Genomic DNA, 144,179 nt, shown 5'->3' on the forward strand with positions numbered 1-144,179 from the left:
TTTTTTAGCTTTCAACAACAGAAGACAATCCTGTGATGAAATATTTGTTGAAACGATGATAATACCCCGAATTCCATAGAAATGATGAGATCTTTTGATGAAAATAGGCAGCAATTATTAAAAAACAAAAAAAGATGCCAAAATCAGAGGAAATGTTTCACATTCAAATCATTCATTTACACACGTAATATGACGTATGCTCTTAAATTTGTGTTATTCAGAGATCAATTGTTAGAAATGATGTAAAAGAATGATGTAAATGATTTTAAAATGATGTAAAAGTCAATTTTATACTGTAATAAATGCAAAATGTTATGATCTAAAAACACCCATTGGCGGCTTAAGTTTTAAATAATAAGATTTTAATTAAAATTTAGAAGACTTGCTCCAGGTTGCAAATTTTGGATATTGAAAATATATTTGTGCTAAATTTTGTTGCTGCATTTGTAGAGTGCCAACGCAAACAATCTTCTGTATTATTAGAAGAAATTCACGATGAAACTTAATAGAATCAGGCCATTTGCAAACGACTGTTTTTTCTAAGTACTTAATAAATATAATTACTTTTCATACAGTTTACTCTAACTTGAATCTCACATTTCTATTGTAACTTTGAGTAACTTGATTTAAAAAAATGGTTGAAAATGAGAATTATTTTAATCACGAGAGTTATTTTAAAAGTCATGTTTTTTTTTAAGTATGAATACAGTTAAGAAATAGCTCAATGCCAATCTGCTACGCTAAGGTTCAGTTCAGTAAACAACAAATTATGAACAATTATAAATATAGCCTTAAATGTTTTACATTTAAAGCCGAAAATTGTAATTCAACATTGTGTTCAAATTCTCAACAGTACAAGTAAAAAAAGGCATGTAGTCACAAATAAAAAATATCAATTTATTTATTCTTTTTCCCATCGGCACTCGTGCTGCTAAATACTTGTGAATTGATTTACTATTTATGCATCCTATTGGCAACAATAGGCATTAGAGCTTTCAATTGTATTCGCATACTATTTTAGAAATCAAAATTGTGCATCACTTAAAAACAATATTCGGCATTTTAAGGCTTAAACTCGATTTCATTTTCTATTAAGTTATCTTACATATATATATATATATATATATATATATATATATATATATATATATATATATATATATATATATATATATATATATATATATATATATATATATATATATATATATATATATATATTTGTTTGCATTTTTAGTTTGAGTGTTATTTTTGCTTATTAGTGGATGTATTCTTCTAATTTATTGTTTTGTATTTTCTTTTCTGTTAAAATGGTATATCGCTTAGGGCTATTTTCGGGTTACGAGGAATCATTCTTAGACTGTTTAGTCTGCATTCCTTCACAGAAAAAATCTCTTTTTTTTTAATCCCTGCCTGAGAGTGACCCTTGAAAAAGTCTTCAGGCCGGATTCTTTTTTTATTTGGTTTAATTTTTATTTTTTCTTTATTAACTTGGTTTTTTTACTTTTGTCTCAATTCATCTGTGTTTTAGAAGTAGCTGCATTTGCGCTCTTTAAATACTATGATGCTTTTCCAATTCCTTTTTTGGTTTTTGAATAAGAAATAATTTTTAGTTGCGATTCCGAAACTATTCAGTTTCGTTTTCAAAATATTTCTAACTTTACATTGGTTATATATATATATATATATATATATATATATATATATATATATATATATATATATATATATATATATATATATATATATATATATATATATATATATATATATATATATATATATATATATATATATATATATAACAGTATGTAGTCATAAATAAAAAATATCAATTTATTTCTTCTTTTTTTTTTTCATTTTCACTCGCATTACTATATACTTATAAATTGGTTTATTTTTTATGTATCCTATTAGGAACAAGAGGCATTAAATCTTTCAATTTTATTTTCACACTATTTCAGAAGTCAAAATTATGCCTGTTGCTTAAAGGCAATACCCAGCATTTAAGGCTTAAACTCGATCTCATTTCCTACCAACTATCTTCCATGAAGATATCTTTTCCTTCGAAATACAAACGAAAAAAAAAATAAAAAAAGTCTGTTGCTAATTATCTAAGAAGAGTGATTGCATTGTGGAATTCCGTGAATTGTGATCATTTTCCCCGTGGGAGTCACGAACGCTTCCGTGAAACATCTCAAAGGAGGAGTAGGCACCGCAGAAAATGAGTGACAAAATCCTGTTAATGAAAGGGCTCGTATTGTTTCAACGCCTATTGTGCGTGTTTTCCGCGCTCTCAAATGGTGTTACGGAGCACAATTTTTTTCGAGAGCAATTGACACTAATGGTGCCTCTAACTTTTAGGGATAAAGAGGTGTTTATTTGGTATCTTTTTTTCCTGAATTCGTAGTATTCTCTTCCTACAGGAGCAATAGGGGAGGCGAGGCGGTAACTGCGTTTTGAAAACAACAATGTTGCGAAAAGAATTTTGAGCTACCTGTTTTTTTACTGTATATAGTAGAAATGGGCTAATTTGGAATTTTTTATTTTTAATTCATCGAATATTTAAATTTTTCTCCTTTCGCTTTCAATTTAACATAAAGTTGAAATACATATTTATATAAATATTTGCACTTTCTATCCATTACTGATAAAAAAAGTGGCGCTAGACTCTTTACGATAAACTAAAGATCATTGTTAGCCTTTCAATGTGCAAAATCTAAATAAAATAACAATTTAAGCAAGGTTCCGGGATATTCAACATCTCACAAAAATAATTTTCACGCTATTTTCAACCACAAAGAATTACCTTTTTAATTATATTAATACGTTTTCGAACAACAAGGTTTCGGAATTTTCAGCATCTTATTATCTAACAAAAAAATTTTGACATTATTTTAAACCACAAAAAACTAAAACATTTATATTCATTTCTCCTTTGGACACCTTTTTCCTACGTTTAATAATTTTTAAAGAAATTAATTTGAAAACAAAGTTTCAAATAATGTTTTTAGTAATAAAATTCAATTTATTTTCCATGCTCCATCAAAACATCGAATCACTAATTTTTGATAGGATTAAAATTAATATAAAGAAGAATTGCGTTTGGGTGACTCTGAAATAGAATTTTCATTTCTGCTTTTATTTCATAATATGTTATATTTTTTAATTTGGACTTTCAATCATTTGTAGTAGACTAATTCTATTAAATTTATGCTTTTCGGTCTAATAAAATAAAAAAAGTGAAATTTTAAATAAATGCATTGTATAATAATAATTTCGAAGAAAGGTTAATTCAATCGATAGAACATAACCAAAAGAACGAGTTGACTGCAGAAGGTGGTCAGGCGTCTACATTTATAATTTATTTTGGTCACTTCAAAGTCTAAACTAAGCATTAAATGAAAAAGTTTTTAACAACTAAATTATTTTGATTAGTTAAATATGTCCTTATCTTACGTTCTTAGTGATCTTGAGTAAGTTTTTAAAGTCTTTAAACCATTCAAGGCCTTTTCTACTTTTTGAATTCTTAATTCAAAAAGCAATTAAAAATGTCCTTTTACGAAAAAAAATAAATAAAAATAAAAACGCTGTGTTCAATAATATGAATCATACTATTTTTCATTAGATTTGTTTCATTTAAATTTTCTTCATTGTTTGTGCTCTATTGCTTATTAAAATTACTTATTTATTGAAAATCATAATTTCGAAACTATTAAAATTCTTATAACAAGATATGCTGGAAAGATTATGAAATCTTATTAAAAAATTAAATTGTTCGTCTATTGTATGAAAGTTTTTTAAATGACTAGTTTTTTGACAGCTACTTAAATTCTTATTTTAAAATTTTTTAATTATGATCTCTTTATCACAATCACAATAATATACGTCTAAGTACCGATATCACAATAATATACGTCTAAAGTACCGTCTCTTGAAACAGATTTTATTATGCATTGTTTCGGAGCGATCCCTAAGACGACTTAATAAAACAAGTTTTGTCATAATTTGATAGTTGCAAAAGTGCTGAAAAAAGATTATTAGAGGACTCAGAATGTATCTAAATATGCAATCTAAAATGTATTATTCAAATATTAAATTAGCATTAAAATGCAACTGAAACCATTAACAATAATGCGGACGTGATATTTTTTTGATAATCATTAGTACAGTCACAAGGTCATAATATGATTCAGTGCCGCCATTGTCACATGCTTGTCTAACAAGTTTTTTATATTATCTTATCATTAAAAAAAAGCCAGGGAATGACCACTTACAAATACATTTGCAACCAACAGCCATTCCCAACAACCAAGTCGTTTGGGGAAACGCAAAAGAAAAATGGACTTTAGCCGAACGAAGTTCAGTCCAATTCATCAATGATTGCTTCAAGTCATTGCCAAGTTCCAAAGAATAAATTATGGCTATAAAGCAATAAAAAATGGAAACAAAAAGAGCCATGATGCATGAGAATTTCATTCACTTAACCAAGAAATGAAAACTGAGGTTTAATTGTTTTCGTGACGCCTTAAAGTGACAATGTTTTCCTTTATTATGTGATCTCGAGGAAAATGGCAGACGATTAATTAAAATAAAACCTTTAATATGAAGGATATGTACGAATTTTTCAAAGCAAGAGGAAGGTTGTCAATTTTTCGAAAGTTGATTAAGATTTTAGTGAATTGAAAATTTATCTTTTTAAGCTATATCTGTCAAAAGTATTATCTTAATAGAAAGAATCTTACATTATTCTAAAACTAAAAAAAAATATCTTTTTAAATTTTATTTCTCTACGGTTCTTTTCTGTAATTTTAGAGAATATCAAAAATTTAATTTGATATTCTATTTGTGACAATGCTTTGATAGTTATGATGAAATTCAAATTAATTCCAGAGTTCCATATATCATTAAGTGATATGATTTTGTCAATCTTGAAAAAAAAAACCAAAATTACTCACTTTCGGTTATTTCTTCCGAAGTAGGATTTCCTTTCGCATTTATTTCAAAATGTGTATACTTTTTTTGCTTTGCACGAACAGCAATTTATTGTAGATTCATTTCATAAAATTTATATTTTTCAATCTTATCAAACAATAAGTTCAGATTTTAAGCAAGTGTATTCCATATAAATAGTTTAGTAACCAGGAAACTCAATAATACGGAGCAAAAAAAATAGGATCTTCATAGGCTATTATGAATTTAAAAAAATTATTTTATAACAGCTTTGTGTTGTTTATAAGCTGAACTGTATCTATAACAAAACTGTGTTTCTAAGTAGAGAATACAATTTGCATTTCATAAGAATATTTCTTCCAAAAAATAATATTTCTTTTGAAAAGTTTGCTTATAACTTCCGAATATATCAGTTAAAAAGATTTTCAAATTTCTAAGTCCAATATTTTTGAGTCCGCTGACATTTCTTTGAGCAATAAGTTTTTCCAAGTGAGATATTTTAATTGAAATAATGCCCATGAAAATAACAAAAAGTTTTAATTTCGACTTGTAGACCGGTCTTTCAAAGGAGTTGCTTTCAGAAAATTAAATTTTTGTTTATATTTTACAAGCATCCAGACAGATTTATGATTCATTTTGAAACAGTCAGAAAGAAAAATTGATAATGGTTTTGCAAAAGAGCCAATTTGTCAAAATTTTGTATAAATTTCCTGAAAATTTAGAGAAGAAAAATCAATCATATTAAATTCTCTTTAAAACATTTGTTTTGAAATGAAAATTTTAAAGTTTCCCAATTACTTCCAATGACAAGTAAATCTGAAAGTTCTGCATGATCGAATTTTGAAGTCATCAATCATGTGACGATTATTTTATCTTTAAAATGTGGCACATTATCTTGTTCAGGAACTTTAAGAATAAACAGATTGCGAAAATCCATGCCAATATTAATATATGTATATTTTAACTATCGTTATACAATTATTACAACCCTCCTCCGTTCAAAACAAAATCGGTTATTCAGAGGGTTTGACTAATTTGAAGAGTTTTCAGTTTTTGAGGAAATCAGCGCGAGGGGTCTTCCCAACATTTTCTTGCTTACATTGCAATAAAGGAGTTACCCTCCTCCCCCTGCTCGCATGAAATTGTGAATTTTGAATGAAACCGCGTCTACTCCGCCAATACGTGCAGAGGGCGTGAGGATCACGATCGCGCCGGCTTTATCCTTATAAAAACCTTCAAACAGAAAAAAAAAATATATATGTGTATATACTTCTCTTTAAAAAACTCAATTTAACTTTTTATTACATCTGTTGCGATGGTGAAATTCTAATATTCTTTAAAATATGCAACCCATCTCACTGCCAGTCTGAAAAGGAAAAAAAAATCTTGTTTTCTTAGAACGTTTCTAAACACGAAAGCACGTGAAACCGATGCGAATATGAGGATAGACGCGGTCGGCAAATTGTTTATTCGTTATTTTCAGTATATTGTTGGCTATTACAATCGTAATAATTCGTGGAGTATTTTTTTTTGTAATAAAAAAAAATCAAAACTTTTTTTTTTTTTTTTGCATATTCAAAAATTTTGCAAATTTATTTCCAAGCAATTAATGGAAATAAATTTTGCAAATTTATTTCCATTAATTGCTTGTCTTTCTTAAAAAGACCTGCTTCCTGTATTGTTTCAAGGTTTTTATTATATTTCTGCATAATATACCTCTCCTTAGCTTTATATTTTCAATTATTAACATATTTTATAAATAAAATAATTAGTTTCAAATTGAAAGATGGCAGTGTTGAGCAATATATTTGATATTAAATAGAATTAGAATATTATTTCGCTTTCTTTTGCAATATATTATTTTTTCATAGTATAAGTTCATGTATAATTCTTTATTAAATGTGTCTAAGTGTAGATTTTAGTAAAAATTTATAAATATTTATTCCTAAATCTTGTTTTAGATAAAGTGTATTTTTAAAAACTTTTCGTATTATATTTATGTCAATAAAACTTTAATTCAGGTATTAATATAAGCCATTTTTTTTTCTAATATCGCAACTGCATAAAAGTGCTCTTAGATAATTGCAAGATAGCGAAAATTAGGCTTGGTGCCGCTCTGATCTTAATTGCCAGTAGTGCTCAGATTTTTATTTTTAGAGTCCAATAGATGAGAACTGCTTCAAAGTGAAGAAAAGAAAACCAATGCTTATGTATAATTAACTGAACACCATTCAAGGAATAATAGTAATGAAAGATTCCTTATGCGAGTATCGGTTCAACTTTGTTAGTGATTAATTGCCCGGATGCGTTTAATACACAGGTACATGAAAACCGAATATGCACTATTGGTTTCCTTTTTTCCAAATGTTTGAAAGCAAAATTAAATTGAAATAAAAAAGATCTTATTCCAGACTTCATTTAAGTAATTCATTGAGTTATTGCATTTATATGTATGTGAAAGAGGAATCGGAACTTTTGCGCTCGGTAAATCATTCCCTACCCCTGTTGCTGTCATAGGTTTACTGGGATTTGGACCTTTGGCAAGAAAACTTGGCGCGGGTGACGGTTTTTAGTTTTCCATAGCTGCATTTCCGGTCGGACTTATTGGTAATAATGGAATGGCGATAATTTTTGTAAAAATTTTATTTGATCTTTCATTTATGAGATCTTGTACATACATTTATCTTATTATTATTAATAAGAGCCTTGTTCATTGCTCCGAAAAATTAATGTATATGAATTTTCCCAGAAAATTAATCTACATATTTTTATCACTCAAAATTTAATAAAATAATTAAATAAAACGCCAAAATGATGCACTGCCTTGAATGGTTCCTGAGAGGAGAGATCTAAGTGCTAAGTGTAAATATATTCATGTCTCAAAACAATTTGTTAAATAAGATTCAAAGGTTAATGTAAAAGGATAAACATGTAAACGGATTACAAAGGGTAATTGAAAGGACCTATGAAAAAATTTAAAATTCTTAATTCATCGGAGCTTTTATTGACTCCAGTAACATAAATTGTAATTGTTTAGTTCATTTAGACCATTTTGTTAGTAGATGCGTGCCCCTGATTAAAATTGACTGATGGGCGCTGATTACAATGACTATCCAATAGATATATAAACCCTGTTTACCTTAAATTTAATTGTTTGATTTAATTAATAATATAGATATTGTAAAAGTTCATAGAAATCTTTTCCTCCATTTACTTTTTAGAAAATATATTTCAAATTTGTTCGCTTCATACAGACACTAGCTGAAATTTACACTTTTATATATTTAATTTACAATAATATTTGATTTATGTTTTTAATTTGAACTTCTTTCAATGTGATGGCAACAGGTGGATAACAGCTAATTTTTTCACATTGACGTGCTCATGCAGATTAAATTTTATTTTTATTTTGTGCGAAGTACATTGTTGAAAAATATGGTTAAAATGTTTCTTTAAAAACACGTTAAAAATCGAAACTTAATTTGTAGATTAAAGCATTGGTATCATTAAAAAGATAATTTTTTTAGCTTTATCTTGATGCAAAAATCAATTTTGTGTTTTAATATTTTCGGAAGTTATAGCGTTGTAATTTTTAGAAAGTGTATCCATTTTTAAATCTTGTTACTCCTTAATGTAACAAATTATTGTATGTATAAGGGTCAATGTCAGTGAAATGAATTAATATTAGATAAGTATATTATCTGTAATGCTCATAAGCAATGCTGATTGAGAAAGTTTTCGTATTAGTTGAAATTTAAACACTTTCGTTTTTCAAGTTCCCATTTTTTGTTGAGATTACTGAAAATTAAAAAAGATGCATTGCGCAAAAAGCGGAATAGTATACGGTTTTAAGAACAATAGTAAATGTTACATGTCCAATAGAATTTGAAGTTAAATATGCTCTTGTGAGTAAGCGATCAATGCCAAGTTAAGTAAACTTTAGCAACCATAAATCTGAATTATAAAACTAAGTTGGCCATTGCTTTCATAAAAACTTTTAAAAAAATGCTTTTAATGTGTATTAGCATTTGTGTAACAATATATTTTGCAACTATTTTTCATAAATTCATGGTTATATAGGAGTAATCATAATTTCTATTTTGAAAAAAGCAACATTACTACCAAGTTATTCAATGAATCTCTCAAAACTTTTTTTTGTAATTTTAATTACATACAAATGAACAAAAAATGCTGTTAAGCTTTCAGAAATGCGGAACAATCTTGACTATGCTGAATGTCAGAGAGATAAATGTTTGCAGTTAGTTTATTTTTTTATTTCTTTCTTTATTTTTGTTAAATGTAAGTGACCATATTATGCATATTGTGAATGCATATTAAGAAAAGAATTATTTAGAAATTATATTCATTTTTTTTAAATTCACCTTTTTATTATTTTCATATTATTTTTTTATGTATAAGTAAAAATTATAACAATTCCTAGATGAATATTCAGTCTGAAATATTCCAGAACTTTAATACGAAATAACGAAATATACAAAAATTCAATTTAATTTTGTTCGTTTCTTTCTCAATTAAACCTATTTAATATTTTTTGAATAAATAATTTATTTATAAAATTCGAAAAAAAATTAGGGACATTTTATTAAAATTCGCTGTTAGTACTAAAACTATTGAGAGAAAGGATTGAGCCATTCTTTTGGGATGAATCCGAGGTCTCACAATTTCATAGGCACATAGATGTTGGCCGATTGGATTGGAATTTTTCTCCTGGATTGAAAAATTAATAAAAGCAATTATTGATAAAAATAAAATCGTGTCAAACGAAATACTATAAACATTGAATTACTCCTTCTAAATTACAGAATTCGGTAATGTTAATTAACAGAATTATAGAGAGCAAGTAAATGTCCCAAAATCGATTAAATCATCACTGATTAAAATAATTAATCAGTGATGAGTTCTATGTTCTAAGAGCCCTTCTAACATTCACGCGGGCGTCAGTATGATTTTCTGTGCAAGCAGAGAAAATCTAAAATATCCAACTCAAAGAGTATTTTTTCCAAACAAGTTTGGGTGACTCATTAACCCCACCAAACCCCTCTCGTGATGTACAAAGACAGTGACCTCTTCAGAGAGTAAGGGAAAGTTTTATAGGTTAATCGTTTTATTGGGGGTGGTTGATGGGTCAGTTGACCGCACAGTTTGGCTTACATTGTAAAATCGCCAAATCTTACATGCAAAGATAAAGTTTATAATGTGGTAGTCTTTCTTGACACTTGAGCGGAAAGGGGGAAATTTATCGAGCGCAAGTGACATAGAAGCTGTGAAAGAATAGATCGACAGATGATCAACTGCTTGATGGATTTAGTTCTAAATTTGATACTGATTTGTCTTTTGAATGATAAAACTGCTTGGTAAAATCTGTGGTGATAAATCTGCGTGCTGTGTTCTTGGGAATGGACTTCGTTCAGCATTAAATAGAAACCTACAAATTTGATGTAAAGATCACATACCAAATTTCATCTGTCAAGCTCAAATATTTTAGAGGAATCATGTTCACAGACAAACATATTTAATTCCAAAAATATGTTTTTCTTTCTTATAGAGGCTTGAAAGTGAGATTCGTGAAAACCTCAAGTTCGAATTTATTGACGATTATAATACATTTTCGTCCATAAAGAGAATATCATATCGAAAAAGGTATATCGATAAAGTTCTGTAAATATTTTAATTTTAATCTACAGATTCTAAAATCGAATCCATAAAAAGGCGACCGTCTATCGGAGTATATTCACAACCATATAAACTTATCAAAGTCGCAATCTATTATGGCATATAGCATTGGTGTTCAATAGTTACGAAATGCTGGAATTACTTTGGCGTCACTGTAGCATTTTTTCTGAATATATAGTGTGATTCTTGGCGGATTTTTTGGCCATTTATCCTTCACATACGGGTAATAGTATCCAAAAATCGAAATTGTGCTTTAGGCACGTTTTTCACAACCTTGTAATCACAAAATCTCGAAACAAATTTGATATATTTAAAGCAGTGCGTTTTTGAATGATCATATTTATATAATTCTGAAATACAGACAGACAGATAGTCAAGCATATGTTGGTTTTGACTCAAAATTTGATACGTATACATTTGAGATATGAAATCTATGTACCGAATTTTATTAATCTAATTCTTTTAGTTTTATGCCTATCGTGTTAACTTATATTTGAATAGAAAGATAGATAGACTTCCTCTTAATAGATTTTACACAAAACTTGATAAAAAAACCACAAATTTGTTGTAAAAATTGTATACCAAATTTCATCCGTATACCTCAAAGCATTTTCGAGTTACAGAGTTGAGTTTTTGTCACAGACAGACAGACGTTCGAACTCAAAGAGTTGTAAAATGCGGAGTTTCGTCAAAATTTCGAGGTTGAATTCGTTAATACTGTTGGTTAACGAGGTTGAATTCGTTAAGGTAATACTTTCCCTATAATTCGTATACGAGAAAATGAAAATGAAACTTTGGGAACAATGAGTGTTAGTGACGGACTTGCCCAATGTCCACACAATTTTTCGCGGGAGTGGGAGCACCTTTAGTAGAGAGTTAGCGGAAAGGCTACTAGCAGACTATTTCAGCTGGCTTTTCTTTGTATTCTTCTGTTGTTAAAAGATCCGGTTCACTTTTCCCCTTACCAATAACCCGTCATCAGCCGTCATCCATCACACAGCTTTTATAAAAATCGCTAAGGTTAAGAAATACGTTAGGACATCATTCAGAGATTAAGGTTGGCAACTATGTTGTAAAGTCGTTTTTTTGTGATATTATGAATTTTTTTTATTTAATATTCTTACTGTTTTAACATGCTTTTTTAATAAAACCATTAGAATTTTGTTTCTAAATCTATTTTTTTTTGGAAAATTATACTGATTTTTATATTTACATTTACATATATTTAAATGGTATTTTCTCAAATTCTCATTTTTGGCAGAATTTATAAGAAAATCTTATAAATTAAAATCTAAAGAATATTTTTTGTTCAAATTTTGTATAACAATTTCTCAATATATTTATGTAGTTCCTGGCCTATAGAATAAGTAATATATTCATTTAGAAATATTTTATAATTACTTTAGAGCTTCACAATGTTAAAAAAAATGGAATATTTCATGTTATTTATCAATCGAATTCCAATATTTAAAGAATGGGTAGAAATGCAGCTTATTTTTTAATGCGGGAGCTAGATAATATATTTCTTAAGCTATCTGCAAAATTTTAGGCAAATCATTTGACAAAAGTCTATATTAGAAGATTTTTGTTTTATACCTCTTTTTAACAGTCTCCCCTAAAAAAAAAAGCACCTTTTTCTAATTTTTTAAAAACTTCTGCCACTTAATTGATGTATTTTGGTTCCAAAGATATATTTAAAAAAATATATATAACTATTTTCGAAATTTTTTCAAAAAATTCATTCCGAAAGTAGTCACACACCTTAAAATACTCCAATGTGGTGAAAGTTGCTTCTTACACTGTGGTTTATACCACTGCCAGCTATCCCCCCCTCCCTTCCAACAGCGGATGAAGTTCCTTTTTTCCCCTCTACACTATAAAAAGGACGATTAATTTTAGTACTATATTGTTCGGAGGAGTTGGAGTGTTTGTTCCTTGATATTATTTTAATATTATGCTGACTCAAAAATTTGGTGAGAAATAAATGTTAGACAAATGATCACTCTATCATCAAAAAGGGATCATGCTTCATTGCAATAATCAGTTTATTATGCCTCCCCCCCAAATTAGCACAAGATGCCCAATTATATTGTTACAATATCTTTACGTTATAGAATTTAGAATATAGAACAATATCGTGAAGATATCGTAAACTATCTTATGCTAATACAATAAGAAAAAAGTGATAATCAGAAAGATTAGAATATTTTTGTTTTTAGAACTTCATTTTGTCTAGTTTAGATATAATCTTTAAATATGTCATCGTGAACTGTTCGATAATGTCATACAATCAGATAATTTCTGCATTTTTTTTCAGCATTACTTCTTGCATATCATGAATGACGTTCAAACATTATCTGATTAAAATTTTTCTTATTCTGCTATAAAATGAAGTTTCAGAGGTTAATTTTGAATAGGAGCGTTTTTTTTTCTTCTAAATTAAAACAGCAACGGTGTATTATTTTTAAAACTGAGACTTATTCTTCAATTTTCTGAAACAAATGAACAATTTATACTAAAATTTACAGATAAATACATAATTTTAAAACTATGTTTACATTTTGTTAATTATTTCTGATACTTTGGAAATTCATTCATACATTTTTCAGAAAGATGATGTATGGCCTTAGTACATTTGAAACTCAATAAATTGCCGCTTATTAAAAAATATCATATATTAAATTAACCTTTAGGGCTTTACTTTATAAAACTCCAAAACGTTTGATTTAACTCAATAAACATAATCTTTCCCAGTTTAATGAAAGTAATAAAGTTTATAATTGTGGAATGCATATTTAATAAAAGTGGCTATAATTTTTCTGCACAACTTTTTTTAACAGTACGCGACGCAGAATGATAGGGATAATCTCCTTACCTTGCATAAAATAAACCAAATAAAAGTAAAGTTTAGAAATAATTAATTTAAAAAAAAGAAAAAAAAATCTAGGAATTTATTATGAAACTTAAAATAAATATTTTGCCATTACTTTTAATATTTTTTCTTTTCTTTGATTTACTAACATTGGTCATATAACGAGGATTATGTTATTTAAAAAAAGAATCCTTTAGATGCGAACTTCATCAAAAATTAAATCTTGTATATAATTTTTTCCCTTATAAACTTTTACTAAAACATATGAAACACAGAATTCAAGATATTTGATTCAAATTAGGCACATTCGTTTCTTATAACCGATTCATCAATATCCTATAAACGATTATGGGGTATCGCAGTTATCATATTCGCTCCAGTTTGGATAAAGAAATTTCCCATAAAAACATGATCCATGTGAAATGAAACAAAGCAAACATCACTCCAGCGGCGAGATAATAAGTAGATACGATGATGAAACAAGTCCAGTGATGTCATGTCATCCCGTTATACGTAGAACACTAACAACCACTTCCGCTGAAGAATTCCCTATTGGAGGAGAATTTTCCCTCCTTCGATTCCCTACCATGAGGTTGCTTCCAATGTTGCTCTCTCTGGTCAAAATGAAGGCGACTACCGGGTCGGAAAGAGGGATGCGCGTAACCAGCATTCGACGATGACCCTCCAGAACAACAATGACGCTAAGGGGAGCAGAACCAAGCAGACCACCCTTAGTCCCACCCTGGTGCGTTGCCTGTGTGTGACTATCTCATTCGTGACCACTGGTTTTGCCCTTCTTGCATTTGGACTGACATGTTACTTTTTGAGGGTATACGACGAATCTTCGGCCCCTTTTCCACACTTGTTGACTGTGATTGCTTTTGGGGTGTCTGGTGGCCTCCTGGGTCTGGGGTTGGTGCTGCTGCTATGTGTGTGTAAGAGGCGCAAGAGGTTGACCAAAGAGGCCCTGCTGGATGAACTTCCAGAAGTCTGTAGCGAGGATGCTGCCCAGTACAGAAAGAAGATGTCCACTCCAGGAGAAGGGGCCTTGGAATCCCATGGAGTGCCCTGTGGGGAGGATATGGCAGAAAAAGAATTGCCTCCACCCCCATCGGAGCCTCTGGCTGACAGTAGCGAAGATGCATTTGAGATGACTCAAGTAAGTGTTGTTCTTCTGCTTTTTATGTGTTGTTATGTATAAGAGAAAAAAAAAAGTTTTTTTCCTTGTTGACTTTTCGGTAATCATGTCGCTATTCTTTGTTGGGGGGGGGGAGGCGAAGGAAATGCTTATTGTAAATGTAATTTCTTTTGAGTATCAGAAGCGCATTAAATTAAAATAATATTCGATTAATAATAACGCTCAATAAAATGTTTTTTATATAAAATCCTTTATTTCCAATAAATAACTTTTTAACAGATATAATAGGATTTAAAAAACAGAAATATGTTTGTTACACGACATGTGTTACTTTATTGATTATTGACGGTATACACAAGGCCGGCACGATGAGGGGTAGACGCGAAAGCTGCAGGCGAGAGCACCAAGTCCCCCGTGTCGGAGAGCCTCGCACTGCCTACTGAATTTCGAAAAAGAAATAGTTCCGAATTCTTTTCTTTAAATATGAATATGCATATCTTACTTTTTATATTGTTTTTCAGTTTTAATTAGAATACACATACACATGTTTCCGCGATTTTTGGACATTTTATTTGTACAAATCCAAAGCAAGTTGACTGTTTTGACTGTCTTCACAAAATTGAAAAAAATAAATCGTTTTTGTTTTTGTTTTTCAAATCCAATTCAGAAAGATTAACTTCTTTAAACATCTTATATATCTGATCCAAATTAGAAAAAAAATTAATTTTTATTATATAATTAATGAATTTGCTATAAAATATACGAATATGAGACAGAATAACATATTTTAGCAACACATACATACATTTACACATTTGAAATTGCATTTTTTATGCCATTTTTTTTTCTTGCGATTCATTAAAGTTTTTTTTGTGTGTGTTTGAAATGTTAACTTTTTATAAAAAAAGCTATTTTCATTTCTTCCTTTAGTCTTTTTTTCACCATTTTGTACAATTCACTGTATAGTGAAATATAATTTGATGATAAAATATAGATAATTACATGTTTCCATATTATCACCGATATAGAATATCTGATGCATGCATATTGATACATGCAATATTATCTGTTTCAGAGACAATATTTCAAAAGCAACTTAAATAAACTATCCCGATTTTCTTCTATTTTATGCCGGTAATTTAAAAAAAAAAACGTTCGGTTAAGTGTGCGTACATGCATAAATAAAAAAAAGTAATTTAAAATAAATTCTAAAAATAAATAAATAAAATGCTGAAAAAAAATTAGTTTCCTTAATTTTTGCTTCCTTGAAATTTCCCTTATCCTCATCATTCATCATTTTCCTACATTCTCTAAAATAACCTCTTTTGAAGCTGAGTAGCATTTAATTTCAAAATCAGCTGTTTTAAATGCAAAAAATAATCAGTAGGGATTTTAAGTACATTTTTTATTTTGTCGCTTTTATAAAAGTTTAAAGTAATAATATCATATAAAAAAGCTTTAAATATTCATTTCCGACTTTAAAATGAATTAGAAATAGTTTTTTTTCGCTCTTCATGAATTTGACATGAAAAACTATCTAGATAATATATAGAGCTGGATAAAATGGTTTTTTTTTTCAGTGGGAGGGGGAGGGGGGAGGTGGATAAAAAGAAAACCCTCGATCTACCCGAAATTTTTTCATGTGCTTCTAATGGAGGTAGAAGGTATAAATATTTTGAATCAGGTAAGAGCCCTGAATATTCGAAGAACTCAGATTTTTATTTTCGGAATATTTCACATGAAGGTTTTATGTTTAGTTATATAGCAAGAAAAAAAAAAGGAACGGTGTATGTTTTTTTTTTGGGGGGGGGGGGCGGGGATGTTTGATAGCACAGAACTACAATTGTAGTCATAAGATCACATATCAAATTTCCACAAACAGTTAACTTACTGAGGGAATTGATTTAAAATTTAATTCACATCTTCACTAAAACTGCGTGTACCAAATTTTATCTATGAATATCTTTCCATTTTTGTTATCATTTTCTCATGCACTCGAGCAAATAGTTAAATTTGAGTTCCTGTGATTTCTTTTAAAATATGATCAAATATTCTAATTTGAGGTAAAGGTTAGATACTAAATTTTATCTGTTCCGCTTAAAGCGTTTATTAGTAATCATGTTCACCTACAGATAAGCAAACAGAACAACAGGCAAACAGACAGACATTACACCAAAAATGTATTTTTCGAATTCAGGGATATCTGACAAGTGGAAATTCTTCAACAATTCAAGTTCACCTTTTTTGACGATGATAACACGTTCGTATCCGAGAAAGTGAAAATGAATGTAAAGTAAAATGATTATTCTGTCTCCAAATAATTTAGTCCGAAAATCATTTGTATTAATTTTTAAATGATAAATAACAATAATGAAATTGAAGAAATATGTAAAATTTAAATAACGCGATCATTGTTTCATTTAATTTTTAATTCGCTTTCTTAATCATATTTTATTGAAACCTAACTTCAAGCATTATTGATAGCTATTGTTTTACTTTTTGACGAAAACAGCTCGTCCTTTAGTAGCGAAGAATACGAGCATTTTCATCATCCCGACGAAACTGTGGAATTTCAATTGGATGCTCGTGTGTTTTTATTTTATTTTTCACTTAGATTTACAGTTTATTCTGAATATCGTTTGGCATATCGTTCGCTGCAGACGAGTCGTTGTTTCTGTTTTTTTATTCATTTCTAGAGAACTCATTTTTAATTTTCGGTGGAGTTTATTTTAAACGGATATTTTATAATTTGATGATATTTTTACTGAGATTTTTGTTTATAAGTGTCAGATAAAATCTTTCATTAAATTAGTTTTAATTTAGTTTTCTTTAAAACATTTTAATCTAATGTCTAATTAGAAAAAAAAACTCTTACTACGTAAAAATCGTCAGCAGGAAGATGAACTTAAAAATAGAAATATATTGCAGAAAAACAAATTTCTAACTTGGCAACATCTTACTTGCGCTTTAACTTCCCTTTTGTTACTTTTTCATATACGAAGTATAATCATCAAGGAATTCAACCTCAATATTTTGACGATTCTCCATGTTACAGATTTACCTGAGTCCGAAAAGCACATTTTTTGCATTGTGTTTGAACTATGTTTTTTGCATTGTGTTTGCACTATGTTTTTTGCATTGTGTTTGCACTATGTTTTTTGCATTGTGTCTGCCCATCTGTCTGCGATCGCGATAATTAAAAAATGTGATGAGCTGGACGAATGAAATTTGGTTTAGAGTCTTTATACCACATTTGTAGATCTATATCAAATTTCGAACTAAATCTATTCAGAAGAATCTATCTGTTCCATTGTTTCAATATAAAGCAAAGAGAGCTGGATGGATAAAATTTGGTACACAGATAAGCACATAGAAACAATAACTAAAAATGCAAGACTTAAATACATGAAATTTGGTTTGGGATTTTGGGATTAAAATTGCAGTTCCGTGTCACAATTTTTTTCAATCGGTCGGAAGCAAGAAGTCCAAAAGGCTCATTCATTATTTCATTATTTCAATAAAAAAATTCACCTACGATCGCAAATTGACTCTTTCGAAACTATTGTACCGAATGGTATGCAATTAATAATACAAAAGTAAATTTACTATTGAATATGCCAAAAAGTTTCAGGGGTTACAGAACTGGTCTCTATATTGTGCCTGGGGTTCCAAAATACACAATAAAGTTTATGAGTATCATGTTGGCATGAATTAAGTCTATACAGTTTACATCAAATTTCATGGAATGCTTAAAACTAAAATGTTGTTTCCATTTCATTATCATTTTAAGAATTATAGAAATCAGTAATACAAGATCTGAAGAAACTGAAATCAAATCATAGATTTTTCTTTTTACATCATATACTAACAGCTGTATCCGTGAATTTATTTGTTCTGTATATAAATATGCAAAAGCAAAATAGTACACCGTAATAAAACTATACGTTGTATAGTTTTTGAATTCTTATGTTGAATCCTTTAATATGTTTCAGAATCTTCAACCCGAATTATATATGACTGCACAAAAATTTTGAAAAATTGTGTAAAATGTGAAGAAACAGTTGTACGGAAAGGAAGATCTTGTTGCTGAAAAATTTATTTTTTAAATTTTAAGATGATATAAAAATAATATTTTTGCAATATGTTTTCAAGTCATGGCAGAAAAACCTGGAATAACTCTAAGCGTGTAGACGCGTTTTTCTTAACCATTAAGCTAAAAATTTGATACAAAACGACACTTATAGTTACAAAATCCCATACGGAAATTTTTATATTTAATTCATTACGTTTTTGAGTAAACACGTTTACATGCTTCTGAAAGTACAGACCAACAGATGGTCAACCCCTTGCTAGATTTGGCCCAAAATTTGATGACTACAAATGTTAAATCTGTATATTTAGCTTTCTTCGTTTAGTAGTTATCATGTTAATTTATATTCGCACAGCCGGACAGACGAACAGATTTTATTCAACATTTTATAGAAATCTACAAAGTTGATGTAAAGATTGTATACCAAATTTCATTTGCCTAACTCAAAGCATTTATGAGTTAGTTTTGTCACAGACAGATAGACAGACTTTTTCCAAAAATGAGTTTCTCGAACTTTTTGAAATCTGAAACTGAAAATTCGTTAAAATATCGATATCGAATATTTTGCCTGTTTCAATACTTTCTTTACGAGAAAATGGAAAAGTGTTTTCCACATATGCATATTAACTAGCGCATGTTGATTAAAGATATTCATAATAACTCATGAATGCTTCACCTTCTGCTGCATTGTCTCCATCAAACGATAACTGATTCCCTGCAGCTGCCTTGTTTCCTTTCAGCGCATATCAGTTGAACAGCAAGATGCAAATCACCGCAGAATTTAAATCGTTTGGCGAACTGAAGCGTAAACTGGCAACTTCCTTTACTTGTCTTTATTATTTTTTTTTAAAGTTTACAACAATTGTTTAGTCTGGTTTTTCAAGTAGTGCAAAACTGATCTGCTCCGGGCTTCTTACTCTAGACAAGAATGGATATTAAAATAAATAAATAACCACCGCTATTCTTTTGTCAGAACAGAATCCGAGCAGAAGCATTCGTCTCGTTTAAAATGAGTGGAGTGAGTGACCGGCCGAAAAATAGCAACTTTAGCGACCTTTCAATTTCAATGCCTTTTATCTTCAAAATCGAAATTCGTGGAGAAAACTTTTTTTTTCAAATTTAGATTTTTATATTATTTATATTTATATTCAGATTTAGATTTTTATTTTATTTATTTTCAAATTTAAATTTTTATATACAAAAGGAAGTTATTGTAATTATAAAAATATTCTTGAACTCAAAATGATGAAGAATACTTGAATCCGAAAGACACGTTTTGGGAAAAAATTTTTTCTCGTGAAGAACGAAATAACTTAAAACCGCTTTGACCTAGAAGGATGAAACTTGGTACAGCTTCTTTTTACCTCATTTGTAAAATTCTCTCAAATTATGAACGAAATCCAATCATAAAAGGTCTGTCTGTCCGGCTGCGCGAATTCAATTGAACATAGTAATTACAAAATGAATAGATCTAGATTGATAAAATTTATCTGAAATTTATTTTAATTAAAAATAATTTATTAAATAATAAATTTATTTTATCTTAAATTTATTAAAAAACGTATCTGAAATTTGAATCGTTTTAAAATTCGGAGCCTAATCCATGCAAGTATTGATCATCCGTCCATCTGTATTTTGCACATATATAAAAGCGATAATTCAAAACTTTGCGACGAGGAAAACTTTTACCTAAATTAACAACATTATTAAAGGAAATTTTGTAAATAATAGAACACTCGTGGCTGTCACGAATTTCCCTAAGGTCCCCAGTTTCATCAGGGGTCTGAGAGACCTTGAGACATTTTTGTTATATTTACGGTGTGTTTGTGTATGGTGTATGGAGATTATATAGAGACATTTTTGAAGCCATTAGAAAATTCGATCACGTGGAAATTTTTCTACATTTTGGATCTCGATGAATTTCATACAAAAAAAAAATTATGCCTCTCTTTGTGTATATATAAACAGTATTATTCGAAAACGTAAAGAAGAGTGGAGGATTTAGACATGGATTCTGTGACCCTGGAAATTGCATATTATTATCCATTTTTTAACTAAACAAAATTTAAATGTGTAATTTGTTTATTTCCTTTTTATTAGTTTATATATATTTTTTAATATTATAACACTGAAAAAATTCAGTTAAATAATAAATTTTTGAAAAAAGAATCATAATTATTTATTAACCACTTAAGTACTTAGAAATAACTCTTATAATAGATTACAAAAATTGCGCATTTCAAACTAAAATATTTAAAAATATATATTATTTTATGTGATAATATTATTATAATAATATTTTTAATATATTTAAAAGATAATATTTTAATTATAATTGTTATTAAAGTATTATTAACTTAATGTTTTATTAATACACAAATTTAATATAAATTAACAAATAATATTTTTGTAATATTATTATAAAATTATTATTTTAAGTGATATATAGCATAAGCAATAAAATGAAAGTTATTATTCCTATATAGTATAAAGTTGTTTAATAAGTAATAATAATAAATTATCATTACTTATTAAAATATTTAATGCGTAATTTTAATTATAATTTATTCAATAAAATAAAATTCTTATTTCAGTGTAAATACACTTTGTAACCTTAATATTTTATAATTCAAAAAAGGTATTTTTTGGCAATTTATTTATCGGACAACAAAGCTAAAAATGCTTTTATAATCGACCTTTTTATGTTCTGACAGGCAGCTGTTTAGTCTGTCTTTTACTCCACTGGCAAAGTCATGTAGATAAAATTTGATATCCTCTCACCGAAATGGTTGACCATTATTAAAATTCGACACTATCCGGAACCGAAATCTGATACTTTGCTCAAGATCACGTAAGATTTTTTTCTTCTTTGTAATGTATAGGTGCTAAAAAAAGAAGACATTCGGAGACGTTTGGTGTCAAATCAGAGGGAATTGTCTCCATGAAACTTCTCTATACCTTCTCTTGTCCCCCTTCTGCCGCTTAAATTTGGATCTTGGATAAGGCTGCCAACATAATGCAGCGCATTGGTGAACAATAGTCACGAAATATAGATTTTTGTCGCGGATCTAGCTTTTTTATTGAATCTATCGAGAATAAAATATGTTTTGAAAGTATTTCCCTGTGACATGACAAAAAAAAAAAAAAGATGTAAAATTACAAGTGTAGACACAAGACAACGTAACGAATTTTATTGATTTAAGTCACTTTGTTGATGAATTATTGCCTTTAAATGCATGCTAAAATACAAATTGGAAGACGGTTAACCGGTTGGCGACTTTGGTTCAAATTTTGATAATTACCTTTATTTTATATGCTAAACCTGTGTATCAAATTTTGTCTGTCTTATTCATAGTGCTTTCTAGTTATTGTGTTCACTTGTAGACAGCCAACTAGACAGACTTTCTTGAATGGATTTCATTCAAAATATGATAGAATCTACAAATTTGGTCGTAATTCCTTATCTTGTTGGGGGCACCTTATTTTTAATATTGAGAACCTTCCTATATGGTGCTCGGTACTTGCCACCCAGATGAGTATAAAACGCTGTGTGATCGGCCACCCCTATTGATGATGCGACGTACTTCTCACGGGAGGGGTTGTACCGTGGCCGGTGTTGACTCTTAGGATTCAACCTCACTTCCGTGCGTGTGTGTGTTGGCGCTCTAGAAGACAGACGATTTGATTTTTAACTCTCAAATTTGCCTCAGATATACATTCGAGGATATGACAAGTTGACTTTTCGGACCCGACCGGAACACCGATAAATCCTGTATTGAAGCAACTCAAATGCTATTTAGGGACGGATATTGTAATTTCGGACTGCCGCCAGAAGTTGGAGAAGGCATTTGAACAGCCGCTTCCCTTTGTGAACTTGCGCGCTTCACCATCGAGAACTATATTTAACCCCTTTGGATTTAACGTGCACGAAGAGCGCTTACAAGACGGTTTTTTGGTGAAATTGGGTTTTGAAAGTAAAATCCTGGGGACTGTAGAGGCACAAATTCGGTTTGGCTTAGTTAGGTTAAAATCCCCTTCGAAAACAAAAGTAAGAGTATTTTTGGACGGAGTTTGTCATTTTGATCCCTGGTCGGTTGATAAGGTTGGCGCCGGTAGGCATGCCCGTCTTCAGGCATCGGTGCGAAGGCGAATTGGCCCATGCCATCAGATTTGGTTTTTATGAGATTCACATACAAGACGTATCATTAAGGGTTCCGAATCTGGAGTGGCCGAACTCGAGGACAAGATTTTGCCTTTAGACCTCCGAAGTATCCTGCCAGACCACTTAGGTAGCTGCAAAAATATGCAATTTAATGCAAAGGAAGGAATTTTTACTTAATGTAAACATCTAGAATATCAGTATACATTTCAATATTGTGTATAAACATCTTTTATTTTGCTTTACTTTCTTGTATGTGAAGTATAGAGAAAATATTGTAACTGTTAAAAAAAAAATTCGAATTCGAGATGAATCGATGACTCTCTATGTTTCAGACCTTCCTGGAAAATGCCTGTCCTTCTGTCTGTCTAGGACAAAAAAAAAATCATAAACGCTTTGAGCTAGACAGAGGAAATTTGGTAAAATAAAAAAATACATTTTTTAAATAACGTTTTTAACACAAAGATACATTGAGCTCTATAGATGAAATTTGTATATGAAATTACAAGTTTGTAGGTTTCTATCAGATACTGAACGAAATCCATTCACAGAAAAAATGTCTGTCTGGCTTTTCGAATACAAGTAAAATCGATTTCTACAACCAGGTAAATGAAATATGGTTAGGTAAATAAAATAGGGTACGTATTTTACTATATAAAATATAGATATTTAACAAATTTTGAATCAAATCCATCTAACAGTTGACCATCTGTCGGTTTGTACTTTCCTCTGCATGTAAACGCAATGGCTTATTAACGCGATCATTTAAATCAATAAAATTCGGTATGTTATCTTGTGACTATCTTATGACTGGACTTTTATCAACCGCAGATATCTTGTCAAATTTTGGTTTTTTTCGACCTGTAGAAAGACGTTCACAATACATATTCGCACAACAGACACATTAAAAATGTTAAGACTCATGCCATAGATTATTTTATAACTATTGTTCACTAATGCCATTCAAGGATTCGGACCTTAAAAACCACAATTTCAGGAGAAGAAAGGGTGATAAAGATCTTCATAAAAGAGTATGCGAGAAAGTTTCGATGAGACCATTCACTGATTTTCCCTCAAAAATTCCCCACCTGAATGGCCTTTCCTAGATATTTTATCATTTGCATGAAGTGAGGTAAAAACTGTAGAATAAAGACATTATCAGGAATATCGTCAATTACTGCAATCGGAAGAAATAAACGTTTTGTTTAAAATGTTCTTTGACAATTGTTTAATGCATTAACGTTGTCTGTCCCGTCATTGTTCACAAATAAGTTGCCACTGATACAATTGGAGGAAAGAAACAAGAAGGTTTTGAAGCATTTGTTTTCAGTAGAGATAATGGCAAATTCCGAACAGATAAGGTGTACTTGCAAGATACAAGACTGATACTTAAAAAGACTTCGGTGATTCAAGAAGGAAAATGGTTCCTTTGTTACTTTCTATTGGGCCATGGTAGCCTTGTGGAAAGATCTCGGCTTGTGAGCCGTAGGGTTTTAGGTTCGAGACCCCATTCCACCGAAGAACCGCTGTGTTAGGGGGTCTGTTGCTCGATAAAACCGTTAGGGTCAAACGTCCTCTCGTTTGTGTGGTGTGGAGAGGGGGGTGCCAGCTCAGCTGTCAACCTAGTCATCTGACCGCGGTTCAAAATTACGGGGTTCGTCCCAAAAATTAGTTCTTGTGTTACTTTAAACGGGACGTTAATGTAACTAAACTTTCTCTTATACGTAGTATAGAGAAAGTACATTAATCGACGAAATTTTGACGGATCACCACGTTTTAGACCCCTTCCCCCCTGTGTTTAAAAAATACATTTTTGTGAAATGTCTGTCTGTCTGCTAAAAAGATAACTCAAAAACGCTTGGAGCTAGACGCTTGAAATTCGGTATACTACCTTTACATTAAATTAGCAGATTTCGGTCACATTTTGAGTAAAATCTGTTCCGAGGAAGTTCATCTGTCCGGCTGTTCGAATATAAAGATAACACGATAATTACAAAATGAAAAGAGCTAGATAGATGAAATTCGGTACACAGATTTATTATTTATAGTGTAGATACTTATCTAAGTTTGAGCCAAATCCAACTTGAATTGTCTGTCTGTTGGTCTTTATTTTCAGAAATACATAAACTCGATCATTTAACAACGGAAATATATCAGATTAGGAATGTGATTTTCTGATAACAAGTGTAGTACAGTGTCAAAGTTTTGTTTCAAATGATTGTGTAAAATATGTCTAAAAACACAAATTAGAGTTTTTTGGAACTGTTAAGGGATCAATCGCCATATAACTCGCCAAGGATGACATTGCAGATCCAGTAAAATGCTAAATTCATGCCAATAGTTAATATTTCGATACTGTTGTATCTCAACGCTTTGCAAAGGCATTCTCTATCATTGCAAGTTTATTAGAGAAAATGCGGGAAAGTTTAGGAGAGACCACTCCGGCTGGTTTTATTTACATTTCTATAAACTTAAAGGCTAAAGTTTAAAAATGAAGTATAGAAAGTAAGAAGAGCTGGTACTATCTTAAAGAATTTTTTAATGGTGATTATGAAAATATTGTTTTTATTAAATTATAATTTAAATTGTATGGTTATGATCAGAATTATTTAATCTAAGTTGATTGATACAACCAAGTTAATATTATAAATAAGGTGGGAGAACAGTGGGTCGCCGAAGGAAACTAGTAAAATTTCAACAATGAATTTTTTTAAAGTACGGAAAAAATGGTACTACCATATTACGTAAACAAATGATTACTGGATTATGTAAAATTGTATAGTCAGCTAATTAATAGCAACATCTTAAAGATAGCGGCGTTTCGTTGTAGATATTACGTCAACGCTCCAGCTGGTGGGCGAAGTTTTGGTGGAAGATAAATGACACGTTTAATTTTTAATGAAATAATCCCGCAAATACAAGGCAAGTTCCCTGCTTGTTAATTCTTGATTTTCACTTCCGTAGAGTTCTAGGAATATCAATATTCGACTTTTTAGAAGTGACTCCCATTTTGTTAGGAAACGGAAATTCCTTTGGTATGACTGATTTCTTCGAACCAATTCAGTTCATTTGAAAGCTCATGAAGGTGTCAATATAAAGGCAGGATGGATTTGTAAAGATGTTGGCAATACAGAAGATGAAAACGTGGACTAGCAACATTAAAATAAATAAATAAATCAGTCGTATTATTGATAGATTAAAGTGGAAAACAATTTCAAATGAAGCTGTTATTTCACTTGTCGATAATATCGTGATCAAATTGTAGTAAGAATTGAATTTCTTATAATCAATTGCTGGAAATTAGCAAAAAATATTTTTCAGACATTCGCCAAATTCCTTAAATTTCAGAATAGGTGTCATTAAAAATGCCAATTTTAAAATGCAAACATAATTTTTGTGCAATAATATTTTTAGAAGTTATTGCCTAAAAGGACGTCACATAAATTTTTAATGAATCAAAATTCTAATTAAAATATGAAAACCCTCTCCGAAGTGCACATCACCCTCTCCAAACTAGCGCCAAATTTGGTAGTGGTAGGTGAAATGGTTATGGCCTGCAAAGTACTAGCACTCATACATACATTCATTATTAAAAGTGCTGTGAGTCATAGTGAAATTGGTCGACTGCGTTGTTGCGCCACAGATGTATTCAGAATTAGTAATACTCAAATAGATCACTTGAAAAAAAGGGCGTTAGTCTTCTCACATCAGATTCTCTTTATGTTTGTGTTCAACCTTCCATTTTAGTATTGTATTTGTATCGTAAAATAAACTGTAACTAGCGGCGACCCGTTTGGTCGTCCAGTTTATAGACGTTTTAGATTGTTAAACGATTAATTTGTTTTTGATACGACTGAAAATATGAACTCAATCCGTATACTTCGAATTAAAAAAGCATATACATTACAAAATAAAATGAATAGTAGGAAATGATAAAATCCTACAATTGAATGAATGACTGGAAAAAACATGCGATTGAATGTTTCGATGTATATATTTTGAATTTATTCATAGCATTAAAAAAATTTTTTTTCAGATAATGTATCAAATGGAATTAAAGATATTGTTAAAAATATTATTCATTAAATTGTGCAGAAATGAAATTGATATCATTAAATTTTAATTAATATCATGAGTTTTAAGATAATAAAAAGATTAATTTTTGTAAGATGATTGTTTCAGAAAATATGAATATCAATTTCCAAAGGGAAATCATAATGATACAGCTAAACTTAAAGTAAAATTCGCCAAAATTGAAATATTTTGAGACAATTTGTCACCAATATTTTTGCAATCTCTAAAAGCCATATGTTACCATTTCCAGTATCCAATCAGAATAGGAGTTTTTAGGCGAGTTTCTGGACGATTGGAATGATTTTTATATCCTTGACGAGAAACCTTTAATTAATTTGAAACCTTACCAGATTACTTATCTGGAGATACTTAACGCACATTAGAATGCGTTTTAAGTAGATTTTATGCCTAAAGAATTGGCAAATACATCTGCTTTTGAACATTGTTTATATTTACAAAGCATTTTTAGTACAAGACAAAAGAAAAGCTCTCTGGAAAAAACTCAACATCGAACAGCCGATCCTTTCTTTTGTCTCAAGTTCTCGCAAGCAAATATCATCTAAGCATCTTTATTCAAGCCCTCAAGTATTTTGATATCCATTAACTGTAACTTTTTCGCTCCTATGGGATAACAGCCTTTGTCGCTATGTCCCTCATTGTTTATATTCAAGTTCAAGACAAATTTAAACTTTAAATAAATTTTTTGATAAACTTGGATTTTATAAAAAAATTTCATACGCAAATTACCATAAGTGTTCCAAAAACAATGAACTAGAGATAAAACTTAGAAGTGAGTAGTTTTTCTTTCACAGCTTCCTCATGTCATTTTCAACAACGGATTTTGTGAAATTTTCAATAAAGACATACTCGAATAGCAATAACTTTTTTTAAAATGCACATATTTCTTAGATTCTAGTTCATTCGTTCATTCTCTTTACTATAGCTGTAAGTATGTTGTGTATAAAAATAATTGGAATATGTGAAATAGAATTTTTTTGTGGGGTGTTTTTGCTTTTTGTTGCAATTTTCACTATTTTTTACCAAAATCGACCCATTTTAGATAATCCTAATTTGCACAGAATTTCCTGATCAATATTTTTCATTATTTGCAATCGCATTGATTCAGAAAATGAACTGTAATGGCTCATTAGAGGGATTTTTAAAAAAAGTTTGCCTCCTTAAACATATATATTAAAGATCTTTTTCTTCATATGGATTTTTAAAAAAAAACCCTAAGAAATAAAATATCAATAAAAATCTCTGTTGAGATAAGTCGTCTGGATGTCTGTTGTTTACGGTTATTTTATGAAACAAAAATGGGACGGCTAAAAATACTGGCTGTCTTGTTGCGACCTTTCAGTAAATCATGCTTTGCTTCACTTCCCGAGGTAATTACTTTGGTTTATTGTGGCGATACCATCTCGCAGACGGAGCGAGTGCACTCACACCGGACCACTCTGGAAATTCCACCTCTGGAGAAATAAAGGAACCTTAGTTTTTCGATGACTTGCACAATCTTCAAGAGTTTGACCAGCTTTTTCTATACTTGTGGTTTCTTTTATCGACACAAAACAAATACTTTTTCCATTGAAGTTTCCGATTAGTTTTCTTGATTTTGTGGAGACAACGTTTACCATAGAATCATTTCAACTATGAAAGATGATAAAAGAATTAAATGCCACTTTTTTTTAAAGTTTTGTGGTTATCCGCAGACATCGCGTATTATTTTATATAAGAAAAATATTGCTCCGAATTTCTTTTAAAATACGATACCATTAAAAATGAATAAAATATATCGCCAGTAAAAATTGATTTTTTATTTCAATTTGATTATAAAGGAATCAAACACCCCATTTTATAAATGGTTTTTGCGGTTATCCGCAACCATCTGATGTTGTTCCATGTAATCAGAAATCTTTTGTTCTAAGTTTATCTAAAAATATGAGATTATTGGAAATGACAAAATATATACGGTGGTAAGAATTGAAATGATTTGTTTTCCTTTTGAATGACAGCCCTTCTTGAAATCCGATCGACGACATTGAGTAGATATGTTGAACTTCCCGTTACAGGCGGGTGAAATCTTCAAATAATGATTTTAATTTCTCTCTTAGGGAGAAAGTGAAAATGTTTTTTAATACTATTAACTTAAAGAATATTAATAATGCTGTTATCATTCTTAAGAAATAATACTAGCATTATATGGCTAAGTTCTCAAGAAAAATGTTTACTTCTAAATAAGATTCAATCGACTAACTATCCCTAATTAATAGGATTATTAATAAGATTATTAATTAATAAGTATTAGTAAGATTATTACTAATCTTATGAACTGTCTAAAGAATAAAGCATATTTATTCAATAAGGTATCACTTTCAATTTTATGAAATAAATCAAAAGAAAATATTATAATCGTTAAAAAAATACTTAATTTTCGAAATTCTGATAAATCGATATTTTTTAGAGTATCTATAAGTCCGAAAAATATTAATATTATATGGCTAAGTTTTAAGTAAGGCTAAGTATGGTTAAGTTTTAAGTATTAACATTATATGGCTAATTTTAGTAATAAAAGTGTTTCTTAAAACTTTTAATACTAACGATTCTACTGATTAATTATTCCTAATTAATAAGAACATTAATTAATAAAATTATTAAATTATTACTAATCTTATGAACTCTACAGAATAAGGTATATTACTTTAAATTTTAAGAAATTTATCAAAAGAAAATATTATCATCATTAAAAAAAGTGCTTGATTTCGAGATTCTGATAAATCGACACGTTTTAGAGCATCCGTAAGTTAAAAAATATCTAATTTTGAGATGATATATCATTCAAACTTAGAACACGACAGTCGAAAACTGAAAGAGAGAGAGAGAGAGAGAGAGAGAGAGATTACAGAAATTATTAAGAAAATTTTGTATTATTTTCTTACCTAAACGGTATTTTTTGATATTTTAACCAGTTTTAGGAAAGAAATCCAAAATGCATGCTCGACTCATTTTAGTATAAGATGAAACAAAACAAAAAAATGTTCCAATGTATACAGCTTGTATACAAAATATTCCAACTACTTAAATAGAAATCTGGGCGATATACAGTAAAGTGCATTTACGACAATCTTTTTAAGATGAAGCGATAAACTTACACTTTCTTTCGGACTGTACATTTTTTAAAAAAGCCTGGATCAGATGGTGAGGTTGATGTCTGAACGGATAACCTCTCCTCTAAACTTCCGCACCATGTAAGGGGAAGAAATTTTGGTTCCGACAGCTTTAACCCTTTGCACTCGGATGGTGACTTTAACTCACCATTCAAGACGGAGCATTATTTTGACGTTTTATTCAATTTTGATTCTTAAAAATACCTGTAAAGTAGTAAGAAGATGCAAATAAATTAAACAGAAGAATTAGACAGAACTTAACAACTTAACAGAACTAACAAAACTTAACTTAAACAGACATACTAACTAAACAGAACTAACAAAACTTAACTTAAACAGACATACTAACTAAACAGAACTAACAAAACTTAACTTAAACAGACATACTAACTAAACAGACTTATAGACTAAACAGACATACTAACAAACTTAACTTAAACAGAACTTAAAACAATTGTATATATACATGTATTTATTTTTCGGAGCAATAAACAAGCATTTGTATTCGGTGAACAATTATGCGGGCCTAGGGGTAGCATGTCTTCCCCGTGATCAAGGCGTTCCAGGTTCGAGTCCTGGTTCGGGCCTGGTTGTTCTCTTCCTTGTGTTCTATCTGTGAGATACGTGAAATAGCCTCCCCCCTGTAAAAAGGGGTTGTGCAAGTGAGTGTGTGTGCTACCTTTTTTTGAGCTAGAAGTCAGACTTTTGCCTTCGGGTGCTCAGGGGTCTTTACCCTCAGAAGCTACTGCGCAAAATTTAGCTTAATCACACGACAAAAAAAAAAAAAATGTTTCGAATTTTTTGTTTGAGGGCCAAGGGTTCACATGCATAACGCCAGTGCGCGCAGCAGTTCTTCAATGAAACGGGTTTCGAACCGGGAGCCATGCAACATTGAAGACATGGCCTTATCATGAAGACTGGTTGCCTGTGGTAAACGATACTTCAGTTATATTATTGTTCCGTTTTAAAACAAACTGTAGAGCTATTTTGGGATGAAGCTTGTAATTTTTAACCACGATGAGACGACGAGAAATTTACTTCAGCTGGTATGCCCCATCTTCAAAATTTCCGCACCACACCAGCGAGAAGGCATTTGGCCCCGATGGATTCAACGTGTGTCAAACTTAATTACTTGACCGTTTTCGGCGGAACCGGGGCTTCTTTTGGGCAAGAAAGGGAATGGATTTTTTTCCCTTTCTTTAAATCATAAAGCAGAAAGCACAAATAAAGTTATGAATATTAGAATTCAAAATTGATGATCTTTTGGTCGTATGTGAAAGTTATCTATTTTTTCATTCATTATCTCTGCCGATAATAAAGGGGGATATTTGTGTATTGGTGCACCACATGCCAGATCATTTGTGATTGAGCTACCGTACTTGGTCCTAGGTTCTAATGTAGTTTGAAGCTGGAAATGTGCACCTTGAACCAATTTGGAGAAAAAAAGGGTTTTAATTAAAATTTTGTCTAATTATAAATTATCAATTATTTTTTTACTTTTTTCCATCGTAATTGTCGAAAATTATATAGCTGAGAAATAAGTTTCACACTCTTTTAAAATTAATTATTTTTCCAGTGAACTTTCTTATTTAATTTTTAAATACATTTTTAATCTTTATAAATATGTTTTTCTGTTTGAGTTAAAAAAAACACATTTTCAGAATTGCGTATGTCTATCTATCAACACTATAACTCAAACTTCGTTTTAAGCTAGACTAGATGGGTAAAATTTGATAAGTAGTCTTAGCACAAAATTTGTAGATTTTTATCAATTTTTTTTACGAAATACATTTAGAGAAAATCCGTTTCTTTCTATAAGACGGTAAACGGGAAAATTGCATTACTTAGACTTGGATTAGCATTTTTGATTTTTCCTTTCATAGTCAGGTAAAAAAAAAAAAGAAAAATGACTAGATTTAAAATAAAGAAAATCTCTATTTGACATTATTGGCGCCTATTCGAAAACCCCAACAGCTGGGCAACAAATTATACTGGGCTCCCTTCCTATGTCTCTGAAATCAAAAATGGAGGCCGTCTTCGTTAGAGTTAATAGGATCGAAAATAAAAATCATTTCTTCAACACAGTATTTTTTCTTAGCTATTGCGAAACATCGGAGAAATTCCACCCAGGCGATTATCAATTAGGAAAGGGAATCTTACCATTGAAAAAACCGAAATAAACAAACAAATTCAACGTCTACACAGACGCCCCCAAGATAGAAAGAAAAACAAAGCATGTCGCACCTTCTGGTGTATTTGAAGACGATTAAATCATTCACGACTGGATAGCCCAATTACGTCCTGAAAACTCTGTCTCTCAAGTATAGCTTTTCGCTTTTCAGGAAATCCGCTTCTGAGTTAGTTCCACAGATCATTAACTAAAAGTGTGAAGTGACAGAGAATCCATCTGTAACTTAATTAGTTCCAACAACACTAAATGCCTAATAGCTCAAGGTTATACAGGGCATATTAAAAGAATCGCAAACATTTTCTCTTGACTGGAGAGAAAGAAGCTCATAAAAGGCAAAGGGCAATGGAAAGACGTTCGAATTAGAAAAACAAGCCACCACAGAAAGTGCAATCTTTCAAATTTCATCTTCAAAAACTCACTTAAAAAATTAAGAATTGAAATCAAAGGTAATCTGGTAAGAAGAAAGGGATATATGATCACTGTCCGTGGCATTTATAATATCATCTCACTAGTGAAAATTGCATCAACCTCTTGGTAGAGAAATGAGATATTGTTTGCAGATTCATTTCCCATTAGCTTGCAAAGATTCCACATCAAAACATACGACGTCTACGGCTACAGAAAGGCCGACTCCCCTCTCTAATACACAACTAACTGCCTTCTAACTAACTCCTACACTATGAAATTCTCATCAACAAATAAATCCCAATGGTGAAGAGAAATTCTCACCAACAAATAAATCTCAAAAAATGGTGATGTTAAATTGTCACCAACAAATAAATCCCCATGGTGAAGGGAAATTGTCACTAACAAACGAATTCCAGCGGCGAAGGGAATTTGTTATCAACAAATGAATCCCAATGATGAAGGGAAATTGTCACCAACAAATAAATCCCCATGCTGAAGGGAAATTGTCACTAACAAACGAATTCCAGCGGCGAAGGGAATTTGTTACCAACAAATGAATTTCAATGGTGAAGGGAAATTGTCATCAAGTCTCTTTGAAGATCCAAAATAAGGCAACTATTTCAATTTTTGATATGAAAATAAGACTTTATATTTCTAACATAGCAACAAGTTTCCCCACCCTCAAAGGAAAGTCTCCAGTTATAAACTCTCTTTCAGTGTAAACTTTGAATAACAAAAAATATCTATAAATATCCTTTTTTCATTATTTGATTTATTCAATTGCTAAATAAATTAGACTATTCTTATTAAAAGGCTATTTCATCCAGTAAACAGGGCCAAAATGGCAAGAACTGTAATGTCAGTCTTCATTGTTATTTGTTTATATATCTTCATCACGTTTCTTTTTCCTATTCGCAATGTCTCGTCCTCATTTTTCAATTTTGAATTTTCTTGGTGTCATCCACGTCGCCTACTCAAAATTGTAAACTGCGAGGTTTATCTCAGAATAGCCTTAATGTAGTTTTAAAACTGGACAACGTAACTGAATGAAAGCCATCTATAATTTTGCCATTTATTTTATCCTTTAAAAAATCCTAACGTTTTTAAACAATAAATGAACTATGTGAATGATTTTGCTAATTTTTTTTTTATCGTGTGAGAATATGATGTTGATTTGATTTGAGGTTTTTGAAGCCACAAAATGCGCGGACAGAAAACTGGCGATTTATCGCTTTTCAGGAATCAGTTTTTGGCCTTCAGGATTATCAGACATTGCTAAAGAAGATTGTCACATTTGACGACTTATCGCCAACAAAAACTTAAAGTTTGAAGCGAATATTGGCCATGTGCCCGATTTTCTGCCTGACCAATAAATGGCATGGATCGTAGGAAGTTATCCCCTAAAGATGCACAAAGAAGAAAACGGGTATCAACGCAAAGCAGCGAGGGGAGGTACCGAAAGTTATATAATAAAGTTTCAATTTTTCTAGATGACAATATAAGTTTTGGAGCCCAAACGATTTTGAGACGAAAAAAATAGCCATCCATTTTCTAACAGGAACTCGAACAATTTTGAGATTTAAAAAAAAAAAGCCATCGCTTTTCTAAAAGTTGAAGATTATGCAATACAATAGTCACGGTATCATTCCAAACCAGTTTAAACCTGATTTTCTTAGAGATGGTAAAAAACCATCGCTTTTCTGCATATTGGTGATTGCGAAATATGAGTCATGTGAGAACATGATGTTTTTCTGTCGGATTGATACCACATGATTTAAAAAATAATGTTTTCACATAATTTGAAGTTTACGATAGCACATTTCAATTATTAATATTTTTTCATTTTATTTCTCATTTCTTTAATTAATATAAAAGAACTGAACAAGCTACAGCTGACGAATAATGCTCCACAAATGTTCTCCTGCAACGAATCTCTCGAATCAAAAATCTTCTTTCTAGTTATAGTTTTTGCGTAAATTTGTATATGTTTGTATCCATGTATCTTTCTGTAACAAAAATAAAGTATTCGGAATGCAATTCAGCCAACTCTTCTTTCTAAATTTGGCGCCCTAACCGAAAGGAGGCTTCCGATCAAAACTCCATTGACGTACAGTAGTTTGGAAATATTAACTTATGGCGTGAATTTAGTACTTTTGCAAAATCTTTCGTGTCATTCTTGGCGAGTGATTTGGCGATTAATCCTTGGCATGCAGCTAATAGTATCCGAAAATCGAATTTGTGCTTTAGATACGTTTTTCTCAATCGATTGAAGCAAGGATTTGGCACAAAACTACACTTATAATCACTAAAATCCCATATCATATTTGATATATCTAAGTAATTGCATTTTTGAATTATTACATTTACATGTTTCTGAAAGAACAGGCAGGCATACATTTGAATTTAGCTCAAATTTTGACAGATGTCCGTCCACATTATAGATATTAAATCCGTGTACAGAACCCTATCTATCTAGCTCTCTTCATTTTATAGCTATCGCGTTAACTTATATTAGAACAGCCAGACAGACGAACTTCCCCTGAACAGATTCTACTCAAAATTTGACAGAATTCTGCAAATTTGGTTTACGGACAGCATACCAAATTTTATCCGTCTAGCAATTTTATCCGCAAAGCATTTTTGAGCTATCCTTGTCACGTATAGACAAACATTTTCCAAAAATGTGTTTCTTGAGCACAGAGAAGTCTAAAACTAGAAATTCATCAAAATTTCCAGTTCTAATTTTTCGACAATTACTATACTTTCTCTATTCTATATATATGAGAAAATAAAAAGCTAGATATTCAACATTTACTTCACACGTTTTGAATCAAAAATGTAGAACTATAACAAAAGAACTAAATTCGTTGTAGATTTAGTTGACTATATATTATTTCTACCTCCTTTCCATCAAAATGCAACAACTTAGGGAAATGAAATTTGTTACATAATTTTAGCATCTAAAGTGTATATTCATATCATATTTTAAACCATATACGTCAAAGAGATGGTCATCTGTCAGTCTATAGGCTCGCATGTTGAAAATTATTCAATGAATCAAAGTTTTGGTAGCTCAAAACATAAATACTGAAATAAATGAAATGTGATATCTGACATTAGGACTATAATTATATTTCTGCGTCAAATTTTCGTTTAAGTCGAAAAAATGTTATACCAGTATATTTTCGGAAGAAAAAACAAAACAGAATTTACAAACATGTGAGAAATGATAATAATATGAAATCGTTTGCAACGATTTTCTGCTTTGAAATATTTTAGAAAAATTATCTCAAGCAATAATATGCAGAAAGATATTATGTGTGAAAAAAACACATGAATTATGTGATTACTGCACTTAGTATCATGCCATAGTAGACGAAGCTGTATTTAAAAAAATCTGATATAAAATAATTTGGTTAATTCCGACAAAGAAAATTTGTATTTGAAATATATTTGTTCATGCATATGAATATGAAGACACTGCCATGCTTTTTTTTCTTCTTTTCCTTTTCTTTTTTTGCCTTGATCCTTGTGTGTATGACTCTTGATGTTGAAAGTTAGGAAGGCAAGAAAAGAAATCTATTATCACAGATAAATTTAATGCTGGCACCATCAGATGTTTACGGTGTTAGTCGAATATTTACAATTTTATGTAGGAAAAGGGAGGATAAACTTTCATTAAAGATCAAGTAAGTAAGTTTCGGCGTGACCACTTCTGCTGGTTTACTGTACGATAATTTTAATTTTTACCCCCATTGCAACATACGTTTTGAAATATGGCGATCGTCTTTTCATAAACAAACATTGCGCAAGATAAATAACGCCAAAAATGAGATCATTATTCCTGAGAAATGGCCGATTAGATAGTAAAATGAGAGCAGCTGGGAATGCAGACTCCTCCGAATTCATTCACTTCGTTGTTTTCGACCGACACTTTTTTTTCGCCAAATCAGATTCTTATTAATAAGGCATGAGCGACGGATTGCTCCAGCCAGAAGAGGAACAGCAGCGCGTTCTGTCCCTTCATACTATTAAACGAGTAGGTTACTGATTTCGTCTGGATTTGATGACATCGAGGCAGGTGCTGACCTATTTGCTTTTCTGCAAATACAATGTGCGCAATTTATTAACAATCATTTGCACACAACGACTTGACCTTCGCTTTATTTTATGTGAAAAACTGCGCAGCCAAGTAGAAGGAGTTCGCTGATAGATGGAGAATTTTTTTAAAAAAAAATGAATAATGGCGCTAAAAATTATTTGAAAAGGTGAAAGGTAATTTTGGCAATTTTTTCCCCATGTTCCTGAGATTTTTCTAGTACAGCAGTTTGCAGTCTTTTAAATTGTTGTTGGACTAACTTTGTATAAAAATATTTTGAAGCCTACTGATTAAATATACCAATGAAATCAGCGGCAATGATCTCCCTGGAAGTTTCTCATGTACTTTCTATACAAGGTGTTGTCACTCCTTTACCGAACATAAAATTGTACATTTTTGCTAAAGACCTGACCATTCAGAATATACAGATTTTTACTTTCTCGTAGAATCTGAACGATTCGATTGTAATGATGACCAAAAAGCACCAAGAAAAAATGCCACCAAATTATAAAAATATACGCCAGTGCATTATTATTTATTGCGAAAAAATTTCATCGCATGAATTACTTGCTATATAGTTTAACGATTGAAATAGCCAAATTGGCGAAAATGTTTCTTGGCGCTTTTCGGTCATTGTTACAACTGAAAATTACCTCCAATCTTTCTAATAATGAAATTAAACTGATAATTAGATGTTTTCTTAATACGATCCCATTAAATATATGAAACAAGCTGTGACTGGGATCACACGCATAAAGCTACATCTGCGATCCTAAGAATTTTATATCTGCTGAAGCACTGTATCTATAAATTAATATGGTTTGATTTTTTTGAAATACTTGATGCTACTGAAGATTCATTGCCTATAAATGTTACGAAATTATTTGTAAATCTCACTTTTTTTGGGGTGGGGGGTGGGGTTGAAATAATTTCTTTATGCTTCTGCAGATTCATTGCTTATAAAAGCTATGAAACAATTTATAAATATATCTTTTGATTTTTTTGAAATAATTTCTTTATTCTGCTGGAGATTTATTGATTACTAGCCGCCTTTGGCGACCAGCCGGTTCGCCAATCTTAATGTTCGTTAAAATTTTAATAATTAAATATTTTATGCAATTCCAACTTTAATAGATTCTTCAGCAAAATATTTTAAAACTTCAAATTTTGATAGTCATATAATTCACTCATAATATTATAAAGGCCTTCAGTCATAACGTGATATGTATCTCTCTAATTTTCTGTTACCCCTCGTAGAATTTATGCTTTAAATTAAAGTGTAAATGATTAATCTGCAATTAATATAATAATATTTTTTACTGAAACAAAGCATTTTTTTTAATAATATGATTACTGATAATAGAGTCACTGAGCGTTTAAACTTTATGGGCACTAAAGAATATCTTTCTTAATTTATGTAATATCTCAAGAATTTGTCAACAAAATTTTCTCAGATTCATCATGAACAGATCGATTCATTAACAATGTTTCATTTTAAATGCATCAAACACTAAGAAAATAAAATGAATCGTTTAAAATAATCGGTCTAAAACAGGTTTAAAAAAACTACTTAAAAAACGATGTACTTAAAACTATAAGCATATACAAAAAAATATATAACTAACATAAGTACAATTTAATTACAAAAGCATGCAACTAACCTAAAAATAATTTAAATAATTGAAAACAAGTTAAAAAAAACTACTTAAAAAACGATGTACTTAAAACTATAAGTATATACAAAAAATATATAAATAACATAAATACAATTTACTTACAAAAGCATGCAACTAACCTAAAAATAATTTAAATCATCCGTTGATAGTGGTTGTCATGACAACAATCAGAACAATGCGCATGCGTGAATTTTCTTCGCCAGTTAGGTAACGCAAATGCGTGAATTTTTCTACGCCAGTCGGGGTAACGCTATGCAGATTATACATTTTTAATTTCCTTTATTCTGTGTTATTTTAATTCAAAAGTACTTCAGAATGAATCTAAAACAGGGATTAATTAACAATGTTTCATTTTAAATGCATAAAACATTAAGAAAATAAATAGAATCGTTTGAAATAATCCGCCGAAAAACGTTAACCCTAGCCTCATTACTGTTAGGAGAAAAAATAAATGAAGCCTTACTCATTTGGCGGTAGGGGAAATGGAAGATTTTTTTGGCGGGAAAGTTAGTTTTTAATTAATAATTAAAATTCTAATTAAAACTTCAAAAAAAGGGACCCCAGGTGCACATTCCCGACCTCTAAGGTATACATGTACCAAATTTGATAGCTGTATGTCAAATGACCTGGCCTGTCGAGCGCCAACACACACACACACATTGAGCTTTATTATAAGTATAGATAAATGCTACGAATCAATTTGGATTATATAACAGATAGTACAGAAAACGTTTAAAATCTTGTCTTTTAATAATATTACAAAAAAATTTAAAGTAGAAAAAGAATGAAATAATTTTTCTTACTTTCTCAAAGAGAAACTATTGAAATTTTTAAAAAATCGACCTCCAGACTTTGGTAAAATGTCTCCGTTTTAGATATTTCTAATCTTGAAAATACAGTTTTGGAATTATGTTTGTCTGTGAATATAACTAAAAAAAGTCTAAAGCTAGATTAAACATCAACTTGTAGTATTAGGGAAATAACTTCTTTTTTAAGCCGCCATTAAAGAGTCATCGGCTTCCAGGAATTTTTTTCCTTTCTCGTGAAAGAAAACTCAGACAGACATTACTTTCTTTTCTTTTTTTTTTCTTTTTCTTTTTTGCTGTGTAATTACATAAAAACACATTACAAGGAAATTGTTTTGCATCCTTTTTGTGATCGTTTGTCACACGCAAACTCTGAAAGGCTCATTAGCAACTCTTTTCTCACTTTATTTAAAAATCAAAAAAGCTAAATCCTAGGGACTGGTACCACCAAATTTGACGCCAAACTTTAAAGATAAAGTCGCCAGCGTCTCTTGAAAATAGACATAATATTGAGAAATAAAATTCTGAAGATTACAGCGTCCGCGGGGCTGGCGGAAAGTCGCCAAACGGTACCCGTCCCTAGAACTGTACCATAAAAATAGTTGCTTTTCAGAAATCAATGCAGAGTTTGATATGAAGCCGCATTTGACGATTAGCTCGTTTTTTTTCTCTCTCAATTTATTGCCTTTCAGACTGCTAAAAGTTTAATATGGAATGAGTACGGTAAAAATTTCATCTTAATATTTGTACAGACTGAAAAATATGAATTTAATAAAATCAATTTGCTACAAATTACTGAGCTTGCAAATTCTGAAATTTTTAAATTACAAAATATACGCAGAAATGTAAATCTTATAACGCAGTGAGCGCTAAAAGAAATATTTCTTAATTTTAATTTTAACACTGTCAAAAGTTGATGAATAAATGACTTGATGGAGCAATTAAATTATTTTAAATATCATCATCATAATAAAAAAATATAGTTATACATTCTGCATCAAATTAAATTTTTAAAAGTTGATAAAATTAAAGGAAAAATTATATGAAATGTAATGGTATCATATCATAAGGCCATTTTTTTTCAGGAAGTGTAAATATTATTTTCGTGATATTATATTTTGCATGTATAGGAGGGTAGAAATATGCGCCTCGAAGCGATTTGTTTTGAAATTGGAATTTCAACTAATTAAAAATTAAGCTGGATTCTGAGGTTTTTTTCACGATAATTTCTGAAACTATTTTTGTACTGCTTCAAAATTTAAAAATATGACTTCTCAATAATAATTATAATATGTATGTCCATTTATTTCATAAATTTAAGGGACATTCATACATTTTTCTCGCTTTTTAGGTATTTTCTAAAAGAGTTTTTTGCGTATTTTCCAATAATATGTTGCCTTGTTGTCGTAACATTTAAACTGTTTTCTTAATTTCTTCGAATATTTAATTACGTGATTTTCTTTCACTGTTAAAAACTAAGGAAGAAAGATTATGCTTATATTGTGTGCATTTTGAATAAGAAAAAAAAATTATAATGAGATTACTGCAAAATAACATGCAGTTAGATAATAGATGACTTGCACAGTTACGCTTTTATTACAATATCATTTTATGATGCTTGATCCCATGAGGAAGGGCCATGTGCATAATAAATAGAACAGGGGTAAGGTTTTTAGAAAATTGGCTTTTAGTTTCACAGTTTAATGCTTAAAAATATCTCGTTGAAGATGCTAAAATCAAGTTATTTCTATTTAATTGTAATTAAGCACTATCAATATTTCGAATGAACCAACTAGTCACCAAGACGGCTGGTATGCAGATGGTTTCTGATTTTGCTGATGCTGCGTAATTTATTAAAATTCCGTATTTTTTTTGGAAAGTTTAGATTTGGAATGAAATATATTAACGCTACGTAAATCAAATTCAGTAAACTCCCGAGTATCCGGCCTCATGTGGAGAAAGGATAGATCGAATAATAAAAAAGCCGGATAGGTCAGAGTTCTACGAACTAACTTCTTTGACCACTAATACCAGAAAACAAAGTTTTTATGGTAAAGACATTACGTAATACGTATTTTCTCATTTCTTATTGAGTACTAAGCCCTTCATTTTTCTCAAGCCTTGTAGAATATGAATGCGGCTGCGGCCCAATGAATCATAGAAGCAGTTGCCGGCCATGTGTCGAGTTAAAATAGAATTGGTGGTTGATATATGTTTATATATTGTGCTGCATTGTTCAAGAATTTATTAGAGAAAAAGTAAGTTAAAGATATAAACTGTTGACGTTTTAACACAAATTCTGTAATGCCTAACTTAAATGCAGGAAACATATACCAAAACTTTGATGTAAATCGTGCGCCTAGTTCTTAAGATAATTGACTCAAGCTGATTTTATTTTTAACTTAAAAAGATTACACAGATGTGAAAAGGTAATCACAAGATCCGAGTCAAAACTTAGTTTTTCAAGTGTTGAAAATGTCTTTAATAGATGACTTAACAGACGCCTTGCCTTCCTCATTCATGATAAAAGAAAACTAAGCCGGATAGTCGCGAACCGAATACTCGGGAGTGTACTGCACCTTATTTTTGAAAATATAAATTATAATTAGGCCATTCGTACATTACACTATATAATTCAATTAAAAAAATCACATGTAATCCATAAACAACTCAAGTCTCTGAAGAATAAATACATCGTTGAATTAAAGCGGAAATTCGCTCTCAAATCAATCTATCAGGGTCGTTTAATTATATATATAAAAAAAGTTATGTGTTTAAGAATTAAGAATTTTCGCTTTCTTTTTTTTTTTTGTTATTTTTAGAGTGAATATAATGATAGAAGTGTGATTAAATCTTATGCTGTTAACAGCATCACTGAATAGCATCCATCATTATTCATTATAAACATATTTCAGTTATTTTTGGCTTTGAATAAAGTATTGGCTATTATTCTCTTGCAGCGATTATGATAAAAATTCTCCCATAATTATCCCGGCGTGACCGTAACTTATCTTGCCGTGACTGCAATTTTATGGCAATTATTATTTTTTTTTTATGAAAAAGCCAGCTCTATGTTCCATCCGCCCTCCTCTAGCACGTTGTTTATTGTTTTCTTATCACACAACTAAGATGAATTTTTTTCAACACCATCCCTTATTTAGCTTGAAATGACTTCGATAACAAAAAAAAAAAAAAAAATTGCGTCTGAAATTTATAAGTTTTAAGCTTGCATTATTATCACAAACTTATTTATCTAAAAACCATTAATGCATGTTTAAAGTTTAAAAAATAAATTAGGATGAAAAATGGACGATTAAACAGTTTTTAAAATATATAAGACAAGGCACAGATTGAGTTAAATGCCCCTAAAAACAATTCTGTTGTGAGCATTTTCACCCTGTTTACATGACAATACTTAACCGGATTGTAAAAGGTAAGAACACAGAGGGAATTTTTTTATGTATGACTCATTTGAACGTGGGTAGACTTCTAGAGCCTTTTTTTATTAGTTTACCTTAAACCTATTGCTGACCTCTTAACATTAAATAAAGAGCTTTTGAGTTTGGGGAATCAAAGGTTGGGTTTCATTGTACGATCACAGCACGGGGTTGCGGTGACAATGTTGTGAGAAATCACAAAAGATCATCGAGGATTATATGTATTCCAATCCATAAAAAACCACGCAACAAGTTCTTAAAAAGAGTTTTGCCTTTTTGTTTCTAGAGAGATTACTCAATACTGCGAACCGAAATTCATTTTTGATTTTATTAAATTATGAGCAGTTGTCAGAGAAGTTTTTTTTTTTTTTTTGAAATTTTATGCTATTAGTTTGAAAGCACTTTTTTTTTCTTTCGGTATATGAATGATTATCTTTTAGAATAATTACGAAATAACTTTCTTTCAATTTTGTGAAAATCTACTAACAAATATTAAAAAAAAGGGCATTTGTGAAAGTTTTCTTTTTGGAGTGTTTAGCTTCGTATGAATTTTTGCTTGAAGAAAATGTCATTAGCTTTCAGATCGGCTTAAAAAGATACGTGCAGAAGAATGCTAATAACATGATTAGTTACGTTTGTCATGTGACAGTGACGTCACGGGAGTCCATTGCTAATTTACGCTTTGTACACTATAATGGAAACATGCGTAGTCTTTTTGAGCGAATCCGGGCCTTTTACAATCCGTTGCATACTAGACTATGCATCATTTCTACTAATAATAAAAATGAATGTGTGCGTGTCTGTGTGATTTTTGATCCTCCATGTTATAGACCATTTGTTTTAGGGCATCTGAATTGAGCATATAGAAACTTTGAAGGATTGCAGTGTGAATAAATGTCTCAGCCAGATATTAGAAATTGTGATTAGAATTTGAATTAAGTGAGAATTAAGTAAAGTTTTGGCGTTTTTCCGGAATCATTCTCAAAATCAACAAAACTGGGTTTTGCCATATTTTAAATTCTTTGTCTTTTTAATGACATTTAATTAAATTTCTGCAAGCATTTCAAAATGCTACCAACTTTGTTTTCTGTTATAAAATACACATGTTTTCTTAGTCTCTGCTAATAATATAGAAGAATGTATATGTGTGTATTACTACTCTAAGGGCAGATGACCCATAAACACCGACGGCATAAATATTCACGGGAAGGAGGGAATGTGCACTTTGGATTGGTTTTATTTAGAATTTAAACTAGATGAATGATTAATTAAATATTAAGTAAGCCTTGGATGTTTTGCAGCCATAACTTCTGAAACATTATTTCAAAAAAGTGATTTTATATCATTTTAACATTAAAAAATATATTTATGGATATTAATTTAATTATCCTACAATCATTTTCCTGCATTTTGAATATTCTATAAAAATATTTTCTGTTTTATTTTCAACATTAGATTTCTTCGTTACAGTAAAATTAAAATAATTCATTGTTTCACCATATATTATCACGTGATTTTCTTCTATTCTTTTGATTTAGGAAGACATATTTTATTTGTTATTTGTGAAGTTCACACGAGGAATAAGTGAGAGCAATTATAATGCTATGAAATTGATTGATGAACCGTACAGTTCCGTTGTTTATTTATATAATGAACAGAATGGGTTAAAGGCTATTAAAATAACACATTTTTAATATTTATCACAATTGGATATTTAAAAAATACTTGCATCAGAAAAGTAGAAGAATAATCATCAAGTTGTACACATGCGATTTAATTGAAGTTAAGCTCAGTCAATACTCTTAGCGAACCAATGGATCGTTAAAGGCGGCTTACAATTAAATAATTCAGAGTGAAGAATTATAATATAGAATTCTTTCTGTAATTTTCCCCCAAATCTTATGTACCTTTAAACGGATATTGTTTTGGTGATGTTCAATTGTATAATGTGTTCACTTTTGAATGTGATATAAAAAAAGGTCTGCGATTTTTCCTTTCAGAATGGCGAAATAATGACCATAAAAGATAAAATATGAAATCTGTTTGCCCGCGATAATAGAACATCAACTTCCTTTTACAAGAGAATAAATTTTTATTTCGTTCGAGCTCCAGAACAAAATAATAATGCTTTTTTGTCTGAGAAATGATTAGCAGATATGTTTCAACAAGTAGAACTTTGTGAATTGAATGAAATAAATCGAGATAAAATAACTAAAGAGATAAGACACTGAAGAAAACAGATTTCACACTTTTTTTCAAAAGTTGAAAATGCAGGTCATTTTCCAGGATTCTACTTTGAGCGTGCTGGCACGCTTATAAAAAATATTGCTTTTTAAAATTTTTTGATGATTTTGGCTTTATTAGAAATTTTATGTTAATTTTAAACTAAAATCTACACAGATACTAAAGTGAAATTTGAATGACATTTTTTTTTTCTGTAAAACATTACGCGAACAAAGTAAATGGTAATATTTCATTAAAGAAATTGGGTAAAAATAATCTAAATCTTTAAAAGTTAGTTGAAGGAAATAATAAAAGAGCATAAATGGAATGGAAAAATGTATTTAAGGTATGTCACTAAGTTCATGATAAATTTTTTGAAAAAACTTTTTTTTTTTAATTTTAACATATAGTAAATGAAAAAAATTCCTGAGAAAATAAAATATAATGGGAAAAAACCAAACTCATTTTTTTTTAATTGGGAGAAAAAACATTAAAAAGAAGTAAAGAACAAAACATTTTTAGTTTATAAGATAATTAAATAATTTGTTCAAAGTTTTGCAAATAAGAAAAATATTTCGTAGTTCTTTTATCAAAAAAAGTTGTATTTGTATTTAGACTTTACATACTGCTGTCCGACTGAAAAATAACACGAAGTTTTAATTTTTTGGAATTATGAAGTATTGAAATAATTTAAAAACCTTTTTTATTAAACAGATTGCGTATTCTCTCTCTCTCTCTCTCTCTCTCTCTCTCTATATATATATATATATATATATATATACTGGGTGTCTCAAAAACCTTGACCGCGGCTTTTATTCCTTAAATATTGATCGTAGACATATACTGTGAATTAAAAAGTTGCGTCAAAAAAGGTGCGAAATCTTATGAAATCGATTAAAATTTTCAGGATATTAAACTTTAAAAAATACAAAATTTAATTTTTATACGGACCCCGTGCAAAAAAAATTCCCAGTTAGTAAAATGTGCCCCATAGTCTAATAAGAAATTTAGAAATTTTAAAGTACAAAATTTCAGAATTTTATCATGAAAATTCTCAAACATATGTTAAAACAAAGTTGGAGAAGGATCAATCACAAATTAAAATGCAAATGTTTACAGCTTTAGTGCAGACGACGCGACGCAGGAATGCATCATAAGAAACTTAAATATGCTTCATATCTTTAGTTTTAAATAAATTTGTTAAAATCTATGCTTTCTAAAAATTCTTTAAAATTTTGTATCATGAATTACATAATATAACTTAAAAATAGCACAGTCAGTGAACTTGTAAAAAATCTTATGTAATCTTTCCTTTAAGTTATTATTTCTACACATTTTTAATACTTTTGAACCAATAAATAGTAAAATTATTATTTATTTATTCAATCATTACTTTCTTTGTTAATTTGTGTCCGGCCCTTAAAACACGAACATCAGACATGATTTTTTTCTCTTTGGGAATTCATATCCAGGCAACCCAAAGTGCATTAAGCCAGCATTTATGTAATTTCATATCTTTGAGACTTTTTGTGACAAAATGCTGAAATTTCGTACATGACCTTATTAGAGGATGCGGCACATTTTACTCAATGGGAATTTTTTTGTACGATTACGATGTCCATATAAAAATTTAAATTTTGTATTTTTTAAAGTTTAATATCCTGAAAACTTTAATCGATTTCATAGCAATTTGCACTTTTTTTTATGCAACTTTGTAATTTACAGTATATGTTTACGATCAATATTTCAGGAATAAAAGCCGCGGTCAAGGTTTTTGAGACTCCCTGTATATATATATATATATATATATATATATATATATATATATATATATATATATATAAGATTTTAAATTATGTGGTTTTTAGTGAGAAGATTTTATCAATCATTAGTATTTAAATCATTAGCATAAATTAGTATTTAAAGATAAATAAATAAAAATGTAAAAAAGTTGAATATTTAAATTTGTAAATTAGATATTTTTTCTCATATAACATCAAAATCGAAATGCGTTATCCAAGCAACTGGAATTAAAATTTAAGAAGTCCAATATTACTCTTAGAATTGGGAATGTAAGAACTTAGATAGCTATCATAATTTTATTTTATTTTATAATAGCTTTATAATTTAATATTTACCAAAGGGAGTTGATTTCCCGAAACTCCTTAATAAAGGCGTTATTCTCCACCCCCGCATCAAAATGTGAACTTTGGGTTAGGCCGGAAATGCCTTCCATGGCATTGCGAAATAGAGATCTTTGACGTGAATCTAACAGCGTTGCTGAATCTATGAAGTGGTTATATATTTTGGACGCCTTTTTGGGGGGATCGATTAGAACCACAATTCGACTTATAGATATAATTTTAATCACAAAATCTCATACCAAATTTCATTTGTTTCAGTCATCCCATTTTTGAGCTATCACATTTACATGCATAAGCACAGATTGATAGACCTTCAATGCTTTGATATATTTGGCTTAAAATTTGGAATCTGCATTTTAATGTTAAGAATCTGAATTTTAATGCTAAATCTTAAACCAAATATTATCTACCTAGCTCTTTATTTTTGTAGTTATCGAATTCACTTTTGCTCGAACAGCAAGACAGACAGACTTCCTCCGATTGGATTTTGTTCAAATTCGGTTCGAAGTCTTCAAATTTAATATTAAGAACTTATACGAAATTTCATATGGAAATTTTGGAGTTCTTGTTGCCCAAACTTTCTTAATAAAATATTTTTATAGATTTTAATTTAATCTTTATTCAAGTAATTTTATGTTCAGATTTTGACAAACTGAAATAGCAAACGGCTTAATTGCATATCACTATCTAAAATATTGGTTTCAAAATATCGTGTGAAAATTTCAAAAAAAAAAAAAAAAAGAAAGAAAGAAAACTTTTTTTGACACAATCTAACCATAACCCATTCGGACCCGCCACTAAGACACACGGATTCATTTGATTGATCGGACCGTCGCGATAACAGCACGGGCGGTAACTAAGGTTGAGTCCTAAAAGCCATCATCGGTCACGGTACAACCCTTCCAGTAGGAAGCACGTTCCGTCATCGGTAAGAGGTAACTGACCTCCACCATTTTTATATCCACCCAGGTTCCCACCAGCGAGAACCAACCACCATGACGGGAGCTTCTCATCCTTATATCTGAGGTGATCAACCTCCGTGGGAGTGACGCAATTTAAATAATATATAATAAGAGAATATCTCATTTTTTAAAATAAAAAAATAGTATTACACAAGATTGCAAATTATAATTAATTAAGAATATTAATAGAATAACATTTCAAAATTAATTAAAACAATATTTGGTTTAATTTAAATAAGTTTAATAAGATTTTGCACTGTATTTACAAATAAATGAAAGCACAGGATTAAACAACTTTCAAAATACCGCAGATAATTCTCGGGGGTTCGGCGCCCTCTAATATTGTGGATCCCACCCCTATGCAGTTAATTTATTTTGCTTATTTAACGAATCAGTCAATAAACTATTATTCCCGATGCAAGCAATCCTTATAACAAAAATAAATTTAATAAAATTCTACATTAAATTTTAAAATTCTGGTTCAAAGTGCTTTGAGTCACCATTATGATTGCCTGAGGGCCAAATTTAATGACTGCTATTGAGAAAGATTCTTCGTGACATCGCAGACACACTCACGAACATTTCAAAATAACTGTATCGAGAAAAAGAAACTCTTAAAACAGGTGTTTGTTTAAAAACGTCTTTGAATTGTCCACCTATTTATGCAGGAAAGGCGAGTTCTTCTGTGAATCGTGAATCTCTATCGAGAACGTAGAAAATTAAAAATAACTTTCCTCCGGAAATTGGTTGTTGCAATCTTTGCTCAGTAGAAAAAGGAGACGGCTTCTTCAATGCAAAGAAGACTGCCACCTGCTCAAACAGCGGAGCTCAGCTCCTTCGCACGACTCCAGATTTGACATTTTCGCCCTTGAGTCGTTTATGAGGCGATCTGCCCATTGATTATCTTTGCGTCGAATAGTTTTGCTGCGTCTGCTGCGTTCTCCTTTACAGCGCAACACACAATCTGCGGATATCTTGATAAGCGACCCTTTTCCAGGAATGTTTACATTAGACGCGCGAGTCTATGGTTTTCATGTTTGCCTTTTTTTTCTATCTATTGATGCGAGCACTTAAGTGAAACTAATGGAGTGTTTATTAAATTTCAGTTCAAGCAAACAGGCAGCCAGACGTTTTGATTTTTTTTTCTCGTATACTAAGAGAAAGAATTGAAATCGTCGAAAATTTGAATTCAAGATTTTTTAATTTCCCTGAATTTCAAAAAAAAAAAAAAAAAGTCTATCTGTCGTTCTATTTGTTAGTTTCTGAGTACAACAGTAAAAAAAAAAAAATTAGGAAATTTGGCATGTGGTCTTTATACCAAATTGTATCAAATCTTGCACGAAATCCATTCAGGGAAAAAAAAATCTGCTTGTCCGGCTGTCCGAATATATGTGAACATGATAATTACAAAACGTTAAAGACTGAATATCATCACATATAAAGTGTAAATCCATACCAAATTTTACCGTCGTCGAGGGGTTAACCGAATATGAGTCTGCACTTTTAAATACATGTAAAAGTGGTGACTCAAAAATGCAGCGACTTAAATAAATGAAATTTGGTGCACGTTTTAAAAATCTGAAATCGTTTTTCAAATGCCCGCCTCGTTTTCCTTATCAAAATTGAAGCCAAATCTATCAAATGGTTCATTGTCAATTGATGGAACTTTTACTCCCATTTAAACGTGATAACTAAATAATGCAAGAAATTAATTAAAAGAAATTTGGCGTGTGACTTTTGTAATTCTTTGTAGCATGTGATTTTTTTAGTAAAACTAAAGTTCTGTGTAAAATTTTGTTTTCAGTTGATCGAAAAAAGATAACCAAAGGGATATCTGATTTATTTACTATATTTCGAAGCACAAAACGCTCATACATGGAGCACTGAAATCAAAAATCTAACTACTCGTGACGTTCACTATTTTACCAAATATCTACAGTTTTATTTTGGAGGAAGGGAAGATGATATATTTTTTATAAAGAAATTCAACAAACTTTTTGTGAGACAATTCCGGCTGACTTTACTTTTAAATTGTCTCAATAAAATTCTTTGAATTCGATTAAATATTTTTAAAGTTCCGAATTTTATTAAATAATTCTTTTTTGAAAATTAATTTTATTCTTTTTATTATTACCAAAGCTTTGGGTTTAGTTTAGTTTAGTTATATTAACCTCCCGTTTTAAAGCAACACTAGGGCTATTTTGCAATGGACCTTGTAATTATGAACCGTGGTCAGATGAGGAGGACGACGCCTGAGCTGTTACCCCTTCTCCAAACTTCCACACTACACTAGCGGGAATCAAAGCTTTGGGAGAGAACCACTTGATAAGGTTTGGGGTAAAAACAACACTCTCTCTCTGTAAATAAGGATCCAAGATTGGAAAAAAAGAAGAAAAAAGAAGTTAATGTGTACGTTAAATGACTTCTTGATTAACGGAAGTATTTAAAATCATTCTTAGTGAATGATGATATCGTGTCTTTAAAAGCTTCAAAAGCACGAATAATGACAGTGTCATTATTCGTGCCACGCAACTTTTATTTTAAACACTGTTTTTCCGCTAAGTTAATAAAATTGCACTCAGTATTGTATATCCATTTTATAAACCAGTTTGATATAAATGACTGTTACTAAAATAAAAAAAATTATTAAAAACTAATTTTTTTCTCTGTCTTTTCAGTATCGAAAATGTTTCTAATGAATTCATATCAGAAGGGATTAAAATTCTTTAATTGCTATTTTAATATCTTAGTCCCGGATTTTAAAAAAATATTCCTGGTTACGCCAAATTTTGAATTTAATGTTCCTTTTTTTTTTTTTTTTTTACTTTTCAGCAAAGAACACATTCACTCTAAAATAAAAGAAAGCATTTATTACATAATCATCAGTTTGTCTATAAATGTAAACAAAATAAATAGATAAATGTAATTTGATATGTGATTCCATTAAGAAAATTGTCTATATTTCTGTGTCAGTATTTGATTTCTGTCTATTAAAAAATAAACGTCCAAAGCGTATATTCGATTTTCTTCATTTGACTACAAAATACAAAACTGTAATGTGCTCAACACTGAAAATAAAAATCTGAGCACTCTTCGCGTTCAAGGACTTTTCCAAGGTGCTCCATAATGTTTTGCGGGGTCAGAGAAGTTAACTTTTATTATAGGGACAGCGCGAGAAAATTTCTTGGAGACAGCTTACGCGGGTTTGGTAATATAAAAAGACAAATGACGACTCATTATTTCAGAATAAAAAAACTTTTAATAGTAAGAAGATTAATCTTTATAGACACAGAGAACGTTTCTCATGAGACAATTAACTCTTTGCACTTGGAAAAGTAATTTGATGCATAATTATTCACCTAATACAAAAATTTGTTTATTGCTCTGAAAAATAAATTTAATTGTTTAAATTTGAATCTGTATGAAAAATTAATTTACATCTTTTTACCATTATGTGGGCATTTTTAACAATCAAAATTAATAAATATATAAATAAAACGTCAAAATGATGCATCGTCTTGAATCGGTGAGTGAGAGGCACCATCCTAGTGCAAAGGGTTAAAGTAATTAAGAAATGTAATTAAACTAGTTAGATTTTATCTTGCCATTAAACTGTAGCCGATTTCTGTCACAGCTTTTAATAGTTGACCATAAGAACATAAGCTTTAACTCATTATAAGCAATTATTTTTTCTTCGTATTGACTCATATTCATATTTTGACTGTTTTATTAATATGGCACATCATATCACAATAGTTGTATCATAGATTTTGAAAATGTTTTTAATACTTGGTCTACTTATAAATTATTAAAAATTCCAGCATATTTCAGTTCTCCCTATGATCCAGTACGTTTGAAAATAAGGCAAAACTTGAAAAATGTATCACATATTTTCACATCGTTGACTAAGTTAATGTGCAGTATTTAGTGCTGAATTTTTCTTACGTGTGCTGTAAACACAAGAGAAACATCATGAATCCATCATAAAACATCATGATTTTAGATATTGCATCATTTCTGTCTAGGAAAATGTGCAGAACTTAATACTGAATTTTATTTTGTGGGGTTAAAATTGTAATATATACAATGGAAACATCATAAACTGCTTCAGATATTAAATAATTGGTTAGTGTAATTTTGTGTGCTATAATTTAATAAGCATAAATGAAATTTATTATAAGTGTTTCAAACATTGATTCATCGTAACTTGGTTGCTTTATACAAAATTTTAATCAGTAATTCATTACAGAATTTGGTTATCGAAATTTTCTAATGAATCTTTTCCCACTTTATTATTTTCAAATTATTATTTTAACCATTATTTAAACATATTGACTGGTACTACTAATTTTCGTTAAAACTGCTTTCAAGCCCTCTAATTTTAAAACGAGTTCCATTTAAGTGAAGTCCCGGTCTTCTTTCTAAGCTCAGAGTTGAATGGATTTTATTGTTCCAATTGACACCAGGCCGAAACCAGTTAGTCCAGTAAAAAAATAAAATATTCCGTTTGCCGCTTATATTTTGAATCGTCTTTAATTTATTGTCATAGCCACCGCTTTGTTCAAATTGCGGCGCAGTTTTTTTTTTAAAAAGATTTTCTAATATGAAGGTTAAACAGGCGAAATCGACTCTGTGTAGAAGACAAGTAAAAAATTGGAATATTTTAAAATCGAATCTTTTAATGACTTTTTAAATAATTAAATATTAAATGGTATGTTGTTTAACTACTTATATATGTTTTCTTTTTCATTTCTCTATCTTAACTTTGATGAAGAATGTATTAAATTGTATGCTACAAAAGTGATATACTACACCAAACATTCATTTATTGCGAAAGGGACAGTAAAAATAAATTAAGAATTCAGCATAACTAGCTAATTTAACGAGGAATTGCTCAACCGTCAAATTAATAGCATTAATTTCGTCAGGAAAAACCACTTACTTTAACTACATCTTATCAAAGTAATAGGAATTGCTATTTTAAATTATAGTTGCATAAAAAATGTAGAGAATTGTGATTGGTAAGCTATACATGAAAAGTGAAGAAATTAATTGGCGAAATCAGTTGAATTGTTGAGATTAAAACTCTGTCCCGGAAAGTCCTTCAAATAGTTGACCGTCTGTTGGTTTGTAATTTTTGCATGCATAAATTTTCATGCGCTAATTAAAAACACTAACAACTAAAGTAAATGCTAATAATTCTAGCTTCCAAAATATAAATACTTATCAACTTTTTAGCCAAGTATGCAAAAGAGTTGACCGTTTTTCGATTTGTACTTTAACAAGTATATAAACGCGATCTGTATGTAAGCGCGAAGTATGTAAACGCGACTGTAATCGAAATTATATGTGAAAGTTTCATTTAAATCTGTCGAAAAGAAACTTGCACTTGTTTATGAACAATGAACAAGAAAAAGTACTTGTTTATGGTTTTTTAAACAAGTACCTGATTTTCTGGTACTTTAATATAAATCGCATCTCAGATTCATTCCCTAAAAAATCGCCAAAAGTCGCACTTTAATAAGATCATTCTTAACTATTGTTCGCCAGGGGCTTGTGGTTAGTAAAACATAAATACATTTATTTGAGAGTATGTAAAATCATTTTGAGGGTGGTCATATTGTTTGGTTAATTAAAGTCATTTCACTAATTATTTATTGTTAAATTTTCAAATTTAAGTTGTTTAAAATTGCCTATACAAGTTTAGAATCAAAATTCATTTGAAACGCACTTGGAAATGACTCTTGCTTTATTATTACAGACTACGAATGTTCTATTTGGAACTATTTAACATTTTATCCGTAAAAAAAATGTTTCTGAAAAATAGTAGAACATATTATATGATAATTAGTCATTATCTTAAAGAGAATTAATTTCAAGGTATTGTTTTCAAAAGAAGAAACATGATGCGCATGTGATATAAGATAGTTAGAATAGCTACGTGTTGAAATTAAAATTTATGATAATATCTAAAATTCTGCTTGAGATTTTAATATAAAATCAGACGTGACCTAAATTCGTAACTAACTCACTAAATTTCCATTTTCATTTTCACCGATAAAAACCCGAATTTTATTATTCTTACGCTGTTACTTCCAAGTAAGAGACCCATGTTTTAGATATAGTGAGTATACATTTTGCAACCAAAGTGCTATTTTTTAGGCATTATCATTTTTATTTGTTCATATACAACGTATACAAAAAAAAAAATGATTATCAAAAAATTTGACCTTGAGCTTTTGACGAATCTACACGTTTTAGTGCTTTCAGAGATCGAAGAAACACATCACATTTTTGGAATTATGTCTACCTTTAAATACGATAACTCAGAAACAGGGTTGGAAAATTGAATTCGATATGAGATTTTGTATTTGGGCGCATATGTTTAGGATATTCATTCATTAAAATTTTAAAGCCCAATTGCCAGCAAAGTCCGAAAAAATGTTCACCAAACATTGAACATAGCTTATATATTAGTAATTTGTATCCTTAATTGATCTGCCTGGTAGTAAAGTCGTTAGAGCTTTAGTTTTTTTTATCCGTGAGACCAGGATTCGATCCTGGTGCTTCTTTCTTCTTTTCGTTTCTTTTCAAAAATATTTCAAATGGACATTTTACTGATACATTGAATTAATCTGCTTTCATTTTTATACATATACACAGTTCATTCTAATAATTTTTGAATTTAGTTTAATTTTTAAACGTAAGATAATTATAAATTGATTTGAGTTTTTTTAAATGTTTAGATTTATTTAAATTAAATTATAAATGTACCGATAGTTTCTATCAATACGTCACTTTTGTACGCAAAAATCACTGTTCTTCTCTTAATACTCGAATAAGAATTAAATTCATGAAAAGAAAATAATTATATCAATGCGTTTTTTGAAAAAAAATTATAAAAAATATAATTATAAAATATATTATGAAAATTATTTTAAATTAAGTTAACAGCTTACAGATAGTTTTAATGAACCCTTTAAAGGGCTATTTTTTTCTAGTCATGATACATTAAAACATTTTTAGGATTGTGATTGACTTAAGAAAAATTATTCATTTAGCTTATTAGCTTTTGATTAATTAATTAATTTGGTTAATTAATAAGTAAGTAACAAATCAATGCGCACCATTTTGTGTGAGATAAGAAAATGAAGCATCTAAGTTTCCGTCTAATTGAAATATTTGTCAGAACTTACGCAAAACTACATAATTCCATACAAAGATTGATGAATTTGGTGGGAAGCATACTTCCCATGGTCCTATAAAGGATTCACATGTCACTACTTTTTTTATCAAAAATAAATGTTCATTCACCTAATACTTTAATTATAATTGAATTTTTAAGCAGAAAAATAATTACAAATACAACTTAAATGATGATGAATATTAATTATATTTACTGACATCATCAAAAAAGTTTTCTTCAATATTTCTAGAAATTTATTATTTTCAGTGACATAAAAGAACCAAAATGGTATTTATCATAGAATCATTGAAAACGAAACATATTGAAATATCGTTCACAATTAATAATTAATGATTGTTCACGAAAGTAATATTAAATAGATCTACTGACGAATTACTTAAATGTCTTGAGCTTTGAGTTGAGACAAAAATTGGAAGATTGATTGCGGACTTTGACGTACATTTTTTTTTTTTTTTATCATAGATAGTGTGCAATAAAGTAATGTTTTTGTGATCTTTCTCAAAAATTAGAAATGAGAACAGGTGACTATTGATGAATGCGAAAATCATGATTTTTTTTATTTGAAATAAAAATAGGCGAAAACGGTTCAGTGATTAATTCCTTAATTCTTTAGTTTTCTGTTTTTTTAAATATATAGATGATTGGGTTCTAAAATCTCGAATTTAATATCGAAGTTTCACTGATTCAGCGCTAGTCTCACCATAAATCTGTTTTGCATATGAGGTCATTCATTCCACATTAAATACAATGATGTCACATTTTCTTCAGTTGACTCGACGCGTTAATTTGAAAGTGTTTCTCATCTGAGAATCATACTAATAATCTGACATCATTTTATAGTAACAAAGTTCATTCGAAATAGTCCTTTAAGGTAGTTAAAATCCATTTTTGAGTGAATTAAATAAAAAGAAATATTTATAATATTATAATCAGCGCAAAGAAGCATTGAGGTTTTTAATTCAAATTTAATCATAATTTCTTTCATTATAAATAATTCATTTCAAATCATAATTTGTTTAGGGGCAATTCATCTCGTATCGATACGATGAAAAACACTTTTAATAAAAGTAAATTTAAAAAAAACCTGCATTTCATTTTTTAACAGACAGCGCGTCAGCATTTGCTTGCAGACAGTATAATGCTGAAGCAAAGTGAGAAATTTTCAGATCTGTTCATTTCATCGTTTTAATTTTCCACTTCGCAAAATGGCATCTGAACACTTCCCACTGTGTGCGCTTTTTTAAACTCTATGTCTATATGTGACTCATTATTTACAAGAGTAAAACACTCATAATAAATTAATTAGTCATAATAAATTTTTAATTACTATTTTATAATGAAAATTTGACAGTGTAGTAAAAACATCATTTCTGATTTTTAAAAAAAAATCTGAATCTATAATCGAACACAATAAGAAAACATTATAAATGTTTAGGCATCTAAACATCTAGGTGCTACCCGTTCGGCCTTAGGCCTTTAAATCATTTGAAGTCAAAAGCAGCTTTCCCACGAGGCCAATTATTGAGCGCAATAGAAGGTCATGCCTACCTCAGGCACATCACGTGATTGCAATGGGCCAATGACAGATATTTGTCCTGATAAGAGAACCATTTACCATTGTCCCATTGGAATCACCTGATCTTCCTGAGATAGGCGTGGTCTCCTACTCTTCTTTCCAAGTCTGGTAATTCGAGTCCTCCCTGTTACCGGGTTGAAATCTGGCATTTCACAAGTGAAATTGTTGTTGTGTCTCTGCTACATGTTCGTTTTCTACCCCTATATTAAAAAAGGAATAAATCTATTTTTTTTATAAAATTGAATTTTTTCTGTTATATTTTGCCCGGCAAATTCAGAATAATTTTTTCATTTTTCATGTTTGTTGGGCATCCTCTAGCGATTACCTAACGGAGATTAGAGTGCTTTCATTTATCCTGCTATAATCATGTCTCTGCTATGTGTAAGCGTCTTTTCTAATATTTAGAGAGGGATAAAGCTAAATTTTCTTTTGAAATTCAGCTTTTGACGCTTTATGTTGACGGGAAAATTAATGACCACCTAATGTCTTGAAAGAAAAATTAAGCTCCTTTTTTTTTTTTTTTTTTTTTTTTTTACAGTAACGAATCTGCTCTATTATATTTTGTCCTGCAAGTTCATAATAATTTTTTCACTTTAAGTTTGTTGGACATCCTCTGACGATTACCTGACGGAGATTAGTGTTTATCATTTATCTAGTAATCATGTCACAATTAATTTTAAGCTTCTTTTGTAATATTAAAAGAGGAATTTTGCTAAATTTCGTTCTGAAATTCAGCTTTTTATGCTTTATTTTGATGGACAAATTAATGACCACCAAGTGCATTTTCCTATTACTTAAATTTTAATAAAGTACATTATAATCAACATTTATCTCTCTCTCTCTCTCTCTCTCTCTCTCTCTCTCTCTATATATATATATATATATATATATATATATATATATATATATATATATATATATATATATATATATATATATATATATATATATATATATATATATATATATATATATATATATATATATATATATATATATATATATATATATATATATATATATATATATATATATATATATATATATATATATATATATATATATATATATATATATATATATATATATATATATATATATATATATATATATATATATATATATATATATATATATATATATATATATATATATATATATATATATATATATATATATATATATATATATATATATATATATATATATATATATATATATATATATATATATATATATATATATATATATATATATATACACATAAAGCTAACGTACGTGGCATAGAAATCGAGTTTATTACTAAATGTCGAATGGCAGCAGTCAAATATAAGCAAAACATTATATGAATTTCAGACTGTTTCATTCACGGAACGGTTTTGCAGCTGTTCCGAATCAAATGCTTCGCTTAGCTAATTAATGGAGCTGCAAAATATTATTAGAACTGTTCTGAAGCTATTTACCATGTCACCAAAGGGGAGATTTAGTCAGAGGCAGGAAGATATGAAAGAAATCGAGAAACAGGCTTGAAACAAAAAATACAATGAAATGCAAAAGTAGGTTTAACCTTTGATAATTGCCCGGTAATCGAGGTAAGACTTAAGATTAATGTACGGTTTCTCTCCAAGCACATTAAAATCGTGCCAATAGTCAAAAACTGGCCTAAAAATGCTATTCTGGATGGATACAAGAAATGGTAACAATAGGCTTTGAAAGTTGCGATCAAAAATTGTCACTACTATATTGGACCAGAAATCAATCTTTAGTCTAGCCGTAATCGTTATGACTTGTCTGCGGAAATTGATACTCATATCTTTTAAAACAATTGCCTTATAAAAAAGCTTTTTTGTATTATCTTAAGTCTAAAAAAATTACCTTTTTAATTATATAAATCTTCTTTTCTTGCAATTTTTCATTTAACTTAAAAAATATTTTAAATTCAATTTGATGCATTATCTGAAACAATGTTTTAAATGCATGATGGAATTCAAACTTTTCATCAAACCAGTAATAGATTTTCACTGTCCTTTTTATTTTGTAATTTACAGTAAACTAATTGAATTCATGTGTTTAAGCCGTATCAAATTACAAAGTGAAATGTTCTCTAAAGAAATGCATTCCATATTAATAATTAACAGCCTAAAAATCAATAACCTTGGCAAACATACTGATCTCAAAAGGCGGTATACAATGTAATCAATAAAGTACATCAATAGGTCACAATGCCCCTAAATTTGAATATCATAGTACACGAGCATTATCAATCTCCTTCCAGAAATTTTTGTAAATTTGTTGTGGTTTTATGACTCGAAATCTTTCAATAAAGAAAAACTAACTGTAGGTTTACTATAAGGATTATCTTCCATCATCATATCTTTTCACACTCTGATCAGGTCACATTTATCTGTTTTCCCAGCGATCGTCGGTACACCAGATGATAAGATGGTGCACATCATCAAAACCAACAGCACGAGGAGTAATCTACATTCTGGACAGTGTGAAAGAGGCGCCGCGTTTTGCTGCAGATAGAACGACGCTTGGTAGCCCATTCTCACGCTCTCCTCGTTTGACCCGAGGGTTAAGCACACTTGAAAGAATCAACAAGTAGGGAAGGTGCCTCTCTCTCTACTTATCATCCAGGCTCTCTCATCTTCAGTGCTGACAAACTGTTCGGTTTAATGTAGCAGAATTAACTCAGGGTAGCAGCTCATTGTACATGAATTATAAAGGTTCAAAATATTATGAGAATTGAACCGTCCGATTAATGTTTGAATAACTTCAGTAGACTTCAGTGCGCGTCTTAGGCCTTAGTAAAGGCGGTCACCTCAAAATGTATTGGTGGTCCACCGGTCGATCACGATCGTCTTAATGCCCACCCATACAATTCGACTTTTGAAACTTCATGACTAAACCAAGAAATGTGATACATTTTTATTGTTATTTTTTTAAAGTAAAAATTCAAAAAATCCGAAGATTATACGAACACTAATATAAGGAGTTTAGATTTAAATTTAAACTAATCTACCATTTCTTTTTATATTTCAAAACTTTTGTTACTCATAATATCTTAAATCACACTTTATTATTTTATGTACAATATTTTAATTAATCAATCCGTTCTAAAAGTTATCTAATCTTAGCTCTTTAGAAGGCACCTTTTGAAACTTCATGACTAAGTCAATAAATCAGTTAATGCCATACTTCTTCTATGTGTATGAGAAAGTATAGTGTAAAATTCAGACTCCCGATTTTGATAAATCTCTATGTTTTAGACCTCTCTTAATTCGAAAAAAAACATTTTTAGGAAATGTTCGTTTGTCTGTCTGTCTGTGACCAAGATAACTCAAAAGTGGTTATTCAAAAACGCAATCACTAAAGTGTATCAAATTTGGTATGTCATTTTATGACTTAAAATGTAGTTCTGTTCCATTTTTTTTTTTTTTTTTTTTTTTTTTTAGAAAAATGTGTCTAAAGCACAAATTCGATTTTCACATCGCAAAGATAACTTGCCAAAAAACTCGCCAAGGATGGCACTATAGATTCAATAAGAATGCTGAATTCATGCCAAAAGTTAATATTTGTAACTATTGTACGCCAATGTTATGCAAGGCGTTCTCTGGCATGACATGTTTATTAGAGAGTATGCGAGAAAGTTTTAGGGAGACCACTCCTATCAATTTCTTTCATAAAAAAAGAGGAGAAAAATCCTTAATCCGGTGATTATAACAACAATAAGATTAAAAAGTTGAGATTACTATTACTACGCAAATCTTTTTTCCTTTTGTTCTAAAATCATTGTTAATCATGGAATCTCTCGGATTATATAAATTATTTTATATGCAATATCAATTAGTTAACGAATACGACAACTTGGTCAGCTTAAGTCATAATCACATACCTTAACTTTCGAAACTTCATGACCAAGTCTAGAAATGAATTGACGTATTTGTAATTTCATGAAAAAAATTAATTAATCCGGCGATTGTAAAAAACTAAAATTAAAGAATTTCAGAATCAAAATTGAATTAATCTTTTATATTTATACACTGAAAAAAAATTGAATACGAAATTTTGACGAATCTCCAAATTGTAGACTTTCCGGATTCCAAAAAAAAAAAGAAAAAAAAAAAGCGAATTTCATAAGTTATATAATTTTTTTAACACGGATATCTTAGGAATTACGGTAGCGTCGTTGCAAGGTATAGGCTTTGAGACTGGAGGGCTCTAGGTTTGAGAACCTATTCCATCGAAGGACCGCCGTGTAAGAGCGTCTGAAACGCAACAAATCCGTTCTTCTAGCGTGTTGTGGAAAGTTTACAGATGGGAACTTTATTTCAGGTGTCATCCTGGTTATCTGACTCAATTTCAAATTTTCAAGTAAAGTGTTCCATTGTTAAACTAAGACGTGAATATGACTAAACTGAGTCGTAGGGGCGATAATATAACTTATTTAGTTCCTTTATTGTGTAGGAACTCTTTTACTAAAACTATTACTGCAGTACACAAAAGGTCTATTATGTGTAAGAATTATAATGTTCTTCAGTGTCTGATTTAGGCATGACGCGGTTCCTAAGCACTGTGAGGATGTCCCTTTTTTTTAAACCAAATAAGTTTCACTTTCAAATAAATTTAATTTTAGTCAAAGTGTTCATAAATTATTTGATATTAACTTTTTATTTTTATGGCTTAGCAAAAATATGTTTTTATTTATCTATTTCCAATATGTCTATAATAGAAAATATCACTAATATGATGAAGGTTTTGAAAATGAGCATTATTTATTAGTTAATGATTTTTCTAATTAAAATAAAATATTTCATTATTTTGACATATTATAGAGAAAAATTAAACTTCGAACAAATATAATTTTAAAAAATTATTATTTTAGATCAACTATCGAGTGAATTATTTCATAACTAATAAAATGAATAATTAATATCCTATACATTATAAATGAATAATCGATTGTATTTCAAAATATTTCCTTACAATTGGAATAATTCAATATAAATACGCATTATAGTCTTAATGTTTTTTCTCATATAAAATACGCAAAGAGAAGGAATTGTAACCTTCAAGAAATTTGAGCACTCGATTTTGACCAGTTTCCGTGGTTCAGTCCTCCCAGAATCCGAAACGCACATTTTTGGAATGTCCGTCTGTCACTTTGTTTGTCTGTGAACACGATAACTTAAAAATGCTCTAATATAGATGTATGAAATTTAATGTGTGTGTGTGGGGGGGGGGGTTCTCACATGTTTGTAGATTTCTTTGTCAAAATGTTAGGTGCCGTCAAATATATATATATATATATATATATATATATATATATATATATATATATATATATATATATATATATATATATATATATATATATATATATATATATATATATATATATATATATATATATATATATATACAATAATTGCAAATTTAAAGAATCGGGCAAGAAAATTTTGCACTCGGATTTTGTATCTAAAATGCAGATCTATGTTACATTTTAAATCAAATCTATCAAGGGATTGACCATCTGTTGGTCTGTGTTTCCACATGTCTCTAAATGAGATAAATGAAATAAATTTTTGTTTGTGATCTTGTTACTAAATGTAGCACTGTTTTGGTTGCATAATTGGTCTACTTTCCTGCTTTTTCTAAAAAAAAAAAGCAGAAAACGATAATGCACGGAACTATGAAAATGAAAATCTGAAGCCTTATAGCATTCATGTACTTGCTTCGAGATCCACACTTTTATGCAGAGACTGAGGGGGATCTGGAACCAGATGAGACCACTTCATCCGAATAAATTCATATATTTTTGTTAAAAGTTTATTTATTTGATAAATAAGTTAATAAAATTTATTAATCTAACTATTTATACCCCCCTCCTCTCTTTGTACCAGATGCCTTTGGCAGTTGCCTGGTCAAAAATCGTCACTGCTTTTTTTACCAATCATAGACTGGACATTGGAATAGTATTAATTATATTTGCAGATATAACCTTTGTTTATTTTTATAAATGCTTTTTAAAAATTTCTCCCTAGTGTTAATCGCTGAAGTAAATAAAAGAACACATAACTCAAAGAGACTACTTTTACATTATTTCTATTCTTTACAGCATTTTCGGCGCGACTTCAAGTCTCAAGGCTGTTGTAGGCAATCTTTCCTAGCTCCGTTCGAATACACCTGAAATCAAAACAAAAGCAGACAAAGGTTTACTCTTTTTTGTCTCCATCAAGTCGCAAATATTTTAAAAATTCGCGTCCCATAATTGTCTTTAAGCAATTTTATGTCTCGCGACAAACTGTATTTATTAATGAACAGAAGGTAATGGATTGCTATGCTAGATTAATGTCCTATTTTGAAGATACAATGTGATTATTTTGCAATGATATTATCTGAGCTTGCATTGTAATTCTTTGAGGGTAAGGAACTGAAGCTGCAATTTTACCCAGTTGGAGTTGAATTTGAAATTTTTTGATAATGGCAATGCTTTCTTGTTCTACACATACTGGAAAGGAAAATTTAAACTAAATTCTCTCAGTTTTTTGCTATATGACGATATTAAACTTCGAATAATCCTCACCTTTATGTCAATTTAAAAAATATAGTTTTTTCATCCTATTCATATTCTAACTGCTGTTATTACTGAATATTCGACAGACTTTGAATTCATGACAATAAAATATCACTGCCTTTAATTGGGATCAACGCACATTTACATGTTAAAGAAATGTATTTAAATTAACCTAACTATTTTAAACCTACTGGAAGCTGTTTTAGGAACGACATTATAAGTTTTAATCAATTTTTAGTTATCAACGTTTCGTTTTAAAGCAACAATAGAATTATTTTAGGGTGGAACTTGTAATTTTGATGCACGGCCAGATGACGATGACGGCACCTGAGCTGGCACCCTCCTTCTCCAAACTTCCTCCAGCGGGAGGACTTTTGGCCCTGACGGATTTAACGTGCACCAGACCCACTTACACGAAGGTTTTTTCGATCGAATCGGGTCTTGACCCTGAAATCCTGCCTTTCCGAAGCCGAAGTCTTACCACCAAGCCACCTCTGCCAAATTTTTAATCAGATTTAGATGAGAAGGATGACACCTGATTTGACACATCTCCAATATCCACATTGCATCAAGATTCAGGAAAATCCATTGCCACTTTTATTATTTTTATTTACTTACAGGAAATCTCATGGAATATTTAATTCATATATATTACATGTGATATGCTTTTTAATTAGTTGGGCATCATATTTATGTTTAATGTAATCAGTAATTCTTTTACTGAAAAATTGAATTAAATTACATTTTTATGTGTCATATATTTTATGTGTCATTATATGTCATATTACATTCATAAAAACTATTAGGTTTTGCGAACTTTTCTTAAAAAATTATTGAGTGTAATTTTTTAAATTTTTAATTTCTTATATTTATTTATTATTAACTAGCCGCCTTTGGCGACCAGCCGGTTCGCCAATCTTAATGTTCGTTAAAATTTTAATAATTAAATATTTTATGCAATTTCTACTTTAATAGCTTCTTCATCAAAATATTTTAAAACTTCAAATTTTGATTATCATATAATTCATTCATAATATTATAAAGGCCTTCAGTCATAACGTAATATGTATCTCTCTCATTTTCTGTTAGCACCCGTAGAATTTATGCTTTAAATTAAAGTGGAAAGAATTTATCTTCAATTAATATAATAATATTTTTTACTGAAACAAAGCATTTTTTTATAATCTGATTACTGAAAATAGAGTCACTCAGCGTTTAAACTTTATGGGCACTAAAGAATATTTTTTTAAATTTATGTAATATCTCAAGAGTTGGTCAACAAAATTTTCTTAGATTCATTATGAGCAGATCGATTCATTAACAATGTTTAAATTTAAATGCATCAAACACTAAGAAAATAAAACGAATCGTTTAAAATAAACGGTTGAAAACTGGTTTTAAAAAAACTACTTAAAAAACGTTGTACTTAAAACTATAAGCATATACATGTTGTCATGGCAACAATCAGAACAGAATGCGCATGCGTGAATTTTCTTCGCCGGTTACGTAACGCAAATACGTGATTTTTTCTACGCCAGTTGGGGTAACGCTATGCGGATTAGAAATTTTTAATTTCCTTTATTCTGTTTTATTTTAATTCAAAAGTACTTCAGAATGAATCTGAAAGATTGATTCATTAACAATGTTTAATTTTAAATGCATCAAACATTAAGAAAATAAGCAGAACCGATTGAAATAATCCGCCGAAAAATTTTAACCCTAGCCTCATTACTGTTGGGAGAAAAAAACAACGGAAGCCTTTCTCGTTTGGCGCTGGGGATAATGGAAGATTTTTTTGGCGGAAAAGTTGGCGGTGGGGAAAATGGAAGATTCTTTTGGCGGGAAAGTTAGTTTTTAATTAATAATTAAAATTCTAATTAAAATTTCAAAAAAAGGGACCCCAGGTGCACATTCCCGACCTCTAAGGTATACATGTACCAAATTTGATAGCTGTATGTCAAATGACCTGGCCTGTAGTGCGCCAACACACACACACACACACACACACACATTGAGCTTTATTATAAGTATAGATTATATTTATTTATATTTTAATTAATTAATTATTTATTTATCTATTATTAAATAATTATTCATTTATTTTTCAGAAATCGGCAGATGTCTCGCACTGGATAGAGCAACAAAAATCGACTCCGCCCGCAACCTTAGAAACGTTTACTCTGGAGACAACAGATGTCGCTACGAGACAGATGTCTGATGGAGAAAGTTCAGAGGGTGAAATGACCGCCTTGTGATGCATTTCATGAAAGAAGAATGAAGGAAAAACGAAGCATACCTTCAGATCACTTTACATCTTACGATGCAATTCAAGTCAACTAAAAAAGAATGAAAACTGCATATTATTTATAAATACATCTCTTGAAAAGATTTCTTTTTGTTGTTGGCATCTGCCTAAATATATCATTTTGTGAAACGTTCTGTCTTTAATATATTTCTCACATATTGTCACGAATTTTTTCTTTTTTTGCCTATATATTTTAATAAATAGTTAAAAGTTCTTACCTTTTGTATTTATTTAACATTTAAAAAAATAGTAAACCAAGAATTTTTATTTGAAAAGTATTTGAAATATGCATGTTAATAATTGCACCATTTGTGAAATCTGGTACATTATTGCCTAATCATCAAATTATCGTCAGGCTTTTATAACAGCAACAGATTTCAATTGTTGAATTTGGTTAAAATTTTAATACTCAATTCTTTTGTAGATAATTTTTTTTAAAAAATATGTAACATATTTGATTTTGTGTTAATCCTTTCATCACAGAATACGGCGAAAATTTTGCATGGATTACACACATGGGTTACAGAAAATACTTAAGGGCAATATCGCAATGTCTACATTCTGACATTGATTCAAATCAAAACAATAGAAACCAAGAAATAACTTTAAGATTAAATAAGTCTATCAAAAACTAATAAAAAAAATCTATGGTCGATTTACACTAATTGCAATTATTATACAAAGAACCCTTCTAGAATTTCATTACAATTCGAAATATTTTCATATATTGAATTTTAAAAAATGTAAAGAATAGAATTATTTTTGACAATTTCAGAGAATTAAAGAATAGAATTATTCTTTACAATTTCAAAAAATTCAAGAATTATTTTTTTCAATTACAAAGAATAGGATTATTCTTTACAATTTCAATGAATTCAAAGAATAGAATTATTCAATTTTATTTTTTTAAAAAAAGGTAGCAATCTGATCTCATTCTTTTCATTTAACTTTTAATTAATTTCTTTGTGTTGTAAAAAAATTAATTTATTTATATTAATATTATTGCTTTATTGTTCTTCATGAAGAACAAAATCAGCAAGTTCTCGTCCATTTATTGTAAACTAGCCGCCTTTGGCGACCAGCCGGCTCGCCAATCTTAATGTTCGTTAAAATTTTAATAATTAAATATTTTATGCAATTCCAACTTTAATAGATTCTTCAGCAAAATATTTTAAAACTTCACATTTTGATAGTCATATAATTCACTCATAATATTATAAAGGCCTTCAGTCATAACGTGATATGTATCTCTCTCATTTTCTGTTACCCCTCGTAGAATTTATGCTTTAAATTAAAGTGTAAAGGATTAATCTGCAATTAATATAATAATATTTTTTTACTGAAACAAAGCATTTTTTTTAATAATATGATTACTGATAATAGTCACTGAGCGTTTAAACTTTATGGGCACTAAAGAATATCTTTCTTAATTTATGTAATATCTCAAGAATTTGTCAACAAAATTTTCTCAGATTCATCATGAATGGATCGATTCATTAACAATGTTTCATTTTAAATGCATCAAACACTAAGAAAATAAAATGAATCGTTTAAAATAATCGGTCGAAAACAGGTCTAAAAAAACTACTTAAAAAACGATGTACTTAAAACTATAAGCATATATAAAAAATATATATAACTAACATAAATACAACTTAATTACAAAAGCATGCAACTAACCTAAAAATAATTTAAATCATTGAAAACAGGTTAAAAAAAACTACTTAAAAAACGACGTACTTAAAACTATAAGCATATATAAAAAAATATATATATAACATAAATACAATTTAATTACAAAAGCATGAAACTAACCTAAAAATAATTTAAATCATTGAAAACAGGTTAAAAAAAACTATTTAAAAAACGATGTACTTAAAACTATAAGCATATACAAAAAATATATAACTAACATAAATACAATTTACTTACAAAAGCATGCAACTAACCTAAAAATAATTTAAATCATCCGTTGATAATGGTTGCCATGCCAACAATCAGAGCACAGTGCGCATGCGTGAATTTTCTTCGCCTTTGACGGTAACGCAAATGCGTGAATTTTTCTACGCCAGTTGGGGTAACGCTATGCAGATTAGACATTTTTAATTTCCTTTATTCTGTGTTATTTTAATTCAAAAGTACTTCAGAGTGAATCTGAAACATGGATTAATTAACAATGTTTAATTTTAAATGCATAAAACATTAAGAAAATAAACAGAATCGTTTGAAATAATCCGCCGAAAAATCTTAACCCTAGCCTCATTACTGTTGGGAGAAAAAAAGAACTAAAACCTAAATCATTTGGCGTTGGGGAAAATGGAAGATTATTTTGGCGAAAAAGTTGGCGGTGGGGAAAATGGAAGATTTTTTTGGCGTTAAAGTTAGTTTTTAATTAATAATTAAAATTCTAATTAAAATTTCAAAAAAAGGGACCCCAGGTGCACATTCCCGACCTCTAAGGTATACATGTACCAAATTTGGTAGCTTTATGTCAAATGACCTGGCCTGTAGAGCGCCAACACACACACACACACACACACACATTGAGCTTTATTATAAGTATAGATATAGATTTAAGAAGATCTGCTAATCATGATTTATGTTGCAATTTAGCTAATTCCTTAAAATGAGTTATTTTTTTAAAAAAAATTCTAAGTTTCATCCTTGTCTAATATTTTAGCTTTAAAAAAGTTCTACTGAACACTCATAAAGAACTATAATAATCAACAGGAGTTTTTTTTTTAATAAAATTTACTCACATACTTCATAATAAATATATTATCAACTTCCTTCACCAATGCCAAAAAGTTAGGGGTCTTATGTATTTACTCAGATTTATTTCTCATATTTATGCTATTACAATTAAGGCCCGTATTTATTAAGGTGTGTCTCCATCAAATTAAGACCATTTATTGGAAATCATGAGCACAATTCACTTCTCTAATCAGCTCGCATTACAATTCACTCATTCACCTTGTTAAACCCTGTCGGAATATTAGATTGGCTAATTTTTCATCAGTTTCTTCCTTTTCCTATGACAATCTTTTTTCAACCACTTTTGCATTAAAGTTACTCTGCCCATTACATTATTAACCAATGTTTTCAGCCAATCAGAATTCTCTTATAGCAATTATTGGTTGCATGGAAAGAGCTATTGAAACTCCCCGAGAAATATTCGAATATTTCCAATTTTTTAAAGAAACATCGGTGGTGAATTGTTTGGTTATTGTCATCTCTCATGTGCTTCGGGAATTCTGTAAAACTGAAAACACAATTTTCCCCTTTTATCCAAATAAATATACAGGGCGATTCATAAAAATGTATACACTTTCCAGATGCTGTAAAACAGTAACAATGATAGACACGAAACACCTTAGCGGATTTTCAGGTAGATGTAATCTTAAAGTTTGTGCCTCTCCCTTGACAGATGTCACGTAGGCAGTAGTTTGTATTTCATGTGACTAGTCAGTCGAAATGGCCTTTTCAGGTAGATGCAATCTTAAAGTCTGTGTCTCGCCCTTGGCAGAAGTTACATAGGCAGTAGTCTGTGTGTCATGTGACTAGTCAGTCGAAATGGCAACGTCTGCAGTGGAGAAGGCTTTTTGTGTTCTCCAGTTTAGCAAAACGAAATCCACAACTGTTGTGCAACGGCAATCCAATCGGATCCATTTCAATTCTGAAAAGAAGCTCTAATAATTAGAAAATCTATTTAACAATGGCATGAAAAATTTAAAAATCTGAGCCGTTTGCGCAAAGGTACAAGTCCTGGACCACTGACTGTATCGCAAGTATCATCCAACGAAACCCGGAAAAATCAACGCAGAGGATGAGTCGTGAAATGCAAATTTTTCAGCTTACCATCTGGAGAATTTTGACAAAGAAGCTGAAAATCATTCCATACGAAGTGCAGGTGTTGCAAAATCTGAAAGAATTTTGTGCCTATATGCAACTTTGTTTTGAAAATGATGATGTTGATGATCACTTTATTTTCACTGATGAAGCAATATTTCATGTCAGTGGGAAGATGCACAAGGACTATGTTCTTTTTGGGGGAAGAGCGAATCACAAATTCATAGTGCAATACATGTGAGATTCCCCTGAGATAAATTTGTTCTGTGCAGGTGTCCAGAAAGAACGTATTTGGCTCCTAATAAGGGCTGACACATAGAACGTCTGCAACTATTTCTAACGACGCGGAAGTCTACGTTGGCTTGGCAGTTCCGGTATTGGAGCCGGAAGGTTTCAGGTTCAAGACCTAATTCCCCCGAAGAACCGTCTTGTAAGGGGTCTAATGCACGTTAAATCCATCGAGGACAAATGTGCTTCCTCTAGTGTGGTGGGGTGTGGAAGTTTGAGAGTGTGGGTTACAACTCAGCTGTCGTCCTCGTCATCTGGAAGCAGTTTAAATTTACGAGATCGTCTGTCCCAAAATAACCCTACTGTTTCTTTGAAACGGAGCGTTAATATTAATAACAAAACTTAAAATAACCATATACAATTATGTTATAGGGGATGTATGATATTTGTTCTTGATTTATAGTGAATTAAAACTATATATTTCTTTATGAATCACCTTGTATAAGTTTCAAGGTACCTCATGTTAACCGGATAAATAACTTATATTCCGTCCGTTTTACATTGAAATATTTCGTTATACCTAGTTAACAGGTTAATTAAGAAGCGGCACCACACTTTTTCACCCGGTCTAGTAGACGACTTTATCATTTCAAATTGATTGTAAGGCTTTAAGAACAAAAACAGCTATTCTAATTAACATAAAAGAATCATTAACATAAAGAATCTAAATAACATAAAGCAAATTGCATCATCTTGCAATATTGTTGCGATATGCTCCGATATCACCAAGTATTCAGAATATCGAGTAACATCGTGCATTAATTGTAAAATCTCTTATGCGATAAGTGAAAATATTTTTAATATATCGAGCAGGAATGCTGATGAATATGAGACAGATAATAAGAAAACACCTGTTCGAAAGCTCACACTGATAATATTTTTGTCTCGGAAGAACTTCTTTTCTGATAACTGACTAATCTAAGAACATAAAAAGAACAAAACTGTCAATATTATTATTGCATGTATTGAAATACTTTGTCAGCTTTTATATAATTTAACATGAAGTGGCTCATTTTATTTGCTTTCGGAGGTAAGTTTGCTATTATATCAGAAAAAAAAAAAAACCCGTCTTCTCTTGCAATTCATTGGCAACCATTAGAATGCAACAATCGGTTATTCCATATAATAAGTATTTTTTGTAAAAAAAAAAAATTGTTCCACAAAAATTCAACACTTTTTGTTCATTCTATGAAATAAGTGGTTATTTCATAAATGTATTAATGATGTTAGATTTTAAAATAAGAATATATTTTTTCACGGATAATCAGAGTAAATATAATATTTCGAAGGAACTTTGCTTGGAAATAAGAAACTTTATCAACATTTTATGTTGAATTCTACTAGCCGCCTTTGCCAACTAGTTTATTCACCTAGATTATTAACTTTTTAAACTGTTAACTTATTAATATAGGATGCATTTCTTTTAAAAAATATTTCACCTTATAATTTGGTATGACTAAAACACAGAAACTAAACAATGAAAGCAATTTACTGCAATTTCCAAAGTGTATATATTACGAAATCAAAACTGAAGTGAAAATCCTACTATGGATTTAATGATTGTTAAAAACACGTGCTTGAATGTTTTGATTGCGTTTAGTGTTATTGTTAACATTTGTAAACATTTTTAATATTTGTGTATCAAATGGAATTAAAAGTATTATTGAAATGAAAAATTGTACAAAAATGAAATTTACATCATTAAAGAGGCTTTTTTTTGTGTCTTAAGACAATACAAAAAGCTCTTTTATAAGATAATTGCTTTGAAAGATATGAACATCAGTTTCTATAGGCAATTCATAAGGATTATGGCTAGACGACTTAAAATTAATATACGGTGCCAAACTTGAAGCATTTATCGCCAAATATAATCGTAACAATTTTCATTGCAACTTTAAAAACCATGTTAACATTTCTGGTATATAAGCAGAATTGCAGATTTTCAGAGAAGTTTTGGACGATTGGCACGATTTTAATGTGCTTGGCGAGAAAACGTACATCAATCTTAAGTCTTACCACGATTGCTTATCTGATAGCAGTTAAGCCTATTTTTGGACTTGATTGAACTTTATTTTTAAAAACCTATTTCTTGATTTCTTTTATATATTCTTTTTTTTTCTGACTAAATGCCCTCTTTGTTGATATGACGAGCTATCTTCGGAACACTTAAAATAATATTTTGCAGCCGCATTAATTAGCTAAGCAAAGCGTTTGATTCAGTAAGCTGTAAAAATGTTCAATGTTTGAAATAGTCTGAAATTTGAATTATATTTGGTATATATTTGATGTTGCCATTCGACAATTAGTAATAAGCTCGATTTCTGTGGGACGTACGTTAGCTTTATATATTTAGATTATTATGCTGCATATTTTATTATAAAGAAAGCATTAAGCACTTTAAGTTTCTGAATGGAAACTATTGTATTAACATCAGAAAGTTACTTAGGATCAATTTTTCAACTACTTAAATACATTTTTAAGGATAAAATTGAATGAAATTCCTCAATGTCATATTAAAATAGAAAATTAATTTAAGAAATAACTTCATTTTTTAAAATTTTTATCAAAATCGAATCTCTAAATTTAATTAGTTTTCAGTTGTATACTTTTCTGCATAAATATCCATTTTAAAAAGTGATTAGAAGTAGGAAAAAATATTTTCGAATTAGATGAAAAGAAAGAATATCTGAAAAAAAGCTACAATTTCGCATTTTTACAAAGCGTTGAAAATCCAGAAAGTGAGAGAGAAAGTATTTTCCTTTATTTTCCTACAAGGCTTAATTTTTTAATATCCAACAAGGCGTCTTCACTCTATACACATTTCCTGCAAAAAGTTTGTCAGATTTACGTATATATATAAACTACTAACTGGCATTTTTCTATATCAATTTAACAAATTAGTGCATTTTCTAAACAAGTTTATTGAAAATTATATATTCAGGTAATTTACTTATAATAAAGCTGATGGTGGTGCCCTACATGTCAGACCGTTTGACCTAGAGCTGACAAAATTGGCATCTACATATTTTGGAGGGTAGGAATATGCATCTCAGAGCATTTGTTTGGCGATTTAATTTTCATTAATTAATTTAACCGAAATTTTGACATCTTTTTAAGATAATAACGATAAATATTAAAGCAGAAAGGAATTTAAATGTACCTTTAACTGCCACCAATATTTAGCAAATGTTGCAGATTCAATCAGTTCGTGCCGAATACAGATATTACTAGGATTGAAAAATATGCAAAATCTTTACAAAATTCTCGTCATCTGACCGTGGTTCAAAATGACGAGGTCCTTCCCAAAATAGCCCTAGTGTTGCTTCAAACGGGACGTTAATATAACCAAACCAAACCAAACTTTACAAAATTCTTTACAAAATGTGTTGCGAGTTCAAAATGCTCCGATACTAAAGAATGATTTTTATTTTAGTGGTAGCTATACACGGATTTAAATATGCTTGATCTTCTTGTTTTCATTTTTAAGTAGTAAATCACAATCAAATATTTCACCTGATGGAAGCTATGAATTATTTCAACACTTTAATCATTCCAGCTCTGTGCGGATTTGCTGGTGGCGACACCTTGTGCTTCAAGGAAAAATCACTGGAGTGCAATCGTCAGTTGCAAAAAGAGATTTTATCCGACTTTTCGTTTTGTAAGTATAGAATTTGAATTGGGGGGAAAATTTCGATATAAATTTTGTTGATTTATATAAATTTCGAGCATTTGCTGTTAAAACGTATTTTATTGATGAAACAAAAATCAATAAAATACGAAAAGCAATCTCAATATTTCTCACATACAGTATACTTCAGAGCATCCGGTTCGCAACTATCCGGCCTAGTTTTCTTTTATCGTAACGATCTTCTACGATCTTCCTACGTTTTGTGTCCATACTACAAGTTATCACAGGAAAAGAGCAGTGTTCTGCTCGTTGTTCATTGTTTCATCGGTGTATATTCTACCTCAATTGTTACATTTGTTCCTGATTATAACTGCACAGTACGTATGGTACTCTTAAATTGTTTTGGGGGTATGCTTTGCTTTTATAAGTGTGCCACAGCGAAAATTTACAATTGGATATTAAATGGAAAAAAGATGTAAAGACTATAGAGGAGAAATTACGTGCTCTACAGCAACTAGACTCTGGTGTAACAGCAAAAAATATATCTTCGGTGGGCAAACTACAGTGGGGACTGGGAAAAAAAATTGAGCAGAAATTGAAAAGTGGTGTGTTGTACAAACTAGTGGAAATGGAATAAAAGTAAGAATAAGAAAAATTAAAAACTTTGTCTTCTGGTATTGTGGGGCAAAATGAGTTCATAGAACGTTAGTCTATCATATTTTTTTTTCTTTTATCCGGCCTACCTTTCCACTACATTAGGCCGGATACTTGGGAGTGTACTGCATTTATTTTTGTGTTTCAGGCAATAAAGGAAAGATGTGGATGCGTTTTATCAAGTCTAAACACTTTTATTGATATTTGGTCTGAAATATATCAAAAATATTTATCAAATTTCAAGTTATGTACAATTTAGTAATTTTTAGTCAATATTTTGTATTTTTAATTTATTTTTAAATTTTGGCTGGTAGTTCATAATTTTATATTATATGAAATTTTAGGAATATTTGTGGCATAATATTTTTATAAAATAAAAATCAGTTATATGAAATTTAATTCAAGCTTTTTATTTTCTATTCGTGATTTTATATTATATGAAATTTGAACAATATTTATGAAATAAAAATCAAAAATATGGAATTAAATTCGAGCTTTCATTTTCTGTTCGTGATTTTATATTATACGAAATTTTATGAACATTTATGGAATGATATTTTTGTAAAATAAAAATCAGAAATATGAAATTTAATTCAAGATTTTTATTTACTTTTTGTGATTTTATATTATATGAAATTTTCTGAATTTTTATGAAATAATATTTTTATAAAATAAAAAAAAAATCAGAAATTAAATTCAGGCTTTTTTACTTTCTAAGACATTAGCAAAAGATCTTAGCCTTTACAATAGCGTTGATAATATCGTGGATCAGATATAATAGTTAATTTTATTTACTCACATTTTTTCTCCATTAGAATAAAGGCAAATATCTTTGTCCTGAGAAGAAAAAAGAAAATTTGCTCAAATACTAATAAAAAATGGAAATATCTCTACAGGTAGCCTCCAAAAGAGAGTTATTGGTTGCTTGACCAAACCGGCTATTGACTGCGATTTGAAATTCAAATCCGTTGCCGAAAAAGTGGATTCTATTGTAGCAAAAATATGTGAGAAAGGTTCAAAGATATATGAAGGTATGTGCTCAAGCAGTTTAAGATTTACAGATCAACTCGCAAATTGTGATACTCATTAATAGCAAAAATAATAACTCGCAAATTGTGATACTGATTAATAGCAAAAATAATAACTCACAAATTGTGAGTAATACCAATTGCCTTTGGCGACATATAATAACTCACAAATTATGAATAATAAATTATTACTAGCTGCCTCTGGCGACGAATAATGACTCACAAATTGGGAATAGTACCTTATTACTAGTTGTCTTCGGCGACAATTAATAACTCACAAATTGTGAGTAATACCTTATTACTCGTTGCCTCTGGCGACAAATAATGACTCACAAATTGGGAATAATAACTTATTACTAGTTGTCTTTGGCGACAAATAATAACTCACAAACTGTGAATAATACCTCATTACTAGTTGCCTTTGGCGACAAATAATAACTCACAAACTGTGAATAATACCCTATGACTAGTTGTCTTTGACGACAAATAATAATTCCCAAATTGTGAATAATACCTTATTACTAGTAGCCTTTGGCAACCAGCTTATTCATAAGGAATATTGACTTTTCCGGCTGTAAAACTAAAGATATGAAATGAATTATTTAAAACTTCACCGTGCTGTTGAAAAAGTTGAAAAAAATTTAATGTAATACTTACTGCAAATGGATGCTTTAACAAATTAATTTAATTTTCTAAACGCATCGTAATCTTTCTCCTGCAGAGTTGGATAGAAATAAGGAATGCATCACCAAGGGAATAACAGACAGAGAATGCCTTGAACCTGTTCTGAACATTCTGGGTAAAGGCTCTCCGAAAGAAGTTTTGAACGTTCAAAAGGAAACATGCAGGTATTCTTTTTTTCCTTCGTATAATTCAAGTAGAACAATATTTTATTTCTTGTTGCTTAACACTTATCTAAACATAATTTTAGAAATTTTTATGAAAAAATTAAGAAATAACGAGAAAAGCATCGGAAAACAATTTTTGCCCATCTTTAATAAATTAGATAATTTAGATTCAAATTTTAATATTTTTTAAAATTAAACGACATGTTAATAATTTATTTTCATAATTTTATGAACATACACATGTAATAATTTCAATATACCTCCAAAATAACCTGATCTACGAACAATCATTTTTCCACTCATTATGAACAATAATTTTTGAAATAATGAACAACACAAATAATGAACAATTATTTTTCATTTTCCGAAACAACTCATTACTTATGAGTTGTTTCGGCTCCTATTTTTAAATAAAAATTCTATCCGAACTCAAAACGCTGTTTCAATACATGTCCTTTTAAAATTATATAAGACCAAAATATTTTTTCACGGCCTCCTTTTTTTTTCTCCTTTTTCGTCGGCCAGCGTCTCCCTCTAGTCATGGCGCTTACAGATGGATAAAAGTTGAATACCTTTCGTAACATCATGAAGAATAAAATGTATTGCTAAAGAATAAATAATGTTCCTCTTTAAATCAAAAAATGCTTTACATACTTGCATACACAAATACATTTATATACACATATATACGCATGAGTGTGCATGTAATGATATATCTTAATCCAATTTAAATTTTAATTAATTTCCTACTTTGTATCTTAAGTTAACCCATATTAACTTCATTTGTACAATGTTCTCTTATTTCTTGATCCAGTTCATCCTTTTTTATTTAATTAATCCAACACGTGCTCTGTAAAACTGCTGAATGCAGGAGGTTCTCACACTCCGAGTGAAGGATAAAAATACCTAACGTTTACTCCATTCTTTTAAAGATACCTAAAAGAAATCTATATCAAAATCTCATTGTTAAAAATACTGAAACGAACATTTCGCTCTCTTTTGCTCTTATGTGCCATCTAGACTGACGCATCTTTCATAATCGTTTCTTGCATGCCTCCCGGAGGGAATAAAGCGAAGTTTTAAAATTTCAAAAGATTCTTCTATTCGGCCACGCACCTACTAAAATATGTTTACATCTGAGTGTGTGTCATCATTGCTAAATTCCCCGTTTGTACACATTGTCACTTAATTAGATGTCCTATGTTCAGAAATAATGTGATACAAAATGAACTTAAGGAAATAGATAGTAATCCTACGAATTCTCTAAACAAAAGATTAACATTATTGAAATATTATATTATTCAGGGTATATGTGTTTTGTACGCATCTATTTACTCGCAAATAGATCAATGTCGCATTTCTATCGGCATATCTGTGGTTTCCCTTTAGGAGTATGAACACTGTCATCTCAGAGAAAAAGATGACTTAAAAAAGCTTTGAGCTTGACAGGTGAAATTTGGTATATGGGCTTAAAACTAAATTTGTAGATTTTTATCAAACTGTAGGTCATCTTTCTGTCAATATGTACGTACATTTTCCTTATGCATACATACGCGATAATTCCAAAACACAAAGCGCTATAAGGGTGAAGTCTATTATAGATTTATCACCAACATGATAGGTGAGTATTAAATTTGGTTTTTTGTATCAAATGTTCAAAGGTTTAGAACATTTATTGGTCCGTATATTTTAATCAGCAATAACAAGAAAATCGAATCGACTCCATGAAACAGACTCTTTTGAAATACGACTGACCCCTCTAACCCCACTGAACTGATTTTACTATTTTCGACAGAAGAAGAACAACACGCCACATGCTCGATACACGATACGCCAGAGTGCTCGATTCCTAACCAAAGTAGGCCGAGGTGGTGGTAAGGTTTTGGCTTCGGGACCGGAGGGTTTCAGATTCGCCACTCGATTCCACAGAAGTACCTTCGTGTAAGCGGCTCTGTTGCACGTTAAATCCATCGGAGCCAAACATTTTCCCGCTGCTGGGGTGTGAAAATTTGGAGAGAGGGTGTCGTCCTTGTCATTTGACCACGATTCAAGATGACGAGATCTGTCCCAAAATGGCCCTAGTGTTACTCTATAAAAGGAACCTTAATATAACTGAAATGAACCGAAATCCTACCAACACCATCCGTTTCACATTCTTTGATGTGAGCGCAGAGGAAGTTCTGTAATAGTAAAAAAAAAAAAAAAAAATGGTACTAGACATTTTGGCGATTCTCAACATTAAAAAAAAAACATTTAATCTTAAAAACACATTTTTGAAATTATGTCTTCTGTTAGCGAACATAATGAATCAAATACGCTTAACTAGAAGGATGTAATTTAGTATGTTATTTTCACACCAGATTTGAACATGGTTTTCAAATTTTGGCCAAACTCCATTTAAGGGAATCTTCTTCCTTTATTTGTCCGAATGCAAATCATAACAGACATAAGAGACAGACAAAATTTACAAAATAGTGACTAAAAGACAAAATAGCAACATAAAGAGGCAGACAGACAAAATTTACAAAATAGTAACTAAAAGGCAAAATAGTATCACAAAGAAACAGATAGACAAAATTTACAAAATAGTAACTAAAAGACTAAATAGTAACATAAAGAGACAGACAGACAAAATTTGCAAAATAATAACTAAAAGACAAAATAGTAACATAAAGAGGCAGGCAGACAAAATTTACAAAATAGTAACTAAAAGACAAAATAGTATCATGAAGAGACAGATAGGCAAAGTTTACAAAATAGTGACTAAAAGACAAAATAGTATCGTAAAGAAACAGATAGGCAAAATTTTGAACCAGCCTTTAGTGTCTAATGTGTAGATGAGTAACAAGTTTTGAATTCAGTCCATTGGATAGTTCACTGTCTTCCGGTCTATAGAAAGGATAACTAAAAAAATAGCTACTTAGATAAATGAAATTTGGTATGCGATATTGCAGCTAAAATTGCAGTTATGCGTCGAATTTTGGTTTCGATTAGTTTGAAAAGAGCACCCAAAATGCGTACTCGGTTATCTTTATTATATAACGAAGCACAAAATGCCCATGTGTGGGACTATGGTGAAAATAAAAATCTAAACACTCGTATCATTTACTGCCTTGACAAAGACTCATTTTAAGTGAGTTGGTATGGGGGGGGGGGGTCATAAAATAAAACCTAAAAGTAAGGTATTCGAGAATTTTTAAAGATACCACAGCTGCTGATTTTTATTATAGAATAACTAACAGAAACAAATTTCGAACTATTTTTTTCAGACATCTTGACCAAATGACCAAATGCACTGCGGAAAAGGTGAGAAGTGCTTGCGGCGAGGAAGTGGTCAAGTATTTTAAATCATTGTATGACCCCGCTATTGAATTGCATCAGAGATTTTGTGAAGAGATCATTTTGCCAGAAAATGAAGAGACTTTTACCACGAAACGTTCAGAGAAAACGGCTTTACCGTCATTCTTTGGACCACTAGAGTTTATTATTTAGCTTGAGATATTCAGATTTGCAAAATAAATAGTCTAAAATTAGGCGATATTACGATATTCCTCTCTAAGATGTTTTGTAACATTATTTTGTTGAGATGTATAGCCCATGTATTTATTGAAATAAATAATTATCAGGTATTGGAGCTTGCAAAGAGTTCATTTTTTATATCTCTTAGACTCCTGATTATAGTTTTATAACACCATTTTAATATCATAATTAATATTAATCATTTTATTTATTAAAAATGTTTTTGTGAATTTAAAAAATGTTGCCCCTATTTTTTCATTGAAGAAAACTAATTGATAAAATTTTCTACTCTCCATACCAGCTTTATCATCAGGAATTGTAAAAAGTAAGCCTATTGTAAACATACTAAAGTAAAATATTACTGATTTCAAAAAAAAAAAAATCTTTGTGAAATATTTTTATAAAACTTGACATTTCGGAAAATATTCAATACATTTTTGTTATGAAGCAGTAAATAATAATAATAACTAAATTAAAATTGAATAAAAGAAGATCGCATTAAAAATTGGTGAAATATATTTTTACTTAAAAATTAGAGCTTTGATTCTGATATCCGAATTTTCATAAAAGTTATGAATTATTCTTTAAATTATAATTCTTATTTGTCGACCATGTACATAATAACAATTGTATATAATTGTAATTGTACAGAGTAATAATTGTAATTGCATACAATAATATTGGAGTGGCTTACTTTAACTATAATTCATTAGAAAAGAAAAAATGATTTTAAAAAGTGATATCTTGTAATGACCTACAACACAACAAAGAGTATATTTTTCATCTCAATATTTGAGTCTTTCTTTAAGTATTAAAAGATGAACCGAAATCTGCCGCTTTCTAATAAATCTCAATTCAGTGTGCTTACGTTAAATTCAAGATTCAAAAATAGATGCCATTCTTATCTAGGGTTTTCCATATTCGATGAATCATGTGAGAATTTCATAAGTTCAATAGCGTGTTTTAAAATTTAGATTCAATTTTGCAAATTATAAAACAGCGGTAACTTGTTGCATTACGTACCCATAGATGGCAGCACGATGTAACTAGCAGTAGTTGCTTCATTTATTTGTATGGGAATGGTTTATTTTTGACACTCTTTTTTTCCATATCACTTTATTGATACATTTCGTTTTCGAAACAATCAGGAGACTTCGGTTAAATAATATTATGAAATCGAAGTATTATCTTAGTTCATAAATTAATACTTATCGAAAAAATTAATTTCTCTTTCTTTTTTAGATAGAGTTTTTAATTTACTTGTTTAAGGGATAATCGGAATACCCTTAATATAATAATTATATATATATATATATATATATATATATAAATAATTTTTGTATGATAATCTATTTATTAGTCTTGTTGCCCCACTAGGGAGTGAGAAGCTTCAACAAGGGTATGAGAAGCTTCCCATAAGGTGAGTGGCTCTAGCCATCTTGGTAGGAACAAAAATGGTGTTATCATTATTACCTCCTATCACCATCTCGGCAATCCGAGAATAATAAGAAATAATTTTTCCGAGTTCCGAAATAATCCGAGTTTGAATAAGAATTAATTTTTAATTGCGATTCCGAAACTATTTCATTTCGTTTCCTTTTTGGTTTCATTTTCAAAATATTTCTTACTTTTGATTGGTTACTATGTATATATATGAAAATTTAGGGATACGGTCTCTGGCGTGCAATATATATATATATATATATATATATATATATATATATATATATATATATATATATATATATATATATATATATATATATATATATATATATATATATATATATATATGTATGTATGTATATTGCATACCAGAGACCGTATCCCTAAATTTTCATATTATAGCAGACACAATAAAACAATAAAAATGGAAAAGATTCAAGACAAGAAAAACTATCTCATACAGTTACTGAGGTATGAAAATCGGTGAATTGATAAATCAAGGAAATATAATTCCCCCCACGAGCTTGTTACGGATTAAATCTTTTTGTCAAACTTCAGAATGATTTATTGACTCTGTTTTATAGATTGTTAACTAGTCAAACATCATGCAGCATGATATTCTGATTGAACAGTACAAGATTAATGATAATGTCTTATTTATTCAAAATTCTTTTCTGAGCTGTAGATTCCAATTTGGTAGAAAACGAAGAACTTGGTTAACCCTTTGGGTACATTAGACGTATCAGAACGTTCCGTATTTGTTTGAATTGATCTTTCAATTTTTTTATCATTCTAATTAGCTTAAGTTAACTTAATGTCATGTAGCAATATATATTCGGAATAAAAAGAAATAAATGAATTCATACGTAAAAGCTACTGCCTTCACATGTTCCAAAAATTAAATGCACTTCCAATATAAAAGTCGTTTCAAATAGATATGTAGTCAAAGGGTTAAGTTATAACTACATTCCATTTGCATGTAATATAAAAACCGTTTAACACGTAATTCATAATTTTAAATTGTGATAAGTTGGATAGAACGAAACTTTATTCCCAGCCTTCCCCTGCCTAAGCTTCCGTGTAACACCCGTGGAAGACGATTTCGCCATACGAAATTATGCGTTTGACACGCTTACACAAACGTTCGCCGGTAATAACGACTTTCGAATCTTGAGCATCCCCCGATCTCGGAGCGAAGACTTTTCTACTAGACTAACATGGCGAAACTGAAGGAGAAAAATGTCCCCTAAAAAAAAAAGTTCACTCGAATATTTTATGATTTTCAGATTACCTAAATATTTTATAAATATCTGCTAAAATGATGTTCGTGGGAAATTTTCAAATCCAACTTTCGTCCTTGCAAATTTTATATAATTTGTTTTTTTTATCGAAATTAGAGAAAACAGATGGTATAGCACTCATACCGATAATTTTCGTCTGAAACTTGAAAAAAGCAACTAATAAAATAAAATTATCAGTATGCTATAATTCTAAGATAAATTTTGTAACAGATACTAAGTCGTTTTTATTTATTTTTGGCTCTTCGGCTATAGGAGTTTAAATGAAAAATATTGTAACAACATGGGTTTTTTCATCCTTTTCATAGTATCAGGTAATTTTTAAAATTTTTTTTTCCTATTAAAAATGTATTTTTGTGAATAATTCCCAGTATAGCATTACATTTAACATGATTATTTTTTTTGAAAAAGTTTTAAAATGTTCATATTTTTGTATTAATGCTTAAATTGCGTTGAAATAAACATTTATAGACGAGAAATATATTTGTTAAAAATTTAAAATACTATAAGAATATGGAAGTCATATGTATTTTTTTAGCTAAAAAGTGATATAAAGTAAAAATTTCACAATTCATAGCTTTGTTAAGTCATTTTTACAAAATAAATAAGATATATCTTAAGAATTATATTACTAAATTTCTGAATATCTTGAAGTTGAGTTGCTGAATATCATTAAGTTCCTTTATTTCCGTAAAGTCTTTACATGCAATCTTTCGACTGATAAATCTTGAGAAATTTTTCTTTATTTATTATTGTATTTTGAAGCAACTGTGAAACTTTATAAAGCTTATTTTGTAATTTAATAATTGCAGAACACATTAAAAGTTTTTAATATCTAAATCTTTAAAAAAATATTAAATTTTAATTTATGAACTTTTTATAAATAGTAATGGAAAATAGTATTAAAAATGCGCAATAATATTAAAACATAAATTAGAAAGATAAAAAATGAACTCAGATATTCAAAGACTTCAAACAATTTTATAAAAACACATTTTTTTCATGAATTATAATTATTGAATAAAGATTAATTTTAGACGAAAATCAGCCTTTCAGCTTAGTCATCTTTTTAAAGTAAGCATCTCAAACTAAAGATACCTTGATCCTAAGAAAAGTCTCAGAAGCATTAAAATACGTGTTATGTAAAAATCTTCGATATTAAGAAAAATTTTCAATTTTTCAACAAATTTAATTTAATTTCATTTCGTTTTGTTCCTCATTAATTAATGCTTTAAATTTCTATTTTGTATTTCGTTATATAATCTTGGAAAAAATTTGGAATTATTTGACAGTGTTTGGATTACTTATGTAGATGCAATGGGGTCTCAACTTGAAAAGTTCCAGAGAAATCCTGTTTTAAAATTTTCCTTTTTATATTTTTTATTCTCATATAATTTTTCATATAAAATCGTTAGATTAAATTTTGAATATTGGGAAATGGATTATTCTGTTTTATCTATTTTGGGAATGAATGCAAAAAGGGAAGCATTATTCAAATAATCATAATCATGTAGACTTATTTTTAAATTCATTTTGCTATCTTTTCAAAAAAATGATTAAAATATTCTTTACACAAAATACATTTAAGTTATTGCTTAGCTATTTAGATGGAAAAAAATATCAAAATGTGCTTTTTAAAAATATTTTTGTCAAAAAACTTCCTTCAATTTTGTTATTTTTGAAAGTAAAATTCCTATTTCCTCTTTTAATATTATTTTCTTTATTATTCAATTAACATAATTTTCTTTACTTTCTATTCTTATTTCTTAGTCTCATATTTATTCTTCGGTCTGTATACTTTTTGAAAGAAAGTCATACTATTATTAAATGGGGTTCCTTCTATCATAATCTTGTGCTTTAATTGATTTTATGAATTTACACAAATTGCATAATTGTAAGTCAGTTGATTTATTAAGTATCCAGAATGCACATGTTTCTTAAAAGAATTTATTGATTTCTGATTTTTTTCGTAATACTTTTAATTGCTTACATTAGCTCACTGAGTGTTCAAATTAAAAAGTGTACATACTACGAGAAAAAAATGAACGTAGAAGTATTATTTCGGTGCTCAGATCCAAAGGAAATATTTTATTTTAATTTTAACACAGGGAAGGCAAGCGACTGAGTATTTTAGGAAACAATGACATTGGTTTGGGTTTCATAATAATGATAAAATCATTGTAATTATTGTGTTTCAAATAAATTAAAACAATTTTTAGAACCAGAGAAAATATTGTACAAGAGTGTCATAAAAAAGATAAATTGTTAGTGTTTTAAGACAGAATAAAAATAATTTTTTTCGCATAATATTTTTGGAAGATATATTTGAGAAATACCAAAAATCTTACTTAATTTTTAATTAATTCAATTTGGACTGTGAAAAGTTGACAGCGAGCCTTTTTGTTGTCTTGAAGAATACGTGCGCTAAATTTAAAAAATCGAACAAGAGCTGTAAGTTTGCATTAAAAACATATAAGCAAACAATCAATTTTATATAAAGAGATGAAAAATTATTTACAGTAATTTCTTTAATTCTTAAGATAAATCGAAAACTGTTAACGGTTGCTACCTAACTATAGATACACTTTATGTGCGTTTAAGTTCGTTCAGTTTGAAAAAGTTATTGAGCATGCATTGGATTCCTGTGAACGTTTCCTTCCTTTTAAAGTTATCCTTATCGTTTTCAAATAACATATCCATGCCAAAAACTATTGGGTTACATTTTTTTTTTAACCAAACAGTGACGAAAACAGATTTTTAGATATTCACTTCATTTTATTGCCAGACAAAAAATTTTCAAAAAGATTTTTCATAATGGCTTTATTTTCCGCTTCAAAGTATTATAATTTCTACATTAAAGCAATGTAATATATTTCTTTCACAGTTTTAATTGGATCCGTGTCCTGTAAAAATGAATGCTTCAATGATAAAGGATCTAGATGCGTTGAAAAAGCACTTACTAGTGATTTAGTATCTGATATGGATAAGAATTACTGTAAGTATTACTTTTTAACTCTTCATCCCATTTTTAAAATTTTTCATCTTAATGATTAAAATAAAATTCATAATAAATAATTTTTAATAATGGAATATTTATTTTGTGGCAACATTAGGATATTGCATTCAGTGCATATTATTTTAAACCAGATATCGTGTAACACAGACACAGATAAATAGGCACTTACACACAAAATAATAAACAATAGAAAAAGTACAAATAAAATATAATAAAAAAAATTTAAAAAAATCAAAGTAAAAATAAACCGGAGTAAAGCAGAAAAAGACTTAAAACATATTAAAAGAGGGGCATAAAAATATAAAACACATACGAAACGAATACACAAAATGTTGCGATTCAAAATATGTTATGGCAATAAATCGTAAATCCATAGTAAAAGTACAAATAAATTGTGAAACAAAATGTGAAACAGGCAACGATGTAATATATAGTGCAAAACATAACTTGAAGAAGGAATCGTTTCTTTTTTTTTTTTTTTTCTTATTCTTCATCCTTTTTGGGAAACAGTCAAATTTTATTTATTCTTAATATACTTTGCACAAATTACGGCGAGAGCACGATGTAACTTATCAAAAAGGAAGGTAGAAAGTAAGCAAGAGAGACGAAGAAAAATATTTGATTCAGTGTTTAAATTCCGTGAGAAAATGAATAGCCAGACAGCTTAGATGTTAAGTTGCAGTGAATTGAATTATTTTAGAAAATGCTTCATTTAAAATTTTTGCATACGTATATGAGCCGTTTATTTTGAAAGTGGGGCAAGTCCATTTTTCGAAAAAAATAGAGATAATGGTAGTATAGATAAAACTTGTTATGATCCTTTTTATGCGTAAAAAATTTAAAGTAAAAAAAAAAATCAGATTCTAGTATTTTGGAGATGGAAGTTTTAGCTCTTAACAGTATTGAAAATCTGTTTATTTTGAAAGTGGTGCAAGTCCGTCTTAGATTGAAATTATTTTTGACCGAATATATTATAGTAAAATTTAACTCCGGTTGCTGTATGGTGAAGCAAATGTGGCCGTTTGACATCATGTCTGAAATCTAAGGTGTTTCTGTCTATCTGTCTTTGATAATGAAAATCGGTGATTGTACAGTTTTTCATAAGTAATAAAAATTATATCTTAATTTTGTATGTTCGATAATATTATGTTTACTTCCATCACCAATTATTCAGTCCAGTGACAGTGAAATAAATATCATTGATCACAAATTTTTATATTCAGGACATTCCTTTCTACCGAATGCTCGTGATTTTGGAGTGGAACTATCCAGTAGCTATTCAATCCAGAAACCAGTTTCTTGCATATTCCTCAGGATTACTATGAAGTAATACAAAATTGTCAAAAACATGATAAATTTTTAGTACATAAAATTAAACGTGGGAATTTATTTTCAACCCAACCTCTGAATAAAGCGATTTTAAAAAGAAAGAAAAATACCGATGGAGAAATCATGAATTGATTAACTATATGCTGGATCAGATTTACAAGAGGTGTACCATACAAAATGTTCAACAAAATTCGATAGAACGAGATTTTGAAATTAAATTTACCGATTTGTCAATACAACGAGGAAGGCAAATAATTCCACGTAATTTCAGAAATATAAAACTATTTTTTTATGTATGAAAAAAAGGAGATTTATTACATCTGGAAAATATAAGGTTTTGATGGATTTATTACCATATATACCCCCCGTCCATCATGAATATTTTAAAATGTTAAATCCTGAATAAAATTAAATTTAATTATACCTGGGTATAAACTGCAAATATAGAATTTCATTGAAATTCTTAATAAAACTGAACTGTTTTTTTATTATGTTATATTTTCTACTAAAATATCTTTGTTTTGTTTCACTTTTTATCAAATGATTAAATACTTATAAAAATTTGAATAGCATTTTGTTTTTATTATTAAAAAAAGGCTGATGCAACTGAAATATTTCCCAATTAAACGTACGTTTACAATAATTTATTCATTTTGAAAGTGAGGCAAATCCATTTAATTATAATAAAACTCTTATTTTTTTAATCTGCGTTGTAAACACCATTGGATTACAAACTTACATTATATGGTACCACAAAATACAAAAAATATATCTATCTAATAATACTTACCAATATTTTTAATTTATTGAAACGCAAACTTTTAAATATCTCGCAATAACAAAAAAAATGGACTCGCCCCATTTTCAAAATAAACGGCTCATGTTTAAAATAATCAATCTCCCAGGTCCAATCACTGATCCTTTTTCGCCAACAAGTAGTTTAAAAACTCGTGAATTTTAGATTTGTCATCAGCAGCTCTCCGCCTTCCTCCATTTCCTATTTGCTAGAGAAATCTCAAAAATACTTCTTTAATGCATGTGCAGGAAGGGGGGAGGGAGGGAGAAATCGCGTTAGAGATCTCTAATTTTTATCGTTGCACCGTTTTCACTCATTTTTCTATTTTCTGAAAGTTTATGACCTTTAAATACGTCATTAATGGTAGTCTGTTCTTATTTGCTTTCCCTTTTCTAGAGATATCCTCAAATTAAAATTTATGCAGAAATTCAATTTCAACAAGTATAGAGATTTCACTAATTAATTTCTTTAATTCTTTAATTTTTATGCAAAGCTAATCAATTAGAATGTTCCATTCTTATTGCGTAATTATAAATCAAAATAATACTTTCATTTGGCGTGATAAGATGTAGTAAACTGTAGATGCAGCTAGTTGATACTAGATATAATGCAGTAGATGTAGATGTTGTTTGGTGAGTTAAGGTGTAATAAATGCCAAAGTCGCTTGGCATTGCTAAATTAATGTTATTGATACGATGGGTGAACATTTGATCGCCAAAGGTGGCTTGCATAGTTTAATTTTCATTAGGTATACAGGGATACATTAGTATTTAGATTAGCATTACATCTGATTAGTATTACATTAGCATTAGGATTTTCTTCAGTATTCAAAGGCTTTTAGATAAAGATCAATATAACAATTTGTACCTGCAAATCAAATTTTAGTTAGGATTTCCTTCTATTTTTTCATAAATAGAGTATTGATACTGAAATCATTGTAAGCGACTTACGATTATCATTATAAAGTATCAAATTGCAGAAAAGAATCAGCAGAAATGGATCAGTATTAGTAGAAATGATCATTTTAGAATATTTTTATGGGTATCAATCGAGAATGTTTGATAGTTTAACACAAAAACAATGCCATTTTCGGACGCATTGGTAAAATAATATTATTATATGGAAATTTTTAACAGTCTTATTTGATTGGATTGTTGATTAAGTATATATCATAAAAGAGAAGAAGAAGTCGTTGCTTTTATGATTTAAAATGGACGAGAGAACTGACACGTTGCTCTCTCTAAGATATCTAAGTGAATGGATGGTGAAGTGATCTCACATATCCATTATTTAAAAGCTAATTGTTTACAATTACAAAATTTATTTATTTTATTGCTTAAAATGAAATTGTTTAAGATTATAAAATGATTAAAATTAGAGATTATTTAAAATTACAGAAGAAAATTAAAAAGTAAAAGTGACTGAAATAAAACGTATGGAAATTTTATTCTAAACATTAAACATTTCAGAGCCTTCAGTACACTGAGGTTTGTTTATTAGCAATTATGTATATATATTTCATTATTTTTTTTCTCCAAGGTGAAGTGGCATTAGAACTGACGAAGTGCCTCACAGAAACCACTCTTTCCTGTGGCATGAATTTTATTCCAGAAGCTAATGCAGTTAGCTACGTTGTAACGGAAGCGTGTAAGAAAGGCTCAGACATAAACCAAGGTAACAAAATTGAAAACTATCTGAAGTAAATGTTTATTCTTGCTAGAGACTATAGAGGATTTTAAACCGCCTAATGAAATTTATTACGTAAATTTTGAAGCATTTCATTCATATTTATCATTTGAAGATAAATTCTTGCAACTCTTTTTATTAGATTTTATGGCACATGAGCAATGTTATGTGGAAGTTGTTAAAGATCCAGAATGCTACAAGCCGGTGTTTGATGTTGTGAAAGGGAAATTAACTGGCCGGGAATTCTTGAAAGGACAGAAAGAGGCTTGCAAGTAAGTTGATCGAGTTAGTTAGTTAGTAAGTTTGGGGTTTTTTGGCGCAAGGGCCAGATTTGGCCATGCTGCGCCAAGTAAGTTGATCGAAGTCTTCTAGAAGTCTTCTTATCAATATGCAAGATAAATCCGCAAATTACTTGATATTTCGCGTAATATTTCAATCCAATAACAATCTATTTTAATTTTAATCATTTCAAATTTTCAATTTTCTGAACTTGCAGTTCAATTTCAAATTGAAATCAAACAAATTTCTTTTCTCAAGGTGCAATTAAATACTTTCTTTTTTACTTAAAAAAAGAACCATTAGCCTTTTCTTAAAATCTCCATATACTTAAAATTAATCGTCTCGAGCTATTAGTTGATACACCAGGAATATTGGTTATATTGGCTTTCAGATAAATATTAGATATAACTTCATGTTCATGATTCCATCAAACTGTTTGACATTACAGTCGTGTTATTTGAATTGTCTTATTTTGTCTTAATTGTCTCTTGCTTGCACTTTAAGTTGAGGTCAAGAACTTTTCTAATGAAGAGAGTCCCATAATATCATAGCAAAAACGTAAATATTTGGTTCTTATAATTTCTAAATTTCGCGATATTGTAACTTCACTTCTTCATTTGTCTTGCAAATTGAGCAAATATTAAAAAGAATCCTTCATGCCAATCTTTCAACAATGGTTGAAAATTGAGCGATTAAATACATGAATAAACATTGAAAATGATTTGAATTTCAAGGTAACTATGCAATAAGTTGTTGGAATAAGAAGAAAATATATATATTTTTAAATTACCAAAATTTAATAAAAATTCGCGTGATTATTAAATTGATACCATTAAAAAGACATTTTTTAAAATTTTGTTCAGCAATATTTAATTTTGTACAGGGATATTTTCGAAAGTTATTGGGGAAAATGAAAAAAATTAGCTTAATTAATTGATTAAAATTCTAATTAAATTTTTTTTTAAATTGTACCGAAGTTCGCCTTTTTATTCTTGTGCAAAGGGGCTTTATGTGCGAAATCTGGTAGCTGTAGGGCAATTTGAATCAATCAACATACACATATATACACACATTCATCTTTATTATTTGGATAGATAACCAAGAAAAATTAAGATTTAGTCTTGCAGCCCCAATCACAGGATCTATTTTCTTAATTTATGATTCATATGAAAACTTATGACTCTTAGATGCATCCTCATTGATCGTTGCTCCCTTTCCAATTTTGAAAGAACTCTCTACGGAGAAAAATAGTGACGTCAGTTTTTATTTTATATGAAAGCTCATGAAACCTAGATAGGCCACCAATCTACTCACCTTCCATATTTATCTGAAATCTCAAAATCACTGCTACACTGTTCATACTATTTGGAGAAAAACCGTGATAGAGCCCCCCCCCCCCCCCAAATACAGTGGTTGTACCGACTTCACCAATTTTTGTTTCATTTGGAAACTCACAATTTTAGTTACCTCGTCAGTGGTTGCCTGCTGCTTCCACCCTCCAATTCTTAAAGATAACGGAAAATAAAATTTTAATATACTCCAATCTCAACTCCAGGGGCGATTTCGCCAATTCAGCTTCTCCACTTTGCGATCAATTAGAACACTCCATATTTATTACTAATGTTAAATGATATGATGCAGTTTATAAGTCTTTTATGATACAATGTTTCTTATTAAAGTTTGATAATATTATTGTATGAATATTGTTATAAACAATGAGTTGTCCCCTTAGGAAGACTAGTATTTAATTGTTCAATAATTACAACTACATAGCAATTTCTTCACAAAAAATATTTATATCATTAATAAATAATTTATTTATTTTCCGTCACAAATAATTAATTGAATTAACGTTACAGTATAAGTCCCTTGTAGCTATGGTCCAAGTGCAGCATTTATTACCAGTTTTATTTCTACTAATAATAAAGACAATGTAAATATGTCTGTTGGCGTTCTATAAGACAAACCGTTTGACTTATGGTTACCAAATTTGGCATTTTTGAGGGTCGGAACGTGCACCTCCGTGTGATTTTTTCAAAAATTATACTTACTAAAAAAATGAAAGACATTTTATTTTTTTCCTTGATAACTTCCGAATATATTATTACATTAAATTGATTTTTACACCACTTAAAATTCTAAAAATTGTGTTTTTAATAATGCCGATTTATTTGTCATACAAAAATTTCCTATTTTTTTGTAGTTTTTTTAAGGATATTTTTTGTGTTATTTTAATTGTTGGACAGAAGTTCAGATCGTTTTATTATTTTTGACTAAATAATCGAGTAATTTTTTCCAGTGTTGCCAGCTGAAGGTGTATTTTTTTAATATCTGTGTATTTTAGGAAAGAAATAAAAAACTGAAATTACAGTATCGCGAAAATTAAAAGATAGTTTCATCTGAAAGTTTCATTTTTAATATGTCATGGGACTAGACACTATAAAGGCTGTTCATATGCACAATGAATAAACCAAATAAAAATCTTTTAAAATAAAACTACTCTGATGCTTTTCACCACTTAAAAAAATTATGGAAATCATGAATTTGAAGAATTTAAGGAAAATAACACAAACAATGTTTCCAGTGAATTAATTATCTGACCATCAAAATATGCTATTATTTAAAAAAAAATTTAAAAATATAACTTCTTATTTTGCAGACTCACAGATCAAGTGTCAAAGTGCCTGGCCGAGAAGGCACGAAACAGATGCGGCAAGCAAACGGTGTCTTTCTTCGAATTTCTCATTCATCCGATAGCTGAGCTGAACAAGAGGGTCTGCGAAGACGTCCTCATCCCAGCAGATGAAGAAAAAGGCCTGTTCATCAATGCAGGACTTCTGGGAATTTTTGAGCTTATAACGATGGCGCATGAGCATAAATTTCTTTTATTTATGGATGCTTTTTTCAATTAATAAAATCTGTTTTTTTTATGTATATAAATGCATTTCCGTTGTAGTCATTTCAGTATGTTGAAAATTAAATAATTTTTGCCTGTTATGTATTGCTTGTGTGCTTAAAAGTGGAATCTAAACGTAACATATCTCTGCTACTAATAAAGATGAAACGGAATATTTCTTTGTGTCTAATATGTTTCTGAATGTAAGTTAGGGAAGAACAGATCATTTGATCTAGAGGTATGAAATCTGGTACATATGCATCGACGTTTCTATGCGATCATTTTCATAAATATTGCAACATGAAAATAATTTTTATAAGATTTAAAATTTAAAAAAAAAATTCTCTTCAATAATAGCAATTTTTTGACTTATATAGATTTTTTACTTCTAATCATTTTTTTTAATGTAATCGCATTTTACAGCAATATATTCCAATATTGAAATGAAAACTTGATTGAATAATACAACATTGAACAAAATTGAATGAATGATAAATAAAGACAGGAAACTGCTGGACAAACCAAAAGATACATATCGTATTAAAAATATCGCACATAAATGAATCGGTTATTTTCATAAAAAAGTTATCTCTATTTTACTAACTTTACAACAGATGCAAAAAAAAACCTTTTCTTTTCATTATATTTCCGGGAAACTTAAATCAATAAGTTTCTATGATTAAAAAATATTACAAGTGATATGAAAATGTCAACTAATTATTGTTTGGTCCACTGGATATTAAGAAAAAATATTGCCTAAGTGGAGCTAACCGCTTTAAAATGGAAGTGAATTCATTAACGAATCCCTTTTACTCTAATTACAAAGATGAAAATATCACACCAAAGCCGTACTGGATTTGTATATAATAAGCAAAATAAATGAGTGAGAAATCTATAGGATAAGGTACTTTTTTATTGTGGTTGGCGCCCTCTAATTTATTATTTCATTGTAGAAGCATTTGTAACTGGCTGGCATATACTGATATAATATCTTGTGTCTCCTAAATATTGATAGGAAATTTATCTTGGAGCTCAGACTTGCTTTCTGTATGTGGACTGCGCTGATTGAGGAAGTTATATTTATTCAACAATAGATATATCTTCTCCAACCTGTTAACCATCCATGTCCAGAGAAGAATAACATGAAGAAACTGTAGTTGTTCTGTTACAACTCTTGGTTCTTCATGGGTAACATGTAGGGATTGCAATACCGGACCAAAATTTCAATACCGGTATTCGGTATTTTTTAAATCTTAATACCGGGATACCGGTTTTAATACCGGTATTAGAAATTTTAGAAAAAGAAAGAAAACACAGATGTTTTTTTGTTTTATTTGCCAGTTTTGTTAGAGAGTGTAAATATTACAAAAAATAATTTGTAACTTATAAATTATAGCAGTATATAATCATGAAAAAGTAAAGGAACATCTTATTTATTTAAATCACAAAAAAAGTGTAAATATCATTATTCAGTCTGTGGTACTATTACAAATTTTTGAAATGTGATCTTAAAAAACATAATGCATCCATTGTACTGTCATTAAGCCTGAAAATTAATTTTGTGTGAAAATTACCAGCTGTCGAAAACGCTCTTTCGGCACCTACGTTAGTTGGTGGTACTGTTAGCAATACATTTATCAAGTATTTACCTCATCTTCAAATAAATCGATTTCTCGTCGGATGGTTTTGGATATAACTGATTTCTGTATTGTATTTTGGTTCGTTGAAATTTTTTAATTTATCGCTAATTATAATTTTTTGTTCAAGAGAAAATTCCTTTTCACTATCGACAGTAGTGACATCATAATCTTCGATAATTGAACCGAATTCTACTGAATGTAGATAGGTTTGTGGGTAAAAAATTTTAAGAAAAATTACTCTAAACTTAATCAGATTTGAATTGGTTATTTTCTTTTCTTCTTTTTCATTTTCATTTTTAAAATCATTATAATTATGTAAATACTGTAAGACATTTTCTATTTCGGTATGCCTTTCATCTGTGCGATTTTTCAATGCAATATATAATTCTTCAGATAGTGACGTGTGCTATTCTTTCAGTGACTGCAACATGAAATTTATTGTTGCATTAGCTGTTAATAAATTAGAATCTCTCCGACATAATGCCTCAATAGTCAGTTTTATTGGAAGTAGAGCTGATATAGTTCTGGATATTAAGTGGAATTCACTATCTGAAAAATTAATTTACAGGTTTAAGTCGATTATTGCTTTTTGGATTGGATTTCTCAGTTTCAAAAACCGTTCCATCATTAGGAGTAAACTGTTCCAACGTGTTTTAAAATCTAATATTAACATATATTCTGTTTTATTTTCAGTTAGTATATATTTTAATAATATATCCTTTTTTATAGGAGAACGTTTAAATGTCTTAACAATTTTTCGAACTTTATAAATACTTTATAGGTTAATATTTCATCCTCATTAGCAATATCTTCTTCAACAATTACATTGTCATTATCTTCATTGTCAATATCACTCTCACTCTTACTCTCTTCAAAGTTGGAATCCGAAGTTTCTATATCCACAGTATTTGGATTCTTCTGTTCTTTATTTTTTTGGTATAATACATCTATTACTCCTAATTGAATTCAATGTGCATAACACAATTGCTGATTTGCACCAATCAACTTTCCAACTTTTTTTCATAATTGTTGCTCCATTAGTCGTTAAGTCAATTAATTAAACCATTAATGAGCTAATTAATTTCGCCCTTTAGGGAGACATAAAAACAAAAACGTATACTATTTTGCTATGTTCGCGATCCCTGAACATATAGTGGAGACAATTTAAAAAATTTCTAGTAAATACCGAAAAACCGGTATTTAAACTTGTGAATACCGGTATTACAAAATTGTACAAATGGCTGAAAATACCGGTATTCGGTATCCCGGTATACCGGTATTGCAATCCCTAGTAACATGTAATCGATAATAGTCTTTCACAGAAAATATAAAATGGGGAACAACATTCCTGTCAGAAATTTATTATATAAAAAATGAAATCAAAAAAAGAGTAAGAAAATTTTTTCAAAAGTGATTCCCATCACTAGTTGGAACTTTAGAGCAACTATCCGACTGTTTGGACACTTTGGACTTTCCTAAGAAAGTGTTCGTCATCATTGAAGTTCTGGAGATAGTTTGGGTTTAAAGTAGAACCGAATGAAAGGAAGAACTTTAGATTTCTCAGAAGATGTTTATGTTATTACGCCTGAAAGACATAAACAAAAACAAGGTTTTGCACACTGCTAGAACACATTTTAAAATTACTAATTAATCATGATTGCGGAAATTAGATTATAAAAACAACTGTCACTGTTCATCTGGCTTCACTTATCAAGCCTGGCAATAATTTTGCACCCCAGTGTATGATATTTCGATCCTGGAGAAATATCATACTTTGAAATATCATACATATACTTTTTTGCAGCATTAAATTAAGAGGCTTTTGTAATTATGAGGCAAATTATGAGGCTTTAATAATTTTGCACCCCAGTGTATGATATTTCGATCCTGGAGAATAGCTTTTTTGCAACGTCAAATTCTGAGTCTTTTCTTTTTCAAGATAGTTAATTGGCCATAAAATTTTAGAATCAGCTGAATCACGATCGGTGACATCGAATTTGTGTATATTTGTTGAATATTCTATTTATATATTCAACACATGCATGGCGGAGAAGATGACAGCCACTTTTTTTGAGGTGATCCAATTTTAAAAGGAACGCTGGAATGCGATCCATCCAGAAGTGCTTTAGCAAATGAAATACATTCCTTTTCATACGGAATGCATAGCGACTAAGAACTGTGAAACCGCCAAAATGGGAATTTGTGAAAAACTGATGATCCTTTTTTTAGAATAATCGATTCAATTATAATTACGCTTAATTGATCGTTAAATAATCTAATGATCAATTACATAAATCCGAAACTTTGATTGATACATAAAGCTACAACGTTGCAAAAACACTAAAAAGGAAATTTGGGGAAAAAATTGAAGATGCTCCTATTTTCAATCATAATTATGTAACTGATCATTAAATACTTTAATGATCAATTACATAAAGCTAAAACTACGGTTGAGACATAAAGCTAAAAAACTGCAAAAGCACCAAAAAGAGTATTACTGAAGAAGACCTTTTTTTAAAATATCCGATTCAATTATAATTATATTTAAATGAGAGTTAAAGAATTCAATGAATGATAGATTGAAAATGGAGTTATCATCAAAATCCTACAAGATAGTTTATTAAAACATCCAAATTGAAATGATTTACTAATTAAATATACTATACAAGTCTCATACAATTTTTATACAAATTCTTTGAAATCACTATCAGAAATTTTTTTATTTAACTTTTGACAGCCAGTAAACATATTAAAAACATAAAAATCTAGCCATCTTTTGAGACCTTCTTCTTGCAATTCATATTAAAATCAAACAACTTTGGTGAACTATATCTTACATAATAAAAGGTTTATTTTAATTTATACAATAAATATTTTAATTTATTTGCAAAGCCTGGACAATGGTAAAAACAGTCTAATTATTGAGATTGGGAATGAATTCCATCAAACTTTTAGATTTGTTTTACCTTTCAAAGCTTAAACGGCAATGATATACTAGAGGAGCATAAGCTTTTATATGAAAAAAATGGAGAAATCGATATAGTTATTGTGATTGGAGAACTCTGGCAAAATTTTTCTGCATAATGAAAGTACGTGAAATAATGTTTCTGAAATTTCTCTCGAAAATCATGATGGAGGACATACGAGCATTGATAGATTATCTAAGAATTATAAGTTGCCTCATTAGACGACGGTTACTCCGCCCTGACCGAAGGCACATGGAAAAACTTGAATGACCGGACCGCAGCAAAGTAACACTGGCGGGAACTGTGGTTAGTATGAGCCACGGTACAAGCCTAACCTAAAGAAGTACGTCCCGTCATCTATGGCAGGAGCCTCACCCCCCACCTTTTTGTGTACCCATAAGAATAGCGAGAACCAACCACCATGCCAGAAGCTTCTCTTCCTCAATTACAATGTGCATCCTCCCCGCACATAGTCTGGCACATGGCGGGGCTGGAGGTCATGAATTTTCATTTGAAATAAAACTTTTGACTGAATTTTGATTAGTGACTGAAGCCGAGAGAGGATTTCTTAGTTTTGCCAATTACTTTAAGTACACATATATCTTTTTCTCATCTGTGCGTCATATTTTTAATTATTTCAGAATTCATCTTTATTTTTAAAGAATTCATTTTTAATCCAATTAAAATTCGTAATCAACCCCTCAGAAATGATGACACAAATCAAAGAGATAAGAATATAGTTCAATTCATTAGGTTGCGGCTCAAAGTTTCCGCTGTAATTAAATGAATTCAACCTTTAGTGATAGATTAGTGATATCGGATTCCTTCTTTTATGGTTAGAGATAGCACTTCCAGCATCTGTCAGAAGTAATTATCTTTCCACACTAGAATCTGGCATGTATCACGGTGTTTTTTGTGATTCATCGTAAAAATGAGCGTCATAGTTATATCACATTGTGTCATGGTGATAATTTGAAATACCAAAATGTAATTAATTGCAGAGAGGGGTTTATAGTTTGAAATCCCTATAATACATATTATTTAACAATCCATTATACATAATGACATGACTCCCTTTCAGTAACTGATTCGTATATTTTAAAAAAATTTTCTTCAATACAAATTCATTACTTTTGCATAAAGAATGTGATTTCTTTTCTATTAAGTTATAAATTTAATGATGAAAGAATAGGAACTTAGAGGGGGGATTATTTCCTCTGTACTTACACACAATCCGCCTTTGGGTATAAAAAATTGACAAACAGTTTCATGTCAAACTATCTTACATGTCTTTCGGAATAAAATCAGGAAGGACGTCTTCCTTGTTCTGAATAATGTAATTATTTTATTTGCAAACTAATTCAGCCTACACCACGCGAAAACTCTCAAGGACAGGATCAGGGATTCTGTTGACCATTAGACTGATCAAGTCTAAATTGGCTCATGTTCAAGTAATGGCAGAGGCAATATTCATGAATATATAAAAAAAATTCTATATATAAGTATAGAGAGACTCTAGATATATAGAGAGAAATATATGTTGATAGAACTCCATTTTCCTATTAGCAATAAAAGATGAATATGTGTTTGTGTGTGTTGGTACTTTACAGGTGAGACTGTTTAACTTACAGATGTCACATTTCGCACATATATACCTTGAAGCTTCAGAATGTGCACATAGGAGAGATTTTTTTTTTTTTTTTGAAATTTTAATTAATTAAAAAAATAAGCTGAATTTTGCGTTTTTCCATGATAACTTCTGAAAATATTATTGCACAAAAATAATTTTACATTATTTAAAAATTTTAAAAATTGCCTATTCAATAATACCAATTTAATAATCGTAGGAATTTTGGTAATTTTTTATTTTGAATTTTGGTAATTTTTTTAAAAAAAAATTGCCTAAATCGATAGATTGCAATGTTACTCTGGAACTCGAACCGTTTTCATCGTTTCATCAAATATTTAATCGCATTATTTTCTTCCAATGTTGAAAACTAGAGAAGAATGATTCTGTTTAACTTCTGAGTAGTTTACAAGACTGAAAAACAACTGAAGTACCACGAAATTTAGAAAATACATGAATCGAGTATTTACATTTTTAAAAGTTGTTAGGAAAATGATGGGACTGTCTCCATTAGAAAATAAATAAAATTTAAGCAAACCAATTAAAAAACGCGACGTTAATGTCAGACCATTTGGCGAAATAATGGACTTGAAATTAAGTCCCAACGGTATATCTGAATCAAGTATAAGAAATATTCCTGGCGAACTAGCTGGTCACTTGAGGCGACTAGTGAAGAATAATGAAATGAAATTCTATTACTGTGGAAAATAAAGATTATATTATCCGGATAGTTACATCCTGATAGTTCCGGATGTCAAAAGACTCTTACTCTGTTAGGACAATCTATTTATACAAAGAACAGAACAGGTGTAAGGTTATTAAGGTAGTTAATATATTATATAATTCAAGTAGTTATGAAATTAAGGTCTATGATGTATTTCATAGTTTGATGCTTAACTATGTCTTCTTCGGATTTTAAAGTATGTATAAGAATTGCGAACCTAGTGGTCAATTAATAGCTGAAAAAGTGACTAATATGCAAATAAAACTTTGTGATTAATGCAATCAGTAATTATTATTACAATAGACTTTCAGCAATCCGGTAGACTAAAAGTTTCAGATTAGTGAAAGTTCATACAAAAAATTGCAGTTAAATGGCTATATAAATGTTTATTGCACAAAATATACAAAATTATATTGAAAATTACTTTATCTTATAGTAATAAAGGAGTGTGTATGTGAGTGTATGTGTTTGTCTCTGTTAGTGCTCTAGAAAACAGGCCAGCTAGAATTTGAAAAGATTTACGAATTCGTGATGTAATTGGTTCAAAATTGTTACAAATTTATTTTGGAGGGTAAAAATGTGTCCATCCGAAATGTTTGAAGTATAATTTTAATTAATTAAAATAAATCTAGACCTTGGAGTTTTTCCAGGGGCATTACCTAAAATTTCATTGCATAAAGTTGATGTATTTTTCATGATATTCATTTAGCTGTGTAAATTCCTCTCAAATTTTTATACTTTTAAAAAATTAATGCAATTATTTTTAAAAAATGTTTTAACATTTGCATTTTTTTTCTTTTTATTTGATTCATTATTGCAATGAAATTCAAATAATTCTCATTGCTTTATGAGATATTTAATTATGTGATTTTATTCATTGTAGGAAGATAAGAAAAAAGGTTCTCTACGTAGTTTGTTTATGGAAAGAAAAATCGAAATTATATTACCACAAAAAGCAGTACGCAGTTTGAAAAGAATTACCCAGGCATTTGAATTTTGAAAGGCATCATAATGTCATAGAACTTGATTTCATAAGAAAGGTTTTTATACAAATTAAAGAAAATAATTTTTCGATTAATCTGATTTCTATCACTACGCAATCTTATTTTTTTTTTTATATAAAACTTGCATCGAAATGACAATGTTGTTGGATTCTTTTTGTGTTATACAGAAACATTGAATTATTTTGAGAATATATCGCTTCATTATTCAAGTAATTTTGCTAGTTTTTTGAAATTATATTTAAGTTAATATTCAACCATACTATTTCAAATGTGCATTCAAATCTTAAATTCCTTCGATTTGTTTTATGATTTTATGCGTATATTTTAAATTTTTATCCGAATTCAGTACTTCATTATTCGAATAATTTCGTCAATTTTTTTGTTCTAATTCCTGTTTATATACAAGCGTGCTCTTTAATGTCTCCCACAATTTGATTTCTAAAACAGCTTTACCGAAGGAATCTTGAACATCAAGTTACGTATAAGAGACTTCAGTGAAATTAAACACAACTAATATTTCCAACTAGCCAGTTGGTCGCGTATGTCGGTTAATAGTATTAATGATAGCATCTCTGACCTACAAACTCCGTTTCTTCCTGTTGAAAATTTGTCTTTACTTTTGTATGCGTTAAAATTAAATTTTAAAAGTAATAATGTTTATTCTGAAAAAATTTTACAATTCCTAAAATAATTCGTTTAGTTTAGTTATATTAACGTCCTCTTTTAAAGCAACAGTAGTGGTATTTTGGAACGGACCTCGCAATTTTGAACCGCCGTTAAGTGACGAGGACGACTGCTGAGCGGGTACCCCCTTCTCCACAACACACCAGTGGATTTAGCGTTCAACAGATCCGTTAACACGGCAGTTCTTTGATGGAATGGGGTCTCGAAACTGACCCCCCCGCCCCCTCTCTCGGGTTCCGAAACCGAGGCTTTTCCGCCAGGCTACCGTGAACCACGTGCAATTATCCGATTTTTTTAAATTTTATTTTTATTCATATTCAGACATAATATTTGAAATATGTATTCAAATTACAAAATCATTCGTTTTCTTTAATATAATATTGATATAGTTCAGAATTATTTTTAGAATTTATTGTACAATTATTCGATTATATATTAATATTGAACCGCTATTTTTTAAATGCATAATGAAATTCCGATGTCGTTCAATTTATGTTATACAGATATATCGTTGTATTATTTTTAAGATTTATTGCTTAATTATTCTATAAATTTTATTAACTTTTTGAAACTATATTCATGTTCATGATCAACCACAATTTTTGAAATCCATATTCAGATTTCAAGTCCTACGATTTGTTTGGTGTTTTATAAGTTTATCATTGAATTATTTTTGGAATTCATTATTTAATTATTCGAAAACATTTGCTACTTTTTTTTAACATATATCCATGGTCATATTCAACCGTACTTTTAAAATGCATTTTCAATTTAATAAGTCCTTCGATTCGTTTCATATTAAATAGATACATATTTGAATTATTTTTAGAATTTGTTTTTAAATAATTCGATTCATTTTGCTAATTTGTTTAATTTATATTCATGTTCATATTCAATCATAATTTTTGAAATACGCTTCAAATAACAATGTCATTTGATTCGTTTTATGTTTTATAGACACGTGATGATTCACACGGTTCGAAAAAGAAATCTCAGTCTTCAATCTCAATCACGGCAAGTATTTCAGAACGAATCGCTGATTTAAAAAGAAACAGACGGCTCAGTACTCACAGTGATAAATTATCACTCTCAGAGACTGACAGAATCTCAGAGAGGTTAAATATAAAGAAAATTATCTTTTTGTTCTTAAAAAGTGCGATAAGTTTTAAGCTAAATTACTTATTTAAATCGATAATTTCCTCTTCGTGGCACTTTCTAAAATTATTCGAAATACTACTTTCGCAACAATGCAGTTCTTGACTTTGTTTGCTGTAGGAGGTAATTGCTTGGTTATTTATTTATTTATTAGCCATCTTTAGCGACCAGTTGGTTCAATGGGATTGATGGTAGCTATTTAATTCATTATTTTGCATAGTTTATTTTTAATGGCTTTTAATGGCTGCCAACAAAGTATTTTTAATCTTCAAATTTTGTTAGACATATAATTCGTACTATTTTAGAAGCCTTCCATTTCTCTGTCTATTGCGCTATGTGTTTCCTTAATTTTCTGTCTATCTTTATTATAGTAATTATATCAAAGAATTGAAATTATCAGCAGAGTTTAAAATGGAAACACTTCAGAAATTTTTCATTATTGTACGATTTTGTTGAACCTTAATTGTAAATATAGAAATATTTAAAATATTTTATTAAAAACTTGCTTTACACTAAAACCTACTCAACATAGAAAAATAAGACGAATTATCATATCTTAATCATCAAAAATGTGGGGGAAATTCTAGAGGATATATTTATAGAAAAAACGAAAATAACTTGATATTTCTTTGAACAATGAAATATTTTCAGTTAAATACAATTAAAATATTTTTAAAACTATTTCAATCAATTAGTTCGCCAGGAGAATTGTTTGTTTAATTTTGATTAAATTTCTTAAAATTTATTTGAATAAATATTTGATGAAATGAAGAACAAATTGTAAAATAAATTGTGAAAATTCAGGCAAACCATCTATGTGTGTATTAAAAACCTTTTTTTTTTTAATTTTAGTTCGGGAAAAAAAATTAATTACTATTAATATGAAAGAAAAATGTGTACGTGTTGTCCATATACAATCCATATGTTTGGGTCCGCAGCTATTAAATTTTATACATACATACTTTGGAAGCTGATAATACGTATCTCGGAGTGATTATTTTGAAACTTTAGCTCATTAAAACCTGAGTAAAATGTGTGTGTTTTCCTTCGATAAAATCTTAGAAATATTATAGCACAAATATAAATTTACATCATCTTAAAATTCTAAAAATTATCTTTGTAATGATCACAATTCAGTATACATTAAATTCTAAATCTCCCTGGATTTGGAAAAATTTCAAAAAAAATTCTTAATATTCAACTATAGATTATATTGTAGTCTTGAAATCCAAATCATTTTCATTGTTCCATTAAATATTTAATCACGGTATTTTCATCCAGTGTGAAAAGTTATAGAAGAAGGATCCGATTTAATATCTATGCAGTGTATATAACAAATAAAAAGAATGAAATTAAAGTACGACGAAAGCGAAACGATAGACAAATTAGTCATTTATGTTTTTAAGCATGATAATGTTATGGGATTTCAATTTAAGAGCGTTGTATATGGAAAATAAGCAAAGTAGATGTTAGTTTATTAGATTAAATAAACGATTTGACTAACAAGACTTAATTGTGTATCACACCTTGACGCTATAAACTTTTCTGGGGGTAATCATGAGTGTTAGATTATACATAGAGATTTAATTAAAAGTAAACACAAACCAAAATGGGTAATCAACCAACTGGTCCTCAGATGTAGATACTTTGAACGAATAAATCGCAATCAATGCAATGATATTTTCAGGGGCTATTTTGGAAAAAAAAAAACCAACATTTTTAATCAATTAAAACGAAAAATTAAAAAAAAAAATCACTACAATATGTTTATTTCCATCATCCAAAAGTAAACTTGGAACACATTTAGTAGCTCTAGAACGGTCTGACCTGTAGATGCCAAAATATGCACACACGCACCCATTTTTCTTTTCCACTAGAAAAAAAAAAAGACAAAATTCGTTTTGTATCCTTAACTGCGAATTGGTATTTCGTAGTCTTATATATAGCAAATATGGATTGTCATTGATTGCAGTTGACCCTATTTACTGTAAATTAATTCTTTCGGGTGGAATTACATTGACTCCTGGAATGGAAAGCTGATCGAAGTGAGGTAACTAGCTTCTTATTTGTTGAATATTGAAAGTAAGACAGTGCTACCTGCGGCACAAAGTGAAACTAGCCATGACAGATTAGGACTTGGAGCTAGGAGAAAGATTGTTCAAGCTGAAGTGAAAAATGAGGAGTGGACTGGACCAATCGAGATACTACAAGAACATGTTAGGTCAAATGCGAAGCAGTTTAGTATGTGAGACCTCGAACGTTATATTCCGCTGCTTCTGTGCAAAGGCGCTAAAACAACGGCGGGATTCAGGATTTGGCGAAATGGTTTTGGCCAATGAAGAAGCTTGAGTGACCTGGTGTGGCTTTAGAGCAGCACAATTTATTCCCTGATTGAAGGGAGGGCATGTGTATAATCTGAAATAAAGAGGATTTTGTTCAGCATATGGGGAAGTGGCGAGAAGTTTCATGAGAAAGTTGGACTTGTGATTGATTGTTTGAGTTTTGACAAAGGAAAATAAAAATGTTGATGGTTTAAGGTGGAGGAAATAATAAGGGCTTTAAGTTACATTTCAAAGAAGGATTATTTTTTATCTGTCTGAATTTGGACTGAGATTGTTAATCTGAATTTTCTATAATTGTTACTTTATTTATTCAGTTCATATTTCGAAAAATCTTTTGATAAGGGGACGTTTAATGCGAGTCAAATGTTTTCTCTTCTTATGAATCACCTTGCTTAACCAGTTAAAGGGCCATTTTTTTTCTAGTAATGGTATATTAAAATAATTTCAGAATTGAGAAAAACTTAAAAAAAGAATTCATTTAGTTTATTCAATAAATATAATTTGATTCATTCATTCATTTTGTTAATTAATAATTATACAACAAATAAAAATGCATCATTTTGTGTGAGGTAAGAAATTGGAATATCTAGTTTTCTGCTTTAATAAAAAATTTGTCAGAATGTATGCCAACAGCCGTAACTGCGTACAAAGATTGATGTATTTGGTAGAAAGTAGACTTCCCATACCCATAGAAAGGGTTAAGTTTGAAATATAAGAATAATATTTTTGCAACAGTCAATGATATTGAAGTTCACTGTCTATTGTAAGGGGGGAAAGTAACATTTTATTGATTTTTCCTTACTTCTTTCTATGCATTAAATTTATTTATTATACCTTTCCTATTTGCTAAAACTGGTATTTCTTATTGAAGTTTTGATTGCTTCGGCCTATGCTGATGCTGAATGCTTTGAAAGAAAGTCAAATGAGTGCAAGGCACGGTCTCTGAGCGAAGCTGCGGCTGAATTTGAATTGGACTTCTGTAAGTATAAATTTCGCATCATTTTATGAGAGCTCCCAATATCTTAAATTTTCTATTTTTTCCATTAGAAAAAAACTTTTAAAGATTCCACTTAGAAAATAAAATTGAATTATTTTATTAAGCAAGTGAAATAGCTTGAAATTCCTGTATTTCTCGGTTAAAAAAATTCAGTATTTTTGAACTTGTTGGCAGCATAACCAAAATATTGATTTACGGTTTTACCTGAGTATGATTTATATAGTTTTCAAACATGATTATTTTCAAATAGAATTTGCAATTAAAAAAATGGTGTGAAATATTCATTTAAAAAAATTCGCGTTATTTTTTTTTTTTTTGCAAACTTTCACAAAAAATTTAATTTTAATCTCTTAAATTGAAAGACCTGCATAAATAAGAGTGAAACGCATAAATTCTCTGAAAACGACAAGAATGCGAGCTACTATCAATATTTTCATCGTTTTGTTCGCAATTATTATGAAGAAAGTTTTAGAGTGGGTTTAAGGGCAATTTCTAAATAGTTTATTTTTTTAAATTACAAATTATGTTTTCACACATAAAAAACATTATTTCGTCATTATTATTGAAATTCGTATTGAATGAAAATAACAAAGATTGTTTAAATCATCCCCTATGACCCCTAATTATAACTCGCAATATTTAGCAAAGGTTTTCATAATTAAAAAATTATCATTAACTAAAGGGAAAAACTATGTTTTGGTTATTTTTATAAATTATCTATACTTTTTCATGAATTTAGGAATAATTTTATATAACTGACATTATTATTTTAATCATAAATAATCTTGTAGATGATAAGATGATTTTATCTACTTAAATATTTTATATAAAATTATTTTAAATTCAAATATTTTATATATTTAATTTTTTTTTAAATTATTTATTTACTTGCACAATGGCATGCTGTAGCTTACATTAAATATACTGTTATAGAAATATGATACAGCACTAAGTAACTGTTAATTGTTTGATAATAATAGCAATAATTTTAACCTGCATTATATCATAATAATATTAAAATTTTCATTGATAGAAGCGTATGAATTAATGGATCCTCAAACAATCGAACATCTATTTGAAGCATAAAGCAGGCTGTAGTAAATATTTCCGGATATTTAATTTAACAGTTAATATCTTTCAATAAAATTCTTAAAAATATTTTCATACAAGCCAAGGTCGGTTATATTAGATAATAAATTACAAAAATTAAAAATATAGCTGAATTCTCATTGCATGACGTCAGTATATTAAAATGTCAAACAACGATGCTCGAATGAAAGCATTTTTGTTTAAGAGAAAATCATTCCTTATCGAGTCATTTCAATTACGTCACACTTATGAACGCAATTGCAAGTCATATAAATAATTATCCTTTATTGTGCTATGACGTCACGCCTTTTAGTTGAATTTCGCTTTGACGTCATGTACTTTTATTTCCATATAATATGCAGAATGGTTTAAAAAATGTAATGACTGAAAAGAAATGGACTTCATTTTCTTTGCACGGACCTCATATGAGAGGGATAATTGAACTAGTTACTTTTTAATTAAATCTAAAAAAATATGTTATTTCTTTAAAGGAGAGTGAAATGTATTGTGACGTACTCTATGATTAATACATATATAGATTTAAAATAATTCTATAAATCAATAAGTTCTTAAATGCAAAACAAAATAATTTTTCCTTTTCCGTTCATACCACTGCTCATCCAATTATTGTTTCATATGTAGGCGCCAGAGACTTACAAGAGCCATCAAAGGGCCTTCAATGTATACTACCTACATTTTCTAGAAAAAAAATTTCAAAAAAGTAATATCAGGCGCTTTTAACTTTAAATCGCAACATCTCATAAATCTGAAAAATTATTCATTGCAAGAAATTTTTTATCTTACTATTTGAGAATTAAATAAACTAATATTTGAAATATTTATTTGGATTCTTTTAAGATCAATCGTTCCTCTGCTTGTTTTAAATATTCTATCAATATATAAAATTTACGATTTGGACAAATAAGCATGCAGAATATTCAAATAGATTAATTGCATTTTCAAACAGTTGGAATTTTGCGAACATATATAATTGAAGGAGTTTGTAAAAGAGAAAAATAGAATTCTTTGCATAATTTTCAATCAATGTCCTAAGTGTGTTCTCCAGCTGCATATTCCTCATAACGTTGTAATACTTTCAAATTTCAGAAATTAGCTATTTAGTAATTGAATAATTGTAACCATATTTTAATTCTCTATGAGAGGCGCGATCTGTAAGACAATTTGAGAAAAAAAAGTATTACAAAATTTGGAATCTATATGTATTTAAAATAATTAATAATCTTCAATATGTATTTCATACGACATCTTAGATGTTTCCATTATCCATTTTTACTAAAAATCTGAAAAACACGACTTCTGTTGAGGGAAACCATTTTAGAGTCTCCCACTCGCAATAAATTTCACCAATTATTATTTCATATACAAAATCATACCACTTAGATTCAAAATAAATAATTGATTGCAAGTCATCCCCCCTATGTTTGAAAGAAATTAAAAATAAACTTTTACAGTTTCAACAGTTTGAGCCACTCTACAAGCATAGTCAGAATGGTATAGTCTAAGCTTGGTGAGCAGAATCTTTTCTTAAAATGATGAATATGTGTTTAGGTTTGCACGAGTGTTTATATGTTTATTATAGCTCTACAGCTCTATAGCTGATCAATCTCTCTATCAATCCAATCTAAGAAGGATTTATAAATAATTTTTAAAAAATAAAATTTCTTTACTCACGTTTTTATGAGGGTACAAAAAATTAGAAAAAATCTCTTAAAAATTCATCGTTAGTATACTATACGATTAAAATTCCATTTTACATGGATTATTCTATCAATACTCTATTCTTTTATGCCTATTATTTACATCCATATCGTTATTATTTTGAATTTTTCTATTCAAAATTTACGAATGTTTAAAGATTTAAAATTTTCCGCACACATATGGGTACTCTTTATTTTTAATATAACAGTCTTATAAATATGCATATGTAATGGTATCTCTTAATTTAATTTATATATTAATTAGTTTTTATTTTTTAATCTTCAATTTGCCGTAATTATTTTATTTTTAAAAAAAATCATATTTCCTGATCCAAATCTCCCTTTTTCATTTAATTATTTACCTACACGGGCTCTAAAAATTGCCGATTCTATAATTATCAAGCTGCAAGAGAAGAGATAAAAGTCCCTATTGGCATCGGTATTCTCTCAAAGATATTCAAGATTTCTTTTCTTAAATAGACACGAGTCAAATAAATCTCAATAAGAATTTCTCAGCAAACGCTTTGAAGACGAAAACTTCTGGGACTTTTGTTCGTGTGTCGCAGTGCGAACAGACATGTTCCATAGTTATTTCCCGTTATCAATTATGTCTTCCCGTGGAAAAATGAATTGAAGTTAAATTCCCAATTCCTCTTTTTCTTGTTCATTCATCTGAAAAGTTATGTTACATGTATAAATTATATTTTTTAAGGTGACTATCATAAGAAATTGTTCAGATGTCTCGCCGATGCAGCTGCAGATTGCAATATGAAATTCCAAAAGTCAGCTGAGAAGGTGGCCGAGACCGTGGAGAATCTTTGCACAAAGGGAACTCCTCTGGCTAGAGGTAAGATGCATGTTATACACTGATATGAATATAAGTAAATGCTTTCAAATACCACCATCTCAGTCCTTACATTTCATTTGAGAAATTATCCGGGAAACGAAGGAACTTTTGCATGACGTTATAATTTAATCCATCACAAAGGCATTGTTCGATCTTCAGATTATATTTGAATGCTGAAATCATTCGTTAAACAAAAATATATCTATATAAGCCCAAGGGAGTTCTTAAGTCTTTTTCTATGTCATTTGAATGTTATATCTGCTATACACTTTAATTGGGTGATCAACCCGATTTTTCCTCAGTAGCGGTCAATATAATTACCACACATCAAGTGAAATAATGAAAAAGGAATTAAAATATTTTACAGGTTTTTTTAGTGATAGAATCCTGATAGAGTCTAAAACTGGAATCATTGTCTTAGTGGCCTTTCTTTCCAGACCATTTGAATGTTAGGTGTGGACTAAAGATTGCGATTATATGCTTATATTGTCCTTTAAAAGCAATATAAAAGCATTGCAAAATCTTTACTCACTTTTTATGTCATTTTAAAATCGAATCATTAATTTATCTTGATCACCCATAAGGCAACTAATCACTGCCTTCCCACAGTTACAATGAGTTTAGTAATCACATAAGAAGTCTTAAAATAGGACAGAAGAGTAAAAGATTTTATAAATTGATTAGAATACGCAATAGATGAATTCCCATGGTGAGTGAAATCAGAATTCCTGGCTCAGAGACTTTCCTTTCTGTACAATTTAAAAACTAATTCTGTGATCCTGATTATGAAGGCTTGCTTACTTTGTCCTTTAAAAACAAGGTAAAAACGGTGGGAAATTCTATCTCTCTTTTTATATCATTTCAAAGTCGGCTCAGTGATTCATTTTGATCATCTATGAAGCAATCAATCCTTGTCTTCCCAGAGTTATAATTAACATAGTTAACACAAATAGAACAAAATCTTTAAAACAGAACAAAAAAGTGAATATAGTCCTTAAAATAGAAAAAAAATTACAGGTTTTATAAATAGATTAGAATGCACAAGAGGGGAATTCTCATCGAGAGTAAAATCGGAATTCCTGGCCTAGAGGTATTTCTTTCTATACAATTTAAAAGTTCTATGAATCCAGATTATGAAAGCTTGCTCTCACTGTCCTTTAAAAATAAGGTAAAAACAGTGAAAAATCCTTACTCTCTATCTATGTCATTTTAAGGTCGGGCGAGCGATTCACTTTGATCATTCATCAATCAATCAATTCTTGTCTTCCCACAGTTATAATTAAATTGGCTGTCATATATCGAGTATTCTAAAAACTCAATAGAGCGAAGGTTCCGTAAGTAGATTAGAACAAGTAAAATTTAATTCTTATCGGGTGTGCAAATGTATTGAAGATATTTGCATGAGGTATTGGAGACTAAGAGGCACAATGATAGTACCAACCCATACTCAAAGGAACCTATATAGTAGTACATACAGCATTTGTCTACCTCTAAGAAAGCTATTAAAGAAATTTAGACTGGAAATTAGACTAAGCGTTTAGAATTTAGAGCTGGTCCATCCAATCCACATAAATAGTTGTAGATATTCAAAGTCCAAAATAACTTCAGGAATGGCTCCTTTCTTTCATCATCTCATCTACTTTCTCATTTCTTCTCATCTGCGTTTTATTCCAATCAATTTTCCAAAAGAAAAGCCTCGGTCATTTCAATATGAATCCTTCATATTCAGTTAGGTTTCGGCCAGGAGTAAAGTCTGAGGCCAATCGAATAAGGGTGGTTTTGTAAAATTACACACCTGGTCCATTTTTTATTAATTGTATATGCGTCACAGTTCATGAGAAATCGGAAAGTGTTCATAAATTTTTCAATAACTTCTGCATTATTTTTAGGAAGTCAAATAATTAATAGCCATAACAAATATTATGGATGCTTAATAGCTATGAGATATATGAAAGTTTAAAAAATTCCTTAAAGAGATTATGAACATCTAGTCGATCGACAGATGTCCTTAATATTTTTTTACTTTCTTTATCCAGCAGTTCTGCGGCGTTTTCAAGGATTTGGAAGAAAATAATATATTTTTTTTCAGGTTTGATCTATTTGTATAAGGGCATTTGGGAAACATACGTGCAATATTGAAACTGATATTCTCAAATTCCTCGATGCAGAAAAAGAATTGTAAATTTGCCTTCGAAAATTGACTTTTTAGAATTAATTTATTATGAATTCAATAACTCAAATATGAATTTTAAAAAATTATCATAGTTAAATGAGTAGAAATAAAATCTATTCTATACCGTTATATTAAAATCATTTTTTTGTTCACCATTTATGAAATATCTTGGCAATCCATTATTTTCTTCACCAACTGTCTAACCAAGCAGACAGTACCAAAATTCGCATTGTGTTCATTTTTTTCTATGAAGGATAAGTATTTTTTATAAATATTTAATTCATAGAAAAGAAAATTTAGTCGATTATTAAAATTGAGGAAAAGAGCAAATCGGCACTTTTTTTTCCTCATCCATTTTTGAAGAACAGCCTGGTTATCACAAAGACCACTTTGCTCTTCAGGTTGCATCACTTACACAAACATGTATCATTGAATCTTATTAATCGTGTTGTTGTTGTTTCTTATGGCACTTGCCACGGACAAACCCGCTGTTCGAAGACAGCCGATTTAAGCCTGAGGGGGAGCGTCCCTTGTTTTTATAGTATCGCCAGCTGGGGCCAAGAGTACTACTTTGCTACTCACGCATCACTCATTCGATTGCACAACCCCTTTTTACAGGAGGGCACATTCACACATCTCACAGATAGAACAACGGAAGAACAACCATGCCCAAACCGGGACTCGAACCCGGGACGCCCAGATCACGGGGAAGACATGCTAGCCCTATGCCAGGACGCCGGCTTATTAATCGTTTCTTGCCTAGCACGATAAATTCAAGATAACTTTCTCTTTCTCAAGATTCAAGTTTCTCTGAATATCCACCACCTTGAGTGCCTACAAGAAATGGTACCAAACACTATTTGCACCACACTAAATGAAAGGTGTTTTTTTTTCGGTATCTTGTAATGTCCCAATATGTGTAAAATAAAATTTAAAATCTACATTTTTTTTCCCTCTAGAATTCAACCAGCACAAGAAATGCCTCGTGCAAGCTGTTTCCGAAACTAAATGCTTCACACCAATTGTTGAAAGCCTGATTACCGAAGATAAAGAAGAAAGCCGAAGAGATGCCTGCAAGTAAGACAGATAGTCAATGATTTTGTTAGTTGTTCTGTTAGTTCTGCAGTTGTTCCCCGACCCACCAGTGGGTTGAAAGTTAATTTCCGTTTATTGGAGCCGTGATAAGATCTTGAATGCATATGTATCCTTCAGTAATTTGCAAAACAAGATAAAAAATAAATCATTTCTAATACTAATTAGCATATTAGTCACACTTCTCGCCATATATATGTAACTCCTGCTTGGAATTTTAGCTCTAGATATTAGAGACATACATTTAGCCATGAGAGAAATAAGAAATTTCTTCAGAAGTTATCTTCTCTTAAATTCAGGAAAGAAATTTCAGAGACCGCCAAATTTAAGATGGGGCCCGCGGTGGCCTGGTGGTAAGATCCCGGCTGCGAAACTGGAGGACCTCAGGTTCGAGACCCGATTCCACCAAAGAACCGCCATGTAAGCAGGACTACATGCCCTTCAGCTGGCGACACCTGATCTGACATCCTGGGGAAGAGGATGCCAGATCAGGTGTCGTCCACGTCATCTGACAGCAGCTCAAATTACGAGATTCGTCCTAAAATAGTTATAACTAAGCTTAACTAAATTAAACTAAAGCCAATTTTAAGAGAAGAAAATTTGAATGGTTGAGCATGTATTATCCAATGATAAGATACATAGCAAGGATCTTTGGTCTTAAATAATTAACACTTCTTTGATTTAATATGTGATGTACATAGCATTGATGATGTTTTGAACACATAGGTCTCTTAACTGCTGCTTCAAGTAGAATTCAACATTTACAAAATAAAGATATAAGTTCAAAGTAGATAAAGATTTAAGTTCATAAGTAGGTGTGTTCGTGTGGGTATGTGTGTAAACATATTTCTTAACAATTGCGTAAATCGAAAAGAAGATAATTTTGAATGTTTAACTTAGCCTGATTCCCTCCCGGGAGGAATAATTTATGTATAAGAATAAGTAGTAAGATATACGCCAGTCTACATCATAACGCAAGAGCAAAAGAAAATTTTTTTTCTTAAGTGATATTATACTATGAGATTCTGATAGGGATTTCTTTGACACGCATCGATTTAGGTAATGAAATCTTAGGAATCCTTATAAGAATGTGCTAAGCACTAAGAATATTTATCGCTTCACTCGGAGTGTGAGAACGTGATGAATTTACAGTTTTACAGGGCGCGAGTAGGATTAATTAAATAAAAAAATGAATTGTACCAGGAAATAAGAGAACATTTTAGAATGAAATTAGTATGATTAAGATACAAATTTGGAAATTAATTAGGATTTAATTTAGATTAAATCCTTATAATTATATATGTTGTTGTTTCTTATGGCACTTGTCATAGAAAAGCCCGCGGACGAAGTCAGCGATTTTAAGCCGAGCGAGCGTCTCTTGTTTTCAGTGGCACCATCTAGGGCCAAGAGTACGTTGTACGTCTTAGCTACTTAGCTATATATATATATATATATATATATATATATATATATATATATATATATATATATATATATATATATATATATATATATATATATATATATATATATAAACATACACATTAAAATTGCTTATTGCTTGATTTTCTTTGCAGCCAGGTAGAAACCGTTGCCGAGTGCGTGGCCAAACAGGTGGCCCGTTCCTGCAGCAGACTGACCGAAACTTTCTTCCGCTACATCTCCCGCCCTCTGGTGGACTTGCACAAAGGCTACTGCGAAGAAGTAGTATTTGAGAATTCGAAGCGCTCTGTACAGGCTGCAATGCCAAACTTCTTCGAACTCTGGAGTTTGACATTTTAAAGCTTCTCTGTAATCATTGAAATTAAAATGAAATAAATTATTGATGATTTTACAGCTTTTATTGCGAAATTCATTTATTCGTTTCTTGTATATCAACTTCAAAAATATATAGTATTCATTCAATCTCTACAGATATCAATATTATTACAAATATTCGACATTGTTCCCTTGTGCAGTTAACCTCCTCATATTCAAAAAGAGATGTTTACAAATATTTCAATAGATGCTGAAGGGATTCAAAATCCTCATTCTTGGCGATAAATTTGGCGACTTAGCTACAGAAATGAATGTTTTAGAAACATGATTGTATTAATATTAATAGCAGAGAGTCAATAGCTGTGAATTTGTTTTACATATATGTTTAAATGTTGGATAACATACAAAACTTCTGAAGTCATAAGGACTATTTTTTGGGAGGAAAAACACAGAATTGTTATATGTTTTTATTTTTTACCTACTATACAACCTTTATCATTTTGATCATTTGTCTTCCTTCCATTTCATTTAAATAAATCGAAACATTTACTTATTTTAAATTTATATTGTTTATCTTGCCTGATTGAAAATTATTGTACCCCTGGAACGTGTTACGAACAGAAAGTTATATGAATTGAGTCTCAAGGGGATTTATTAAGTAATGATTTACGAGAATAGGAAAAAAAAAAGAAAAAAAAAAAAAAGGAACTCATTACATTTATCGAATTGTGTCCCAAAGAATTGCTGACATTTCCCCCCTCGGGTGCTATAGATTGCCTCTTCTTCGCAAAAAGTTATTTTTATAAAAAAAAAAAACCAACCATTGTCTTTTATTGAATGGTGGTATATATATATAAAGAATTGCAATGTATATAATTGTAATAATCCTGGAAACCAATGAACTAATCCGCAAATCCAAACTATCGATTCCATTTAGCCAATTTTTATTAAGCATGAGCTTTAGATATGTTATTGATCGCCCCTCCTCAGGAGTTCACATAAGATTAGTGAAAAGACTAAGAGGGTCAACACGACATTAGGACTGGGTTGCGCAAGGTTCGAATGTATTTGATTAACGGTAACGATTAAAAAAATTGCTTTTTTTACAATTTTAAATCTTGATTTCCAATTTACTAGAGTGTTAATATGATTTGTAAGAGATGCTTTGGTATTATATTATCTAATTGAAAGGACGAGAATAAATAACCAAATTAACAAAGAAGTCGAATAAAAAAGCATACGGATTAGCTAAATTATTTTACATTAAACCAAAGGGAGGGATCCCTCTGATACTTCCTCGAATATTCTTTAGTAAAAGTCCCCCACCCAACCCTACTTCCGCATAAAATTGTGGACCTTGGACAAAACCGTGAACGAAAGGAATGCTCATATATTCATTTTCAGAGCCTCGCTCGTGAAAATTGCTTGCTTCATAGCTTAGTAAAGAAAACCAGTATATATCCCAAGCAGCAAGAGAAGTCGCTAAACGATTGGCCAAGCATCGCAGCCATCTGATATACGCCGCCCGTATTTTGCCAATGTCACCTTTGCATTGGCGCGACATCGGATTTTGACCATATTTTTTTCTGTCGCCTCTGAAGATCGCTTTTTCATCGGGGCGAACTCCTACGGCGACTTAGTGAAAAAGACCGGCTCAAAGCAATCGGCCCATAGTCGCCTCGATGTCGGGAAATTTGCTTTTCCTAGGTGGCGCTATGCGAACATATTTTAGAAATTTCCCATGAATCACCTGGCGTGTATTGGATTCTGAAATTCAACCAGCAACGCATACTGTCACTTCAAGAAACTTGGTAAGTGTAAAGATTTTATTATTGTATATTTGTAAATAATATATTATTTATTCTAAATAGTGAATAAAAAAGATTATCTTTGTTGAAGCCGTTCGAACTCTTTGCTTACCTGAAACATGGAGTTGCACGTGATATTATTAGCGTTAGGCGTAAGCGACCATTATCATTTCTTTTCTTGTTTGTATTCTTTTCAAGTGATTTTATTTCCTATCTTTTTTTTTTGTGTGTGTCTGTTCTTAAATTATTGCAGATATTTTTCCATTTCATTTACAATGCCTTTCCTTTTGTTAACAACAATTTCTAATGAAAAAAGTTTTAAAAAAAAATATTAAATTGCGTTCTTATGTTTTGGTTTTGCAATAACATTTGTGTTTTTATTTTTATTTCGACATAAGGCTAAAAAAATAGATTAGCAGAATATATTTATTGTAAATTTCAAAAAAAAAAAAAAAAAATCTTTAAAACTTGCAATTATGTAGTTATATTTGAATACTCTTATGTGAATAGTTTATAATTATTTCACCTTTCATAAAATAGTAACATAAATTTTACACCCATTAGTTTATATTATTTTCCTCTATTGTCCTAAACATTATTATAATATTTGCCTATATAGTTCATTATCAGATTGAAAACATTATCAAGCTTATGAAGTTCTATATATCTATTTTACTCCTTAATTACATATCTCCAATTGTCAACAAATATTTTATTTGTACTTTTAAAAGAAGTGAAAGCTCAATCATTATTCTAATTAAGGAATATGTTTTTTAGGTTCATCAAATCTGCAAAAAGAAGAGTGAACTTGAAGAAAAGTTTATGTATAATTCTTTATATGTATTACCAGCAAAATATGAAATCCAGTATTCTATAGAATGGCCAAGCATTGTATATAATGCCTAAAACAAGCCAGTAATGTATGAAACAATTTGTATTTCATACATTTTCTAAGCATTCTATAGAATGCCAAATGACAACCTGGCAAAGTATGAAATACATCTCTCATTCAATGAAATAAAAATTTTGTGCAACCTTTGTTTCAAAACTGAAAATGCAATTAAAGATAAAATAAATTTTAAAATTGATCTATAAATATAAACAAAAAAAAATTTCTCACTATTTGTTTGGAAACTACTGTGCAAGTTTCTATTCCTGACTTCAAAAAAGAGCAAAATATTGGAAGTTATAATTAATGTGACGGAGTATGGTTTCTACCTACTTGGAACATCAGAAGGAAATTTAAAACAATTATATGTCCCAATTCACTTTATATCCTAAGAACTTGTTTAGAATTGAAGATATTCCAAATCACAAAATTTTTCTCTGGTCAATTGCAATTACTCAGAGCAGTGGAAGCAATCAAGGATTTATCAGATGTATGTGTTAAAGTGCCAAAATATGTAATGTCTTTTCGTGAAAAATGTAGTAAAACTTCAAAATGTTGCAATGTGATAGGCTTGAATAGACCAGTAGGTAAATTTTAATTTCTGATTTTTTTATCTGAAAACTTATTTGCCTTCATTAGAAAGGCATAAATTTTGTTTTGTACAAATTTTATTTTTCTATATAATTTGAATAAATTTTTTTAATGGCAACCTCATTATTTTTTCAGACTGACAATTCAAGTTATTTTAATTCTATTTAGCTTAGTTAATTTTCCTTTTCATTTACAATTTTTCTATGAAAGAAGTTTAATAAAGTATTAAATAACATTTTTATATTTTGGTATTGAAATAACATTTGTGTAATTATTTTTATTTTGACATGAGGCTAAAAAAAAGTTTAGCAGAATGTATTTATTTTAAACTTCAAAAAAAAAATTCTTTAAAACTTGAGATTATGCAGGCACTTTTGAGTTCTCTTATATGAATAGTTTCAAAGTATTTCGCATTTCATAAAACAGTAACATAAATTTTACTCCCATTAGTTTGAGTTTTTTTTTTCTTTATTATCCTAAACATTATTATAAAGTTTGCTTACACAGTCCAGTATCAGAACAAAAATATTATGCTTATGAAGTTCTATAAGACTTTTGCTTGTTAATTACTCATCTCCAATTGTCAACAAATGTTTTATTTGTACTTTTAAATGAAGCGAAATCTCAATTACTATTATAATTGTTTTCTAGGTTCAGCAAAACGGAAAAATGAAATGTATAAATAAATGTATAATTTTTTATATGTAGCTGAAGATTCAGTTATACATATATATAATATTTATATAAATGTGTGTGGATTTTTAGAAATTTCAAACTCTTCAAGTATTACATAATAAATAAAGTTTAAATAAATTTTTTATAAATTACTTTGTGTCAATATTATTTATTCTTCTAAATTATAAGTCATAGTTTCAGGATTTTGCTTGGGTGTATAAGTCATTACAGAAAATTCAGTAAAAAATTTCAAGTAAATTATTATTTCACTTTATATTTCTAAAATATTATTTAATGAAGGTCTTTGTAAATAAATTGTTTTGCATAGTTGTTTTTCTTTTCTCCTAAAAATAAAGAGGGGAAAATAATAATTAAAAAAATATTTGTCTAAAGAAATTTTGTATAATTGAAAGTAGTGTTTACATTTTTAGGTATGGAGTTTTTGTGAAATATTCAGAGTTAATCATAGATCAAATTTGGTTCTTGTGCCATGAAACAAAACCAAACTAATCATAGATTTTTAAAAAAATTAGAAATTTGAAGTAAATTGTTAATTTGTGCTTGTAAAATGTTATCAATTGGACATTAGCTAACACTAACATTTGTAATGAGGTATAAAATTTCTACACCATAAAGTAACTTTGTAAGTTAATAATAAATAAGATTTCGTATAAGTGAAAGAAGTGTTGTATTTTTGTGCATGGAATTTTTGTGAAACATATTTTTCAAATATTCAGAGTTAATCATAGATCAAATTTGGTTATTTTGCCACAAATTTAAACCTCGCTAAACATAAATTATGAAAATATTAGAAATTTGAAGTAAGTTATTAAATAAGAAGTAAGTTTGTGCTTGTAAATTGTTGTTTATTGAATATTAGCTAACACTAACTTTTATAATGAGGTTTAAAATTAATGCAATATGAAGTAACTCTGTAAATTAATAGTAAATAAAATTTCCTATAATGAAAAGAAGTGTTCCATGTTTGGGTATGGAATTTTTGTGAAATATTCAGTGTTAATCATTAATTCAATTTGGTTCTTGTGCTACAAAACCAAACAAATATAGATCAAGAAAATATTAGAAATTTGAAGTAAATTATTAATTTGTGCTTGTAAAATGTTGTATGTTGGACATCAACCGACACTAACATTTATAATGTGTAAAATTTCTACAATTTGAAGAAACTTTGAATGTTAATAGTAAATATAAGGAATTTTGTAGAATTGAAAGAAGTGCTGCATTTTTGTGTATGGAATTTTTGAGAAATATTCAGTGTTAATCAAAGATCAAATTTAATTCTTGTGCCATAAAACCAAACTAATCATAGATAATAAAAAAATATTAGAAATTTGAAGTAAATTATTATTTTGTGCTTGTAAAATGTTATCTATTGGACATTAGTTAACACTAAAATTTATAATGAGGTATAAAATTTCTTCATGAAGTAATTTTGTAAAATCAATAGTAAATAGAATCAGTAAAATTGAAAGAAGCGTTAAATTTTTGTATATGGAATTTTTATGAAACATATTTGTGAAATATTCGGGGTTTAACATTGATCAAATTTTGTTATTTTGCTACGAATCTAAACCTCACTAAACATAAATTATGAAAATATAAGAAATTTGAAGTAACTTATTAATTTGTGCTTGTAAAATATTTTCTATTGAAAAAACATATAATAGGAATTATTATAATTTAGTGTTTTAAACTATTTTCAACCAATGCATTAAATTTTAGGTGTTAAAATAGGAATTTGTGTTTTATTCATTATTCTTTAGGAATTATTTGTTTATGCATTAAAAAAATATTTTTTTAATAAGAATTATATATTTTTCTGTTTCTAATTTTTATAAAATAGCTTTTAAAAACAGATGATATAGGCAATATATATAATACATCTACTTTTAAATTTCTAATATCAGTTAAAATCATACTGATTAATTATATAATTGAAACTATGATTATGTTAACATTTCTTCCCATGCATTAAACAATGAAAATAAATAGGAAATATCAATGAATGAAATAAATCTTATATGTAGATAGATGTTCAAGGGATCAAAATTAAAATTATTTCAGATAATTTTAACATTTGTTTATTTTTTTTAAAGAGCAGTAAAAAAATGTCATTTAAACATTTTATAGGGTAAGATTGTGGTAAAATCTATGCTATAATAATAGTTAAAAAAAAGTTGGAAGAATTGTTAAAAATTCATGGAAAAGGTCATTCTATCGAAAACAAGTATTTTATGGAATTTTAAATTTATCAAAATAAATAACAAACACTATTATTAATAGGTAAAAAAGAAAAGTAAACTATTCAAAATATCTCGTATTTTCAGTCTTTTGACAAAATTTTGAAAGTATGATAGTTTTAAATATTATGACACTAGTTTCTAGAGTTTGAGAAAATTGAATTACCATTAAACTAATATTTCAATTTGACACCAGCAAGTGTTCAGAAATAAATTGCCTATTGATTGGCATTTGGTTGCCCATTGCTAAAATACATGGGGAAATGATTGGTATTGGGTCGCCCATTGCTAAAACACATGGGGAAATGATTGGTATTGGGTCGCCCATTGCTAAAACACATGGGGAAATGATTGGTATTGGGTCGCCGATTGTTAAAACACATGGGGAAATGATTGGTATTGGGTCGCCGATTGCTAAAACACATGGGGAAATGATTGGTATTGGGTCGCCGATTGTTAAAACACATGGGGAAATGATTGGTATTGGGTCGCCCATTGCTAAAACACATATGGGAAATGAATGGTATTGGGTCGCCGATTGCTAAAACACATGGGGAAATGATTGGTATTGGGTCGCCGATTGTTAAAACACATCGGGAAATGATTGGTATTGGGTCGCCCATTGATAAAACAGGTCGCGAAATGCTTGGTATAACGTCGCCCGTGATAATAACAAGTCGCCAAAGGATCGGCAAATTCGTCGAAAACAAGTCGGGGCGGCCATCGCGCGGCGAACCGCCGGGGGACATGACCAATGTCGGGGCGAGATCGGAGGCGATCTCGCCCCAATCTCGCTCGTTCCGTGGGGCGATGCTTGGCCAATGGTTGGCCAACGATCTTTTGCTGCTTGGGATGTATTATTAACCGTAGGACATTGGCGAACAATAGTTACAAAAGAGTCTAGTTGGCAATTAAGGCCTAGAATTCAATTAATACCAAAGCACCTGAAAATCTAATATAGATTGTGGATGTTTTTTGTCTGTCTAACGGGCCGCTGTGGCCTGATGGTAAGGTCTCGGGTACGTCGAGCTCTAGGTTCGAGACCGGTTCTGTCAAAGAAATGTCGTTTAAAAGTGTCTGGTTTCATATTAAATCCGTCGGGACGAATTATCCTTCTTCTGGTGTGGTGCTAAGTTTGGAGAGGGTATTGCCAGCTAAGGTGTCATCCTTGTCTTCTGACCGTGACTCAAAATTACGAGGTCCGTCTCGAAATAGCCTTACTGTAGCTTTAAAAGCAGAACGTTAATATAATTAAATTGAACTCACACAATTATAAACACTTCTGACTAATTGAAATTAAAGCAATACACAAGTACAATTGTCGTCATCTCACTGATATAAGGTATTCCATTTATAAGTTATTATATTTACATGCATTCGAATGAACAGATCGACAGACAGTCGACCGTTTGACAAATTTAGTTCAAAATTTGATAATTGTATCAGATGCTAAACCTGTGTACCAAATTTTTTCTATCTAGATGTTTGCGCTTAGTAATTATTGAATTCACTTGTACTCTAACAGCCAGCCAGACAGACGTCTTGTGGATATATTTCATTCAAAACTTTATAGAAATCTACAAATTTAATTGCAATTCCATATACCAAATTTCAGCCGTCTAGCTCAAAGCATTTTTGAGTTGCAAGTGTTGATAGACAGACAAACAGATAAAATGACAAAAATGCGTTTTTCAGACGTTATCTGAAATGCGAATATAAGTCAAAATCTCGAATTTGAATATTTTAACAATTGCTAAACTTCCTTTATACTTCGTATATAAAAAAGTTAAAAGGATTCAACTTTTTTTTATGTTAAATATTTTAACTAATAAAAATTCATTCGAAGATATAATATTTCTTTTCTTTTGAAAATCGTATGTGTTGAAATTCGCCTACATTGGATACAAATTATGAATTTATATAAGGAACATGCATATGGATAGACAGACATTCAGCTTTGCATGGAAGCTGTTAAACTATTTGTTATATCCATATTTTGTAAATCAATAGGGTGCCTTTGTGCGTGTTATTGGACACATTAAATCAGGTAAAAATCAATGGAAATGCATACATGCAAAAAAAAAACCACCCTATCGGCCTTGAAAACGATTCTTCGTGCATATCCCAGTAACGACGTCATCTCCATCACGAAGGCCTGCATCGATCACAAATATTATTTGTTGCATGGAGACGCGGGACACAAAATTTTACGCATGGAAAATGCCAGACAGTCCTTAGAGGCTGCTTTTCCTCTTTGCATTCAAGGAGCGAAAGATAAATGTAGAAGATTTCATGTGTTTATTTATTTATATGAAGATTTATAGAAGATTATCTTAAAGAAAACAAATAATTACGTGTCTGAGATAGCAAAATTGAGAATGCTAAATCTGCGATGATTTTTTTTATTAACGGCATGTTTCACACCTTTGTGAAACTTACCTTTTTGAAAATTCTTATGTGAAACATCATCTATTATAGGTATGTTTAGTTACGTACTTTTAACGTTCTGAAAAAATATGTCAGTCCCATTCATGAATATGAAAATTAAATATCTATTATTTATTTTGCTTACTTTTCAAAACATTAATTTAAAATCGATATTCTTTTATTTCTTTTCATTAATTGATTTTCATATCTATCCTAAAAATTTTGCAAATTATTTTTATATTAGCACTACTTTCGCAAATAGATATCTACATTAAAATTATTCATTCATTAAATCTAATTTATTCATTGTCTCTTTGATTTTCTACTGACGGAGTGTTTTATTTCGTTATAAAATTATAGCATTATCTAGTATAGATATTTGTTAGATTTAGGGAACGAGGGACTAAGGTAAATTATTTATTTTCTCTAATGCAAATAGATAAAAATTAAAAGAAATAATAATGATAGATAATAATACTTGATGAGAAAAAATAGAAAATATTAGAGCTGCAAGGATATTTTATTAACGGCATGTTTCATTCCTTTGATAAATTGTAGCTCTGTCTATGATAGGTACAATGGTTCGCATTTATTTTTGGGATACTTTTCTTTTGAAATTAAATTTTAAAAAGCATAATCTAAATATTAAAAAAATTTGCTTCAAAATTTTTCTATATAAACTTAGTTCCGTTTATAATGAAAGCTACATATTTTAAGGAAATTAAATTCGACATCATTTTTTAAGAAAAATTAATTTACAGGGAAAGTGTTAAAAACAATCTAACATAAGTAATTGAACATTTTTAACATTAAAAAAAAGAAAAAAAACATGCAAGTAGTCAAAGGTTTTAATACTTTGTTGGATATCACTTAACTGAAATGACACTTGTAATGCATTTTGGCATGAATTCAACTAGTTTTGTGTGTGTGTGTGTGTGTGTGTGTGTGTGTGTGTGTGTGTGTGTGTGTGTGTGTGTGTGTGTGTGTGTGTGTGTGTGTGTAAGAATGTTCAATTTTGTCTCATTCCTCAGGTTAATACTGGTTTAAGTCATTCTTTTGAAGAAATATTATGTTTTTTTTTTCTTTGCTCCAGTTTGTAATACACATTTTCTATTGGATTTAAATCTAAAAACATGATGGAGCCTTGATTACTTTTGGACAGTTCTATAGCAACCATATGCGAATATTTAGGATTGTATGTTTGGAATTATTGTCTTATCAATGATTACAGTATAAATTTAACATGTTTTGTGTTCCAAGTTTTAGAAAATATTTTCACATTTTTTTATATACTTGCATTGATTCATATTATTTTCAAAGAAAATTAAATTTCCCATACCAGAAGCAACAAAACACCCCCAAATTATTGTGCCTCCATCTCCATGTTTCACAGTTGGCAATAAATTTTTCGAATTGTGCTCGTCATGGGGTTTCATCCATACCATTATTCGCCCATCAGACGCAAATGTGTTACATTTTGATTCATCCACAAACATGACATAACTCCCAAAACGATATATTTTAAATTTTGCAAAATCTAGACATAACTTTCTTGTTATTTCATGAACAAATAATTTTCCTCTGGTATTGTATCCATATGATTTCAGATCTTGTCTAACAATTTCAGGGTTTACTTCTAATACAAATTTCCTTTTTTTTCTAGTTCTGCTATAAACTTCACTAAATTAAGTCGGACATTTTTCTTGATTTCTTTTTTGGATAAGATGTGTTAAAAATACTTACTTCGCGGAATAGTTTCGAAGTAGAATTTTCACTTCCTCTGTTATTTTGTGCACTTTTAATTTGCATGCAATTAGTACACTTTAATTTGCGTTCATTTAAAATGTATATAATTTGTTTTGATTAATTCAACTAAATTCATGCTTTTCGGTCAAATAAAAAAGTGATTTTTTTTAAAAAAAATATTAATTTTATATTAATATTTAATAGCCCAAATGTCAATAATCTGGATAAACAAGCTGGTCTCTAAAGGTGGCTTGGATTTGTATAATTCTGTTCCTTACAATGAGAATAATTGTGCAGGGAAAACAGTATTACAGATATAGTATCACTTTGGATGAAGTCAAAATCGTTTCCGTGCCTATAATCATTAGCGTGGATAGCTTATGCGTCTTCCAGATGATGGCAGATAACTGTGAGATAAAAAAGGAAAAGACGTTTGACGTTACTAGCTATGAAAAAATAAGTCTCACATAAACTATTTTTGGATTATTGAAAGAAAATCTATTAATATAAGTTCCAAGTGGGAAGAAGTTTTATCTGATTGATAGTATCACGCAATATTAGGCATCTCTCCTAGGATAAGAGAAAGTGGCCCATCGTAAAAGGAAATCGAAGAAGAAAGTTTAGTTTATTTCATAGAAAGCAATACACAAAGTGTTCATAAAATAATTTTATGTTTTTGAGTCATCTTCATTCAAAATTAAAGAACTGAAGGAAATCGAATTTTATGTGCTGACAATAAACGCATGTGAAGAGGAATTCAGCAAAAACAGTTTTTTTAAAATTGATTTTTTTAACGAAATAGAAAAAAATAATTCCAAAATTATCCGATCTTGTACAAAGGAGAATGCAGTAAATTGAGAATGCTGCATGTGGGCCAAACTCTAATATTAGCTAAAAAAGAATTATTATTTAATTTCATACTGTATAAATTAGCTATAAAATGACGTTTACTATTTGCCGACACCTGCAGCTGAAATGGATGAGCATGGTGAAATAGAACTTCATTTATAGACTTAGAGAAGAAAGGAGACTTCGATGAATATAAACACACATGCAGAAATAGGTAATATATAACATTTGCAGAAAGTTATCTTTTGTAAATCAAAAGTATGATTTTTAGCACGTTAACATTTCAATTTGCTGATTCTCTTCGCATGCAAAATAGCGACTTTTGGGATTATCATCATCATCATCATTATTATTATTTCAAAATTCATAGTCTGTATCTACCGACAGTGTATGAAACGCCGAAGGTTTATAGAATGCCTGGCATTTCTATGCAAAGCGTGAAATATAAGAATTATCATATACTTTCCTTATGCAATATATGTAATGCCAAGGTACACGCAGAGTGAGGTGCACTCTAGAATGAATCCTATGTAAAATGATGATAACTGCTAATTAGATAAAGTAAGGAAGAAAAATTGATCTCGGCCTTTTTTTATGTCAAGAATAGGAACTCGTATACTAGTTCCCAAAGAAGCAACGGGAAACTCCCCCTCCCAAAATTCGTTTTTTGCTTGTATTTCCAAACTTATTTCAGAATTAATTTTGCCTTCGATAACATTTTCAATTTTTAGAAAAAGAGTGTACAAAATATAAAATGTATCCTTTTTATTTGTATGGTCACAGAAATCATGAATCTTGATAATACTATACATTAGCAAGTATAGAAAAATTAAAAGTTGTTCTACCAAATCGCACTAGATCACACACATTGACTACTCCGAACCGTCTGAGGCAGCAGATGAATCTTAATGTCTAGGCCTCAGTGATAGCATTGATAGGAACTGATGTTAAGTTCTAAAAGTCATCCTTGACCACGGTACAACCCTTCCCTTGGGAAGCACGTCTCGTCATCAGTAGGGGATAGTCGACCCCATACCATTTCTGTATCCACTCGGGTGGCGAGAACCAACCATAATACCTGAATCTTCTCATCTTCATATCGGATGTGCCCTCTGATGGGAGCAAATATCACTAGATATCGAAAATCGTCTATTCATTAGCATATTGTTTGAAAAGTTTTGCTATTCATCTTCATTTCCCATAACAGATCTAGATTTTTACTTCTTACATTCATTATGTTAATTTTTTTACCCCATATAATTACCCCGTATACCCCATATAATTAGGTTCACAAGAAAATGGCAAAACATCTTATTAATCTAATGAAATCTTTAAATTACTTTTTCTCAAATTCTCTAACATGTTGCGTCAATCTAAAGGGATCAAAACTTAATTAAATCAATGCATTAACAGATGAGTAAGCTTCAAAAATATCGAAATGGTGTTCCGTTATCAACAAAAAATAAGTAAAGAAATTTAAACAATCAGGAGTTTTCATTAAGAAATAAGTGAAATGAAAGAAATCAATAATCAAACACCATCTTTATGCAGATGGAAAATGTGTAGAGCAGCAAAAGCAATTGATAAGATTGCACGCCGAAACTTTCACCTAATTGAGGCCAACTTATCAGATTTTAAGGTTCAGTATTTTTTCAAAATGAAAGAAGCATTAAAAGTTCTGTTAAGTGTTTATCATTCTGTATCTTTTTCAGGAAAACAAAAACTTTTTTTTTTTTAAATCAAAGATTAAAAAAAAAAAAAAAAAAAAAAAAAAAAAAACGGAAATTAATTTTTTTTTTTTTTTACTTTTTTTTGCATATTTTTTAATACTATTGACCCTCTCTTTCCCCAGCATAAAATGTTGACCTTGAACACTACGAATACTAAATTTTTATATTCAGAATCCTGCACTTGAGATTTTTGTATTTTGTAGAATACCGAAGAAATATACATTTCAGACAACTTTTTTAAAGCTAATTCGAACGAAAATGTGACCTAAATGTACAATTGTAATTACAAAATCTTGTATTAATTCTCATTGATTTAAATAATTACATTTTTGAATAATCAAATTTACATGCATGAGAAATCATATACTAGGAAGACAGTCAAGCCTTTTTTTTCATGGATTTTGTCCAAACTTTTATAAAGTTTTACACTTTGGAAGCTAACACTGTATATCATACCTCATTTATTCAGTTCGCTGCCTGTTTGAATGATCGAGTTTACAGGCTTGTGAAAGATTGACAGATAATCCACCAACTCATGTATTTGCTAAAATTTCTTCATGAATCTATACTTAAAATATTAAACCTGTTTATCAAATCTTATTCATCTACCATTCTACATTTTGCAGTTTATCGCAATCATTTACTGAATCCTTACTTACATTACTTATTATCATTTATTTATCGCAAGATAGACAGGCTTACTTCATGTAAATGAACAATCCAAATTTGGTGGATATTCTGCAAATTTGGTTTAAAGACTGTCATCCGAATTTCATTCATCTAGATTTATATGAGTTTTTTTAATTATCATATTACAAACCAACAGACATAATTCAAAAATGTGTTTTTCTGGATAGGAGTGTTCAGAAATATGAGGATTCGTCAATAAATCGAGTTTCAAATTTTCTACGATTATAAGGCGTTGTCCTGTGTACGAGAAAATAATCAACTTTAGTGGTCTCTTCAAAACTTTGTCGCATACTTTCCAACAAACTTTTCATTCCACAGAAAGTCTTGCATGGCTTTGGCGTTCAATAGTTACGAAATATTAACCTTTGGCTTAAATTTAACATTTTTTCTGAATCTATCGTGATTCCTTGGCGAGTTATTAGGCGATTGACTCCTGGCATGCCGCTAATAGCCAATGTGTGCTTAGAGACGTTTTCCCCAGTCGTTAGAAATAAAAATTTATAAAATAGCACAGAGCCGTATGTTTAGTCACAAAAACCCATACCAAATTTGATATATTTAGGTGATTGCATTTTTCAATAATCATGCTTACTTGCTTCTGAAATCACAGATCGACAAACAATCAATCCGTAGTTGGATTTGGCTCAACATTTGACAACACTTCAGACATTAAATTTGAGTACCAAATCTTATCAATCTAGCTCTCTTCGTTTTGTAAATATCGAGTTATATTCAAACAGCCAGACAGATGAACTTCCTCTGAACAGATTTTACACAAAATTTGACAGAAATCTGCAAATTAGGTGTAAGTCAACCATCTAACTCTCCGACCCGCTCGAAGGCACGCGGATTTAAACCATAAAACTGAATGACCGGACCGCCGCAACAGCAACATTGGTGGGAACTGTGGTTGAGTCCTAAGGGCCGTCACCGGCCACGGTACAACCCTCCCCGAAGAAAGTACGTCCCGTCATCGATGGGAGGAGCCAGATCCCCCACCTATTATTGTACCTTCCAGGGTGGCGAGATCCAACCATCATGCCGGAAGCATCTCATCCTCATTTCGAGGTGCCCCCCCCCCCGAGGAACGCAAATTAGGTGTAAACACCGCATACCTAATTGCCGTATTCAATCGTATGGTTGAAAGCGTTTTGGAGTTGTCTTTATCACAGAATAGACAGACAGACTGGCATTTGCCAAAAATGTGTTTTCGAAATGAGGGAGGTCCAAAACGTGGAGATTCATCAACATGTGGAGTTCGAATTATTTTGACGATTATTACTCTTTCTCTATACTTCTAAGCATTAAACTTAGAAGGCCAAGAAATGTCTTTGCATGAATCCAAAATCCAACTCAGAAATGAGATTAAAAAACTGATAATTAAGGAAGGGAGGAAGATTATTGGAAGGGGAGATAGAACTATTCCATCAAAGGGAGAACAGCCTATCAACATTTTTGAAAACGTTTCGGTCAATGGAATGGAGGGTGATTTTTATCTTAACCAAGTGCACACTGGACATGGTGTATTTTCTATGCATCAAAGTCGTTTCTTTGACCAAAGACCGATTTGTCAGTGTGGCACCGCAGAAGATTCTATAAATCACGTGATCAATGCCTGTGCATTATGACGAGAACATAGACTCAGATGGCCACGAAATGGGATGCCTCTTGAAGGAAAAAAACTCATAAAAATTCCAGTCATTAAATCCTCTATTAGGGATATTTTGTCAAATCTTTTGTATTTATCTCTCTCTTAATATAAAAAGTTAACACACATTTAATGCATTTCATGCATTTTTAATGTTTTACAACTTAATATGTAATGCAAAATGTTATGTGTTTTACCTATTCTTTTTCTGTACCAATATGCGTTTTCTCTAGAGGGTTCTTTATTGTTTGCAAGGGTCCAATATCATCAAGTGTCGTTTATTCCTTCGTGGTAGGTGAGATTGCTCTTCGGCGGCCCAATCAAGTTTCCCGCATGGTCTCTGGCTAGATCGAGGTATCGCATAGTTTATCTATGTAAATCATCTTGAACTGCAGTTATGAATCTTATGTCTGAAAAATTTATGTTGTATGCTATTTGTTATTATATTAATTTTTGAGAGACAAAAATTTAATTCAATATTTTTTCTGTTTAGCACAAATTATCTGAACTCCAGTTTATCTTTTAAAATGTGCCTTAATGTGTGATATGTAACATAAGATACTTTCTCTAAACTACATATGCGAAAAAGTAAAAATGAGTGAGAAAAAACTCTTAATTTACAGGTGATGGGGAAACATTTTTAAGGCTCTTGTGCACGCACTCACTCCAAGGAAGGAAACTACCCTTTTCCAATCCGCCGACCTCCGTCTATTTTCGTCGTCTCCTAGCAACAACCTTGACCGACATGTCGGAGGCATCCAGCCACGAAAGTGATTGTCCGGCACAATCGCACGGACACGGTTGAGAGAGCGCGTTTTCTGAAAAGTACCAGGAAGAGATTAATCTGATTTTTCATTTGAGTAAAACGAATTATTCATTTTGGTAAGTCAATATGTTATTTTTTTCAAAAGTACGTTGGGTAGCACGCGATAAGTGGATTAATGTACATAACAGTGATGATAGGTTTTGCTTTGCCATATATGAAGTATATAAGGAGAAAGTTTTATAATCGTCAAAAATTCTTTTTGAGTTTTTAATGATTTTTTTTTTCAGAAATTTCACCAATTTAGACTTCTTTGAATTCGAAACATTCCTTTTAAGAGTTAATGTTTGTATGTGACTTTATTAGTTCGATGTGCTAGTTTGATGAAATTTGGTAGGTGGTCTTTACATCAAATTTGTAGATGAAATTTTTAAATGAAATCCATCCACAGGAAATTTGCCTATTCGTGTGCAAGTGAACACTATAATTATAAAATGGAAATTGCAAGATAAACAAAATTTGATTTTCATATCTAACATTTAATGTTTAGTTGAAAGGTGAATGAAGAAAAAAAATATGCAAAGTAAATACATGTTTTTATATTTTTCATAACTTAATATTGTTGTGGCTTCGATTTCGTTGAATATTCAATAAGCCCCAGATAACGACATGCAGCTTTTGATAGTTTTTGACAACTGTTAATTATCATTTTAGTCTGCATCAGATCATATTTAAAGGTAATTAGAATTTTTATTTTTTAAAATTACAATATTAATTACCTTCTTCCGCAACATTTGAGAGAGATAAAGGAAGGTATTTGAAAAGTAACAAAAATATGCTATTTTATATATAAACTTATATAAATCGAAGCAAATAGAAAAGCTGGAAAAAAGATTTGAAAAAGGAAAGCATAAATTTGCTTGAAAAGGAGAAACACGGGATTCAAACACTTAATCGATGCCATTATGATATAAAAATAGACTAAACGACTATTGTCACAATATTCAAAGCATCAAGACTGATTTATAAAATGTTTTCAATCGCTTTAAGCATATACATTGTCCATTTCCGTTATTTAAGAAAATAATAAGGAATTACAAGAACTTCAATAAGTTCATATTGCGCAAAACACAAATGAAATTTACTTTTCTCCTAAGATATTTAGTATATCCGTAATTCCTGCACTTGGATATATAATAATAAAGGTTTAATCTTTATAGATAATTACCCCACTGTGATTAGCTGTCCACAGTAAAGTGAAAAAATTCGCAAGCTATTGTATGGAGTTATACAAATAAAAACCACAACCATTTAGTTTATTTCTCTTGTATAATGAACCTAACTGTATAATTTTTTGTCAAAATTTAGAAAAATATAACACAACAGACTATGAAAAGCGAAATAATTAGTTGAAAAAATATTGCTTTAGATGCTTTTTTAACTATATAATATCTGAAGCGTGTGTTTTAAATTCTCTTTCTTTCCATTGCATAATTGCATCAAACTAATTTCCTATATAAATGTGAAAATTAAGAGTCGTTACTTTTTTTTCTCAAATTATAATTTTTGCATTCTTAAACGTCTAAGATAATAAAGTAGGTATGCTAAAATAGATTGCGCTTTTCTTACATTGTGCGTTAATTTATATATTTATTCATCTCTAACACTTCATTCTTTTATAAGGGCATTTTTATATTTATTTTATTAGGGCAATTTTATATTTATTTTATAAGGGCATTTTTATGTTTTATTTTAATTCATATATTTATTCATATCTAACACTTCATTCTTTTATAAGGGCATTTTTATATTTTTTTTAATTTATATATTTTTTCATCTCTAACACTACATTCTTTTATAAGGGCATTTTTATTCAGTAATAAATTTTCATATAGTTTTCTTTTATTCACTAAGTTTTAATATCTAAATTCTCAGACCAAAAATTTCTGAAATATAATAGATTTGGAACTGATTTCTTTACAACAGTCGTGTTAAATAATTTATCCAAAGATACTAAGTAAAGTTCTTTAAAAATTTCTTGATATTATTTGACCTGATTGATGGCATCTCGAATAAATTTAATATTTATAGTACATTAAAATATGTGAAGGTATTCTTCTTCTTCTTTTTTTTTTTGCCCTTTTTTTAAAAAATAAAAATTGTACTTTCTGAAAATTTGCTTTTCAACCTTAAACTTTTTTCAAGTGTTAGTTTTGTATGCATTTGGGAATAAAATTCTTCTTTTTTTTTGTTTATATACATGAAATGGAACATAAAAATAATTTTTAAATGTTGCCAGCTGTCTTCGACAAACAAATGATTCATCTAGAATAATAATTGGGCTTAGTTGCAATGAAATTGCTTATGTATAATTTGATAATTATAGTTACTTGAACAAAGAAATTTTAACCATCAAATTGTTCCAAATATTAAAGTCTTTATTAATTGTGTATATCCTAATGGATTTGTGTCCTTGTGTATCTAATGGAGTTGTGTTATTAAAAACATAACAATGTAATAGTTATTGTTGTGTAATGATTAGTCATACAAAAATATTTTTTAAATGTTGCTATAATTCAGAAAAAATTTGCATAGCTATTAGAGTTGTGTGAAAAGAAAAGACATTAAATAAAATTTTAATTTAATAAAATTTTAAAATTTTATAATATTATTTTTTGCAGTAATATCTTTGCAAGTTTTCGCGAAAAATCTCCAAAATTCAGTTTAACTTTTACTTAATTTGAGTTCCATACGAAATTTCAAAGAAAATCACCCCGATTTACAAATTATCATTCACTGAAGAATATATATGTGTCGAAATTAATAGTTGCAGATCAAAGTGGTCTAGCTTGTAGAGCGCCAGCATACACATAGATACATACATTTATCTTTACTATTAGTAGAGACAGAGATTTAAAAAAAAATGTGATGAATTTTTAAAAAAGGAGCAGCTTTCTTTTATTGTGGTTCAAACATATATGCATGTGGATTTAAGGTTTTTCTTGTTAAACCGAGATGTTCGTTCATATACTCTTTTATTTTATGTTTAACGTAAAAAAAATTAAAGGACAATAAAAAATGATTTGATGGCTAAAATCTCTCAAAATTTATTTCCCCATCTATTTTTACTCATATGAGAACACTAAAACATGCAATCAGTAGTTGCTTACTCCACTCCAAATTCCATTTTCGAGATAAGTTTTATAAAAAGTGATTCACTAGATATTCTCTAAGGCTGAAACTTTTAACAGAGTTCCTCAGCCAAAACCATTGTATCGACTTTCAAAATTTTTGTTTTATGTAAATGTTCTTAAATCTTTAGATACGTCATCCATGTTCGTTAGTTTCCCACTTTATTTTACTAAATCTTCGAGATATATTACAAAATAAATTTTTGGCACAGCCAAAAGTCTTAACAACTGAACAGATTTCACCAGTTTTATTTGGCAATATGAAGACATTCCTAAATAATCAAAATTCTTTATATTTATTGTTCAGATTTAATTTTAAAAAGTTTAATCTTTTGTTGTGATAAGATATAAAATTTGAAAACTAGTTGGTATGAGTAGATAAATACTATTTAATAGAGATATAACATTTGTCATCAAAAGCGGATCCTTAGAATTAGTATAATCTATGACCATCAGCTTCTGTGACATAAATGCGTCAGATATACATTCGTTTTTCTCCTTCCGTTGCAGGTGGTTTAAAGAATCCATGATCCATCTCTTATGATTGGTATACAGAATGGGCACTCAGGAAATCCATTTGAAGACAGCCTGGAGCAAGAGGCTCCGCCACGCTTTATCCCATCCAAAGATGCCAATCCGGCCTTTATTAAAATCCCCATCGTTATCGCTTGCACTATAGTGGTTTTCGTTCTTCTTATCGCTGGAACTGCAACTACTGTGATTTCATATCCTCCGGAACCTCCAGAATGGCGGATGGAGGAAGATAGTGAGGATGGACCTGTCCAGAAGAAACTGAGTGTCCACACAGCTCTTGATGGTGATTACAAACTGCTGGGTCCACTTTTAATAATGGCAGGTGGATTCCTTCTTATTGTAGATATCGTGCTTTGCGTCATTGTCACCAAAGAAGCCTACATCGCTCAACGTTCCATCAGGCCAAATTCAAATATACCGAACAGTTCAGAACCCATGTCGCTATTGGGAGGTCCATTTTTCCTTGCAGTTCCTTCGTTGACCGACCGAAGTGCAGTCACCCCTTTTGCTTTCTCCAGACAGCTGTGGACTCTGCCCAATGCGCCTTTACCCGATTTCGCGTCTGATGATGTTCCTCTTAAAGGGTCCAGGATTCGACCCGGGACGGCTGTTATCACCAGAAATCATCAACCCCCTTTCAATCCAGATGTTGAAATGCTCTCACCAACAGAAGACAGTTCCAAGGATTGATTGATCACAGCTGTTATCAAACCCATTAAGAAGAGATTAACTATTTAGTTTGTTAGCTGTTCTAGTCGGAAATAAAGACAATATGGATATTAAAATATATGTAATTACAGAAGGCTTTTTAATGGTTTATTTTACGTAGCTATTAAGTTCCTATTATCAAGGCCATTAAGAAAAGGTTAAGCTACGAGGTTCGTTTTTTTTTTCTCAAGTTTCTATGGACCGTTAAAAAGATAAGAACAAGGAACAAAATGAATTTATTACAAAAAGTTATGTTCAAACAAGGTTTTGTTTCGACATAATCGCATTTATCTTTCTGATGGGTTAGAATGATCTTTTCTCAGAAAAACAATGCCACCGGCGACATGAAATAAGTCTTAACACTCTTTTGAAGATCCGTTTAAGTATAGAAGCTCTTTGAATTTTCTTTTAAGAAAAGAATATGTTGCAGAAATGTCTAGGCACGCAGTGATATGTCAAATCGTTGCATGGATTTTTAGCCTGCTTCATTTCTTTCGAATTATGTGATCAACGTGTTAAACAAGATCTATTGCGACAGACTTACTTCCATATCCCCTCTTCAACAGCATAGCTTATAGATGAGGATTGTCCCTGCTTTGAAAAAATGAGTGGGAGGTCAATGAGGAATTTCCAGACTAATGAGAAGCTTTAAAGGAACATTAAGGCGAGTCTCACATCAATGGGGGGGGAGTAATTTTTTTCGAAGAGGTTTCAGAAATCTTGCTCATCGATATTATGAATGTTTAAATCTTCACAGAGATAGCGTCAAAAAATAATAACTGCTCATAGCTTTTTAGAATACATTCATTTTGTTCTCAACTCTTGTCTATTTTTATGATCCATCGGGTCTTGAAGAAAATAACAGCTTTTTTATTTATAATAAGTGTTGAAGAAACTAGTTATAGAAATACTAGATTTTCATTCAACAATACAATTTAATAATTATTGAGACAATAATTACATTAAATAATTGCATTACATTTCTTTTGTATTTATAGCTTAGCAGCTGTTATAGCCAAGAGAAATCAATTTCCATTCAAATCAGATATTGAATCCCCTACATCTGCAAAAGAGTGTTTCACGAATTAATTTTTCACTTCTGTTATGTTCTTTTTATTAAAGCTTCTAAGAGAAGATTAAATTATTAAGTTCTTAGACCTATTAGAAATAGTAGTAAAATGAACAAAAAAAAATAATAAAAACAGGATTTTATTAACGTACTAGAAAATTATAAATATTTTTATTTTGATAAGCAATGTTTTTATTTTTTCATTTGTAGTACATATTCATTGTGATACATATTACGGCATCTTAAAACTGATGCTTTTACAAACCCCCTATCATGTGGCACAATTATTATAAAATAAAATTGTATTTAAATTTATCAGTTAAAGGATGATTAACCATCTTTGGCGACCAGCTTGTTCATACAGATTATTGATATAAACGTTAATATTTAGGTTGTTGAATGTTAATGTCCACATTCATATTTCGGTTGTTAAATATTAGTAGGGAATGTATATATATATATTTTAGATTAACTTGCTATTTGATGAGATTGAAATCAGGATTTTAACTGAAAAAATCAAAGTAAATTATAACGAATTCATATTAAAAACTGTACACACCATGAAATAAAAGTTAAAGTGAAAATCCTGCTATTTTTTTAAAAAATTTCTTTTATATCTTCCTTCCTCTAAGTTTTTAATGCAGCCTATCAATGCGGCGATTTTAATATTTTTAATATTTAACTGTCAGAATGCAATATTTTGTAGTTTCTTTCATTAAGGAAGCATTGAATTAACTGCATGTGGAAAAAAATTAAATGAAACAGTCTAAAATTTTAATATAGAAATTAGTTTACACTTGGCTGTTGTCATTACGTAGTAAGTAATAAAAACGATTTTTGTGCCACAAATGTTAACGTTTTATTTAGAAAAATGAATTTTGAGGATATTAAAATTGTGTATGGTCATCGCGAAGCCGTAAGTGTAGAAATTTTCAAAACTTTAGTACAGTCGGTGAAAAATCGTTAAAAACTATTTCAACTTTACAACAAAACAAGTCACAAAAGTTTATTCACCAAACTTGAATTTTTGTTGTAAAATTTTTAATGTAGCCCTAAAAGCCACTTTTTACCATTGTTTTGCAACCATCAAAAATCTATGTTTTTACAAACAAAGAGGCGAATTTTCAGAAATTGGCCCGGTTTTTCCGTGTTTAGCTTGAAACTAGCTCCTAATTGTATCATACTTTCTTACTATACTCTTTTCTCATTCAGCATGCATCCAAACTAACTTATAAAAAAATTAATACTGAAATGACAAGATCAAATTTCAAGTACGTTCGATAATAATTGGGTAATGTACAGTTTTTAGTCGAATACGAGAAAAATCAAGTCAACCTTCAAAAACTCATCAAAAGTTCACCTATTGTTTTGTAACAACACAAAACTCAAAAATTGAAATGTGATTCTTGTAGACCATGGTTTCACAGTAATAGCAAAATTGGAAGCAAACAGATATAAGGCTTTGACTTCAAGATTTTTAAAAGATTCATCCTGTTAAACGTAATTGGAATGAAAGAAAATTTTAAAAAAATAAGAACTTAGCATTGAGTCCACGTTGAAAGGGCCATTTCCAGAACCAAGCAGAACTAAAAATTGTTTTAATAATGAAAACCCACATAGCCTCTGCATTCCATCATTTTTTACTAATGCTGTTAACTTATTACCTGCGTGTGTTTGTGTCTAAAACGTTCTTGAAGAAAAGAAACAGAGGTGGAGTACTTTAAAGATTTTTATTCTTCATAATTTAAGGGATATGGCATGCATTTAAAAAGGAATGAATATAATTAACTCTAAAATGGTAATATTGTTGCAGAAATTCTGTTGTACAATATTAATAATAAAAAGATGAAATAATTTTATTCAAACATCCCATCTATACTAAAGATATTAGAATGGTTCAAAATGTGCGTAAAATCATGCATCGAAATATACAAAATATTGCGTTTTCCTTAAAGGAATATATCTTATAAATGCGATTGTTAATATTTAAACTCTCTCAAGCAGTAATATGATTAAATTCGGTCATTTTAATCATTTGCTTAAATCACGATTCTTAAATTTAAAAAATAACTACAGCTATAATACAAAAAAGAAATCTTTATTGACAAATTTTAACAAAAATAAAAATATCTATTGTATGACCGTTACAACATTAAGAGCGAAACTCAATGCAAATGGAAAAATATAAATCAAATCTGTACTTGCTATTTTAGTTAATAAATTCATAAAATAAATTCAGAAATATTATTTACATACGAAAAACATTAATTTTCTACTTTTTAGTTTTACATTTACAATTCATTACTAATACAAATACTGCGGCATCTTAACATTATTTTTCCTCAAATTCACTTCCAAATGGCGCCAATGATATGGAATCAAAATTTATTTACATTAAACCGTAATTAAGTTCTTAAAATATTATGGTAGTACAGTGTCAAATAGAAAACAATTGCAAAAAGTTTCAAAACTTTAGCACCTGAGGAAGCGAATGAAAAATCAATTATTACATTTTATCTTTATAACTAAATACAAGATAAATGAAAGTATTTAATAAAATTAAAACAGTTGTTAATGTAAGATATCTGCTTAATACATGCTCAGCGCTTACAATCAAATTGACAACATATTTAGAGGAATTTCTGCATTAGTAATTTCAAACTTTTCGGAAGAAATTTTTTTGAAAATGATTCCAATATTTCGTCAAAGATATTTAAGAAGCAGAACACTTGAAACTGAAACTTCTTAAGAGATCAATAAATTTTAAAACAACGAAAAGGATCTTAAATAGAATCCGTTCGTATCATTACTATTAACTGCATCCATTCGACATTTTGCTAGAAATAAACCCGTCTTGGTTTGTTCGTTTAAAGCACATTGATCACTATGGTGATCAAGCATGGTGATCAAATAATGCTTTCTCAAATTCAGAGGATTCTTCATTTGTTGGCCGGCCGAACCAATGTCGAATCCTAAGCCGGAAAAAAAATAAGGGGTAAGAAAGAATTTAACTATAAATTATTTAATAAACAAATTTTTTATGAATGTTAAGATACATAAAATAATTGAACATTAATTTCACGTCCAATTATATTCTTGCATTCATTTGTTCCAAGACTTTTGGCAATTAGGCTAAGAAGGTAAAAGACCGAAACTAGAAAAAAGCAAATCAATATGCAAGGTATATTCAGAACTCAACTTCCTAGATTGGGTGCATTCTAGCAATTTATATAGTGAGCACGAATACTAGAATAATTTCTATTCTATTTGAATAATTTAAGGAAAGTGAAATATTTACCAAATTCTTATGAGACATCTAACTTAAAGGAGGGCAAAATTGATGGAGAGTTAAAATTTTCATTTCCCTGTAACTCCATTATTATTGAATATAGAAAGATGATTCAAAATGAACAAAAAATTATTTCGTTATCATAACAAACTATTATATAAAAATAATTTCGAAACTTATAGTGTTAATAGCAATAATTAGCGGCATTTCAATCCCTAACTTCAACTAACCTTTAACCTAAAAAACAAGACTTAAGAGTTAAAGGCCAAATTGAAAAGAAGAAAAAAAATTACCGAGAATTCGTCAATTAAAATTTAGAATTTAAAAATTAATGTCTTCAGAAAAAGAATTTTTGCACTCAAATTTTGATGGAGGTGTTATTTTGGATGTGCTCTTGTTGTGCTCACTTGTTCCAGTACAGACTTCCAGTGAATGAACTCCATTTAAAATTTCAAAGAAAACGTCTAATATGGTAAAGACCACATAACAAATTTCATTCATCAAAACCAATTTTGTATCATCGTGTTCACAGACAGATTTCATTCCAAAAATAAATTATTCGTACTTCGATACAAAATAAATGTGATTCTGTATAATATAACTGAAGCTAAAACAAACCCAAGATACATAATCTGCTTACATCAACAGCTCTGCTGTTGGTTGTGGTGAATCATTTCTCTATTCATTCATTTTAACACAAGAATGAACAACTAACTTAGAGTTTCTAGAGAAACTATTTAGAGAAATTACTTCGTATTTTCTTTATTCTGTTGATTTTTATTAAAAAAAAATGAATGATTCTTGATAAAAAAGAAATAGTATATCTTCTGTTAGTCAAAGCAAGTTTAAAATCCTAAATTAATACTTGTAGCAAATGTCGAAAAGGTTACAAAAATCCACAGTTTGAATATTCTAAGAACAAGTTGGATCATGGAAGTCGACATCAATTTCTCAAAAAACACGAAAAAAAAAAAACTCTCCGAGATGGACACAAAAAACAGTCATTTTTTCACTAGACATGCCTAACAACATAAGCAGACAGCAAATCGTTAAATAGAAAGCAATAAGAGCCCTCTGTCGGGATAACTAGGGATCTTATTGTGGAACACAACTCTAAAGAAAGACTGGTTCAACTGCTTCAGGCTCACGATTTTATATAATTTATCCAATATGGTTTATTCTCATATGAAATTTTTTAAAACTCATGTCCAGATTTTCTTTCTTAGCAGAAATAGAATCCTATTTCCTACATTTCAAAAAACATAAAACTTGTTACAAAATTGCCGAATTTATCAGCAAACTGCCAAATGATCACTACATCTTTAACCAAAATTGCTGGTTATTTATCTGGCGTCCATTCGGTATCCATTAAAAAAGCGGTATTACAAATTTATTTTTTACTATATGGAGGAAGGGATTTTTTTTATTTACTGGTCCAGAATTTTATTTCGCTGAGAGGCAGCCGTTATTCGATCCAAAGATAGCAACTGGCTTTTGAAATGTATTTTACCAGTTTTAGAATAATGCCGGTCATGAACACAAAGAAAGATACTGTCATATTTTCTTCAATCAGCCCATGCCTTAATCTCTAAACCCATCGCTGAATCTTGTTAGACTTCTGTACACTCAGAACATTTTCAAAGGACTCCAATTCAAGATCCACTATCACGAAATCGAGATTCAAACGATCATGAAGAAAACGAAAAACACGTATTAAACAACGACCAGAATAATAATGAATGAAGTGTACATAGCTAATTGTTTGATGATGTACTCAATAATATCAGGTTAATATATTTCAGCACAAGCCGAATGGATTAGCTTGAATAAGGAACTCAGCTTCTGATTATTTCATCAAATACTTCATTTACTTCTGTGCGGATGGGCAAGCATCTTTTAGGGTTTCTAAATAACATTTAATATTATCAATGCCTACACTGAATGGAGGATAATTTTGTTTAGTTATATTAATATCCACTTAATGCTAATCAGACAAGGCGATCAGATGGCATATGAATATTTTCCATGTTTTCATCTACCCCAGCTGGAAGGTGTTTGATTCTTGGTTTGCATCAGGGTTACATATAAAGTGAATCTCTGAAAAAATAAGTTGGCACCTATAACTTTCCTATACTGAAATCAAACACTTTATCACCATGCTACATTACCCTTCACATTTTCCAGCATCTCTTCCAGAGCTGGTCTGGAGGGTCACGGTGGCCAGGTGGTAAGGACTCAGCTTCGGAACCGTAGGGTTTCTAGTTGAAGAACCGTTGTGTAAGCGGGTCTGGTGCACGTTAAATCCGTCGGGGCCAAACGTTCTCCTGCTGGTGTGGTGTGGACGTTTGGAGAGGTGAGTGCCAGCTGAGGTGTCGTTCTCATCATTTGACAGTGGTTCAAAATGACGAGATCCGTCCCAAAATAGCCCTGGCGTTACTTTAAAAGGGGACGTTATCATAACTAAACTATCCAGAGCTGGTTTATTTATTTTTAAATTTATCATTGAAATTTCATTAAATATTTTCTTTCACGTTATTTTCCCATGCTTTTCGAAATCGTCCAAGATCTTTTAGTGTACTAGCATATGATTCTTCAACGTTCGAACCCGAATGTTGAACCTTGTAAATTTTTTTAAATCTCGATGCTTTTTGAGTAATTATTTTATACACATTTTTGGAAGAAGAGAACATCGAATGACTTTAATTCGCCATCTTTGCTTTAAAAGGGTTTGTACGTGCAGTTGAGACTTTCTTCTGCAGTCTGCGTTGGTTGATTTATTTTTCGTTTCCTCACTGTTTTTTGATACTTAAGGAAGTCTTCATTATGCATGTGCTTTTGAGTGCTATGTTTAATTTTGTATTCAATGAAGATTGGAAAGTGAAATTTGGTGTTTGAATAACAAGGTAAGATGCTTTCTTCAAATATTTTATTATTGAATTTATTTAAATTTATGAAAATATCGATAGCAAAATCTTCATTGCTGTTAGAGAAAGTTATTTACTTTTAGTTACAATTTAACTGTTTTTAGAAAATAAGATGAATTTTATTTTTTCTTGTATTAATATTTCTCTTTACGCGAGTTGGAAGTTGGGCCATTTTTTTCTTCAATTTTCTCTTTTAACTTATGAATTGTCTCGCTGTGGAGTAGGAAATTATTCAGATTTTGAATGTACGCAATAGTCCTGGTAATAACTGAAGTTTAATATTTCTTAACAATTAGGTTCGATAGTTCATAGTAATATCCTCATCACAGAGCTGGATAGTTAAATAGGAAAGTTTATATTAGTTGCCTAAGAATTTAAGATATCGCGTCTTTTTTTAATGGTTTTTCAAAGTAATCTTCTGTTTTCATATTGTCTAGAGCCGTATAACTAAACATATTCAAGTTAAAATTGAGTACAGTACACTTTCGAATATCCGGTTCACGATTATCCGGCCTAGTTTTCTTTTATCGTAATTAAATAAGAAAGGCAGCTGATACTTGTTATCTGTTTGCGCAAGTGGGAAGACATTGCGTCACGGAAGAAAGTTAAAATGCAGAAGCAGTCGTCTATTAAAGATTTTTTAAAAACTAAATTTTGACTCTTATCTCACGGTTACCTTTCTATATCTGTTTATCATTTTTCGGTGAGCAATAAAATCGGTTTGAGCCATTTTTTTAACATTAGGCCTATAATTTACGTTAATGTTTTGTTTATGTCCGCTTCATTTTAGTTAGGCATTACAGAATTTATGTTAAAGGATATAAACTGTTTCCATTTTAAGTTTTTACTCTAATATTTGAAATGTGCGGTATATAAGCATATATAAATTGCCAGCACAGAGCCTTCTATTTTAACTCGACACGTTACCGGCAACTGCTTTTATGTTTCACCGGGCCACGGTGGCGTTCGCATTCTACGTGGCTTGAGATAAATGTTATAAGAAAAGCCTAAACAATCGTTTAATGAGAATTTACTTCATTTAGATATCGCGGAATTACACTGTTAATAACTGCTAGAACAAATATAAAGAATATAAGATTTTAAAATTAAGAACATTTCTTTATTCTTTTTGCATTATTCAAATTAAAAGCAGTTTCATAGATATGGAATCATTGACTCCATGAATAACGAAAACTTTGAAAAATAACTAAAAGAATACGCACATGTTCGTACTTAGACTTTTGCCACCATTCTGCTGAAAGAAAAACTTGAAGGTACTGAGATGATTACATTCAAGGACAAAATATTATGTGATAATCAGGGCTAATGAACAACGCGGAGTCATTTTGACTCCAGTTACGAGTTAAGGTGTGATGAGAAAACATCAACCATCAATCTTGAGAATTAAACTAAACTATTGAAAATGCTTCTAATGCCATCTAATTCAGTTCATGGGCCTAATCATAAAAGGAAATGTGACATCTTTTATCGGAATTGTCTTGTTATTTAAAGTAAAGATTGGAAGAACTCCAGTATAGATTAGGTCGCTTTCTGAAAGACTTCAGGATGGCCTGTTTGCATTTGTTTCCTTTGGTCGAAAGTTTCTAAAAGTTAACTTGACCATAGAAAGGAAATTGTAATTGACATCGACCAGTTTCTGAATAAAGCAATTTTCTCACGGCCATTGGTCATGCCTGTTAAAATCGTGTAACCGCAGGCATGAAAATTCTGCAGGAAACCATAACAAAGACACTTACAGCGATGTGACATTCTCGACCGTTATCTTCCAGTCACTAGTTTAATGTAAACGCTTCTTACTACCTACGGGTTTAATTCCTTCTATAGTTGAACTAAATCCGAGTGTTTGGAGTGCATCGAATTAAGGAAAATTATATTTTAAATAAGCATTAATTGTTGAATATGCAAGTCATATGGGAATACTTTAACATATCAAATGCCCTTTATATTACTATAATGGCTGAAAATCCTTAAATAAGATGTCATCTAATTAAGAAAGTATATTTGTAAAGCTCTTCCTCCTTCACGAACTTCTACCTTCATGTTTCTGTAATAACGCGTGCCGCGTTAGCTTAGTGGTAAGGTCTTTTATTTTTGGGCCGAAAGTCTCAAAATACAAAACCCAATTTACACTGTATATTCACTGTACTTTCGCTTATTGCACTAGAAATCTGACGAGTGCAGAAATTCGAAGAAAGGAGTTTCAACTGAGGGAGTGGGGAAACCTCATCT

At 29.9% G+C, this 144,179-nt stretch overlaps 4 protein-coding genes across 7 annotated transcripts; all 4 read left to right on the plus strand.

The window, feature by feature from the left end:
• Positions 1 to 14,088: 14,088 nt before the first annotated feature.
• LOC129962417 (uncharacterized) lies at positions 14,089 to 65,974 on the plus strand. Of its 2 annotated transcripts, none has more exons than XM_056076177.1 (2): positions 14,089 to 14,678; positions 63,737 to 65,084. In XM_056076177.1, exons 1-2 carry the CDS (start codon positions 14,196 to 14,198, stop codon positions 63,785 to 63,787), a joined length of 534 nt encoding a protein of 177 aa, XP_055932152.1. In that variant the 5' UTR covers positions 14,089 to 14,195; the 3' UTR covers positions 63,788 to 65,084. The 2 variants fall into 2 exon arrangements, with proteins under 2 accessions (XP_055932152.1, XP_055932151.1); XM_056076176.1 differs by lacking the exon at positions 63,737 to 65,084 and adding an exon at positions 65,565 to 65,974 and having other exon boundaries at positions 14,094 to 14,678.
• A 4,844-nt stretch (positions 65,975 to 70,818) lies between these two features.
• LOC129961602 (uncharacterized) lies at positions 70,819 to 92,500 on the plus strand. Its single transcript, XM_056075108.1, has 9 exons — positions 70,819 to 70,928; positions 73,455 to 73,556; positions 75,077 to 75,211; positions 75,930 to 76,056; positions 82,575 to 82,633; positions 85,204 to 85,314; positions 89,000 to 89,134; positions 89,289 to 89,418; positions 92,085 to 92,500. Exons 1-9 carry the CDS (start codon positions 70,898 to 70,900, stop codon positions 92,335 to 92,337), a joined length of 1,083 nt encoding a protein of 360 aa, XP_055931083.1. The 5' UTR covers positions 70,819 to 70,897; the 3' UTR covers positions 92,338 to 92,500.
• Positions 92,501 to 102,086: 9,586 nt separating this feature from the next.
• Positions 102,087 to 114,222, plus strand: LOC129961668 (uncharacterized). The gene is made up of 5 exons (XM_056075196.1): positions 102,087 to 102,244; positions 105,335 to 105,442; positions 108,980 to 109,114; positions 112,247 to 112,364; positions 113,957 to 114,222. Exons 1-5 carry the CDS (start codon positions 102,214 to 102,216, stop codon positions 114,159 to 114,161), a joined length of 597 nt encoding a protein of 198 aa, XP_055931171.1. The 5' UTR covers positions 102,087 to 102,213; the 3' UTR covers positions 114,162 to 114,222.
• An 8,361-nt stretch (positions 114,223 to 122,583) lies between these two features.
• On the plus strand, positions 122,584 to 134,725 carry LOC129961820 (uncharacterized). 3 transcript variants are annotated; one of them, XM_056075399.1, is made up of 3 exons: positions 122,584 to 122,839; positions 130,075 to 130,333; positions 133,916 to 134,725. In XM_056075399.1, exon 3 carries the CDS (start codon positions 133,946 to 133,948, stop codon positions 134,627 to 134,629), a length of 684 nt encoding a protein of 227 aa, XP_055931374.1. In that variant the 5' UTR covers positions 122,584 to 122,839; positions 130,075 to 130,333; positions 133,916 to 133,945; the 3' UTR covers positions 134,630 to 134,725. The 3 variants fall into 3 exon arrangements, with proteins under 3 accessions (XP_055931374.1, XP_055931376.1, XP_055931375.1); XM_056075400.1 differs by lacking the exon at positions 122,584 to 122,839 and adding an exon at positions 129,717 to 129,805; XM_056075401.1 differs by lacking the exon at positions 130,075 to 130,333.
• Positions 134,726 to 144,179: the final 9,454 nt, after the last annotated feature.

This window comes from Argiope bruennichi, chromosome 2 (assembly GCF_947563725.1).
Source record: "Argiope bruennichi chromosome 2, qqArgBrue1.1, whole genome shotgun sequence".
NCBI lineage: Eukaryota > Metazoa > Arthropoda > Arachnida > Araneae > Araneidae > Argiope > Argiope bruennichi.

Coding starts and splice junctions, on each gene's coding strand:
- LOC129962417 (XM_056076176.1), top strand. CDS start 14,196: ATGACCCTCCAGAACAACAATGACGCTAAGGGGAGCAGAACCAAGCAG. Junction 14,679..65,564: donor ATGCATTTGAGATGACTCAA/GTAAGTGTTGTT, acceptor TTTATTTTTCAG/AAATCGGCAGATGTCTCGCA.
- LOC129961602 (XM_056075108.1), top strand. CDS start 70,898: ATGAAGTGGCTCATTTTATTTGCTTTCGGAG. Junction 76,057..82,574: donor GTTCAAAAGGAAACATGCAG/GTATTCTTTTTT, acceptor CTTCGGCTATAG/GAGTTTAAATGAAAAATATT. Junction 89,419..92,084: donor GGACAGAAAGAGGCTTGCAA/GTAAGTTGATCG, acceptor CTTATTTTGCAG/ACTCACAGATCAAGTGTCAA.
- LOC129961668 (XM_056075196.1), top strand. CDS start 102,214: ATGCAGTTCTTGACTTTGTTTGCTGTAGGAG. Junction 102,245..105,334: donor GACTTTGTTTGCTGTAGGAG/GTAATTGCTTGG, acceptor TTCTTATTGAAG/TTTTGATTGCTTCGGCCTAT. Junction 109,115..112,246: donor GGGAACTCCTCTGGCTAGAG/GTAAGATGCATG, acceptor TTTTCCCTCTAG/AATTCAACCAGCACAAGAAA.
- LOC129961820 (XM_056075399.1), top strand. CDS start 133,946: ATGATTGGTATACAGAATGGGCACTCAGGAAATCCATTTGAAGACAGC.